The 144,179-nt window shown below is 45.4% G+C and overlaps 1 protein-coding gene and 1 pseudogene across 1 annotated transcript; both read left to right on the top strand.

Moving 5' to 3' along the window:
- Positions 1-14,655: 14,655 nt before the first annotated feature.
- On the top strand, positions 14,656-14,775 carry LOC134896224 (5S ribosomal RNA; annotated as a pseudogene).
- A 17,894-nt stretch (positions 14,776-32,669) lies between these two features.
- SLC43A3 (solute carrier family 43 member 3) lies at positions 32,670-132,035 on the top strand. The gene is made up of 14 exons (XM_063958554.1): positions 32,670-32,756; positions 33,552-33,717; positions 35,715-35,844; positions 36,955-37,001; positions 78,674-78,750; positions 85,039-85,131; positions 88,115-88,254; positions 94,712-94,839; positions 105,245-105,355; positions 119,868-120,023; positions 120,206-120,307; positions 121,535-121,718; positions 129,689-129,812; positions 129,897-132,035. The coding sequence occupies exons 2-14, from the start codon at positions 33,552-33,554 to the stop codon at positions 130,014-130,016; spliced, it is 1,578 nt and encodes a 525-aa protein (XP_063814624.1). The 5' UTR covers positions 32,670-32,756; the 3' UTR covers positions 130,017-132,035.
- The last annotated feature ends 12,144 nt before the right edge of the window (positions 132,036-144,179 follow it).

Genomic DNA, 144,179 nt, shown 5'->3' with positions numbered 1-144,179 from the left:
CATTCCCTGTGTGTGTGGAGTGTGTCGGTACGGCTGTGTCGACATGTTTGAGGAGGATAATGATGTGGAGGGGGAGCAGATGCCTTTAGCAGGGATGTCACCCCCTGGGGGTCAGACACCTGAGTGGATGGTATTATGGCAGGAAATGAGTGCACGTATAGACTCCTTACATAAAAAATTTGACGACATGCCGACTGTGGGACAGCCGAGTCTTCAGCTCGTGCCTGTCCAGGTGTCTCAAAAGTCATCAGGGGCTCTGAAACGCCCGTTATCTCAGGTGGCACAAGTAGATGTCGACACGGATACTGACACCAGTGTCGACGACGATGAGTCAAATTTAATGCCCGTTAAGGCCATTCACTGCATGATTGAGGCAATGAAAGAGGTGTTAAATATTTCTGATTTACATCCAGGTACCACAAAAAAGGGTATTATGTTTGGGGAGAAAAAACTACCTGTAGTTTTTCCCCCGTCAGATGAATTAAATGAAGTGTGTGAAGAAGCGTGGGCTTCCCCTGATAAGAAATTGGTAATTCCTAAGAAGCTACTAATGGCGTTCCCTTTCCCGCCAGAGGATAGGTTACGTTGGGAAACACCCCCGAGGGTGGATAAAGCGCTCACACGTTTGTCTAAAAAGGTGGCACTACCGTCCCAGGATACGGTCGCCCTTAAGGAACCTGCTGATAGAAAGCAGGAGGCGATCCTGAAGTCTGTATATACACACTCAGGCATTATACTCAGACCAGCTATTGCGTCAGCATGGATGTGCAGTGCTGCCGCTGCGTGGTCAGATAAACTGTCAGAAGGACTGGAGATGCAGATTCCAAAAGGCACATGGAAGTCTTGCCTTATAAGGGGGAGGAATTATTTGGGGATGGTCTCTCCGACCTAGTTTCCACGGCAACGTCTGGGAAGTCGGCATTTTTACCCCATGTCCCCTCACAGCCTAAGAAGGCGCCATTTTATCAGGTTCAGTCCTTTCGGTCCCAGAAAAACAAGCGGGGAAAAGGAGGGTCTTTTCTGTCAAGAGGCAGAGGCAGGGGAAAAAGGCTGCAGCAAACAGCAGGTTCCCAGGAACAAAAGTCCTCCCCCGCTTCCTCTTCCAAGTCCGCCGCATGACGGTGGGGCTTCACAGGCGGAGCCAGGTACGGTGGGGGCCCGCCTCAGGAATTTCAGCGATCAGTGGGCCCGCTCACAGTTGGATCCCTGGATCCTTCAAATAGTATCTCAGGGATACAGGCTGGAATTCGAGGCGACTCCACCCCGCCGTTTCCTAAAATCCGCCTTGCCGATTGCTCCCTCAGACAGGGAGGCGGTGCTAGCAGCGATTCACAAGCTGTATTCCCAGCAGGTGATAATCAAGGTACCCCTACTTCAACAAGGCCGGGGTTACTATTCCACACTATTTGTGGTGCCGAAACCGGACGGTTCGGTGAGACCCATTTTAAATTTGAAATCCTTGAACACATACATAAAAAAATTCAAGTTCAAGATGGAATCGCTCAGGGCGGTTATTGCAAGCCTGGACGAGGGGGATTACATGGTATCCCTGGACATCAAGGATGCTTACCTGCATGTCCCCATTTACAATTCTCACCGGGAGTACCTCAGATTTGTGGTACAGGACTGCCATTACCAATTCCAGACGCTGCCGTTTGGACTCTCCACGGCACCGAGGGTATTTACCAAGGTTATGGCGGAAATGATGATACTCCTTCGAAAAAAGGGAGTTTTAATTATCCCATACTTGGACGATCTCCTAATAAAGGCACGATCCAAGGAACAGTTGTTAGTGGGAGTAGCACTATCTCAGGAAGCGCTGAGCCAGCACGGCTGGATTCTGAATATCCCAAAGTCACAGCTGGTCCCCACGACACGTCTAATGTTCCTGGGAATGATTCTGGACACGGCCCAGAAAAAAGTGTTTCTCCCGGAGGAGAAAGCCAGGGAGTTGTCTTCTCTAGTCAGAGACCTCCTAAAACCAAAACAGGTATCGGTGCATCACTGCACGCGGGTCCTGGGAAAGATGGTAGCTTCTTACGAAGCAATTCCATTCGGCAGGTTCCATGCCATGATTTTTCAGTGGGACCTGTTGGACAAGTGGTCCGGATCGCATCTTCAGATGCATCGTTTAATAACCCTGTCTCCACGAACCAGGGTGTCTCTTCTGTGGTGGCTGCACAGTGCTCATCTTCTGGAGGGCCGCAGATTCGGCATACAGGACTGGGTCCTGGTGACCACGGATGCCAGCCTACGAGGCTGGGGGGCAGTCACAAAGGGAAGAAATTTCCAAGGACTATGGTCAAGTCAGGAGACTGCCCTTCACATAAATATTCTGGAACTAAGGGCCATTTACAATGCCCTAAGTCAAGCAAAATCCCTGCTCCTACACCAGCCGGTGCTGATCCAGTCAGACAACATCACGGCAGTCGCCCATGTGAATCGACAGGGCGGCACAAGAAGCAGGACGGCGATGGCAGAAGCCACAAAAATTCTCCGATGGGCGGAGAATCATGTACTAGCACTGTCAGCAGTGTTCATCCCGGGAGTGGACAACTGGGAAGCAGACTTTCTCAGCAGGCACGACCTCCACCCGGGAGAGTGGGGACTTCATCCAGTAGTCTTCCAAATGATTGTAAATCAATGGGGTCGTCCACAGGTGGACATGATGGCGTCCCGCCTAAACAAAAAACTAGAGAAGTATTGCGCCAGGTCAAGAGACCCTCAGGCGATAGCTGTGGACGCTCTAGTGACACCGTGGGTGTACCGGTCAGTTTATGTGTTCCCTCCTCTACCTCTCATACCAAAGGTATTGAGAATAATAAGAAAGCGAGGAGTAAACACAATTCTCGTGGTTCCGGATTGGCCGAGAAGAGCGTGGTACCCGGAACTTCAAGAGATGATCTCAGAGGACCCGTGGTCTCTGCCGCTCAGACAGGACCTGCTGCAGCAGGGCCCCTGTCTGTTCCAAGACTTACCGCGGCTGCGTTTGACGGCATGGCGGTTGAACGCCGGATCCTGAAGGAAAAGGGCATTCCGGAGGAAGTCATTCCTACGCTTATTAAAGCCAGGAAAGATGTTACGGCAAAGCATTATCACCGCATATGGCGGAAATATGTTGCATGGTGCGAGGCCAAAAAGGCCCCAAGAGAGGAATTTCAACTAGGTCGATTTCTGCATTTCCTGCAAGCAGGAGTGAATATGGGCCTAAAACTGGGCTCCATTAAGGTACAGATCTCGGCTCTGTCGATTTTCTTTCAAAAAGAGCTAGCTTCAGTACCTGAAGTTCAGACATTTGTGAAAGGAGTGCTGCATATTCAGCCCCCATTTGTGCCTCCTGTGGCACCTTGGGATCTCAACGTGATGTTGAGTTTCTTAAAATCACATTGGTTTGAGCCACTAAAAACCGTGGATCTGAAATATCTCACGTGGAAAGTGGTCATGTTATTGGCCTTGGCTTCAGCCAGGCGAGTGTCAGAGTTGGCGGCTTTATCATGTAAAAGCCCTTATCTGATTTTCCATATGGATAGGGCAGAATTGAGGACTCGTCCCCAGTTTCTCCCTAAGGTGGTGTCAGCGTTTCACCTGAACCAGCCTATTGTGGTGCCTGCGGCTACTAAGGATTTGAAGGACTCCAAGTTGCTAGACGTTGTCAGGGCCCTGAAAATATATGTTTCCAGGACGGCTGGAGTCAGAAAATCTGACTCGCTGTTTATCCTGTATGCACCCAACAAGCTGGGTGCTCCTGCTTCTAAGCAGACTATTGCTCATTGGATTTGTAGTACAATTCAGCTTGCACATACTGTGGCAGGCCTGCCACAGCCAAAATCTGTCAATGCCCATTCCACAAGGAAGGTGGGCTCATCTTGGGCGGCTGCCCGAGGGGTCTCGGCTTTACAACTTTGCAGAGCAGCTACTTGGTCAGGGGCAAACACGTTTGCAAAATTCTACAAATTTGATACCCTGGCTGAGGAGGACCTGGAGTTCTCTCATTCGGTGCTGCAGAGTCATCCGCACTCTCCCGCCCGTTTGGGAGCTTTGGTATAATCCCCATGGTCCTTACGGAGTTCCCAGCATCCACTAGGACGTTAGAGAAAATAAGAATTTACTCACCGGTAATTCTATTTCTCGTAGTCCGTAGTGGATGCTGGGCGCCCATCCCAAGTGCGGTTTATCTGCAATACTTGTACATAGTTATTGTTAACTAAATCGGGTTATTGTTGAGCCATCTGTTGAGAGGCTCTATTGTTTCATACTGTTAACTGTGTTTCATATCACGAGTTGTACGGTGTGATTGGTGTGGCTGGTATGAGTCTTACCCGGGATTCAAAATCCTTCCTTATTGTGTACGCTCGTCCGGGCACAGTACCTAACTGAGGCTTGGAGGAGGGTCATAGTGGGAGGAGCCAGTGCACACCAGGTAGTCTAAGATCTTTCTAGAGTGCCCAGCCTCCTTCGGAGCCCGCTATTCCCCATGGTCCTTACGGAGTTCCCAGCATCCACTACGGACTACGAGAAATAGAATTACCGGTGAGTAAATTCTTATTTTTTTGGGATTCGCTTTGCTTTCCTTTGCTACTAGTTTTTCAGTTTCTACTTTAGCCGCTCTTATTTCCTTTTTGCAATTTTTGTTACATTCCTTATAGTGCTGAAATGACTCTGCTTCCCCGTCAGATTTGTATTTTTTAAATGCTCGCCTTTTCTTGCCCATAAGTTCCTTAATCTTGTTGTTAAGCCACATCGGTTTATGATTTTTATTCCCTTTTTTGCTACTCATAGGAATATATTTGAGTGTATTTTTAGCTAGCAGGAATTTTAGTACCTCCCATTTCTCCGTAGTATTTTTTCCTAAAAACAAACCTTCCCATTCAATATCCCTGAAAAATACCCTCATCTTTTCAAAATTTGCTTTGCTAAAGTTTAAAGTCCTAGTTGAGCCAGTATAGGGCTGTTTGTAGAAACTGATATTGAATGTGACCATATTGTGGTCGCTGTTTCCTATGGGTTTCCCTACTATAATACCTGATACCAAATCCCCATTGTTTGTTAATACCAGGTCTAAGATTGCATTGTACCTAGTTGGTTCCTCAATTAGTTGGACTAAGTAGTTATCATTTAGTGTGTTTAAAAACATATTGCCCCTAGCAGTATCACATAATTCGTTTTTCCAGTTTATCTCTGGATAGTTAAAATCTCCCATCACTACTATGTCTCCTACTCCTGCTGCTCTTTCAATTTGCTTTAGTAACAATTCATCATCAGATGCGTTGATACCAGGCTGCCTATAGCATACACCCAATACTAACTTTTTTATTCCTTTTTACCCGCATGCAATTTCTACCCATAATGTCTCAACAGTGTCTACAGTCCCCTCCTGAATATCTTCCCATATATTAGGTTTTAAAAACGGCTTTACGTACAGACACACCCCTCCACCCTTTTTATTTAGTCTGTCTCTCCTAAACAATGTATAGCCCTCTAGATTGACTGTCCAATCATGAGATTCATCCCACCAAGTTTCAGTAATGCCTATAATATCATACTGTTTTCTTGCTGCAAGTATTTCTAGTTCACCCTTTTTACCAGTAATGCTTCTGGCGTTTACATACATACAACTAAGATAAGTATTTTCCCTTGCGTTAGGGACATCTTTCACCTTATGTGGCAAGGATGACCTGTAATCGTCATTGGTTAGTGCTTTGGTAAAATCCCTTTTAGTACCCATGAGTAACAGGGAGTTAGACCTTGCAAACAATATGGGAGGGGCTGTGATTGGGGACCTCACTCAGTGCATGTCGTGCAAGATGTATGCACACCTGGAGCTACCGGCCCAGTGTGATTACATCTGCACGATGTGTGCGAACTGTTGCCCTGGAAGCCCAGGTAACTGATCTAGAGCAAACCGTTACGCGACTGAGGGAGATTCACAATCTCGAGCGTAGTTTAGACAGAACGGTGGAGGAGTTGCGGGAGGGGTCACTGGTAGAAGAGGATGATGATCAGGTAGCCAGTTGGGTCACAGTTAGAAGGAAGAAAAAGAGGGGGAGGCTCGACATCTCCGAACTATCAAACCCGAACAAATTTGCCCGATTGGACGAGGAATCGGAGGATGATAGTGAAGAAATGACGGTGCTGGAGGAGACTGCTCCCTCTAGCATCCAGAGGAGCGGTCCCTCTGGCGCGGTTGGGATAAAAGATAGAGAGGTACCTAGTCAGATGGTGGTTGTAGGGGATTCTATCATCAGGAAGGCAGATAGGGCAATCTGCTACCGGGACCGTGATCGCCGTACAGTCTGTTGTCTCCCGGGTGCTCGGGTACGGCACATCGCGGACTGGGTAGATAGATTGTTGGGAGGGGCTGGGAAAGACCCGGCGGTCTTGGTGCACATTGGCACCAATGACAAAGTTAGCGGTAGGTGGGATGTCCTTAAGAAAGACTATAGGGACTTAGGAAAGAAACTGAAGGCAAGGACATCTAAGGTTATATTCTCGGAATTATTACCCGTGCCACGCGCTAGTCCAGGGAGGCAGAGGGAGATTAGGGAGGTAAATGTGTTGTTTAGGGATTGGTGCAGGAAAGAGGGGTTTGTGTTCCTGGAACACATTGGGCGGACTTCTCAGTCAGGCGCCATCTCTTTTGTCATGACGGATTGCACCTGACTGAGGAGGGGGCAGCGGTGCTGGGTGGAAGGATGGTTAAAAGGTTGGAGGAGATTTTAAACTAGGAGCCTGGGGGGAGGGTTCAGCTAGAAACTACGGGTCATGCAGTGAGAATAGTGGGGATGGCGGTAGTAAACGAAATGGGGGAGAAGTTGGGGGGAGGGTAAGAGCAGGCGGTAAGGTTACTAACATGGGTACTAAAAGGGATTTTACCAAAGCACTAACCAATGACGATTACAGGTCATCATTGCTACATAAGGTGACAGATGTCCCTAACGCAAGGGAAAATACTTATCTTAGTTGTATGTATGTAAACGCCAGAAGCATTACTGGTAAAAAGGGTGAACTAGAAATACTTGCAGCAAGCAAACAGTATGATATTATAGGCATTACTGAAACTTGGTGGGATGAATCTCATGATTGGACAGTCAATCTAGAGGGCTATACATTGTTTAGGAGAGACAGACTAAATAAAAAGGGTGGAGGGGTGTGTCTTTACGTAAAGCCGTTTTTAAAACCTGATATACGTGAAGATATTCAGGAGGGGACTGAAGACACTGTCGAGACATTATGTGTAGAAATTGCATGCGGGGAAAAAGGAATAAAAAGTTAGTATTGGGTGTATGCTATAGGCCGCCTGGTATCAACGCATCTGATGAGGAATTGTTACTAAAGCAAATTGAAAGAGCAGCAGGAGTAGGAGATATAGTAGTGATGGGAGATTTTAACTATCCAGAGATAAACTGGAAAAACGATTCATGTGATACTGCTAGGGGCAATATGTTTTTAAACACACTTAATGATAACTACTTAGTCCAACTAATTGAGGAACCAACTAGGTACAATGCAATCTTAGACCTTGTATTAACAAACAATGGGGATTTGGTATCAGGTATTATAGTAGGGGAACCCATAGGAAACAGCGACCACAATATGGTCACATTCAATATCAGTTTCCATAAACAGCCCTATACTGGCTCAACTAGGACTCTTTTGAAAAGATGAGGGTATTTTTCAGGGATATTGAATGGGAAGGTTTGTTTTTAGGAAAAAATACTACGGAGAAATGGGAGGTACTAAAATTCCTGCTAGCTAAAAATACACTCAAATTTATTCCTATGAGTAGCAAAAAAAGGAATAAAAATCATAAACCGATGTGGCTTAACAAAAAGATTAAGGAACTTATGGGCAAGAAAAGGCGAGCATTTAAAAAATACAAATCTGACGGGGAAGCAGAGTCATTTCAGCACTATAAGGAATGTAACAAAATTTGCAAAAAGGAAATAAGAGCGGCTAAAGTAGAAACTGAAAAACTAGTAGCAAAGGAAAGCAAAGCGAATCCCAAAAAATTCTTTAAATACATTAATAGCAAGAGATTAAAGAAGGAGAGTATAGGCCCTTTAAAAGACAAGTTGGGAGTCTTAAGCAAAAATGATAATGACATAGCGGACACACTAAATGAGTTTTTTTCAACAGTATTCACTAGAGAGGACCCATTTCAGGGACTGACACACATTCTCAATAATGAGAATATCCCACTGATAGGTACTTATTTAAGCGAGGAAGTAGTCTGTGACCGATTAAAACATTTAAAGATTAATAAATCACCAGGGCCCGATGGTATTCACCCAAGGGTTCTAATGGAGCTTCACTCTGAACTGGCAAAACCGCTATCTTTGATCTTTAAGGATTCAGTTATATCAGGTATGGTTCCCAAAGACTGGCGTATAGCGGAAGTAGTGCCTATATTCAAAAAGGGAAGTAAAGCTGAACCAGGTAATTATAGACCAGTTAGTCTTACATCTATAGTGGGGAAAGTATTGGAAGGTATTCTAAGAGATAGTATTCAGAAGTTCCTTGAAGTCAATATGGTCATTAAAAGGAATCAACATGGGTTTATGAAGGACAGATCCTGTCAAACCAACTTACTTGGCTTTTATGAAACAGTAAGCGCAAACCTAGATCAGGGTAAAGATGTGGATGTAATCTTTTTAGACTTTGCCAAAGCGTTCGATACTGTACCACACATGAGACTTATCTACAAGCTACAAGAATCAGGGCTAGGAAGCACAATATGCACTTGGGTCAAAAACTGGTTAGATAATAGGGAGCAGCGCGTTGTGGTTAATGGATCTTTTTCAACTTGGACTGAAGTGCTAAGTGGTGTGCCGCAAGGCTCAGTATTAGGACCGCTATTGTTCAATATTTTCATTAACGACCTAACAGAAGGTCTAGAGAGCATGGTGTCAATTTTTGCAGATGATACCAAATTGTGTAAGGCTATAAATACAGAGGAGGATGCCGAGTCTCTTCAGAACGACTTAGTTAAATTAAAAGCATGGCCAGCCAAATGGAGAATGCGCTTCAACACAGACAAGTGTAAGGTAATGCACTGTGGAAACAAGAACAAAAATTACACCTACCTACTAAATGGGGTAAAATTAGGGGATTCTGTACTGGAAAAGGACTTAGGTGTCCTCATAGATAGCAAGCTAAGCAGTAGTACCCAAAGTAGGACTGCAGCAAAGAAGGCTAATAAGATATTAGCATGCATAAAACGGGGTATTGATGCTAGGGACGAGAGTATTATACTCCCGTTATATAAATCACTAGTGAGGCCACACCTTGAATACTGTGTACAATTCTGGGCACCGTACTACAAAAAGGATATCCTGGAGCTTGAAAAGGTACAGAGGAGGGCGACCAAACTAATTAAGGGCATGGAGACGATGGAATACAAGGAAAGGCTTGAAAGACTAGGCATGTTTACATTGGAAAAGCAGAGACTAAGAGGGGATATGATCAACATCTACAAATATATAAGGGGACAATACACAGAGCTTGCGCGGGACCTGTTTTTGGTTAGATCAACACAGAGGACTCGTGGACACTCGCTCAGGTTAGAGGAGAGGAGATTCCGCACAATACGGCGTAAAGGCTTTTTCACGGTAAGGACAATACGTGTTTGGAATTCCCTGCCCAAGGGAGTTGTAATGGCGGAATCTGTCAACACCTTTAAGAATGGGTTAGATAAATTCCTAATGGATAAGGATATCCAGGGGTATGGTGCATAGTCATGCATTATAGTTACTATAAATAGGCATAAAATGCAACGGCTGACAGCAGCATCAGTCAGAAATTTTAGTCAAATCATCATGCATAGGAGACCACAAATAGGTTGAACTCGATGGACAATTGTCTTTTTTCAACCTCAGATACTATGTTACTATGTTACTATGTTACATTAATATATATATATATATATATATATATACTAGTGATGAGCGGGTTCGGTTCCTCGGAATCCGAACCCCCCCGAACTTCACCCATTTTACACGGTTCCTAGGCAGACTCGGATCCTCCCGCCTTGCTTGGTTAACCCGAGCGCACCCAAACGTCATCATCCCGCTGTCGGATTCTCGTGAGATTCGTATTCTATATAAGGTGCCGCGCGTCGCCGCCATTTTCACTCGTGCATTGGAGATGATCGGGAGAGGACGTGCAGCGTTCTCTCAGTTTCTGTGTTCAGTGTGCTGCAAATATCTGTGCTCAGTGTGCTGCAAATATCTGTGCTCAGTGTGCTTGCAAATATCTGTGCTCAGTGTGCTGAAAATATCTACATTCTCTGCCTGAAAAATGCTCCATATCTGTGCTGCATTGTAGTATATATATATATATATATATATATATCACAACAGCAAACACGGCACTCACTGAGTCCTCAATGGTGGATTAAATCACAATGGAAATAGCCGGTGCCTTCCGATGGTAGCAGCTGGCGCTGTGTCCAAAGATATGTCCGGAATTGCGGCGGCACTCACGGCATCCAATAAAGAAGCAGACGCAGGTCTGATATCAACGTTTCAATGTTTACTAAAACATTTTCCTGACGAAAATGTTTTAGTAAACATTGAAGCGTTGATATCAGACCTGCGTCTGCTTCTTTATTGGATGCCGTGAGTGCCGCCGCAATTCCGGACATATATATATATATATATATATATATATAGTAGGAGGACAGTGCAGAATTTTGCTGACCAGTGACCACCAGTATTATATAGCAGTACGGTACAGTAGTCCACTGCTCTACCTACCTCTGTGTCGTCAAGTATACTATCCATCCATACCTGTGGTGCATTTTAGTTGTGCGCAGTATATATAGTAGAAGGACAGTGCAGAATTTTGCTGACCACCAGTATATAATATATAGCAGTACGGTACAGTAGGCCACTGCTCTACCTACCTCTGTGTCGTCAAGTATACTATCCATCCATACTTGTGGTGTATTTTAGTTGTGCGCAGTATATATAGTAGGAGGACAGTGCAGAATTTTGCTGACAACCAGTATATATATAGCAGTACGGTACAGTAGTCCACTGCTCTACCTCTGTGTCGTCAAGTATACTACAAAAGTTCAGTAAAATGACCCAAAAATCAAAATTAAAAGCGTCTGATGAGAAGCGTAAACTTGCCAATATGCTATTTACGACATGGAGTGGCAAGGAACGGCTAAGGCCCTGGCCTATATTCATGGCTAGTGGTTCAGATTCACATGAGGATGGAAGCACTCATTCTCTCGCTAGAAAACTGCAGTGCCACTCCTAGATGGGCCAGGTGTTTGTGTCGGCCACTTGAGTCGCTTTGCTTAGTCACACAGCTACCTCATTGCACCTCTTTTTTTCTTTGCATCATGTGCTGTTTGGGGACTATTTTTTAAATCTGCCATCCCGTCTGACACTGCAGTGCCACTCCTAGATGGGCCAGGTGTTTGTGTCGGCCACTTGGGTCGCTTAGTTTAGCCATCCAGCGACCTTGGTGCACCTCTTTTTTTCTTTGCATCATGTGCTGTTTGGGGACTATTTTTTAAATCTGCCATCCCGTCTGACACTGCAGTGCCACTCCTAGATGGGCCAGGTGTTTGTGTCGGCCACTGGGGTCGCATAGCTTAGTCACACAGCTACCTCATTGCACCTCTTTTTTTCTTTGCATCATGTGCTGTTTGGGGACTATTTTTTAAATCTGCCATCCTGTCTGACACTGCAGTGCCACTCCTAGATGGGCCAGGTGTTTGTGTCGGCCACTGGGGTCGCTTAGCTTAGTCACACAGCTACCTCATTGCACCTCTTTTTTTCTTTGCATCATGTGCTGTTTGGGGACTATTTTTTAAATCTGCCATCCTGTCTGACACTGCAGTGCCACTCCTAGATGGGCCAGGTGTTTGTGTCGGCCACTTGGGTCGCTTAGCTTAGTCACACAGCTACCTCATTGCACCTCTTTTTTTCTTTGCATCATGTGCTGTTTGGGGACTATTTTTTAAATCTGCCATCCTGTCTGACACTGCAGTGCCACTCCTAGATGGGCCAGGTGTTTGTGTCGACCGCTTGGGTCGCTTAGCTTAGCCATCCAGCGACCTTGGTGCAAATTTTAGGACTAAAAATAATATTGTGAGGTGTGAGGTGTTCAGAATAGACTGGAAATGAGTGGAAATTATGGTTATTGAGGTTAATAATACTATGGGATCAAAATGACCCCCAAATTCTATGATTTAAGCTGTTTTTGAGGGTTTTTTGTAAAAAAAACACCTGAATCCAAAACACACCCGAATCCGACAAAAAATTTTCAGGGAGGTTTTGCCAAAACGCGTACGAATCCAAAACACGGCCGCGGAACCGAATCCAAAACCAAAACACAAAACCCGAAATAAACGAGGCACCCCGGTTCCCTCAGTGATGTAATTGGTAGAAGAAAATAAAGCTGCGGCACTCGGAGGCATTCAGAAAAGTCACAAAGATATTGAAAATGATTCCAACATGTCAAACGTTTCGGGGGGCTTAGCCCCCTTGTCACTTTGAGAGAGAGAGACATTTATATATATATATATATATATATATATATATATATATATATTGTAAATGTTGATTTACTTACAGGACTAAAAGGAACACTTTAAAAAGATATTCAATACACTTTAAATAGAGCCGCTGCGGCCGCTGTAATCAATCCTTGGCTTACGTACTTTTTACCCAGTTTGCGTACAACACGCCGTACCGTGTACGCACTTTGCGTACAAACGCCGCAATGGTCGTACAAAGTACACTCGGTGCGTACACACACAAAGACGCCGTGAGCTCTTTGCAGCTACACGTGTGACTAGATTACACTTATGTAATACTTGAGAAAGAAATAATGGGAACCGCACAAGTCCAAATTCAAGCAGATAGTAGCCTCTGAAAAACTGAATTATTACTGAATTACTTCTAGATATAGCAACCATATGTGTGTGGATAATCAATCCTAGTACCTATGCTTGTTGCTTTCAGTGGTGCTCCCAAGAGTCAAAATTTATCGACCAAGAAAAAACCAAAACAAAGAAGTATTGGAAAATAGACTCTTTTTTGGGAGTACTCGAATTCAGAGGGTGAGATTGTAACATGTTAATACTGGTAAAAGCATTTTTAATAGGTAAATCTTAAAATTAGATTTGAGGAGTATCTGAGTATGAATGAAGTAGCTTCGCGAAAATATGAAAATAGATTATAAATCGTACGTGATATCCATATCACAATCTACCAGTTGCCGGAAATTGATAACTGTGGTACTAAGAATAGATCATCATTGCACATTGCTTCTCATGTAGTATATGACCATCATTTATTCTGCAAATATCCATTATGGATCATTATAGATGCAGAGAATTAAATCATTGGTCATGTGAAAACCGAGTACCCAATGATATATGTATAAGTGACACTGTGTTGGGGAGTCAATTTGTTGCAGTACCAGGGTGTTCAGAGGTGGTCTCCCATACTAGTTCCGGCTGGTGCGGTCATGTGTGTGGAAGGATTGCGATCACGTGATGCGCACACGTGACCGCACCAGCCGGAATTCCTAGAACGGTCACCAGGCAACGGGTGCGAAACCCCGTCCCTCTCACGGAGAGACTACGGTCTTACGCCGCTGCAATCCCCGGAGCCCATGCACGATGGCAAGCGGGACTCTTAGCGGCGGCACCACTACTGGAGTCAGTATTGTATACCCTGCACCCCTTTTTGAACTGCACATAAACAATTCAACTTGTCAGCACAGATTCCTGAGCCAACTGCAGCTATTAGAGCACTGCATGCATGGTCAGTAACAATGTATACGAACATTTGAAACAATTGAGATACTGTATTTTCAATCATAGCTACTTTGTTATCTTTCAAATCACGTTTAAGAGCACTACTGTATAAATTTTCCTAGCCAGCAACATCAGAAGGATCTAATTGCCTCTTTCCTCCACCAATTAGAGGTATACAATGCCGGGATAATTTACACTTGCTATAACCAACAATAGCAAGCCATTACAACATCACGGGGATATTTGTCAGTCTCATTTCTGAAATTGATTTAATTCTCAGTCAAAAACTGAATATTCCAGTAAATGCTCTGAACTTAATGCTCAGTAGGTTCTATTTTTTGAAAATAACTGTGTAAGTTCCTTACAATACTAGCAGTGACCTGCTGGCAAGCACTAAGTAAAAGCCTGTTCTCCCATAACAACGCAGGGATTTGCTACAGGTTCCAGGTACTAGTGCTACACTTTTTTAACATCTGTCCAGTGTAGTGCAGAGGGGTGAATAATTGTAGCCTATATACTATTTTGAAAATTTACTGCTACATCTGCAGTCTGTGCAGAGTAATTATACTTGGCACTTCTACATAGTATAACCTGATATGGCCGTTCTGGTGTCCCTAGGACTCTTCTAGGAGTAAAAGGCAAGTCCTAATTGTGGATGTTGTGTGGTTTCAAAGAATTTTTCCCACATAATAGGCCTTTACTCAGTGGTGTACTTTTCTTGTGGCTGACGTGTCACATGGTGACTAAGCCAGGTGGTTGCACATAATCTCATTTATTGTTGGCCATTGGGCTATATACATTTACAAACCTTAATATCGTAGATATATAGTGGTTACACTATATATATCTAGGTGACTCAAAGGGGTGAGCACAATATTTGCGGTCATACCTCACTGGAGATGCCCAATCTCTTCTGACCTTGGAAGCTAAGCAGTGAAAGGCCGGGTTAGTACTAGGGTGGGAGACCACCTCTGAACACCCTGGTACTGCAACAAATTGACTCCCCAACACAGTGTCACTTATACATATATCATTGGGTACTCGGTTTTCACATGACCAATGATTTAATTCTCTGCATCTATAATGATCCATAATGGATATTTGCAGAATAAATGATGGTCATATACTACATGAGAAGCAATGTGCAATGATGATCTATTCTTAGTACCACAGTTATCAATTTCCGGCAACTGGTAGATTGTGATATGGATATCACGTACAATTTACAATCTATTTTCATATTTTCGCGATGCTACTTCACTCATACTTATGTAACACTAGCAGGGAAAGAGAGACACGACACCAATTTGTATTTCAAAGACTATGTTGGGATCTGACCAACCAACGGTTCTTTACTGGCAGGGCGTTACAATAACAATATAATACAATAAGATAATGGCTACAGTCAATGGTACATACATTTGGTTTCGCCTGCGCTTCCAAGTCCGGTCCTCAGTCATCAAGGGTGATGACCTTCAGAGATTGAGAGAGTGACCTGGCCTGCAGCTGGCTATTTATAAATTTTTCCGAAACCTAACACAATGGAACCTGTAATCCCTTTGTCCATTGGACACAGGGATGGTCATTTCCAGTACAGGAGAGGTCATAGGTCGGTTTGAATAGGTGGACGATGTCTGTTCCAGGTGCAGTTGCAGATGTTCTCCTCTTGGTTCCTGCCGCATATCAAGTGTACAGTAAATACAGTTAATATTTATATTCTGCTCCTGTGCATAACTATTCTCAGGAGCGTGTGAACTTCTGCAAACTAACACCGGAATATTGCTCTTAAAATACCCTACAACTGGATACCAAACACCACCTTATAACCTAGTTCTGTCCCCTCCTATCCTGTAAAGGTGAATCTCTTTGTTCTTGTACCATTTAAACATGTGTAACTCGCTGGTGTGGTGCAGGGAGACTATGGGGGTCATTCCGAGTTGTTCGCTCGCAAGCGGATTTTAGCAGATTTGCTCATGCTAAGCCGCCGCCTACTGGGAGTGAATCTTAGCATCTTAAAATTGCGAACGATGTATTCGCAATATTGCGATTACACACCTCGTAGCAGTTTCTGAGTAGCTTCAGACTTACTCGGCATCTGCGATTAGTTCAGTGCTTGTCGTTCCTGGTTTGACGTCACAAACACACCCAGCGTTCGCCCAGACACTCCCCCGTTTCTTCGGCCACTCCTGCGTTTTTTCCGGAAACGGTAGCGTTTTTTCCCACACGCCCATAAAACAGCCTGTTTCCGCCCAGTAACACCCATTTCCTGTCAATCACATTACGATCGCCAGAACGATGAAAAAGCCGTGAGTAAAATTTCTAACTGCATAGCAAATTTACTTGGCGCAGTGCGGACATTGCGCATGCGCATTAAGCGGAAAATCGCTGCGATGCGAAGATTTTTACCGAGCGAACAACTCGGAATGACCCCCCATGTGTACATTGTGCACTATTTGGATTAAATATGTAATGTGTTTTTATGGATTTTCCATGCGATCGCAAACACTACCGTAATTACTCATACCACGCGCTAATACGCAGGACCGCAGGAGCGACCATACGCAAATTGTGAATATGCGCACGCACGGCAGAACAAGTACGTGCAAGGAGGCCATCTGTGTGTAGTTTGTACGTGATGTGTGTACTGCAATATTTTTCGACTTCGACAATATATATATGTATGTATGTATGTATGTATATATATGTATACATATATACATATATATATAATTATACACACACACACACACACATATATATTTACACATATATGCGCACTCACACACAGATATATACATATATATATATATATATATAAATATCTGGTCAGCAGCACTCCTTATTTGGAAAGAATATGTATACTTAGAAATAGCCGGTGCCCTCCATTTGAAGGAGAAATCCTCAATAATATATCAATGCACAGCGGGCGGCACTCACGGCTTTGGAAAGAAACACAGGAATCCACCTGAGCGTGTCAACGTTTCAAAGTTTATAGTCAAACTTTTTCGTCAGGACAAAAAACAGAAAGTGACTCACCTATATACCCCTGCAGGTCCGTCTGTGGCGGGCCGCGGCCAGCGTCCCGGCTCAGTAAAAATGACGTCATCGCTGGGCGTCCGCCCGCAGCGCGTCCCGGAGGTTCCAGCTGAGGGCAATCATATGTAATCATTATGTTACGTGATAAAAAACATACAACACAAAATACACTACATGTACACCATATACCATTAAAAATATATACAATAGTAATGTACACTTATAGCATCATAAAAAAGAATATACTTAACCCAAACCCTGCCAACTATAACAGAGCTAATAAGAGACAAAGTATGCATACAAGTGCTTGTCTCATATATTAAATAACAATCAATTCAATAATGCTAAAGTTACATCATCTGGAGCCATGCTAAATATAATACACAAGCCCTTAATAGAATGGATACAGAAAAATTGTTAGACAGATACATAATACCTCTTACACAACATAGTCATAAAGTGTCAATATTCTCACTAGCTGTTTCTAAATATTTACAGAAAGCATGAAAGGCCTGAGTGTTCATTTAGCCCCCTCGGAGACAAAGTATCCAGGTGAAAAATCCACCTGGCTTCAGCTTTTAATAACAGAAGACCCCGGTTCCCTCCCCGTGTAAGTGGGGGAATGTGGTCAATAATGCGATGTTTTAATGCTGCTAACGGATGTTTTGCATTAAGGAAGTGGCGTGCGACCGGCTGGTCGCTACGTCCAGTGGCTAGTGCTGCTCTAATGGAGGTACGATGACCTGCCATTCTTTCTTTGAATGTGCATTCCGTTTTCCCCACATAATGGAGACCACAGGGGCAACTTAATAGATAGACAACAAATTTTGTTGAACATGTTACTCGGTGTTTAATTTTAAACCGCTTGCCAGTATATGGGTGACAAAAACTGTCGCCAGGTATCATATGACTACAAGTAGTACATCCTAGGCAGCGGAAACATCCTGGTTTGGATGACTTTAAAAAGCTCCCTCCTGTCCGGCTCCGTTTTAATGGGAATTGTATATTAGTTTTGACCAAATGGTCACGGAGATTTCCCCCCCGTTTGTAAGCAGGCATTAGACGAGTATTTGAGAGTGAGGTTAAGTGTTTATCTGATTGAATAATCGGCCAAAATTTCTTGCTGAAGTTATTAATGGTCTTACTTTGGGTATTAAACTTATTGACCCAAATAAGTCTATCACTGATCGATTTTTTATTATTAGATGGGTCCAACGTTGCTTTACGTGACATTCCTAACACTTTATTTTTAGTAGCCTGTAATTCATGTACAGAATAACCCCTAGCAACAAATTTGGTAACTAACTGGTCCAAAGTGGATTCAATTTTGGTCTCATCGCTAACGATCCGTCTGGCTCGTAGCATTTGTGAATAAGGGAGATCTTTGCGCAAGGGTATTGGATGGTGGCTAGAAGCTAATAATATGTTATTCCGATCCGTCGGTTTAACAAATAAATCCGTAGCAATTTTATGATCCACTATCTCAATATGGACATCTAAGTAATCCACCATTTTCTGATGAATGTTATATGTAAATTTCACAGGCGAAGTAGATGAGTTATGATCATTTAATAATTTCTCCAAGGATTCTTGTGATCCTAACCAAAAAAGCAATAAATCATCTAAATACCAAAAATAAACCAGAATTTTTGAACTAACTGCTGTTGTTGAAAAAAATAAATCATCCTCCACCTGAAACATAAATGCATTCGCAAAAGATGGTGACACATTGCTGCCCATAGAGCAGCCCTGGAGCTGTAAAAAATAATCATTAAACAGAAAATAATTACGTTGTAAAGTTAATTGCAATAACTGTAAAAATAATTCAACATCAGGACCCTCATACTGCTTATTACCATCGATGAGCGATCTCACAGCCTGCAATCCCTCCGAATGGGGGATGCAGGTGTAAAGATTGCACACATCGATCGTAGCCAGCAAACATCCTTCAGGTATATCTCCTATAGTACTAAGAGTATTCAGCAATGCAGTAGTATCCTTAAGGCATGTTTTTCTTGCCTGGATACATGGCTGTAAAATAAAGTCCAAATATATAGAGATGTTTTGAAATAGAGACCCCCGTGCTGATATGATGGGGCGTGCTGGAGGGACAGAACTATTTTTGTGCAACTTAGGTAGTGAATACAAAATCGGTGTGATTGGAAATGGAGTAATAAGTGCTTCGGAAGCTGTTTTATGAAGCCTATTCTCTTCAAGGGCTGTCTTCAAGATAGTATCCAGTTCCTCTTTGAACTGAAGCGTAGGATCCTTTGAAAGCTTTTTATAAGTGTTCATGTCCGCAAGTAATCGGTAGAGCTCCTTCACATAATCAGAGGTGTTTTGGACCACAATGGCCCCACCCTTATCCGCTGGACGGATTACCACATCCTCATACTTAGACATCTGTATAAGGGCCTCCCATTCTGTTTTAGAGAGATTAGAGTGTCTTTCTTCATAGCTTTTGGCACTTTTGACCACTTGATGATCTATTGTCGTGCAAAATGTTTTGATCGCCTGATTTTGCGAAGGCGGATCAAATTTAGACTTGCTTCTGAGTGTCGGTGGAATAATCGTAGAGGCTTTATCAGAGGTAGATTGTACATTAAAATGTTCTTTTAATCTTAGCTGCCGTTCCAGCTTAAATCGTTTTACTCGCCATTCGAACGGGTTTAGCTTAGTAGTAGGTACAAAATTAAGACCTAAGGAAAGAATCTTATTTTCCACAGGAGAAAAGACACGGTCAGAGAGGTTGAACACTATTTCCGTTTGGCATAAGGACGCCGTTTTGCGTTTTTGCCTTTGCCCTTGGCCGCCCCGCCTCATGATACGCCGTTTGGATCGGCTATTTGTGCCCTGGTACGAACCCCTAAAGGGGATGGCCAGAATTAAACTCGTGGCGCTCCTGTTCACTGGCAGAGGTAGCGCCATCTGTGGAAGACTCCGTATCCAGAAATCGTCTATACGGTCGACGACGTGGCGGTCTTCTGGTGGTGGACGTCCCGGAGATCCATGGATAAACCAGACGTTTAGCATAATCGTTGTTAACTTTGTCTAATTTATTCCTTTTATACTGGATTTACTCCTTCTTGTATTTGTCCACCTGATCGGTCAGCTTCTCTAACCAAAGATTGGAGGTATCTGCCTCTAGTGTGGCTTTGTGGGCACATTGAAATACCTCTATCTGTGAGCGTATATTTTGTAGCTCACGGGTAACTTCTTCTATAACTAGAAGGATTAGGTCATAAGAACATTTGTTCAATATTAGTATCCATTTTTTGCAAAAGGAAGCATTAAAACGCCCTATGGTAGGAATGTTCTTGATTCTAAAGCCACGGGGAATTTTCCCTTCACGGTGGTAATCCGAAAGTGTAACCCCGTGATAGAAATAATCCTGTTCCTTGCGTTTTAATTTAAGAAGCTCCCTAAATAAATGCAGATTATCCAAATTCCCTCCTGTGGATATTAGATTTTCCTTAAAACGGATATTCATGGCATCAGAATCTGAATAACTAAAGGTTTCACCCTGTGATAGTTCAATTGCTGCCAGCAATGCTTCCAAATCATTCTCAGCGTTATCAGCCTGTGTGCCTGAACTCGGCTCCATGCTTGACGTAGTGTGTACAATATTATGATTACACACTAATCACCCAAAGTGAGAATATGCAAAAAGAGTCCTTTGGAAATAAAATGAACAAAGTCCATAGAGTGCACACAATTATGACAGACAGAGCTCCATATCAGAGATGACTTGTCAAATACACAAATATCCGGTCAGCAGCACTCCTTATTTGGAAAGAATATGTATACTTAGAAATAGCCGGTGCCCTCCATTTGAAGGAGAAATCCTCAATAATATATCAATGCACAGCGGGCGGCACTCACGGCTTTGGAAAGAAACACAGGAATCCACCTGAGCGTGACAACGTTTCAAAGTTTATAGTCAAACTTTTTCGTCAGGACAAAAAACAGAAAGTGACTCACCTATATACCCCCGCAGGTCCGTCCGTGGCGGGCCGCGGCCAGCGTCCCAGCTCAGTAAAAATGACGTCATCGCTGGGCGTCCGCCCGCAGCGCGTCCCGGAGGTTCCAGCTGAGGGCAATCATATGTAATCATTATGTTACGTGATAAAAAACATACAACACAAAATACACTACATGTACACCATATACCATTAAAAATATATACAATAGTACTGTACACTTATAGCATCATAAAAAAGAATATACTTAACCCAAACCCTGCCAACTATAACAGAGCTAATAAGAGACAAAGTATGCATACAAGTGCTTGTCTCATATATTAACAGGAGCGCCAAGAGTTTAATTCTGGCCGTCCCCCTTTAGGGGTTCGTACCAGGGCACAAATAGCCGATCCAAATGGCGTTTCACGAGGCGGGGCGGCCAAGGGCAAAAACGCAAAACGGCGTCCTTATGCCAAACGGAAATAGTGTTCAACCTCTCTGACCGTGTCTTTTCTCCTGTGGAAAATAAGATTCTTTCCTTAGGTCTTAATTTTGTACCTACTACTAAGCTAAACCCGTTCGAATGGCGAGTAGAACGATTTAAGCTGGAACGGCAGCTAAGATTAAAAGAACATTTTAATGTACAATCTACCTCTGATAAAGCCTCTACGATTATTCCACCGACACTCAGAAGCAAGTCTAAATTTGATCCGCCTTCGCAAAATCAGGCGATCAAAACATTTTGCACGACAATAGATCATCAAGTGGTCAAAAGTGCCAAAAGCTATGAAGAAAGACACTCTAATCTCTCTAAAACAGAATGGGAGGCCCTTATACAGATGTCTTAGTATGAGGATGTGGTAATCCGTCCAGCGGATAAGGGTGGGGCCATTGTGGTCCAAAACACCTCTGATTATGTGAAGGAGCTCTACCGATTACTTGCGGACATGAACACTTATAAAAAGCTTTCAAAGGATCCTACGCTTCAGTTCAAAGAGGAACTGGATACTATCTTGAAGACAGCCCTTGAAGAGAATAGGCTTCATAAAACAGCTTACGAAGCACTTATTACTCCATTTCCAATCACACCGATTTTGTATTCACTACCTAAGTTGCACAAAAATAGTTCTGTCCCTCCAGCACGCCCCATCATATCAGCACGGGGGTCTCTATTTCAAAACATCTCTATATATTTGGACTTTTTTTTTACAGCCATGTATCCAGGCAAAAAAAACATGCCTTAAGGATACTACTGCATTGCTGAATTCTCTTAGTACTATAGGAGATATACCTGAAGGATGTTTGCTGGCTACGATCGATGTGTGCAATCTTTACACCTGCATCCCCCATTCGGAGCGATTGCAGGCTGTGAGATCGCTCATCGATGGTAATAAGCAGTATGAGGGTCCTGATGTTGAATTATTTTTACAGTTATTGCAATTAACTTTACAACGTAATTATTTTCTGTTTAATGATAATTATTATTTACAGCTCCAGGGCTGCTCTATGGGCAGCAATGTGTCATCATCTTTTGCAAATGCATTTATGTTTCAGGTGGAGGATGATTTATTTTTTTCAACAACAGCAGTTAGTTCAAAAATTCTGGTTTATTTTCGGTATTTAGATGATTTATTGCTTTTTTGGTTAGGATCACAAGAATCCTTGGAGAAATTATTAAATGATCATAACTCATCTACTTCGCCTGTTAAATTTACATATAACATTCATCAGAAAATGGTGGATTACTTAGATGTCCATATTGAGATAGTGGATCATAAAATTGCTACGGATTTATTTGTTAAACCGACGGATCGGAATAACATATTATTAGCTTCTAGCCACCATCCAATACCCTTGCGCAAAGGTCTCCCTTATTCACAAATGCTACGAGCCAGACGGATCGTTAGCGATGAGACCAAAATTGAATCCACTTTGGACCAGTTAGTTACCAAATTTGTTGCTATGGGTTATTCTGTACATGAATTACAGGCTACTAAAAATAAAGTGTTAGGAATGTCACGTAAAGCAACGTTGGACCCATCTAATATTAAAAAATCGATCAGTGATAGACTTATTTGGGTCAATAAGTTTAATACCCAAAGTAAGACCATTAATAACATCAGCAAGAAATTTTGGCCGATTATTCAATCAGATAAACACTTAACCTCACTCTCAAATACTCGTCTAATGCCTGCTTACAAACGGGGGGAAAATCTCCGTGACCATTTGGTCAAAACTAATATACAATTCCCATTAAAACGGAGCCGGACAGGAGGGAGCTTTTTAAAGTCATCCAAACCAGGATGTTTCCGCTGCCTAGGATGTACTACTTGTAGTCATATGATACCTGGCGACAGTTTTTGTCACCCATATACTGGCAAGCGGTTTAAAATTAAACACTGAGTAACATGTTCAACAAAATTTGTTGTTTATCTATTAAGTTGCCCCTGTGGTCTCCATTATGTGGGGAAAACGGAATGCACATTCAAAGAAAGAATGGCAGGTCATCGTACCTCCATTAGAGCAGCACTAGCCACTGGACGTAGCGACCAGCCGGTCGCACGCCACTTCCTTAATGCAAAACATCCGTTAGCAGCATTAAAACATCGCATTATTGACCACATTCCTCCACTTACACGGGGAGGGAACCGGGGTCTTCTGTTATTAAAAGCTGAAGCCAGGTGGATTTTTCACCTGGATACTTTGTCTCCGAGGGGGCTAAATGAACACTCAGGCCTTTCATGCTTTCTGTAAATATTTAGAAACAGCTAGTGAGAATATTGACACTTTATGACTATGTTGTGTAAGAGGTATTATGTATCTGTCTAACAATCTTTCTGTATCCATTCTATTAAGGGCTTGTGTATTATATTTAGCATGGCTCCAGATGATGTAACTTTAGCATTATTGAATTGATTGTTATTTAATATATGAGACAAGCACTTGTATGCATACTTTGTCTCTTATTAGCTCTGTTATAGTTGGCAGGGTTTGGGTTAAGTATATTCTTTTTTATGATGCTATAAGTGTACAGTACTATTGTATATATTTTTAATGGTATATGGTGTACATGTAGTGTATTTTGTGTTGTATGCTTTTTATCACGTAACATAATGATTACATATGAATGCCCTCAGCTGGAACCTCCGGGACGCGCTGCGGGCGGACGCCCAGCGATGACGTCATTTTTACTGAGCCGGGATGCTGGCCGCGGCCCGCCACGGACGGACCTGCGGGGGTATATAGGTGAGTCACTTTCTGTTTTTTGTCCTGACGAAAAAGTTTGACTATAAACTTTGAAACGTTGACACGCTCAGGTGGATTCCTGTGTTTCTTTCCAAAGCCGTGAGTGCCGCCCGCTGTGCATTGATATATATATATATATATATATATATACACACAAACATATATATATATAAACACACACTACCCAGAGCCATAATAATACAGCCATCCTTACTTTTTGCTGGTAGGTTGCTGTGACACAGGAGTCAGGACAGTGAGAGCTCACTCTTGTCTGTCTCCTCCAAGACGCACGTTGATCCACATGCTACCACTGATATCATTCCTTACATTACTTCCTGCAGAATGTGCGTTCAGCCAATGACTGAGCAGCAGGCTGCTACTTTACACGATATTGGACAGTTGACGTTAGGCGGCCGTGGTGCCGGCGCCACGGCTGTTAGGTTGCCATGGCAACCAAAGGGGAGCCGGAAGTGCAGAACAGTGCCGCAGATCTGTAAAAGCTCCGAACTGTGGTGGGGTGCTCTTTCAGGAAGGGAGGCCGAGGTACTTACCCCCAGGGACCCCGCTTAATCCGGCTCTGCTGCTGCTGCTGTTGGTGCTGCTGAAGATAATACACCTACCCATTGTGCTGTCATAGTCATGTAATATTTAGTTTACCCTGTTCTGCTTGTCCACATATCTGTGGTTAGGTGGACAGTGGGTACCACAGCATTTCGTAGGACAATAATTAAATCTTTCTTAACGTACTTGTACATACTAGGAATTACTTTTCTATTGAAGTAGAATCTAGATAGGATTTGGTAGCGGGGACACAGTACCTTAATTAACCATCTAAAATCCATTGTATTAATGGCAGACACTGGATGCACATCCAGAGGCGTCACTAGGGTGGGTGTCACCCGGTATGGTAACTCATGGTGTCACCCCCATGGACCTCCTTCCATATCACACCACACGGAACCCTTTTTGTACTAGTTTTACTATATATTCAGTGTATATCACTGAATGTAATGGCAAAAGTAGTAACATAAACAGGATGTAGTTATGTGACTGGTGGTCAGGAGGCCGACAGTCACATGACCTCCCCCTACATCCCGCTCTCTCACTATCCCGACGGTCAGCATGCCGACCAACAGTGCCTATTCCCACTTGCGGGTGTCCACGACACCCATAGAGTGTGAAAAGAACCTGTGGCGTGTGAAAAGAACCGAGCCCTCTGTGTGGCGAGTGCACTCGCGCCCCCCTCCCCTGCTGGCATTCTGGTGTCCAGGATCTCGAGGTTGATATGATGACTTCTGGGATCCTGACCACCGGCATATCAGCCCCAATCCCAATACATACACTGATATACTGTATATGACAGGGAGAGTACAATACAATACAGGTGGACAATGGGCTGGATGGGGAGGGGCAGTGCGATGGGGGGACACTGGGCTGGATGGGGGGAGCAGTGCAATGTGGTGACACTGGGCTGGATGGGGGGAGCAGTGCGATGTGGGGACACTGGGCTGGATGGGGGGAGCAGTGCGATGTGGGGACACTGGGCTGGATGGGGGGAGCAGTTCGATGTGGTGACACTGGGCTGGATGGGGGGAGCAGTGCGATGTGGGGACACTGGGCTGGATGGGGGGAGCAGTTCGATGTGTGGACACTGGGATGGATGGGAAGGTGGGCAGTGAAATGGTGATGGCAGCAATACACTATGCTGAATGAGGGAGGCACTGTGATTGGACTGGTTGTGGGTGCTAGCAGGTAAGCAGTTAAGACGGGCAGTCGGCAGGTTGGGAAGGGTAGGGGTGGAAATTAGGCTCTATGGGATGGAGGGCGAGTGAGATGGTGGTAAGAGGGGGGACACTAATGTGCATGAGAAGGGAACACTGTGACTATACTGGCAGGGGACTTTCTAGGTGCAGGAGCAGTGAGAGGAGTGCAGTGGGCTGGTTGGGGAGGGAAAGGAGGAGACACTGGCTTGGCAGGGTGGGAGACCCTGGGATGGGGAGCAGTAATGGTGGGGGGCACTGGGCAGGATGGGAGACACTGGGGTGGGGGGGGGCAGTTATGGTGGGGGACACTGGGCAGGATGGGAGACACTGGGATGGGGGGGCAGTTATGGTGGGGGACACTGGGCAGGATGGGAGACACTGGGATGGGGGGGGGCAGTTATGGTGGGAGACACTGGGCAGGGTGGGAGACACTGGGATGGTGGGGCAGTAATGGTGGGGGGCACTGGGCAGGATGGGAGACACTGGGATGGGGGGGCGGTTATGGTGGGGGACACTGGGCAGGGTGGGAGATACTGGGATGGGGGGCAGTTATGGTGGGGGACACTGGGCAGGATGGGAGACACTGGGATGGTGGGGGACAGTTGGCAGAGAGCACTGACCTTGGGTTGCTGCTCCTGTCAAAGCTTGGCCCCGCACACTGGCTGCAGCACCGCACTAATACACACCAGCCTGCTGAGCAGTCCCTCCGCTCCAGCTGGTGCTGGGATCTGGCAGCCTGGTGTTTGTGAGGTGGCTGCCAGGGATCACTGCCTCACGCTTGCGAAATAGACAGTGCAGTGCCCAGCCTCGGCAGACAGGAGGCGGGGCTTCCCGGCTTCTCTCCATGAAGTTACGATCGTACCCCTGCTGACAAAGGTACACTTCCCCCGCCTGCAACACTTTGACACGGGTCTGTACTGTCTGACAGTGACAGCGGGGAGAAGGGGGTGTGACAGCACCGCGGCCCGCAGACGTGTCTCGCCTCTCTCAGATTGCTGGATGGGAATGGGATGCAGGCGCGCGGCTCTATTTGGTGTCACCCCATTGAAGGGTGACACCCGGGTGCGTGCCACACTCCCCGCACCCCCCTCACGATGCCACTGTGCACATCTAATACCAGCATAGCTGTTATGGCGTAAGTAAACTGCTGTGCAACTGGGTGACTGCTGTCATACTTACTCCCCCTTGCACAGAATTGTTTAGCAGTCAATTGTTTTGTTCATGGGATGAAGATTCACTCACAACAGCAGCAATAGGTGTAACACTCAAGGATCCTTCTGAGGAAGCCCGTGTTAGAAGAGGGGTCAGTAATGCTTATGAAATTGGATGCAGGACTACTTCAGATCACGATTGAGGATATTGAAGATGAAGGTGTTTGTGGTGGAGATTGCAGGCACTTGGATCTAACAGAGAGGAAAAAAAAAAAAATACTTACAATCCCCACTCCTGCTTCCTGACCGCTGCTGCCCTCTGTCTCTGACCGCGGGCGTTGCTCCTCGGATCTATGGGAGGTACGTCATGACGTCTCTCCCATAGCACCGCATAGACATTAGAGGTCAATTATGACCTCTAACATCTATGTGCCACTCCCACAATGCAGTGCGGTGCGCGATGACTTCATCGCACACCGCACAGCACCGGGCATCTACGCAGCACCGGGCGGCACCAGTAGCAGATCTTTTCCACTGTGGCAGCGCCCTCCGGACAGCGGTGGCGCCATCCGGAAGGCGGCGCCCCGGGCAAAAATTCTGCTTACCCGTAGCAAGGTCCGCTACTGATTGCACCCATGATAGGAACGCCTATGTCGCTGAGTGTAGGACTCATAGCAGTGGATAACTTGGAGAAGAAGCTCACTGCTAGTAATGGAGTGACAGGTGCTGAGGGCTTGTAGCAATGTGCAGTAGGTAAGCTGTAGGTGAGACTGCACTGCAGGATGGTAATGATGTGTACCTGGTAGGCTACCCAGTAGTAATGACTGGTGCTGAGAGTATTAGAAGGTGTGATACCAGATCCAGGTGTTTAAGATACCATCATTCAGAATACCGACAACGGCATCTCAACAGTGAGAATTCTGACAGTGATCCGTAAGGAATGTAAGCCTAATCCTTACCCTCCCTGCAGCCAAACCCTAACCCTCACGCAGCCTAACCCTAACCTCCCCTCCCACAGCATAACCCTTACCTCCCCATGATACTTACATTTGGGATGTCGGATGTTGGGATTTCGGCATTGGTATTCTGACTGGTGTCGGGATTCTGGTGCCGGTCTCCTGAATTTTGGGATGCTAACTACATCCCATATTACAGAAATACCCTGAAAACTATGGAGAGTGCCCAGTAGTAATGACTGGTGCTAGGAGTATCACAGGAACACACTAAGAAACTTTGGAGACAGAGGCATATATATAATGGGTGCAGTATGTGCACTGCACATGGACCCCCAGGGTCCATGGGGCCCACATTGTACACCCTGCACTCATTTTTTCAATACTAACTTCTCCGGAGTCCCGCGGCAGCATCTATCACAAATCACCAGGTAAATGGCACGCCAACCATTTTTATGGAGTTTTGCGCAAGCGCAGTAAGGAAATCTGTAGGAAAATGGCCACCATGCCCTTTTAACCGAAGATTTGTGCATGCGCAATAGAGTCTGTGCTCCTCTAGTGCTCAGACTCTATTGTGGTTATCGGGCACCGGCTGCAGAGGAGGGGGCTCAAAGGGAGGAGGCTGCACATGGGCCTTTTCTTCTGTTAAAATTCTCCTGTCTGGAGAGCACCCAGTTGGCATTGAGGCTAGTAGTAATACAGCAGCAGATGGAGCACACTGGACTGTGGAGCCTAACTCTGGAACAACTGCACACAGGAAGCAGATTATAGCAGAAGTTGTTCTGGAAATGAGCAGTGGCCAGGGAGAGACTTATATAGGGTGCCCTGGCAGCTGATAGGCCACTAGAGACATGTTTAGGGAATCAGATCAGAGATTGGTGAGCTGACCAGCTCCACATGAACGAAACAAACAGATCTTGTTATTCAAAATTACTTGAAACTCGTTTTGACAGGCAATGAGAGATATGCATTGCCATGGAGCAGTGCAGTACCATGGGGTAGAGTACTGCTGTAATTTGGACAGTGGCATAGCTATGGTGGGCCCATGGCCTAATCGCTGGGGGCCTAGCCACGCCCCTTATTAAATTGATGGGAGGGGGAGTCTTTTCAGCTCTGTGAAGCAGAGCTGAGTGCAGATTCAGAGGGGCACCATCATGTCCCTCAGCCAAGGGCAAATCCAGTAGGGGCGCAATCAGTGTGATAGCTCCCCCTACCCCCATCCCCCCACACAGGCTGCAGAGACTGCGCGGCAGCAGCCTCACTGCACTCAGCACACAGTAGCTGGTGCTGGCTGGGGAACAAAGCTGCTGACTACTAACAGGGCCGGGGGGGGTGGGAGCGGCGGCAGATCCAGGCCCCGATGGGCCACTGATCAGGTCTGGGTATTTATTAACCCATTAATTTATTTCAGCAGCAGTGAGTTTGGAGGGTGCTTGTAACAGAAAGCTGTAATGTTGAGGGTATTACTGTAATATGGAGGTGTTGCTGATTGTAATAGGAAATGCTAGAATTTAGTGTGTGTGTGTGTCAGTGTTGAAAGTATGGCAGTATGGACTGGTATGGCGTACCATTAAGAAATTAGTAGCTGGTACACTGTACCATCCGATCACCTTCCTGCCGTGGCACCGCGTGACAGCATAAGCAGCAGCACCTCGTACGTGTCCCTGGCTTCCGCCAGGGCTGCCAGGAGCGTGGCACTGACCTCATGATGTCACGCTGCAATGTTCGAAGAGGATCAGCTGGTGGTGACCCTGCTTGTCTGCCAGTGCCTACTCAGGAAGAAGAGCGCGAAGAGTGGCACACATTGACGGAGCATAAAGCAGGCTGCTGGGGGTAGGGCTGGGCTGGAGCTGAAAACACGGAGACACAGAGGAAAGAGCCTGATGATGGACACAGAGGGGGAAGCCTGATGATGGACAAGAGGGGGGGTGATGATGGACACAGAGGGCGGAGGCTTATGATGGACAAGGGGAGGGGTGATGATGGACACAGAGGGGGGAGGCTGATGATGGACAAGAGGGGGGGTGACGATGGACACAGAGGATGGAGGCTGATGATGGACAGAGGGGAGGGTTGATGATGGACACAGAGGGGGAAGCCTGATGATGGACACAGAGGGGGGGTTGATGATGGACATGGGGGCTTGATGATGGACACAAAGGGGGGAGGCTGATGATGGACACAGAGGGGAGGGTTGATGATGAACACAGAGGGGGAAGCCTGATGATGGACACAAAGGGAGGGTGATGATGTACACAGAGGGGGAGGCTGATGATGGACACAGAGGGGGAGGCTGATGACGGACGCAGAGGGTGAGGCTGATGATGGACACAGAGGGGAGGGTTGATGATGGACACAGAGAGGGGGTTGATGATGGACACAGAGGGGGGGTGGCTGATGATGGACACAGAGGGGAGGGTTGATGATGGACACAGAGGGGAGGGTTGATGATGGACACAGATGGGTTGATGATGGACACAGAGGGGGGGAGGCTGATGATGGACACAGGGGGATGATGATGGACACAGAATGGTGAGGCTGATGATGAACACAGGGGGAGGATGATGAGAGGGGGAGACTGATGATGGACATGGGGGGTGATGATGGACACAGATCAGTGAGGCTGATGATGGACACAGAGCGGGAGGGTGATGATGGACACAGAGGGGGAGGATGATGATGGACACATAGGGGGGATGATGCTGGACACAGAGGGGGGAGGATAACGATGGACACACAAGGGGGAGGATGATGATGGACAAGAGGGGGGGTGAGTATGGACACAGAGGGGGAGACTGATGATGGACATGGGGGGTGATGATGGACACAGATCAGTGAGGCTGATGATGGACACAGAGCGGGAGGGTGATGATGGACACAGAGCCGGGAGGGTGATGATGGACACAGAGCGGGAGGGTGATGATGGACACAGAGGGGGAGGATGATGATGGACACAGAGGGGGGATGATGCTGGACACATAGGGGGGAGGATAACGATGGTCACACAAGGGGGAGGATGATGATGGACACAGACGGGGGAGGATGATGCTGGACACAGAGGGGGATGATGATGATGATGATGATGATGATGATGATGATGATGATGATGATGATGGACAGTGGGGAATGCAGAGAAACACAAAGTGAGGGGGGAAGGCAAGCTGAGAGACAGAGTTAACGGGGGGCAGGCTGAGAGACAGAATTAAAGGTAGCAGGCTGAGAGTAGCAAAGGGAGATGGCGATGTGACTGAGAGACGCAGAGGTCATGTTGGCACGCTCCCATTTTCAGTGACCACACCCCTTGGGGGCTTGTTTCCACACCCATTTTTTTGTGTGCACACATAGTACCGCTAAGAAGTTTTTTCTACTTGCACCACGTGTGTGTGTGTGTGTGTGTGTGTGTGTGTGTGTGTGTGTGTGTGTGTGTGTGTGTGTGTGTGTGTGTGTGTGTGTGTGTGTGTGTGTGTTTTGAGGGAGATATTGATATACTGTAGAGTGTTTTTTTTTTATAAAAACATTTTATTGAGGCAACATGGAGAAAGATGACATCAGTACATTACAAACCATTGTATACAGTGTCTTCTGTACAACTTCAATTACAATATATTAACATTCAAGAAATTTATTCAAGAACTTTGAATCATGTCAATAAATTGAATATGCTCCTGCGAATTATAATAAAATCATTCTGCAAAAAGTTATGAAACTTTTAGTTTTTCTTTTTGTTGTTCTATGTTATGTCAAAAACACTGTATTATATCAACAACGTTAGTATAAATAGCACTACAAGTTCATTGATATTTGAGGTCTGTGAAATGTGATCCCGAGTCATAAACCTAAATGGCGTGTCTGGGGAGGAGGTGTATACCCATCCCCACCACTCAATTCAAAGTGATCGGAGATGTACAGATGTAGCCACCTTTATCTTGACGATTCTCCGCCTAGACTGACGTTTAGTCACGCTAAGGCGATAGCTTAGCTTGCTGAGTTTAATCACAGGCAGGCGCGTTGAGGCGATTCTAGATACTCAGCATGCATTACACATCTCCACCACTGGGTGGACAAACGCCTCAGCCAGTCAAGATAATCTGTAGAATGTTTTTGTGCTTCTATTTATTGATGTAACAGGGATACTATTCATATTGTGTAATGGGTAAATGTAAATAATATGATCTAATGATGTGTGGAATGCTCTCTGTATTGTATAAAAATCCCTGAAATTATTTTATTATTATTATTATATGGTGGTCTCTGGAATGCTCTCTGCATTGTATAAAGGTCTCTGTCATACTCTCTATATAGTATGGCAGACTGTCATGCTCACAGGATTGTATATTTGTCTCTGGGGTGCTCCCTGTATTGTATATAGATCCCTAAAATGACTGATGATGTTGTGATACTGTAAGAGTTTTTCTGGTGGTGGGTAGGGGTGGGGATGCATTACAAGTGTATTAGTCTAGGCTAGGGTGTCTAGAATCCTAAATGAGGCCCGAAAACAAAACATGTTTTTGTTGCACCTTCACTGAAGCTAGTATTTGCCAATTATAGATTCTGATGGTGAGAAAAATTATGTAACAAGTGGCTGTGAGGGGGGGGGGAGCAGCTGTGTGAAACAGGAAGGAAACAGATTTGTGTGACAGATGTGCTCTTTACACAGATTATCACATTCTCTCCTGTCCCGTGAAAATAAAAAATAAAAACTCGAGATCAGCAAAATCTATTTTATAAAAAGCTAGATGAAAAAATATTACCAGACAAATAACAAGAGTGATAAGAGAAAGTATTATCTTAAGCAAAAAGGGGTAGTGGAATCAGTGATTGGCAGAGAAAGTTAAATACCACTGTAGTTTTGTTTAATACAAACAGTAAGTATGTGAAAACTTTCAAACATAAAGCGGAAATGAGGTGTGTGTGTGTGTGTGTGTGTGTGTGTGTGTGTGTGTGTGTGTGTGTGTGTGTGTGTGTGTGTGTGTTTTCGTTTTACAATGTGCATGTATCTAATATTATTTTCTGTAGCAGACAGTGAGTTTTAGTATTTAATATTGCTCATGAACATTATATTATATAAATAACTATAGCAGTATAATTTACCTCTTCATTTTGCTTGCTTTTCTTTAGGTCACTCAATGCAGTAGGTGTACATGTGTATAAACAAGTTATGTTTAATTTACTGCAATAAGTAAGGGACAATGGTAGTATAGAGAATATGTTTTTCTCTGCTTGAAATAAACTGCATGGTATAGTTTAATTTAAACATTCAATGAACACATGTATATACAGATGTGTCCACATACATCTTTGCTATATCCTGCCATGTATGGCACGGTTTTGCATGCCGTAGACTCAGAGATTTAACCATACTCGTGAAAAACAGCTTAGCCGTGCTTTGCATGTTGAGCCAAATTGGTAAAAAAAGCAAAGATGTAAGTGGACACATCTGTAGCAACACAAATATTTCTCTCGTTTTATTTTTGCTTTTTAAGTTTTGGAGGAACTGTGGGATGAAAAAAATGGTTGATTTACTAAACAGGTTTTGTTTTTATCACTTTTAGTTATATTATTATTCTGTATTTGCCTGATTCTGCCTTACATCTACCTATTGATGTATTTGTCATATACTCTTTATGGAACTCTTACTAAAGTTTCTTTTAACTCCAAAGATGCGTTGCCAGCATGTGCTGACCCTGGTCACTGGGTTTATAGAATGCATCTGCTTTGCGGGGGTCACCTTCGGATGGGCATCCTTAGTGTTTGTGCTAAAGAACGAAAAGTATTTTCAAGATCTGTGTCAGGACATAAGGAATCAAACTGATAATTCAACTGCCGGTGAGTACCGTGAAATGTAGAAAGCTGCAAAATAACACACCTGGAGGGAGATTTCTGCAGCCTTCTAAAGAGGCAATCAGAGTTGTTGCCAATAGCAACCAATACATTTCTAGCTACACATTTATAAACTGTACTCGATAAATGATAGTTAGAATCTTGGTTGCCATGGACAACACCTCCACTTGTCCTCCTGAGAAGGTTTGATAAATCCCCCATGATCTGTTTTGGAATATAGTTTTTACCAACTGACTTGGATACGGGATACCAACTGGCCTTGGATTGAAAGTGAGGGGGTCACAACAGCCCTCTCATCGCTATGAGTGACCTTTGTTTATAACGCACAAAGCCTACATTTATAATTGTATAATACAATATTACATTCCACAAATATAAACAACTACATTTCTTACACTTAGTAAAAGAAGATTGGTGACCATAATGAGGACAGTTGTCCTTATCGTTAGATCCATATGAAACCTCCTATCAGTTCACTGTATTGTGTTTTCTGTACACAGAAACGTATGTTGGTAATGGTAATTTTATGGTATGGTAATTACCTAATTTTCCAATGACAGAAACCACTAATGTGCTTACCTGTAGTATAGCAGGTGAATAGTATTTGAGCTACAGCAACATTATGTTGTAGCTCAACACATTGTGCCACCTCTACAGATTTACTGTATATACAGTGTATTCAATATCTATATACATCTATATATACATATATATATATATATATATATATATACACACATATCTTCGTGCTGATGTTCTGTTTCTCTACTCCCGGCCAGCTTTACTGGGCATGCGCGAGATCTCGCTAGCATCGCAGCCTGGAGGCGGCAGCTGCAAAAACCACTACAGTGGCTGCGAATGAGGCAACGACACCTGCAGCTGTCGAAATTAATAGCTACAGGTGTCGTAACGGTCAGTGCCACTGACCAGTCATACATTGCTCCGCACATCACCGCACTTAAAGATAGCAGTGCCGAAAATAACAGGGCACATAGCACCCCTGTCATTTAGCACCCATTGGCATAACATGTGCTGATACCACTTCTCCCCCATACCGACGACACTACATACATCTACCCCAATATAACATATTTCAATATGAAATATGAAGCAGTGAATAGAGCGGAGAGGTATGCCAGTATAATTTTTATAGAATACACTTGATAAATGTTAGTTCACAGCTGAATGGTTGCCATGGGCAACTTCTCCACTGACACACTTATCCGCTCTTTCACTGCTTTATACATCTCCCCCAAAGTTTGAGAGGAGAAATGCTAAGACACATGGGTGGTCATTCCGAGTTGTTCGCTCGCTAGCTGCTTTTAGCAGCCGTGCAAACGCTAAGCCGCCGCCCTCTGGGAGTGTATTTTAGCTTAGCAGATGTGCGAACGAAAGGATCGCAGAGCGGCTACAAAAATTTTTTGTGCAGTTTCAGAGTAGCTCCAGACCTACTCAGCGCTTGCGATCGCTTCAGACTATTCAGTTCCTGTTTTGACGTCACAAACACGCCCTGCGTTCGGCCAGCCACGCCTACGTTTCCCCAGCCACGCCTGCATTTTTATCTGGCACGCCTGCGTTTTTTCGCTCACTCCCTGAAAACGGTCAGTTGACACCCAGAAACGCACACTTCCTGTCAATCACTCTGCGGCCAGCAGTGCGACTGAAAAGCTTCGCTAGACCTTGTGTGAAACTGCATCGTTCATTGTAATAGTACGACGTGCGTACGCATTGCACCGCATACGCATGCGCAGAAGTGTCGGTTTTTTGCCTGATCGCTGAGCTGCGACCGAAATCTGCTAGCGAACAACTCGGAATGACCACCATGATTCTCTCTTCAGCTTAGAGCATAAAATTCTTGTTGGTTTCCAAGTATTTTTCCTGTTGCTGTCTGGTAGAAATTAAGCTCATATTTAGTATTTACATAGTTATCTTACAAACAGACCGCTTTGCCTTATAACTCCCTAGATCTGTATTTTTTTTAGACTGCTCTGCTCAGGATGAACAATTCTCTATCATATTCACTGTGGCTGCTTTCGCAAACACTTTCATGGCCCTTCCATGTGGTTATATATTTGATCGCCTTGGAACTGCATTGACGCGATTTATTGCCATGTGAGTAACAATCCTGTAACACAGTTTGTCCTTTTTTGGTCTGGTTTTACCACCTATAATGTTTTTTATGGTGACAATTTTCGAGAAAGTATGAGACTTTTGGGGTATAGCCAAGTACAGTGCAATAGGGAAACCATGGGGGTATTTTTGCCAGACAGACATGGTTATAATCCAATCCGTTTTTTCATATCTCTAACGAGCCCTGTATGCAGGCAATCACATATAATTGTCTTTAAATGACCACACATTACAACATACAGTACTTGCCTATTCTCCCGCATGGGGAGATACATTAAATCTTATGGCCCATACACATTTGCAGAATCATGCCAAGGTGCCCGGTAGCCGATACGGCTGACGGACGACCTGGCGGCGAGGGCGGGGGTTGATGGGTGGGAGTGAAGTTTCTTCACTCCCTGATGTCACCTGGCCCCATAGCCCTGCATGCTAATATGGACGATATTGTTGATATTGGCTTGCAGGTATAAACGAGCCGGAACTAAGATATGAACAATTTCTCGTTCATTACTGAACAAGATTGTTCATATCGGCCGCACACATTGGCAAGTGTGTAGGGCCCTTTAGAGAGAAAGTACCAACCAATCAGCATATGATATTGTACAAACACATAGCCTTTAAAATTGCAGTTAGAAGCTGATTGATTGTCACTTTACCTCTCTCCACTTTATCTCTCACCAAGCATTAAGACATCTCCCCCAGAATATGTTGGAGACTCATGAATTTTAAACTCCCAAGAAGCCAGGCTTCAGAAACTGCCCCCTTCCCTGATGATCCATGTCATTCATTGGTCCTTACACCATACTGCAAGTTGTAGTGAATTTCACAGTAGGAGGCAGATCCATGATGATGAAATTCCTGGGCCCATACAACACCACAAGCATGCATTATACTGGTCTCCCATATGCAATACTCCTCTATACTGCAGATTTAATCACTGAACTTTGTATTAATATATATGTGCTAAATTCCCCACAAACAGCCTAGAGTTTGTAGAAAAAATAAATGAGAAAAATAAAATAAAGCCAATGAAAAACAAGAAAAATACTATTTTATGTAATTAAACATACTGTATCTCATATTATTTTCTAGATTGCTTTACACAACAGCCACCCTTCTTATTGCGCTGTCTAAACCAGGTCAGTCTTTGCAATGAGTTTTTAAAAAAATTGTGTAATATTCCAGAAATATTATTGTATATTTTTATTTCCCATGTTTTGCTATTCTAGTGCATCATATGCTTATGGCTCATTATTTTCTCTCACTCTCTCTCCTAAAGTAACCTTTTATTCCCTCCCATACCCTCTCGTCACAATCCCATGTGCAGCCTTGTTTGTCATAAGGCAAAATTTGGTCACATCACTATAGTAATCATCGTGGGCTTATTCTCCAGGACTCAGAAGACCAGTGGCAATGCCATCTTTCTAGGTCTATTCATGAAAAAAATGAAAAAACAAAACAAAAACCTAGTCTCTTAAGGAGCTGTAACATGTTACATAAATTCGTAAGGTTAAAAATGATCAGCATTAATGAAGGTCTTACAGTTTTGCAGAGAGCACAGGAACAATATAAAAATTAACAGTTGTGTACTATTGTAACATTGTAATGAATAGGGTAGGAATGAGAGAGACTACTCTCAAAGAGAAACAACTTTCATATGTGCTCATTCTAACAGAAGGCAACATAAATAGTTTATATATTCCCCAGGTGTTTATTAACTGATATGCTTAGCTGTGGTTCCTGTCTTTTTAACCCCTTCAGTTGTGAGTTTTTCGAATTGGTCATACCTCCCAGGGCAGGTTTTTACATTTTTTTTACCTGCGCGTTGTCAGGGGTTTCATGCGCATTGCCAGGGTTTTTTTACGCATTGTGTTATGGTTTTTGCCAGGGGTTTTATGCTCTGGGATCCATGCTCATTGCCATGGAGAATGCTCGTTGCCACGGGGTAGGGGTAGCTAGGGATGGCCACCAACCACCGATGATTCAAAATCATTGATGGTCTATGGCCGATGTTGAATACTTTTACCATCGATGGGGGAGAACCAGATGGTTTCCCGCCATCGATGGTTCAGTGCTACCAAATAGATTTTTTTCTCCTAAAAGTGTCAGGGCACAGAGCTTAACTCCGCCCCCTGACACCCACTAAGCCATGCCCCCTGGTCCGCCCGCATGTGTACTAAATCAGGGATGACCATTGACTGGTAAAACCATCAATGGATCCATTCCAGATAGTTTTACACCATCGAGGTTATCCATTGATGGTAGTGACCATCGATGGATAACCCACTGATGGCCATCCCCTGGACAGCATGTGCTGGCGGGCACTAGCCCACCAGCACTGTTATCCTCTCCCCCCATCCTCTCTACACTCCTTTCTGCTGTTGGGCGCTTGCAGAATGACGCAATCGCGTCATGATGTCACGACGCGATCGCGTCAATCTGCAAATGTCCACCAGCAGAACGGACTTAAAGGAGGAGGAAGGGGGAGCAGTGGCATGCCCGGAAAATTTCCGGGGTTGCCAGTCTGCTCAGCGCAGCTGGCCCTGAAAGTTTCCGGGTATGCCACTCACGGCGGTTAAAAGAGTGAGACAGGGCCTAAACCCATGATAGAAGCATACTGTGCATTTAAAATCCAAAAGATGCCTGAGAGCAATGCTCAGATTTCTGAAAGTCAGTGTAGGGACTGACCAAAAGGGAATGGCCGTGAAGTGCTGGTCAGCTTAACAAACTATTGCAACAATTTGGAACTAACATTCCCTGAATTCAGATGAATTACAGTTTGAAGTGTTAATATTAGGTGAGTCCTGAATTTGTATGATATTTTTATTTAAATGGTGTGTTCACAATACCACTGGCACCGCGGATGTATGAGTGCTGTGGGTTCTAGACTGTTGTGTGTGTGTGTGTGTGTGTGTGTGTGTGTGTGTGTGTGTGTGTGTGTGTGTGTGTGTGTGTGTATGTATGTATGTATGTATGTATGTATGTATATATATATAGTGGTCGAAGTGGAAATTTTGAAGTGGGGTATGGAAAAGTTAAGGATGCAATTATGCAGGCGCCGAAGGCGCGGTCCATAAAAGGGGGCGTGGTCAATGAAAAGGGGCATGGGCAATCAAAAGGGGCGTGGCCAGTGTAGTAGAATACCCTTATACTATCTAGTACCGGTGCCCCTTTCACCTTATAGCACACGGTACGAGCCGAAATTCACAATATAGCACACGGTACGAGCCGAAATTCACATTATAGCACACGGTACGAGCCGAAATTCACATTATAGCACACGGTATGAGCCGAAATTCACAATACAGCACACGGTACGAGCTGAAATTCACATTATAGCACACGGTACGAGCCAAAATTCACATTATAGCACACGGTACGAGCCGAAATTCACAATATAGCACACGGTATGAGACAAAATTCACATTATAGCACACTGAATAAGCCAAAATTCACATTATAGCACACTGAATGAGCCGAAATTCACATTATAGTACACTGAATAAGCCAAAATCCACAGTATAGCACTCTGAAAGAGCCGAAATTCACATTATAGCACACAGAATGAGACGAAATTCACATTATAGCAGACGGTATGATCCACAATTCACATTATGACACATGGTATGATCCACAATTCACATTATGACACACGGTATGATCCACAATTCACATTATGACACACGGTATGATCCACAATTATGGGAGAGGGAGAGTGACAGCAGGGACATAGGGACAATGACAGGGAAAGTGACATCAGGGACAGTGACAGAGAAAGTGACAGCAGTGACAGGGAGAGTGACAGCAGGGACAGTGACAGAAAGAGTGACAGCAGTGACAGGGAGAGTGAGACCCCTACCTATCCCCTATTGATTATAAGCACATTGTCCAGGGACAGATTGGAGTGACCTGGGCCTTGCGCCCAGATCACCTTTAATCACCTGAGGGGGGGCACTTATTAACTGGGCCTAGCGCCCCCTAACTGCGCACTTCACCCACTGGCCTAGCATCCGCCTAACATGGGGCCAGTTGAGTGACCTGGGCCTAATGCCCAGGGTCACCTTATTTACCTAAAGGGCCACTCTGAACTAGGGCCTTATGCCCTCTAATGCCTGAATTAACCCCACGGGTCTAGTGCCCGCCTACTGCGCCACAGTAGGCGGGCACTAGACCCGTGGGGTTAATTCACGCTAAAAGTCTTTAGCGTGAAATGACTGATAAAGTCATTAGTCAGTATTCCAGATAGGAAAATTACTCCCTTTGCCAAGCGTACACCTTGCTAAGGTGAGGGAGTTTATACATCTGCCTACTGGATGTCTCTGTTGTCAGAGTTACTAAAATTTATGTACAACCTGTTGTAAAAAATTTTCACGCTAAAGACTTTTATGAATTTCTTTGTATTAAATATTTTTATTCTAATTGGCCTTGGGCCATTTGTTTGGGTGACTTTCTGGTGAGGGGTTATCCACTGCAGGAACCCAAGAGATCCAATTATCCATAGTATAAGATACACCTACTTGGAAGGACTTCCGCTTTATCTATACATCCAACAGAGCGCGCTCAGGATCTGTTTTTCCTATTCTATGTATGTTTGAGATCTGGCAACGGAGGTCTCGCCTGTAGTGCTGCTGGTTCTACGAGCGCAAGATAAGGATATTTTTGTGTTGTGCACTGTATATATATATATATATATATATATATATATTATAGACAAGTGAAACTCAGAAAATTAGAATATCGTGCAAAAGTTCATTTATTTCAGTAATTCAACTTAAAAGGTGAAACTGATATATTATATAGACTCATTACATGCAAAGTGAGATATTTCAAGTCTTTATTTGTTTTAATTTTGCTGATTGTGGCTTACAGTTTTAGAAAACCCCCAATCTAAAATCCCAGAAAATTAGAATATTGTGAAAAAGGTTCAATATTGTAGGGTCAAACCCTAATCAGCTAATTAATCCAAACCACCTGCAAAGGGTTCTTGAGCCTTTAAATGGTCTCTCAGTCTGGTTCAGTACAAATCACAATCATGGGGAAGACTGCTGACCTGACACTTGTGCAGAAAACCATCATTGACACCCTCCACAAGGAGGGAAAGCTTCAAAAGGAAATTGCAATAGAAGTTGGATGATCTCAAAGTGCTGTATCAAAGCACATTAATAGAAAGTTAAGTGGAAGGGAAAAGTGTGGGAGAAAAAGGTACACATGCAGCAGGGATGACCGCAGCCTGGAGAGGATTGTCAGGAAAAGGCCATTCAAAAGTGTGGGGGAGCTTCACAAGGAATGGACTGAGGCTGGAGTAAGTGCATCAAGAGCCACCACACACAGTCGGATCCTGGACATGGGTTTCAAATGTTGGATCCCTCTTGTCAAGCTGCTCCTGAACAACAAACAACATCAGAAGCGTCTTACCAATGTCCTCTTTTCTGATGAGAGCAAATTTTGCATCTCATTTGGAAACCAAGGTCCCAGAGTATGGAGGAAGAATGGAGAGGCACACAATCCAAGATGCTTGAAGTCCAGTGTGAAGTTTCCACAGTCTGTGTTGATTTTGGCAGCCATGTCATCTGCTGGTGTTGGTCCACTGTGCTTTATTAGGTCCATAGTCAACGCAGCCATTTACCAGGACACTTTAGAGCACTTCATGCTTCCTTCAGCAGACAAGCTTCATCTCCATATGCTGACTTCATTTTCCAGCAGGACTTGGCACCTGCCCACACTGCCAAAAGTACCAAAACCTGGTTCAATGACCGTGGGATTACTGTCCCGGATTGGCCAGCATACTCTTCTGACCTGAACCCCATAGAGAATCTATGTGGCATTGCCAAGAGAAAGATGAGAGACATGAGACCGAACAATGCAGAAGAGCTGAAGGCCGCTATTGAAGCATCTTGGTCTTCCATAACACCTCAGCAGTGCGACAGGCTGATAGAATACATGCCACGCCGCACTGAGGCCGTAATTCATGCAAAAGGGGCCCAAACGAAGTACTGAGTACATATGCATGATTATACTTTTCAGAGGGCCAACATTTCTGTATTTAAAATCCTTTTTTTATTGATTTTATGTAATATTCTAATTTTCTGAGATTTTGGATTTGGGGTTTCTGCTGCGGGGTACACTGGGCTCCACAAGTCTGGACAATGGGGTGTAGAGTAGGATCTTGATCCGAGGCACCAACAGACTCAAAGCTTTGACTGTTCCCAGAATGCACAGCGCCGCCTCCTATATCACCCTGCCTCCCAGCACAGGAGCTCAGTTTGTTAGTTGGTGCTGCAGTAAGCAGGCACTTAACAGAGAGGCTGCTCCAGGCAGCCCTAAGAAAGGCTTTTTTTCTGAAGAAAAAGTGAAGACTTCAGGGCAGCAGCGGTGGTAAATGTCTTGTGACATTCTCTGCTGCGGCTCCAGCTCTCCCCAGCGGCGCTGTACACTCCCGAGCCCTGGTTGCCGGGTACCTACAGCGGAGGCTCCGGTTTACTTCACATTAGGCACACAAGGCTGGGGCTCTCCAGGATCGCGTGGCCGCGCTTCAAGAGGTGGTAAGTGGGTCCCGCTTGCGGGACCCGGTCTTTATCGCGATCCAGCACGGTCAGTGGGAGGCGGGCCGCGCGCGCTGGAAGTGGACACTGTGGATACAGGCGATCCCACTAGATCACCAGGGCATGGGCGCAGGTCAGGTTTTCTCTCAAAACCGATTTTAATATCGCCCACAGTACCCGGTGGTTTTGCCAGCAAGGGGGATAAGGCTTAGACCTGAAGCCCCTCCCCCAGCCCCAGGGCGCCATTTCCAGCAAGTGTTCCCGCCCTGGAGCTGCATCTCTGTCTTTTCCTCACTCCCTGTCAGTGTCTGGGGCGCCATTACTCCTCAGTTCACTGTTCCTGGGACTGCTTGGGCAAATCCTCCTATGTAAAGCCGGCTGGTTGTCAGCGCTGTGCCTTTACATGACACTTAAGTATTCTACCTGCCTTTTTAGTCAGTGCTAGTTAAGAAAGAGTGCATTTAGTCAGGGGTTTATAGTACAATTACCCTGTGATATACATCCAGTTCTTACTGTGTAGTGTTATATCTATTGACTATATAGCTGTGTAAGCTAGACCAGTGCAGTATTATTGTCTGTAATAACCTCTGCATTGTACAAACTTTGACTATTTGTGTGTGCATTTGATAGCTGAGTGGTGTCCATTTTGTGTCTTTCACTCAACTTGCTATCCCTATATTTCATAACCTGAGGGGCTTGGTGCGTCAGGTGTTATTTAATATAGGATTTTCACAAAGATATACTGTATTACGTATTTTTCTCTGTGATTTAGTCACCATTCTCTCCTTTATCTCTGCTAGTGCTGACTACACTGCGCAGGGGGTTGGGTTTAGGGATATAGTGCTGCTAATAATTGTACTGTGTTACCTCATATTGCAAGTTATATCATGTCTGCTTCTGAGGGTAACGGTTCTGGGGCTGAACACACTGCCGGCGTTGCTGCAGTCACAGACCCATATGAGGAGAATATAGCAGCTGTGGGCTCTGGTTCTGGGGGCTCTTTGCCCCCAAGTGGGACTGTGGCAACGGAGGCACATACTGACCCTCCGTGGGCCGCTTTTTCCACGCTTCTACATACGCTAGTTCACAAACTAACACCCCCTATGGGACCCCCAATGCCGGTACAACCGTATGTGGTCCCTGCAGCTAACCCGCCGTGGGCGGATGATTTACCTGCTCAATTAAAGAAGTTGAACCAGTCCCTGACTACTAAAAAGTCTGTCCAACGCTCGCCTAAGTCCAAGAGGTCCTCTAAGCGAGCGCTCGTCTCCTCAATCCACTGCTGTCACTGACACCTCGTCTGATGAAGACAGCACATACACTGACCCCACACGTTCTGACTCAGATACGGCTGATGGGGAGGGTAGTTCACATGTGGATGTTCCTGATCTTTTGGAGGCTATTAAGTTAATTCTGCAGATTACAGATGATCCCGAGCCATCCGTTCCTCCTAAGAAACCAGATAGGTTCAAGCGTCAGAAGGTGGTTAAGCAGGCTTTACCTCACTCTGACCACCTAGTGGATATATACGTCAGGAACCCTGGGAAAGCCCGGGTACGAAGTTTGTGCCTCAAAAGAAGATGCTGGCTCGCTATCCCCTCGCGCCAGAGCTGTCTAAGAATTGGGAAACGCCTCCTCCAGTAGACTCACATGTGGCTAGGATGGTGGTTTCCTCAGCTCTACCTGTCACTACCGTCACGTCTCTAAAAGATCCTATGGACAAACGTGTCAAGGGTTGTCTGAAAGCGATTTACACCCTCACGGGTGCTGCACAAAGGCCCACCATTGCAGCTACATGGGCTGCAGAGGCTATTGAAGCATGGGCCTTGGAGTTAGAAGCTGAAATCTCCTCTGACCATGCTAGACAATGCTTGTCACAGCTTCTCGCTATATTAAAGAGGCGGCTTCTGATGCCGGTATCCTAGCAGCCAAGGCCTCTACTCTACGTCAGTCCTGGCTCGCCGGATATTGTGGCTGAGATTCTGGTCTGTGGATCTGGACTCTAGAAAAACCCTGGAGGTACTCCCTTTCAAGGAAGATATTCTGTTTGGGGAGGACTTAAATAAGATAGTGGCTGACTTGGCTACTGCCAAAACTGCCTGTCTGCCTAATACAGCTCCTTTTGTGTCGAAGGCCAAAGGCACGTCCTTTCGCCCCTTTCGTCCTTCAGGTAAAGCAAAAGGTCAGGCGTACCATAAGCAGGCTCGCCCTTCCAAACCTGGTAAGCCGAAGCCCAAAAGAGCCTGGGCTGCCCGTCAGCCAGCTGCCAAGACTGATAAGCCTGCCGCATGACGGGGCGGGCCTCCCCCTGGGGGATCCCAGGGTGGGGGGGCGGCTTCTAGGGTATACCCAGGAATGGTTGAAGACCACTTCAGATGCCTGGTTACGGGAAGTCGTCACTCGAGGTTACGCCATAGCCTTCAAAAACCGACCCCCTCATCGATTTTGCCTAACAGATGTCCCGTCGGACCAGACAAAGGCAAACACTCTACATTCGGTGGTACAGACCCTCCTGGATACAGGAGTCGTAGTACAGGTGCCTCTTGCTCAGAGAGGCCGGGGGAACTATTCTCCGCTGTTTCTAGTCTCGAAACCGAATGGGTCCTCCCGGCCCACTCTAAATCTGAAGGCACTGAACAGGTTTGTGAAGGTATCCAAGTTCCGTATGGAAACCCTTCGCTCGATAGTTCTGGCCTTGGAACCTGGGGACTACATGGTCTCCCTGGACATGCGGGATGCTTACCTGCATATTCCTATAGCAGTGTCACATCAGCAATACCTGAGGTTCGCTATTGGCAACCTCCATTACCAGTTTCGGGCGTTACCTTTTGGTTTAACAACGGCTCTGCGAGTCTTCACCAAAGTTATGGCGGTAATGACGGTGGTACTCCGCCGTCAAGGGGTCAGGATACTGCCGTATCTGGATGACTTGTTAATCCTGGCAAATTCCCCAGATCTTCTCCTGCGTCATCTGGACATGACGGTCCAGTTTCTACAAGCCCACGGGTGGCTCATCAACTGGAAGAAATCCTCCCTGGTCCCTGCTCAGAGCATGGTGCACCTGGGAGCGCTGTTGGACACTCACAACCAGAGGTTGTTCTTGTCTCAGGAAAAAGTCCTGAAGCTTCAGGACAGGATTCGTTGCTTCCTTTCTCGTCCGCAGGTGTCGATACATTCGGCAATGCAGGTGCTGGGCCTCATGGTCTCGGCATTCAACATGGTGGAGTATGCTCAATTCCATTCTCGCCCTCTCCAGAAGCTGATCTTAGCGAAGTGGGACGGCCTGCCAAACCGGATCAGGTCTCATATGATCTCTTTGACTCCGGAGGTCCGTCTGTCGCTGCTCTGGTGGCTCCAGGACCAACAATTGTGCAGGGGCCGTCCCTTCTGGATATCCAACTGGGTCCTGTTGACGACAGATGCCAGTCTAAGAGGTTGGGGCGTGGTGCTGGAGCAGCACTCCTTGCAGGGTCAGTGGACCAAGGAGGAATCTCTCCTCTCGATCAACATTCTGGAATTGCGGGCGGTCTTCAATGCATTGAACCTAGCCCAGCATTTGATTCAGACCCGTCCTGTTCAAGTATAGTCGGACAACGCCACCACAGTGGCTTACATAAATCATCAAGGCGGCACTCGAAGCCGCCTGGCAATGAAGGAAGTCTCACGGATTCTACGTTGGGCAGAACGCCATCTACCGGCAATATCGGCAATATTCATTCCGGGAGTCCTGAATTGGGAAGCGGACTTTCTCAGTCGACAGGACGTACATGGCCGGCAAGTGGGGCCTCCATCCAGAAGTGTTTCAACTGCTCGTGGAAAGGTGGGGTCTTCCAGAAGTGGATCTGATGGCGTCTCGACACAATCACAAGGTTCCGGTCTTCGGAGCAAGTACAAGGGATCCTCAAGCAGCATTCATTGATGCGCTGGCGGTGCCGTGGAGGTTTCGGCTGCCGTACGTGTTCCCTCCGGTGTCACTCCTGCCCAGGGTAATTCGGAAGTTCAAGTAAGAAAAAGGAAATCTGCTTCTCATAGCTCCGGCGTGGCCCAGACGGTACTGGTTCTCAGACCTGCAAGGCCTATCGTCAGAGCGTCCACTTCTACTTCCACAATGCCCAGACTGCCTCGTTCAGGGCCCCTGTGTCTACCAGGACCTAGCCCGGCTGTCTTTGACGGCGTGGCTCTTGAAGCTTCTGTCTTGAGGGCTAAGGGTTTTTCTGAAGAGGTCATTAAAACTATGTTGCGGGCCGGGAAACCGGCTTCTGCTCGGATTTACCACAGGGTCTGGCATTCAAACTGTTGGCTTTTCTGCAACAGGGCCTAGATTTAGGCCTGCGTCTGTCCTCCCTCAAGGTACATATTTCTGCCTTGTCGGTGTGGTTTCAGAGAAAAATTGCGACCTTACCTGATGTTCATACTTTCACTCAGGGTGTGTTGCGTATCCAACCTCCCTATGTCCCGCCTGTGGATCCTTGGGACTTGTCGTGGTTTTGGAGGCGTTGCAGGAGCCTCCATTCGAACCTCTTGGTTCAGCTGACCTTAAGGTGGTGTTCTTGCTGGCTATTGCTTCTGCTAGAAGGGTGTCGGATCTGGGTGCCTTGTCTTGTAGTTCCCCATATCTGATTTTTCACCGTGACCGGGCGGTTCTTAGGACTCGTCCCAGATATTTACCTAAGGTGGTTTCTTCGTTCCACCTTAATCAGGAGATTGTGGTTCCGGCCTTTGTCTCTCCTGATTTGTCTCCCAAAGAGCGGCCTTTGGATGTGGTACGGGCTCTCCGTATCTATGTGAAGAGAACTGCTTCTATTCGAAAATCTGATTCTTTGTTTTGTTTGGATTTCACAAACGGGGCTGGCCTGCTCACAAGCAGACCCTGGCCAGATGGATTAGAATGGTGATTGCACATGCTTATGTGAAGGCTGGTCTCTCTGCTCCTGTTCACATTACGGACCATTCTACTCGGTCTGTTGGACTTTCTTGGGCGGCCCAACGTGGTGCGACCCTACTCTACACCCCATTGTCCAGACTTGTGGAGCCCAGTGTACCTCGCAGAAAGAGATTTAACAAAGGTAAGTTCTTACCATAAATCTCGTTTTTCTTAAGCTGTAAGCCACAATCATCAAAATTATAACAAATAAAGGCTTGAAACATTTCACTTTGCATGTAATGAGTGTATATAATATATTAGTTTCACTTTTTAAGTTGAATTACTGAAATAAATTAACTTTTGCACAATATTCTAATTTTCTGAGTTCCATGTGTGTGTGTGTGTGTGTGTGTGTGTGTGTGTGTGTGTGTGTGTGTGTGTGTGTGTGTGTGTGTGTGTGTGTGTGTGTGTGTATATATATATATATATATAGTAACACTGTAGGGGAACAGGGTGCCGTTTCCTGGGGTAGATGGCAGCAAGAAGCAGCTGAGAAATCATACAAGTCCAGTTTGTGGTGCAACTGGCCGCAACCAGATTTATTAAACAGAGAATAAAACAAACATCAAAAGAAAATACCTTGCCTGTCCGGCACTAACTAAACACAAGACGTTCCTAACTGTCTCTAAACAAAAACACAGAGTTTTCCAGTCAATACTGTATGGCTCACTTGTAGCTGCTTTCACCCAGGACATATATCCTCAGGGGTGAGTCTCAGCAACTTCACACTGGGCTGTATCTGCATAAACCACAGTTTTCTGCAGGCCTAATAAAGCTGCTGCTTTCACTTAATGCTCACATTCTCCACCAAGTTGTAACACTGTAGGGGAACAGGGTGCCGTTTCCTGGGGTAGATGGCAGCAAGCAGCAGCTGAGAAATCATACAAGTCCAGTTTGTGGTGCAACTGGCCGCAACCAGATTTATTAAACAGAAAATAAAACAAATATCAAAAGAAAATACCTTGCCTGTCCGGCACTAACTAAACACAAGACGTTCCTAACTGTCTCTAAACAAAAACACAGAGTTTTCCAGTCAATACTGTATGGCTCACTTGTAGCTGCTTTCACCCAGGACATATATCCTCAGGGGTGAGTCTCAGCAACTTCACACTGGGCTGTATCTGCATAAACCACAGTTTTCTGCAGGCCTCATAAAGCTGCTGCTTTCACTTATGCGCAGAACGGAATGCTCACATTCTCCACCAAGTTGTAACACTGTAGGCAAACATGGTTCCGTTTCCTGGGGTAGATGGCAGCAAGCAGCAGCTGAGAAATCATACAAGTCCAGTTTGTTGTGCAACTGACCGCAACCAGTTTTATTAAACAGAAAATAAAACAAACATCAAAAGAAAATACCTTGCTTGTCCGGCACTAACTAAACACAAGACGTTCCTAACTGTCTCTAAACAAAAACACAGATTTTTTACAGTCAATACTGTATGGCTCACTTGTATAAGGAAGCGTGTATCTCTCACAGAGGTTCTGCAGACTTCCTAGGCAGTCTGCACACACTGATCAGGCTAGCAGCCCTATAAGGCTCTTGCACAGCTGAAAGCCCGGATTAGCCCTCTGTGAGGCCACAGACCTGAACTGGGCCCAATGTCTGGAACTTGCCCTCTCTCTCTATCAGGGCACTTTTACATCTTTTCCAACAAACTGAAAAGGTTCTAACAAAACAAAACATGTTCCTGGAAGTCTTTCTTTTTTTAAAGCATTTAAGACAAGAACCTGGGACAAACATACCTGCCCTCAAACACTATTCCAGTGTTCTTGTCACATATCCCCCTCCCCTGTTTTGACCTAGGGGCCAGAACACTTGTAGCCCCTAAACAGAAGATGCGGGACAACGCATCTGCGTTGGCCAATTGTGTACCCGGTCTATGTTCGACAGTAAACTTAAAATCCTGCAATGCTAGAAACCATCTAGTTACACAAGCATTCTGAACTCTATTTACATACATTCATTTTAAAGGGGCGTGATCTGTCACTAGTCTGAACTGTCTACCCAAGAGGTAATATCTCAAGGTATCTGTCACACACCAGGGGCAGCGGCCGCCGCACTTACCCCTGCGTGCCCGCCGGTCCTCCTGGCGGTCCCCGCCTCCGGTGGTCGCTGGGTCCCGGCGTCTGGCTGGCGCTGCTCCTGGCGGTTCCCCGGAGTGTGGGCGCTGCCATTGCACCCGGCGATCACGTGGGTGGTGGGCGGGTGACGTCACTGGCTACCCTCCACCAATCAGAGGAAGGCGGGGAATTCAAAGGTGGACGCCGGATAGACCCGGCGCCTGAGTATCGTCTCTTCTTGAAAGTGAACTTCAGTGCTACTTGGTGCAGTGTGGCTCTCTGCTGTTTGAGCTCCAGTGCTTCCAGAATTCAGCGTGTCCCTCTGCCTCACAGTCTCCAGTGCTTCCAGCATTCAGCGTGTCCCTCTGCCTCACAGTCTCCAGTGCTTCCAGCATTCAGCGTGTTCCTCTGCCTCACAGTCTCCAGTGTGATAATGTCGATATTATCTTAAACCATAAAGCTATACCTTTAAACACACCTTTACCATGGAGCTGCTGCGGTCGCTAGCTCATGCTACGTACTTCGTACGCTATTTGCGCACAGAGTCCCGTACCGTGTACGCACTTAGCGTACAAACGCCGCATTGCAAGTACAAAGCACACGCAGTGCGTTCGCACCCAATTAATACACCTTGAAACCTTATACAGTTTGGTAATGTTATACGCTTTAAACCCTAGCAGGAAAGTGAAGACACAACACTGATTTGTAGTTGAAACCACAGGGTTCTAAGGCCACTGTGGATTGTTCCAAAAGGTAAACAGTACAAATCATACACTACAGGCTAACAAGATAAATCTAAACAGAATAATGGCTACAGAGAATGTATATACGTGAGAATGTTCGCAAGCGCAACCCGGCCGGTCCTCCGCTGGTCATACAGATAGCGTTCAGAGTCTTCTGACCGGCCAGGCAACAATGGGCTTTTTATACACAACATGCATACACAATACAATGGTCACTGTAATCTCATTATCCATTGGACACAGGGATGTGTCTTTACATTACAGAAGAGGTCATAGGTGGATTTGAATAGGTGGGCGATGTCTTTCCCCAACTGCTCTTGTGGGTGGTATCCTCTGGATTCCTGCCGCATACATAATATACAGTAAATACAGTTAATATCTATATTCTACTTTTGCACATAACTATACGCAGGAACATGCGATCTTTCTCTAACCAACACCGGAATGTTACCCTCAAAATACCCTACAGCTGGATACTAGACATCACCTTCCAACCTTTATCTGACCCTTCCTATCATGCAAAGGCGAATCTCTTTGTCCAGGAACTGTTTAAACTATTAATACTCGCTGATGTGGTGTAGGGGAGTTATATCTAAAATGTACACTATTTGGGTTAAATATGTAATGTTCTAATAACCCTCTACGCGCTCACAAACTCCGCCGTAAATACCCATATCACGCGCATGATCGCCGGAGCGATCCTACGCAAATTGCGTATATGTGCACGCACGGCAGACTGAGTGCACGAGCAGCGGGCATGTGCATGGGGTTAGTACAAGGCATATGTATTACAATATTTTTCGACTTTGACAGTCCACCCTTTGGCAGTCAACAATAACTGCCACTATCTAAACATTAAACAGAAAAATATACAATACAATATCTACAGATGATTGGATGGTAGGAGGAGAGGTGTAGGTGGGAAATGTATGACCTAGTGAGATAGTAAAAGCATGTATGTATGAAATCCGTCTGAGGGGCATGTATCATCATGCCGTACATGTTCTAGATAAGCTTCGAGGTATTGCGAAGTATACATTAAATCCTTCTTATCCCGTATTAAGGGTCTGTAAGTGGGCCAACAAACACTACCGAGCTCTTTTCGGCTTCTTGTTCCAACAAATGGGGTGCACATTTAGTTGATGATACATGGAGGGGGAACATATGTGAATGCTAATATATGGGTATTACCTATCGACTATGTGTGACACTACCTGAAGGTTGTAGAGATGAAAATAAGACACGTATCACAAATACATTCACATAACATTTGTGCAATCGTTCTTGGGTGTTGGTTGAAGTCTTGTCCGGATGGGTGTATCTTTGCTGAAAGTGTCAATCAAAGTCTTTTCTGGATGGATGTAGTGTTCATCAGTCTTTTCCGAATGGATGTAGTGTTCATCAAAGTCTTTTCCGAATGGATGTAGTGTTCATCAAAGTCTTTTCCGAATGGATGTAGTGTTCATTATAGTCTTTTCCGAATGGATGTATTTTTGCTTGAGGGAAAACAAAGGAGAAACGGGTGAAAGAAACGGACCATGGAATCACGTCTTATCACAACATTGTCTCTATTGATGGGTCATAAATTAAATCAGTTGTTGTAACAATGCCCCCGCTCTTTAAACTCATCACTTTGGTGCTGCGCTTGCACCGCGTTAAAACTCGAACACACCTAAATATCAAGCCAATCATTATGACAACTCCCAGGATACAAAGGAGAAACTTTCCTACACTCACGATAACATTTTGAGCCCATTCTCCTAAACCTGAGAACCAATTGCGTAGGTTCAACCATGAGACCCAGCCGGTCAGTTCATTACTCACAGCAGTAAGGGTAAGGTTGTGTCTCCTTCGGAACTCCCACTTCAACTGCAAGATATCGTCCATCTTTTGATCTATGACCTCGGTTGGGTCGTCAGTGCTATTTGTAATATACGTGCAGCACTTCACACCATACTGAGTTGCCAAAGTGACGCAGTACCCGCCGGTCACCGCTGTGATATAATTGAGGACCATCCTGTGCTGGATCAGTTCCGTTTTGTAAGCTTGCAACTCCCTCCCTGTATACCTGAAGGTGTCATCATACATCTCGGTGATATTATCTATCAGGTTCGCTAGCGCGTGGATATACCTATAATTTATAATTCCTCTGGCGGTACGGGTGATATCTAACACGAGTAGGAATTGAATCCCGGTGGATTCGTGGATCAAATCAGAGGCTGCGTGCTCTGTCCTATCTATAAGGTGTCTCTTAACGATGTGTTCATAGTGAGTATGAGTGTAAGGAGCTTGAGCATTGCGGTGAACGTCTTTCATCTTATTATGGGTTATGGTCATTACTTCTGGCAACACTCTTCCAATGTAACACAATCCCTCTGAGTTTGGGGCAAGCCACTTATATGCCTTCCTCCCGCATATGAAATAGGCATCATCGGGGAGAACATATGGGACAGAATATGACATTATCATATTGCAAACTTTCCAAGTGAAAAATCCTATCCCTAACTCTCTCATCTGTTCAGTACACGTATCAGGCTGTATGATATGCGCACAGTACCCTGGTGATACTTCTCCAACCCGCATGGTCCTACTTCCTAGAGTATACCTGTACCGAAAATACCTTCCACCGTCGGCTATTTGGCGGATAAGTTCAGGGTCTACGGGCATTCTGTCAGCTCTGTGTGAAAATGCCATGGTTTGGTTATTTCATGTCACTTCCCAATTTCCCGGCTTTCGGGGATTGGAAATGTTGAAACATACTAAGGATCTATCCACATGATATTGGTGGAGCTTCAAGCTAGGGGGCCTAGAAATATTAAATTTCTTGTCCACCGGAGGTACCTGTGAGCACACCCAGCATTCTGTTTGGTTTAAAACCTTACCCACTAATGAGTGATAATCACTCAATGGATGACGGTCCATGTTGATATTAAGGCTGGTCTGACATCTCTGGATGCACCCGTCCTCAACTATGTTTTCACAGTTTCTACAAATACAATTTTCCTCAGCCAATAACCCTTCACAGTGCCTCCTAGTTTCTTGACTACCAGATCGTTTTCTGATACTCGCCTTTGCTCGGTGGATGTGTTGCTCTTGGAATTCTACAAATCCGTCCTTGCCATCAGAACCCATTCCAGATCCTTTCTCGACCTCTCTGGTACTCTCACCGAAACAGACTGCTCTGGTCAACAACAGGGTCAACAGGAAAACCCGGAACGCAGTCTCTTGGGGTAAGTCCATCTTGTTAAGGGGAGAGAAAGGGAACAAGAAGGGGGAGGAAAGGAGGGTAATGGGAGATGGAGAAAATAATAAAAAGGAAAAAGAAAACTGGTGCGACAACCGCCTCTGGTCTTGTTATTCTCCGTGCTCAGGTGCCGCCTCAACCTTACTGCCTCTCAGCCTTCTCGGAACAGACACTCCAGTGATACGATATTCTCCAAGAGTCAGCGACCTTTCTGTAGGGAACATAAATCTTGCATTACAATGTGTTTAACTGTTGTGTATTATCGGTTGTGTGAAGTAAACCATCCGTGGAAAATGAAAAAGAGAGAGAAAATAGGAAAAAGAAAATTTGTCAGATTTGCGTTCACCATCAGGCTGTCACACCATCATGTCTATCGGTATCTCTGCACAGTCTCCCTTCACCAGTATTTCCACTCTCCACCCTCTGTGCATGGCCAGGCACAATGATGCTGGTGGGATATACTGGGGTTGGGCAGACCTCTGAAAAGACCGAGTAAATATGTGACGTTTGAGCTGTAAATCTGTCGGTGAACGTCAGAGATGAAGAGGAAACTTTAAAGATAGATCACAGAGTTTACCTGGCCGCCCCTGCATCTACAAGGAATGATCTACCAGCTACATCAACTGTGACCTCAGGTTTACTACCAAGGCTAACAATCAACTTCACTGGCTGCAGACTACAGGTGCGGCCCAAAATTTTTCCTATGTGATCCCTGATCCGAATTACGTGTATCATGCTGTGAGTCATGTTCTGGTCTAGGGGGTCGATATACGTTGCTTTTATAATTACAATTCCGTGCGTAATGTCCTTCTCTCTGACAATTATAACATTTCACTACATACGACTTACCATCAGGGGTCTGGGGTTTTGGCTGATGTGGCTTCGTTGTCAGGGCTTTGATACTTACGGTCATCAGCTTATCCCCCTGTGACTCCCTGTGCTTAATGATGTTCCGATCGTGCTCGATAGCGGACTCTCTTAATGCAGCCACCGAAATACATCTCCAGTTAGGTTGAGTGGTTTGTACCCTTGTTCTCAACGTTTCTTTCAAGCCGTCCATTAATACGGACACAGCTACCTCTCTATGATGTACATTTTCCTTAATGTCCTCGACCCCAGTGTATCTGGCCATTTCCTGCAGTGCTCGATGGAAATATTCAGAAGCAGTTTCACCTTCTTTTTGTCTTATGGAAAAGATTTTATTCCACTTGACAACAGTAGGGAAATATACCCCTAACTGCAGATTGATCTGTTTTACATTCTCCTGAGTGTATTCCTCAGTGAGAGGTACTTCTGCGTCTAATTTACAATCAGCAATGAATTTCACAGGGTCAATATTGGAGGGCAAATATGCCCGTAGCACTGTCCGCCAATCTTTGTTTGTGGGTTCGGTGGCGTTACCTAGTTCTCTAATAAACCTCTGACATGCGGCTAGGTCCTTTCTAGGATCGGGAAATTCAGACATAATTGTTCTCAATTCTGTCCGGGACCAAGGACAATGCATAGCAATGTTCCTGACGGGAGTGATTCCCTGAGCGTCAGTCTTCCCATTGGGGACTGCGATCACCCTGACAGGATTTAGTTCAATTACATCGTTCTGGGTTGCTTCTACAATGTGAGGTGCAATTGTCTCTGCATAATGTACTGTACCGTACTTACCTGTGGACACGACCTCACTTATCCCTCCGCTAGAGGGCTTTACTACTGCTCTTACCGGTTGGGCCGTGCCCACCTGGGTGTCCTGTATGGTGGCTGCTGGAGAAAGTGCCGATATCGTGCTGGGTTCATCTTCTTGCTCGTATTCCTGAGGGAAGTTTAAGATGGGATACAACTTGCACGGGTTAGCATTAGTACATTTATTAAGTTCATTCTTATTATCATTACTACATTTATCAATTTTACTCTTAGCATATATCAGTATGTCATTGTCTGTATCCACTTTCTCCCCTGTAATATACGGTGGTGGTGGTGGTGCAGTTGCAATCAGTTTCCTGCCAGTGTTGGAACCAGCTGCATGAGCTAGATCCCTTTGCATATCACACTCTCGTTGCCATAAATGTAAACAGTTTGAGTGTCTGATCCTTTCTTTTCGGGATTTTAACAGACATATCCTAATCCTTAAATTCTGCAACACCTCTGTACTAAAACTGCCTACCTTAGGTAATGGTTCCCTATCTTCCGCAGTCATACGTTCCCATTCATTGCATAAAACCTCTGCGTGTGATCCATATTTCTCACACATTATGTACCTCGCCGACCCCTTGGGCCGCGGAATATCAACCTGAACCCTGGTTGATCATCCCTTACTTGAGCAACTGGCCCCCATCTTTTGCAGGTATTGCCTTCTCAGCTAATTCCTACAAAAAAACAAAATACTCAGTGATAAGGCAACGGTGAAAGTTCAACGAGTGCTCTCACCCACTCACGCCCACGTTGGCCAATACACCTAAACACTGTCGTCAGCGCCGGTCGTACCCAACCTAGGGCCCCTGTGTAACCTCTATTTACTGGAGATGTGTGGGAGTGACTTACCCTAACCAGTAAATATTGGTCGTTGGAGATTTCCTGAGTGACCAGCGAAACTCCCTTAAAACAAAAAAATTGTTACACAAATCACGTTGCGTGTGCTACACCTAGCGCCAATGTGCCCGCGATTTTCCGCAAAAAGCATAAAAGGGTATTGCGGTGACCTAAGTATTGCACCCACGAACGCGCTGTACAATCACACAGTGTATAGGTAACTGTTACTTATCCGCTGTACGACCAATGGAATAATTTTTCAGACTGCGAAACCTCAGCCGGAGCGATTCAAAACGGGCCTATATGGGTTCTACGCCAACCCCCTGGGCTGCGCTCTCTACACAAAAACCTCGCTGACCTTTTAGACCGCGGTATTCAGAGCTTCGCTTGACTTTGTCAGTGGTTTTCTGACTTCGCTGACCTCTTGGTCTGCTGTATCTACTACTTGCTCCTTTGTACCTTAATCAATGTTAACGTGAGCCAGCCACTCTCACGCCACCAAGTGTCCACTCACCTGGTGTGGTCTCCTACGGGATCCCGAATTCCCTGGGTCCACAAAACCTTTATTGTTTGCACACTCACGCTCGTTCACTCATATACACTTTGGTTTTTCTGTACAGAAAATTAACTTTCATTCAGATAAAACAGTCTTAGTTCCAGAGGTGATACAGTAAAGAAGGTATTTAAACTAAATATTGGAAACTGATCAATTTGTGCTATTATCGCGTGGCTACCGTCTCGCACCCAAACTAAAACAATGCTATTGTGTGATTTGTACTTAGTGGGCGTACCTTTTACGCATGTTGCGTAAACACGCCACGTGCGTAGGCCTTTACGTAGCGTACGCAGTCCCGTACTTTGTCTGAGACACGTGTACAAAGGCCGTACATCCGCAGTACTACAAATCCCACACTTCTATAAATGTAAGCGATATTAACTATAATCGCTCACTTAACACTACACACAGTTTCTTCTGTATAAACCTTTACAACTAGGCCAGGCTGCATGTGCGTCTTACACTTATTTCTTAAATATTAACTATATTTAAACTAAATAGCAACAAATTTTTTCAGTACAGGTCAAAATGAATCTAGTAATCCTCAATAATTCAAATGGTATGATTCAGATTGGATAGCTATCTTGCAGAACATACACTGATATAAATATACACATAATTATAATATTATATATATGTACCATTCACTGGTCTCCTGAGACTCATTTACCCATTAAGTGCTTCTAATTTGCATATGAATGCTGTGTGCTTTTGACTGCCTGTTCAAGAGGGTTGTTCACTGCTAAGAAAAAGCAGTTACACAGGTTAATTTGCATTTAAATGGCTATCTTATAGCAAGCAGAGTTAACTGAATCTTAGAGGTAAAAGGAAAAAACTTTGTTTATATCTGTGTGTCGTTCTTACATCAAGTATTCATCTTACTATTAACTTTCATTAAGTCCCATCTGAAACTTTGTAATTGACTATGGCATGGGTTAAATAAATGCATTGGTAACTCATAAATGGTGATTTCTTTTTGATCAAGGACGGCTGATTATTCCGGGCAGTGAAAATCAGCCATTTAGAAAAAATGACCTTCCCAACATGGCCGCTGCTCCTTCCCCTTCCACATCCCTGAGGGTTACACAAAATGGTGGACAAGCCATGTGGTTAGTCCAAAATGGAGGACAGACCATGCGGCTTCCTTTGTCACAAAGAAATCACACACCATGCAAGCCCCTGAAGTTATTTTAGGCCTGAGTTAAAAAAAAACACTATATCAAGGCTTTTGCAGCAACTTTTAAATGTACTTTTACCCTACTTAACAGATAAGCAATCCAATCTGAATCAAACACAATATGACTCATTTGAACCTTGTTTTGCAACAATATGATCAGATATGCAGAGTACAAAATACAGGTGTATGCGTGTATTGTGTGCACATTTTGCGCCAAACAGAAATTCACAGACTTTAAAAATAGCATTGCGTTCTTACCTTCCGGATTCCACCAGCATCCCAACAAACCTTGCAGAGCAGATGCTTATCTTATCAGCACTAGTGTATCCACCAACCAGGAGAAGGTTTGTGTGGGATACCTTCCCGCCCTTTGCTGATAGATAAAGTCTGCTATACGCTGCTAGGCTGTGGGTATGAGGAAAAACTGGACGAGCTCCCAATTGATAATGTCGATATTATCTTACACCATAAAGCTATACCTTTAAACACACCTTTACCATGGAGCTGCTACGGTCGCTAGCTCACGCTACGTACTTCGTACGCTATTTGCGCACAGAGTCCTGTACCATGTACGCACTTAGCGTACAAACGCTGCACTGCGGGTACAAAGCACACGCAGTGCGTTCGCACCCAATTAATACACCTTAAAACCTTATACAGTTTGGTAATGTTATACGCTTTAAACCCTAGCAGGAAAGTGAAGACACAACACTGATTTGTAATTGTAACCACAGGGTTCTAAGGCCACTGTGGATTGTTCCAAAAGGTAAACAGTACAAATCATACACTACAGGCTAACAAGATAAATCTAAACAGAATAATGGCTACAGAGAATGTACATACGTGAGAATGTTCGCAAGCGCAACCCGGCCGGTCCTCCGCTGGTCATACAGATAGCGTTCAGAGTCTTCTGACCGGCCAGGCAACAATGGGCTTTTTATACACAACATGCATACACAATACAATGGTCACTGTAATCTCATTATCCATTGGACACAGGGATGTGTCTTTACATTACAGAAGAGGTCATAGGTGGATTTGAATAGGTGGGCGATGTCTTTCCCCAACTGCTCTTGTGGGTGGTATCCTCTGGATTCCCACCGCATACATAATATACAGTAAATACAGTTAATATCTATATTCTACTTTTGCACATAACTATACGCAGGAACATGCGATCTTTCTCTAACCAACACCGGAATGTTACCCTCAAAATACCCTACAGCTGGATACTAGACATCACCTTCCAACCTTTACCTGACCCTTCCTATCATGCAAAGGCGGATCTCTTTGTCCAGGAACTGTTTAAACTATTTATACTCGCTGATGTGGTGTAGGGGAGTTATATCTAAAATGTACACTATTTGGGTTACATATGTAATGTTCTAATAACCCTCTACGCGCTCACAAACTCCGCCGTAAATACACATATCACGCGCAGGATCGCCGGAGCGATCCTACGCAAATTGCGGATATGTGCACGCACGGCAGACTGAGTGCACGAGCAGCGGGCATGTGCATGGGGTTAGTACAAGGCATATGTATTACAATATTTTTTGACTTTGACAAGTGCTTCCAGCATTCAGTGTGTTCCTCTGCCTCACAGTCTCCAGTGCTTCCAGCATTCAGCGTGTCCTTCTCCCCTACAGTCTACAGTACTTCCGACATCCAGTGTGTCTCTCCGCTGTACAAACTCCAGTGCACACAGTGTGCTTCAGCATCGCTCACCAGGTTCTCATCACTCAGTGTGCTTCAGCATCGCTCACAAGTTTCTCACCACTCAGTGTGCTTCAGCATCGCTCACAAGTTTTTCACCACTCAGTGTGCTTCAGCATCGCTCACAAGTTTCTCACCACTCAGTGTGCTTCAGCATCGCTCACAGGTTTCTCACCACTCAGTGTGCTTCAGCATCGCTCACAAGTTCTCACCACTCCGAGTGCTTCAGTATTTGCTCGCAAGTCTTCCATCATTCAGAACGTTCCAGTATTGCTCTCAACTCCCCTTCAATAGGTGATTCTTCAGCACCATTCTCGAACTCCAGTTGCCGTTTTGGTCCTGCATGAGGAAGACCTATATCCAGCCGTCCCTTCTCCGGCCCAGCTGCGGTTCCTCTTCCCGACCATCGGAAGAACCCCCGAGTTCTCAACTCTCTCAACCCAGGTCAGTCACAGCTGTCACGATCCGGGTATCTGGACGCCATTTCTTACCCATCAGATGCCTCCTAAGGCTGGCTCAGCGCTCCAGGACCGGATCCCATCTGTTATCCTGATGTGTACATTCCTGTATCCTCTCCTGTCACTCTGGGACGCTGTCACAGTAAACGCCATATTACACCTGGCATGGCGTCTCCCGCGGCCTCCGCCGCCGTCCCTGAACTTCGGCATGCAGAGTGTCTGAGTGGCGATTACGTCAGCCGCGGCCTCCGCTGTGTCCGCGTGGTTGGATGTGCATCTGTCAGCCTGGCGCCTCCTGTCTCCGGTGGCCGGCGCCGCCATTACTGTTTTCATTACCACATGGATTACAAACCAAACTTCCCTCCAAGTGTCTGCATGGGCGCAGCCATCTTGGATTCTGTCAGCTGATCATTTCCACCAATCTGTTCTCAGTATTGATAATCTGCATAATTGCCTAGCCAATCCCTTCCTTGCTGCAGGTATAAATACACTGTGCCTGAGCAAGGAAGGCGTCATTGCTTTGGTTGTCAAACCTAGTTCCTGTTTGTCTCTCTCCTGTGATTGTCTTCCAGGTTCCAGCTCCTGTCTCAAGACTTCCACCATAGAGACCCGCACCAGCATTCCACCTGCGGTGTAGCCTGACTCTCCAATCCATTGTGGATTCATCTGTTTCCAGCTACAACATTACCTGCTTCCAGCTCAGCTTCCAGCAGAGTACAGCTTCCCTTAAAGGGCCGGTGTCCTTTCTACACTTTACCACTCTCCACCGGTATTATTATTTCTCCGCTCTCAAGTTCTACATTTCAGTTCATATTTCATCGCTCCCAAGTTCATTTATTATTTAACTGGTTCCAGCCAGTATCCACTCCGTGCTAACAACAGTCTGGTTCCAGCCAGTATCCACAGCAGCTGTTTTATCTTCAGCAACCCAGCTTTTCCTGGAACACCAGCTGGCACAATCCTGGGTTATCTCCATTGCTACAGTCGGGCCTGGTAAGGACTTTCCATCTAGAAGATCATAAGAACTATCTCACACTACCAGTGCCCTGTGGCTCCTGCCATCCTGTAGTACCCAGGAACTGTATTTATTCTTTGCTGACTCTTACGTTTTCTTTTACTGCTGCTGTGTTGCGGAGTTGTCATAATAAACATCATTGACTTTTATCCAAATTGTCGTGGTCACGCCTTCGGGCAGTTATTATTCATGTTACTTACATGTCCAGGGGTCTGATACAACCTCCCAGGTTCCGGTACATCTCAGCCCCTACAACTGAGGCTGCCTCCCGTCAGCTCAGGCCCTCAGTTGTGACAGTAAGCACTGACCTAATGAATCCAGCCGGAGACCAGGATCAAGCGGCCAGGCCGATGCAAGAACTGGCAGCCCGACTAGAACATCAGGAGGCTGCACAGGGCCACATCATCCGCTGTCTCCAGGATCTCTCTACTCGGCTGGATGGGATTCAGACAACTCTCCGTGGATCAGGCGCGTCTGGTGCGTCAACCACAGTGACTCCAGCTATAACCCCACCCACCTTACCCATTTCTGCTCCACGTCTTCATCTTCCAACGCCAGCAAAATTTGACGGATCTCCAAGATTCTGCAGGGGATTTCTCAACCAGTGTGAGATTCAGTTTGAGCTACAACCAGGCAATTTTCCCAGTGACCGTACAAAAATTGCCTACATTATTTCTCTTCTCAGTGGCTCAGCCCTTGATTGGGCATCACCGTTATGGGAGAGGTCCGACACCCTGCTATCTTCCTACACTGCCTTCGTGTCAACATTCAGGCGCATCTTCGACGAGCCAGGCCGGGTAACCTCAGCTTCATCCGAGATTCTCCGTTTACGCCAGGGGTCACGTACTGTAGGACAATATCTGATACAGTTCCAGATCCTGGCATCCGAACTGGCATGGAACGACGAGGCCCTGTATGCTGCATTCTGGCATGGCTTATCTGAGCATATTAAAGATGAGTTAGCTACCAGAGACTTACCTTCTAAGTTAGATGAGCTAATCTCACTCTGCACGAAAGTTGATTTACGTTTCAGAGAGAGAGCAACTGAGCGTGGAAGATCATCTGCTCCAAAATCTTCTGCTCCTCCTCCTCGTCAACTGTCACCATCTAAAGATGAGCCCATGCAACTTGGCCGTTCCCGTTTAACTCCTGCTGAGCGCCGAAGACGTCTCTCCGAGTTTCTCTGTCTCTATTGTGCAGCTCCGTCTCACACCATTAATGCCTGTCCCAAACGTCCGGGAAACTCCAAATCCTAGCTCGCCAAGGAGAGGGCCGGCTAGGAGTAATGATCTCCTCTCCATCTCCTCAAGATTGTAATCTCCCAGTCTCGCTTCAAGTTGCTCAACGTTATCGGAACGTCATTGCCCTCCTTGATTCCGGAGCAGCTGGGAACTTTATTACCGAAGCCTATGTTAAACGGTGGTCCCTACCCACCGAGAGACTTCCTTCGTCCATTTCTTTAACTGCCGTGGATGGCAGCAAAATTTTTGATGCAGTTATTTCTTTAAGGACTCTACCAGTTCGTCTGAGAGTGGGAGTTCTTCATTCCGAACTTATTTCTTTTTTAGTGATTCCAAGAGCCACACATCCTGTGGTCCTGGGCCTTCCATGGCTCCGTCTTCACAATCCTACAATTGATTGGACGACTACGCAAATCCTGGCATGGGGTTCCTCCTGTGCTGAGACATGTTTGTTTAAAGTATTGCCTGTCTGTTCTTCCTCCCCCAGGTCGTCTGATGTTCCACCTCCTCCATATCAAGATTTCACGGATGTGTTCAGTAAAGCTTCTGCTGATATCCTTCCTCCTCATAGAGAATGGGACTGTCCGATTGATCTCGTTCCAGGGAAGGTTCCACCTCGAGGCCGAAGTTATCCGTTGTCACTGCCTGAGACGCATTCTATGGAGGAATATATTAAAGAGAACCTAGCAAAGGGGTTCATTCGACCTTCTTCTTCTCCAGCCGGCGCAGGCTTCTTTTTTGTAAAAAAGAAAGATGGTGGTCTGCGGCCGTGCATCGACTACAGAGGTTTGAACGACATTACCATCAAGAACCGTTATCCTTTACCCCTGATTACTGAGCTCTTTGACAGAGTTAGCGGAGCTACCATCTTTACAAAGCTGGACTTGCGAGGTGCATACAATCTCATCCGGATCCGTGAGGGTGACGAGTGGAAGACCGCCTTTAACACCCGTGACGGACATTATGAGTACCTCGTCATGCCCTTCGGATTGAGCAATGCTCCAGCTGTCTTCCAGCATTTTGTCAATGAGATCTTCAGAGACATTCTATACCGTCATGTCGTGGTCTATCTAGACGATATCCTCATTTTTGCCAACGATTTAGAGGAACATCGTTTTTGGGTTAAAGAGGTTCTGTCCCGTCTCCGTGTCAATCATCTCTATTGCAAATTAGAAAAATGCGTCTTTGAAGTCAAGTCCATTCCGTTTCTAGGGTACATTGTGTCCGGTTCCGGACTAGAGATGGATCCTGAGAAACTACAAGCAATCCAAAATTGGCCGGTACCCTTAACCCTCAAAGGGGTCCAGAGGTTCTTAGGGTTCGCCAACTATTACCGAAAGTTTATACGAGACTTTTCCACCATTGTGGCGCCTATTACTGCTTTCACTAAGAAGGGTGCTAACCCGTCCAAGTGGTCTGAAGAAGCCATGCAAGCATTTCATCTTTTAAAACAAAGGTTCATCTCTGCGCCTGTTCTGAAACAGCCTGACATCGACTCTTCTTTCATCTTAGAGGTGGATGCCTCCTCCGTTGGAGTAGGAGCGGTGTTATCTCAGAGGGCTAAAGATGGCCATTTACACCCTTGCAGTTTCTTCTCCCGGAAGTTCTCCCCAGCTGAGCGCAACTATGCCATTGGCGACCAGGAGTTGCTAGCCATCAAGCTCGCTCTAGAAGAGTGGAGGTATCTGTTGGAGGGAGCTTCTCATTCAATCACCATACTTACAGACCACAAGAACCTTTTATACCTGAAGGGCGCACAATGTCTCAACCCTCGTCAGGCCAGATGGGCACTTTTCTTTTCCAGGTTCGACTTTAAACTCCAGTTCTGTCCGGGCTCTCAGAATCGCAAGGCCGATGCCCTTTCCCGCTCATGGGAGCAAGAAAATGAGTCAGAGTCTTCAGACAAGCATCCTATTATAAATCCGTTGGCATTCTCCACGGTAGGGATGGACTCTACGCCCCCATCAGGGAAAAGTTTTGTGAAGCCGATGCTAAGGAAGAAGCTCATGCATTGGGCCCATGCTTCCCGTTTTGCCGGACATACAGGTATCCAAAAAACCCTGGAGTTTATCTCTAGGTCCTATTGGTGGCCAACTCTGAAAAAGGACGTCTTGGAGTTTATTGCATCTTGCCCAAAGTGTGCCCAACATAAAGTATCCCGCCAGTCGCCTGCGGGGCAACTGGTTCCACTATCCGTTCCCCGTCGACCATGGACCCACTTGTCGATGGATTTCATTACAGACTTACCCATGTGCAACAAGTTCAAAACCATCTGGGTGGTAGTTGACCGGTTCACCAAGATGGCACACTTCATTCCTCTCACCGGTCTTCCGTCAGCTTCCAAGTTGGCTCAAGTATTCATACAAGAGATCTTCCGACTCCACGGTCTTCCTGAAGAAATTATCTCAGATCGAGGAGTTCAATTCACAGCCAAATTCTGGCGAAGTTTATGTCAAGTCCTCCAAGTCAAGCTAAAGTTTTCCACGGCTTACCATCCTCAGACCAATGGTCAAACCGAGAGGGTGAATCAGGACTTGGAGGCCTTCCTCCGCATCTATGTGTCCTCCTCTCAAGATGACTGGGTTCAATTACTTCCCTGGGCCGAGTTCTGTCATAACAACCAGTATCATTCTTCATCTGCTTCAACACCATTCTTCACTAACTTTGGATTCCACCCTAAAGTCCCTGAGTTCCAACCGCTTCCAGCAACTTCTGTTCCCGCAGTGGATATCACCTTGCATCAGTTTGCCAATATCTGGAAGAGCGTACGATCAGCTCTGCTCAAGGCATCGTTCAGGTACAAGAAGTTTGCGGATAAGAAGCGTCGAGCAGTTCCTGCTCTCAAGGTGGGTGATCGGGTATGGTTATCCACGAAGAATTTGAGGTTAAGAGTTCCCAGTATGAAGTTTGCACCTCGCTATATCGGTCCTTTCAAGATTGAACAAGTCATCAATCCTGTTGCTTACAGACTCCAGTTGCCTCCCTTCTTAAAAATACCCAGGACATTCCATGTTTCCCTGTTGAAACCGCTGATCTTGAATCGTTTTCATTCCTCACTTCCTCCAACTCCGAAAGTCCAAACTCAACGAGGCGTTGAGTATGAAGTGGCCAAGATCCTGGACTCACGTCACCGTTACGGTCAACTACAATATCTTATTGACTGGAAGGGTTATGGTCCTGAGGAACGTTCATGGACCAATGCTTCTGATGTCCATGCTCCTGCCTTGGTCCGGAGATTCCATTCCAAGTTTCCTCAAAAGCCAAAGAAGTGTCCTGGGGCCACTCCTAAAGGGGGGGGTGCTGTCACGATCCGGGTATCTGGACGCCATTTCTTACCCATCAGATGCCTCCTAAGGCTGGCTCAGCGCTCCAGGACCGGATCCCATCTGTTATCCTGATGTGTACATTCCTGTATCCTCTCCTGTCACTCTGGGACGCTGTCACAGTAAACGCCATATTACACCTGGCATGGCGTCTCCCGCGGCCTCCGCCGCCGTCCCTGAACTTCGGCATGCAGAGTGTCTGAGTGGCGATTACGTCAGCCGCGGCCTCCGCTGTGTCCGCGTGGTTGGATGTGCATCTGTCAGCCTGGCGCCTCCTGTCTCCGGTGGCCGGCGCCGCCATTACTGTTTTCATTACCACATGGATTACAAACCAAACTTCCCTCCAAGTGTCTGCATGGGCGCAGCCATCTTGGATTCTGTCAGCTGATCATTTCCACCAATCTGTTCTCAGTATTGATAATCTGCATAATTGCCTAGCCAATCCCTTCCTTGCTGCAGGTATAAATACACTGTGCCTGAGCAAGGAAGGCGTCATTGCTTTGGTTGTCAAACCTAGTTCCTGTTTGTCTCTCTCCTGTGATTGTCTTCCAGGTTCCAGCTCCTGTCTCAAGACTTCCACCATAGAGACCCGCACCAGCATTCCACCTGCGGTGTAGCCTGACTCTCCAATCCATTGTGGATTCATCTGTTTCCAGCTACAACATTACCTGCTTCCAGCTCAGCTTCCAGCAGAGTACAGCTTCCCTTAAAGGGCCGGTGTCCTTTCTACACTTTACCACTCTCCACCGGTATTATTATTTCTCCGCTCTCAAGTTCTACATTTCAGTTCATATTTCATCGCTCCCAAGTTCATTTATTATTTAACTGGTTCCAGCCAGTATCCACTCCGTGCTAACAACAGTCTGGTTCCAGCCAGTATCCACAGCAGCTGTTTTATCTTCAGCAACCCAGCTTTTCCTGGAACACCAGCTGGCACAATCCTGGGTTATCTCCATTGCTACAGTCGGGCCTGGTAAGGACTTTCCATCTAGAAGATCATAAGAACTATCTCACACTACCAGTGCCCTGTGGCTCCTGCCATCCTGTAGTACCCAGGAACTGTATTTATTCTTTGCTGACTCTTACGTTTTCTTTTACTGCTGCTGTGTTGCGGAGTTGTCATAATAAACATCATTGACTTTTATCCAAGTTGTCGTGGTCACGCCTTCGGGCAGTTATTATTCATGTTACTTACATGTCCAGGGGTCTGATACAACCTCCCAGGTTCCGGTACATCTCAGCCCCTACAACTGAGGCTGCCTCCCGTCAGCTCAGGCCCTCAGTTGTGACAACAGTATACTCAGGCCACATGGGACGGGGGATCGGAACAGAGAGTCAAGCGCCATCCAAAATTTGGCTTCCCGAGTTCAGAGTCAAGAGGCGGCACAGGGCCAAGTGATGCAGTATCTCCAGGAATTGTCCGGCTGTCTGGATCAAATTCAAGCATCTCTGGCTTCAGTTGTTCCGGCTCCTGTTCCTGTACCTGCTCCGGTAGCCGTTTCCAGTAATGTCCAACCCTCGGCTGGAATCAGGTCACGTCTTCAGCTTCCTACTCCCTCCCGCTATAACGGGAATCCAAAGAATTGCCGCGGTTTTCTAAACCAGTGCGAGGTGCACTTTGAACTTCTTTCACACAATTTCGCCACAGATCGGTCTAAAGTGGCTTATATTATTTCCTTGCTAGAAGTTTCTGCGTTGGATTGGGTGTCTCCGTTATGGGAACGATCTGATCCATTGGTTTCCAATTACACCAATTTCATCGCGTCCTTCCGAAGAATCTTCGACGAGCCCGGAAGGGCGACCGCCGCTTCCTCTGATTTGCTTCGTGTTCGTCAGGGCTCCCGTTCTGTGGGTCAGTACGTTGTTCATTTCCAGACCATTGCCTCAGAACTACGCTGGAATAATGATGCTCTCAGTGCCGCCTTCTGGAACGGGCTCTCTGACCATCTGAAGGATGAGCTGGTCACTAGGGATCTGCCGGATCCACTAGAAGAGTTGATCTCACTCTGCGTCAAGGTGGACCTTCGCATGCAGGAGCGTGGTGGTGAACGTAGTCGGTCGGATCGGTCCAGGTTTCGGCTTCCTCCTCCTAGGCAAGCGGCTGTACCGTGTCCGGACGAACCCATGCAAATCAACCGATCTCGACTGTCTCCGGAGGAACGACAGCGCCGTCGTGAGGGTAAACTTTGCCTTTACTGTGGAGCCGCAGATCACTTTATCAAGTTCTGTAAATCCCGTCCGGGAAACGGGCAGGTCTAGCTTGTTCTGGAGGAGTCAAGTTGGGGGTCACGACCAAATCTTCTCCGACTGTAGACTGTCTACTCTCCATGTCTCTGTTTTCCGAGTCAGTTGCCAAACCTCTTAATGCCCTACTGGACTCTGGGGCTGCAGGGAATTTTGTTTCTCTTTCTTGTGTTCAGAGGCTGGGTTTAAAGCTGCAGCCTATCAAACGACCTATTACGTTGACTGCTATCAACGGTACCAAAATAACCAATGGTCTTATTACAAGTCGCACAAAGCCCATCAAGCTACAGGTCGGAGCTCTACATCAAGAGCGTTTGGAGTTCCTAGTGATTCCGGAGATGCCTCACGATCTTGTCCTGGGGTTGCCTTGGCTCAAAACTCATAACCCTCACGTCGACTGGAAGTCGTCGCAAATATTGTCCTGGAGTTCGTTTTGTCACTCTAGTTGCATCACACCCGTTTATCCGCTCCGTGCATCTTCCAGGTCAGATGAAGAACTCATTCCGGAGACCTATCGGGAGTTCGCAGATGTCTTCTCTGAACAGGCGGCTGATCAGTTACCACCCCATAGACCCTGGGACTGTCCCATTGAGCTTATCCCAGGGAAGATGCCACCCCGGGGTCGCACGTATCCCTTATCACTACCTGAGACCCAGGTTATGTCGGCATATATTAAGTCTAATCTTTTTAAAGGGTTCATCCGTCCTTCTACCTCCCCGGCTGGAGCGGGTTTCTTCTTCGTTAAGAAGGAGGACGGGGGGTTAAGACCATGTATCGATTATCGTGGCTTAAACGATATCACCATTAAGAATAAATATCCCTTGCCACTAATCACGGAGCTATTTGATAGGGTTCGTAGAGCCCACGTTTTTACGAAGCTCGACTTGAGAGGAGCCTATAATCTTATACGCATCCGACAGGGGGACGAATGGAAGACTGCCTTCAATACCAGGGACGGGCTTTACGAATATCTGGTAATGCCGTTCGGCCTCAGTAATGCTCCTGCCGTTTTCCAGAGATTCGTAAACGAGATCTTCCGAGATATGTTATACCAAAGTGTAGTGGTGTATTTGGATGACATTCTGATATTTTCCAAGAATCTTGCGGAGCACAGAGTACAGGTCAAAGAGGTACTTTTCCGTCTACGAAGGAATCGTCTCTACGGCAAAATTTCCAAATGTACCTTTGAGGTCCCTTCAATTCCGTTTCTCGGTTATGTCATCTCAGGTACGGAGCTTCGCATGGATCCGGAAAAACTCACGGCCATTCGGGATTGGACTCAGCCTCTCTCTCTGAAAGCAGTACAAAGATTCCTGGGCTTTGCGAATTACTACAGAAAATTAATTAAGGGATTCTCCACCATTGTTGCACCCATTACTGCATTGACAAAAAAGGGGTCCGATCCAAGTCTGTGGTCTTCCGAAGCCATAGTAGCATTTGCCCGGTTGAAATCAGCTTTTATGTCAGCTCCGGTAGTCCAACAGCCAAATTTCACAGAACCATTCTTCTTGAAAGTCGATGCGGCATCGAGCCGTTCTTTCACAGTACTCTTCTGATGGGAAGTTGCATCCATGTGGTTTCCATTCTTGTAAGTTCTCCTCTGCTGAACGGAACTAAACTATTAGAGATCAGGAACTTTTGGCAATAAAATCTGCCTTAGAAGAATGGAGATATTTATTGGAAGGTGCTAAACATCTAATTACTATTTACACCGATCACAAGAACTTGTTGTATATCAAAACTGCCCAATGCCTGAACCCCCGTCAAGATAGATGGGCGGTCTTCTTCACTCGGTTCTCGTTTGTTATTAAGTACCGGGGTGGGACTCTCAATGCCAAAGCTGACGCTCTGTCCCGTTCCCTAACGGCCTCGGATGAAGAGAATTCCCCTGAGAGGAGTTTAATTCTAAGTCCAGTTTCCATTTCCGCAGCTCCTACTTCTCTAGGTCCTCCTCCTGGGAGAATGTCTGTACCAGTTGAATTTTGACCAAAGATACTGCAGTGGGCCCATATCTCCAAGTTTTCCGGTCACCTGGGAGCCCAGAAAATGTTCGAATTTCTACGAAGATCATATTGGTGGAACACCATGAGGAGGGATATACAAGATTATATTAACTCTTGTCCTCAGTGTGCCCAGCACAAAACTCCTCATCTGCCTCCTGCTGGTTTGCTTCATCCACTGTCCATTCCTAGGAAACCTTGGACCCATATTTCTATGGACTTCATTACCGAGTTACCCCTCTCCAAGGGTTGCAATACCATCTGGGTGATTATTGACCGCTTTTCAAAAATGGCACACTTTGTTCCGTTGACAGGTCTACCAACGGCTCCCAAGTTGGCTCTACTATTTATCCGAGAACACTTTCGCCTGCACAGGTTACCTCAGGAAGTAGTCTCTGATCGAGGGGTACAGTTCACTGCAAGGTTTTGAAGGGCTCTCTGCTCGGCCTTACAAATAAAACTCAAGTTCTCATCTGCTTATCATCCACAAACCAATGGTCAATCCGAACGAGTCAACCAGGATTTAGAGACATTTCTCTGCATTTATCTCTCTCCTTCACAGGACGACTGGGTGGAGCTGTTACCCTGGGCTGAGTTTGCCCATAACCATCTGTATCACTCTTCCACTGGTGAGTCCCCATTCTTCATCAATTATAGATTCCATCCACGAATTCCAGAGTTACCACTCCTTCCTTCAGAGGATATTCCTGCTGTTACATCCACTCTTCGGCACTTCAGTCAAATCTGGAGTAAGGTTCATGCTAATCTCAGGAAAATCTCCATTCGATACAAGTTCTTTGCAGACAAAAGACAACGAGCAGCTCCTCAATACAAGGTTGGCGACAGGGTATGGCTCTCCACCCGCAACCTCCGTCTTAAAGTGCCCGCTATGAAATTTGCTCCAAGGTTCATCGGGCCTTACCCAGTTTTGCAAGTCCTGAACCCTGTAGGCTGCAAATTGGGTTTGCCCTCTCACTTTCGTGTACCAAATTCTTTCCATGTTTCTCTCCTTCGGCCTCTCATTTTAAATCGTTTCCAGTCAGAGTTCCCTAGTCCAGTCTCGGTGGAGACCGAAGTTGGAACAGAATTTGAGATCAAAACGATTCTCGACTCTCGTTACTACCACAAGAATCTTCAATACCTAGTGGAGTGGAAAGGCTATGGCCCTGAGGAAAGAAGTTGGGTAAAAGCTTCCGAAGTCACTGCTCCTCGACTAGTTTGGATCTTACATTCCAAACATCCAACAAAGCCCAGGAAGTGTCCGGGGGCCACTCCTGGAGGAGGGGGTACTGTCACACGCCAGGGGCAGCGGCCGCCGCACTTACCTTTGCGTGGCCGCTGGTCCTCCTGGCGGTCCCCGCCTCCGGTGGTCGCTGGGTCCCGGTGTCTGGCTGGCGCTGCTCCTGGCGGTTCCCCGGAGTATGGGCGCCGCCATTGCACCCGGCGATCACGTGGGTGGTGGGCGGGTGACGTCACTGGCTCCCCTCCACCAATCAGAGGAAGGTGGGGAATTCAAAGGTGGACGCCGGATAGAGCCCGGCGCCTGAGTATTGTCTCTTCTTGAAAGTGAACTTCAGTGCTCCTTGGTGCAGTGTGGCTCTCTGCTGTTTGAGCTCCAGTGCTTCCAGCATTCATCGTGTCCCTCTGCCTCACAGTCTCCAGTGCTTCCAGCATTCAGCATGTTCCTCTGCCTCACAGTCTCCAGTGCTTCCAGCATTCAGCGTGTCCCTCTGCCTCACAGTCTCCAGTGCTTCCAGCATTCAGCGTGTTCCTCTGCCTCACAGTCTCCAGTGCTTCCAGCATTCAGTGTGTTCCTCTGCCTCACAGTCTCCAGTGCTTCCAGCATTCAGCGTGTTCTACAGTCTACAGTACTTCCGACATCCAGTGTGTCTCTCCGCTGTACAAACTCCAGTGCACTCAGTGTGCTTCAGCATCGCTCACCAGGTTCTCATCACTCAGTGTGCTTCAGCATCGCTCACAAGTTTCTTACCACTCAGTGTGCTTCAGCATCGCTCACAAGTTTCTCACCACTCAGTGTGCTTCAGCATCGCTCACAAGTTTCTCACCACTCAGTGTGCTTCAGCATCGCTCACAAGTTCTCACCACTCCGAGTGCTTCAGCATTTGCTCACAAGTCTTCCATCATTCAGTACGTTCCAGTATTGCTCTCAACTCCCCTTCAATAGGTGATTCTTCAGCACCATTCTCGAACCCCAGTTGCCGTTTTGGTCCTGCAAGAGGAAGACCTATATCCGGCCGTCCCTTCTCCGGCCCAGCTGCGGTTTCTCTTCCCGACCATCGGAAGAACCCACGAGTTCTCAACTCTCTCAACCCAGGTCAGTGACAGTATCTAATGCCCACTTAATGGCCAAAGCCTCCTTTTCCACAATAGCATACCTTTTTTCATGCTCATTGAGTTTCCTACTCAAATAAATTATAAGGTGTTCGTCCCCATCTCTGGTTTGGTTTGGTTTGGTTATGCCTACCTCTGAGGTATCCGTCTGTACAACAAATTCTTTTGAAAAATCTGGTGTTATCAATACAGGTTGTGAACACAAAGCCACTTTTAACGCTGGGAATGCTTTTTCTGCATCAGGGTTCCATTTCACCATATTTGACAGCTTCCCTTTGGTAAGGTCTGACAATGGCACTGCTGTGGTCGCAAAATTAAGAATAAATCGTCTATAGTACCCAGTTATTCCCAAAAATGCCCTTATCTGTTTTTTATTCACTGGACGAGGCCAGTTTTGAATAGCATCAATTTTATTCAATTGGGGCCTAATCAGACCTCTACCTATGGTGAAGCCCAAGTATTTAACCTCCTCCATTGTGAGGCAGCACTTCTTTGGGTTAGCAGTTAACCCGGCTTCTCTGATTGAGTCCTGTACTGCTTGTACTTTAACCAAGTGGGACCCCCAGTCCGTACTGTGAATTACCACATCATCCAAATAGGCAGCTGCATACTTTCTATTGGGCCTCAAAATCTTATCCATTGCCCATTGAAAGGTTGCTGGAGCCCCATGCAACCCAAAAGGTAACATCTTATACTGGTATAGCCCCTCCGGAACCGAAAAGACTGTTTTTTCTTTTGCGCTATCAGTTAAAGATATTTGCCAGTAACCTTTGTTCAGGTCCAACGTGGTGAGAAACCTGGCTGTTCCCAGCCTTTCTATGAGCTCATCCACACGGGGCATGGAGTATGCGTCAAATTTGGATACCTCATTTAACTTACGAAAGTCATTACAGAAGCGTATGCTACCGTCTGGCTTCGGTATGATAACTATGGGACTGGACCACTCACTGTTAGATTCCTCTATGACTCCAAGTTCTAACATGTTTTTAACTTCTTTAGAAACAGCTTCTCACTGAGCTTCAGGATTCCTATATGGCTTTAAATTGACCCTGACCCCTGGTTCTGTGACAATGTCATGTTTTATTATGGCCATTCGGCCAGGCAGCTCTGAAAATATTTCTCTATTTTGGATGAGAAATTCTTTAACCTGATTGTTCTGCTCAGCTGATCTTGGGGGTCATTCCGAGTTGATCGTAGCTGTGCAAAATTTTGCACAGCTATGATCAGCTTTCCTGACATGCAGGGGTACGCCCAGCACAGGGCTAGCCCACCCTGCATGTCAGTCCGCCCCCCCCTTCCCCCCCCCCCCCCGCAGAAGTGCAGCGGCGATGCCTTTGCACTCCAGGAGTAACTCCCGGCCAGCGCAGCTTTAGTGTGCTGGCCGGGAGCTACTCCTCGCTCCCTGGCACGCAGCGGCTGCGAGTGATGTCACGCAGATGCTGCGGCCCCCCCCCCGTTCAGTCTGGCCACGCCTTCATTGGCCGGACCACACATACGAAATGGCGGACAAATGCCGCTGTTTCACCCCCTCCCGCCTTTCGATCACCTCTGCCTGTCAATCAGGCAGAGGCGATCGCTGCCCTGCTACGGCCATCGGCCGTCCCGCATGCGCAGGCGCACAAAGGCGCTGGCGCATGCGCAGCAGGGACTCGTTCGCTCTGCTGCGTGAAAACGCAGCGAGTGAACGGGTCGGAATGACCCCCAATGTCTCTGACACTTTTACTGTGGGAAGTAACCGAGATGAAGACACAGAAGGGCAAGGCTCCGTTGACAGAGACAACCTATCTTTCCAGGGTTTGATTAAGTTAACATGGTAGATTTGTTCGGGTTTTCTGTTTCCCGGTTGGTATACTTTGTAGTTAACCTCATTCACTTTCTCCCTAATCTCAAATGGACCCTGCCATTTAGCTAGGAACTTGCTTTTCACAGTGGGTACCAAAACAAGAACTCTATCTCCAGGAGCAAATTCCTGTATCTTGGCATTCCGGTTATATACCCTCTGTTGAGCACTTTGGGCCTGTTCCATGTGCTCTCTGACAATAGGTACCACGGCTGGAATCCTATCCTGCATTTGTGTTACATGTTCAATAACGCTTCTATAAGGAGTGGGCTGTCCTTCCCACGTCTCTTTGGCAATGTCCAACAGCCCTCTGGGGTGTCTACCGTACAACAAATCAAATGGAGAAAACCCATAGAGGACTGAGGAACTTCTCTGATGGCCATTAACAAGTAGGGCAACAAACAGTCCCAGTTTTTCCCATCTCTATCAACAACCTTTTTTAACATACTTTTTAATGTTTTATTAAACCTTTCTACCAACCCATCAGTTTGGGGATGGTAGACAGATGTCATGAGGTGAGTGACCTTAAATAATTTGCACAATTCTTTCATGACCCTCGACATAAATGAGGTACCTTGGCCAGTCAAAATTTCTTTTGGTATTCCCACTCTACTAAAAACCTGCACCAGCTCCCTAGCTATCACCTTGGTTGTGATATTGCGTAAAGGGACAGCATCAGGATATCGAGTGGCATAGTCCATTATTACCAGGATATACTGATGGCCCAGAGCGGACTTTAACAAGGGCCCCACGAGATCCATGGCTATTCTCTCAAACGGGACCTCTATAATAGGCATGGGAACTTGTGGGCTCCTGAAATGTGGTCTAGGGGCATGATACTGGCATTCAGGACAGGAAGAACAATATTCAGACACTTCTTTATAAACCCCTGGCCAAAAGAACCTTTGTAAAACTCTTTCAGTGTTTTTTTCTGCCCCTAAATGTCCGGCTGTAACGTGACTATGAGCTAAATCTAGTACAGTTCTCCTATAAGGCTGGGGAACTACCAGCTGTTCCACCACATCCTCACCCCTTTTGACAACGTGGTACAAGAGCTCATTACAGATGGCCATGTGGGGATACGTAACCCTGTCACCTGGTATCACAGGTTCCCCATTAACAATCTTAACATTCTCTCTAGCCTTTATTAAGGTAGGATCCTTTAACTGTTCAGACGCGAACAGATCCTTCTTTACCTCCAGGTCAGGCATTTTTTCAGTTCTAACTACCATGTCTCTGTTCCTAGCAAGAGGGTCCTCACTGGACTCCCCATCTGTCACTTCCCCAGCCAAACTAGCAAAAGGCAAATGGTCAGAAAGTTCAGAGGACACACGTACAGCCATAAAATCACCGGTATTAACTGGCTCTTTAATTCTCACATCTGTTGCTAAACGTGATTCCCACAGTTTCCAAAAATGAAGAAAATCCCTCCCTATTATGGCTTCATGTACCAAGGTGGGGACCAGTCCTACTTTAACAATTGCTGACCCACAACAAGTTTCTATATTCACTTCAGCAGTGACATAATGTTGGGTATCCCCATGTATGCAAGTTACCCCAATAGGTATTTGCTGGATCTTTAAGGGGTTCACTAACCCAGCTTTCATGAAGGTAACTAAACTTCCTGAATCTAGCAAGGCTTCTACCCTGTTACCCTCTAAGAACACGTCACACATTTGTTTTTCCAGCTCAGGTGAAGGTACCACAGTACAGGCTAACCCAGCAAAGCAGTGCTCAGTATCACTACTCATTGTCTTGTGCTGCATTGTGGTGACTAGTATACTACAGTACAATAGTCCAGTGCTGTTCTCGTTGCCCAGTGTCAGTTCTAGTATCCTCATCAGTGCTCAGTATCACTACTCATTGTCTTGCTGCTGCATTGTGGTGACCAGTATACTACAGTAAAATAGTCCAGTGCTGTTCTCGCTGACCAGTGTCAGTTCTAGTATCCTCATCAGTGCTCAGTATCACTACTCATTATCTTGTGCTGCATTGTGTGGTGCTCAGTATACTACAGTACATTACTAATAGTCCAGTGTCTTGTGCTGCATCTTGCTGCTGTAGGGTGCTGTGGTAGTGTCCTGTCACTGTGTATAGGTCATCATCATTCCAGTCACAGTGGTATCTGGGGGATGACAATTCCAGAGGGCTTTTGTGCTGCTCACTTATACTAGTACAGTGTCTTGTGCTGCATCGTGCTGCTCAGTGTCAGTTCTCCGTAGTATCATCAGTACTCAGTATAATCAGTGATCAGTATAATCAGTGATCAGTATAATCAGTGCTCAGTATAATCAGTGCGCTGTTAGACGTGCGCCCGTTATCCGCCATTAGTGCAGTGGAATTTAGACAATTGATGAAGTTATTGTGTCCCCGGTACCAAACCCCATCTAGATTCCACTTCACTAGGCAGGCGATAGCGAGATTTTGCCAATTAATTCCATGATTTGGACGTAGCATTACAGTGATTTTACCAATTAATATCAGTGATTTATAATTAATAATTACAGTGATCTTGCCAATTAATTCCAGTGATTTGGACATATAATTCCAGTTGGAATTGTTTGTGTTGCTTGGCTTAGTCATACAGCTACCTCATTGCACCTCTTCGACATCTTTGCATGAGGTACTGTTTGGGGCCTAGTTTTTGAAAAGTGCCATCCTGTGTGACACTGCCGTATGAGTCCAGGGGTACTGCTGTATTAGTCCTGGGGTACTGCCGTATAAGTCCACCAATTGCAGATTTTTTTTAAAGTGACTGGAGCGTGCTGGAGATGCTGTCAGTGGACCGAACAATTGCGGCCCACTCTTTACATTCAGCCACTGCATGAGACTACTGGATGGGCCAGGTGGTTGTGCCGCTTAGCTTAGGCCTACAGCAACCTCGGTGCACCTTTTTTTAATCTTTGCATCATGTGCTGTTAGGGGACTTTTTTTGATATCTGCCCTCCTGTCTGACACTGCAGTGCCACTCCTAGATGGGCCAGGTGTTTGTGCTGACCACTTGGGTCGCTTAGCTTAGTCATCCAGTGACCTCGGTGCAACCTTTTGGCCTAAAAACAATATTGTGAGGTGTGAGGTGTCCAGAGTAGACTGGAAATGAGTGAAAATTATGGTTATTGAGGTTAATAATACTATAGGATCAAAATTACCCCCAAATTCTATGATTTAAGCTGTTTTTGAGGGTTTTTGAAAAAAACACCCGAATCCAACAAAAATTCTTAAGGGAGGTTTTGCCAAAACGCGTCCGAATCCAAAACACGACCGCGGAACCGAATCCAAAACCAAAACACAAAACCCGAAAAATGCCCGCTGCACATCTCTACTGATGACTAGAGTCTGCCCTACTCCCACCTGTTGATGTTACATTGACGTTACAGTTGCCACCCTGAGACACATTCACCTCTCATCTCTACTATGCCCACTTGATTGTAAGCTGTCATGAGCAGGCCTCCCTAGCCTTTTCAGACTTCATGTATGCATTTATTTTGTTGACATTCAATGGGAGGAATTCAATTGAGCATGAGGTTTAGTGAGGTAAAAAGCCTTGCCAATTTTGGATTACTGCTGGTATGCACGAATTAAAAACAAAAACATTTCAGCGTTGAAAAGCCCACATCATGTGAATAATAATAATAATAAAAGATATCTCTCCGGTGGTCTCTGCGACTCGTGATGGTCTCCCCTCCATCTTCCCACTGGGTATGGGGCTGCTGGGAGTATTGGGGACTGCTGAGAGGCTCTAGGACAGCTGGGAAATGTACTTTCAGACATTGTTTCTGGTGGGGGGGGGGGAGAAATACACTCACAAGGTTGTCACACACACACACACACACACACACACACACATACTTACACACACACACTCACAGACACACACACACACACTTAAACACATTTTACACTAAATGCTGCTGCGGGTCCTGTCGCTGGATTAAAAATTCAGTGCTTCAGAAGGTGAGTAATTACAGACTAATTAAGCTATTTGGAAACTTCAAATTATTTATTTATTATTTATTAACAGTTTCTTATATAGCGCAGCAAAGTCCATTGTGCTTTACAATTGGACACAATGATACAACAAAACTGGGTAATCAACAAACAGTCAGAGGTAGGAAGGCCCTGCTCGCAAGCTTACAATTAGTCCTCAGGTAGGGGTGCTGCCGAGGTGCCAGAGCAAGTCCCGGTGATTCTTCCTAATAATAACGATTTTAGGAAAAATAGGACTTGCTCTGGGGGTGAGTGAAAAAAAAAACGAATTTTCTCTCCTATAATTGAATTCTCTGCTGTAATTTCTATAGAAATCACTGCATCTCATTTTCTCTCCTGTAACTGAATTCTCTGCTGTAATTTCTATAGAAATACTGCATCTCATTTTCTCTCCTGTATTTGAATGGCAAGACCCTGTGGCCGGGTTTGTTTGTTTTTGTTTTTTTTAAATTTCCCGCCCTCAGTTAATTAATTATTAGAAAGATAAATAATGTACTGTATATAAGATATGCATTTGAATATTTTAAATGAAACATTGATAACATTAGCTAAAGCATGCTAAGCAAAAACATATTAGCAGAGGTTCACAACTCATCAAGTACCAACTAGAAGTTGGATTTCGTTAATGTGACTTACTCTTGTTTTGTTGGTTCAATAATTATCGCAACTGCTTCCATAGATAGAAATCTCCAAAACATGAAATGTTGGGGATGTGTGAGAGTTTAGATTTTGAAAAACAGTTTACATAGCAAAGTATCAATCTGCAGCTGTTTTGTGTATATATAACTAATAACTATAACACTCGCATAGTGGTTTGGCATAAACACTATACAGCGCCTTCATGTTGATTATTTATTTATGTTACTAGATACTGCCGTGCTTCTATTTCCTGCTCTGTCCTTTCTGGCAACCGGTGGAATACTCTTTCTTATGACTAATATGCAGGTTAGTATGTGTATATTATTGGAAGGCACTCCACGGTAGTGGTCAATTATAGTAAGATAAATTATCTGCTTACAGCATAGGTACAGTATATAGCAAGGGTATAAGACACACACACACACACACACACACACACACACACACACACACACACACACACACCTATAATACATTAAATGATTTAATGAATGAATTAAAATTGTCCCAAATTAAAAAAGGGTAGTGGGCCCAATAGTCAATGCTGGACAAGTATATAAGTCTAATTGAAAGAACTTACTAGCAACTAGCTAGGAGAGTCCTCCATGGAGAGTTCAGAATATACAGTACTATTAATTGTAACCAAGACACCTTCATCTTGTGAGTGGTTTCCCTAATGTTATAATGTTAACTAGTGGCAGGTTAAATGAGTAACACAATATCTGGGCTACTGGTGACTTGTAGGTACCTGTCACTAGAGTTTGAGTGCCTACTTAAGTATAGTACACTGCACTGTGTGCACACCTGGGGATACACAACACTGCGTGCATGAGGATACACTACACTGCATGCACACCTGTGGATTCACCACACTCCATGCACACCTGAGGATACACTACACTGCGTGCACACCTGTGGAGTCACCACACTCCATGCACACCTGAGGATACACTACACTGCGTGCACACCTGTGGAGTCACCACACTCCATGCACACCTGAGGATACACTACACTGCGTGCACACCTGTGGATTCACCACACTCCATGCACACCTGAGGATACACTACACTGCGTGCACACCTGTGGAGTCACCACACTCCATGCACACCTGAGGATACACTACACTGCGTGCACACCTGTGGAGTCACCACACTCCATGCACACCTGAAGATACACTACACTGCATGCACACCTGTGGAGTCACCACACTCCATGCACACCTGAAGATACACTACACTGCATGCACACCTGTGGAGTCACCACACTCCATGCACACCTGAGGATACACTACACTGCATGCACACCTGTGGAGTCACCACACTCCATGCACACCTGAGGATACACCACACTGCATGCACACCTGTGGAGTCACCACACTCCATGCACACCTGAGGATACACTACACTGCGTGCACACCTGTGGAGTCACCACACTCCATGCACACCTGAGGATACACTACACTGCATGCACACCTGTGGAGTCACCACACTCCATGCACACCTGAGGATACACTACACTGCGTGCACACCTGTGGAGTCACCACACTCCATGCACACCTGAGGATACACTACACTGCGTGCACACCTGTGGAGTCACCACACTCCATGCACACCTGAGGATACACTACACTGCGTGCACACCTGTGGAGTCACCACACTCCATGCACACCTGAGGATACACCACACTGCATGCACACCTGTGGAGTCACCACACTCCATGCACACCTGAGGATACACTACACTGCATGCACACCTGTGGAGTCACCACACTCCATGCACACCTGAGGATACACTACACTGCGTGCACACCTGTGGAGTCACCACACTCCATGCACACCTGAGGATACACCACACTGCATGCACACCTGTGGAGTCACCACACTCCATGCACACCTGAGGATACACTACACTGCGTGCACACCTGTGGAGTCACCACACTCCATGCACACCTGAGGATACACTACACTGCGTGCACACCTGTGGATTCACCACACTCCATGCACACCTGAGGATACATTACACTTTGTGCAAACCTGTGGATTCACCACTACTACATTTATACCTGAGGACATACCTCACTGCATGTACACCTGAGGATATACCACTATGTGTGCACATCTGAGGATACACTACAATCTTTGCACACCTGAGGATACCTCACAAGGTATCCACACCTGAGAATATACCATACTGCATTCACACCTGAGGATATACCACAACATACACACACACATTACTTTGTTTACACCAAAGTATACACTGCACTGTGCGCAGACCTTAGGATAAACTACACTGAGTACACACCTGAGGTTACACCAGACTGCACGCACACCTGAGGACACACTACACTTAGGACCGGATTCAAATGTTAGTCCGTCCCTCTTATGTTACTGCCGACGGGTGCGTCAAGTTAATTTCAGCTTGCTACCCCGGGAGGTAGCAAGCTGAAATGCGCGTAAAGAGACATGTTTGGGCGCCCAAATGGGTCTTTTGACTATTGCTCCCCCATCAGTTTAGTCGGGTTTAGGTGCTTTGCGTGCCTAAACCTGACTGTACTGGGTGCGATAGGGGTGATAAAGGGGGCCATGTGAATATCGCCCCTCTATTTCCGATCACTTTATACGAGAGATAGGGAGCGCGTCAAGATTTTAATTCCCCCCTTAGCCTAGGTACACACTATACAATTATCTGGCAGATAATCTGTCAGATCTAGCTGGTTGGAATGTAAATCTGGTAATGGATGAGAGCAAATGGCAATCGACCATTTGCTCCCAAAAACTGCAAAATGGAAAAAAACAGTCATGCATCCAAGTTGGTTAAATTTTGTTTAACCAATTTGTATGAACGACAGGTTTTGTTAGTTTTCCAGTGTTTTGGAGCAAATGGTCGATTGTCATTTGCTCTCATCCATTACCAGATTTACATTCCAACCAGCTAGATCTGACAGATTATCTGCCAGATAATTGTATAGTGTGTACCTAGCTTTAGTGCATACCTGAGGACTCACCACACTGTATGCACACCTAACGCTAAACCACAGTGTGCACTCCTAAGGAAACACTACACTGTGCGCACATCTGAGGTTTAGCTATACTGTGTGCACACCTAAGGATACACCACACTTCATGCACACCTAAAGATGCACTACACTGATGCACACCTGTGGATACACTACATATGCACATTTTATATCTGCCCCCCCCCCCCCCAGCAGTGCACATGGTTTTGCCCAACTGCTAACAAATTTGCTGCTACGATCAGGTCTGAATTACCCCGTGTGTACACCTTAGCTAAAGACAGGCTAAGAATTTGCTTAGGGCATTTGGAGTGTCTAGGGGCATCCAAGCATGTCTCTGCAGAATCTCATGCTGGGAGGGACAGTCTCCAAACTATCTGTTACTTTCCAAATGTATGAGTTACTGAGGCAAGAAGAAGAAAGTACTCTCTTGGCGGAGCACTCACCTGCCCTGTTTTGGATTTTGTGACTTATTTAAAACGTAACGTTTAATGAGGAATATTTAAAAAATTGGAGTAAGTCAAGGGACAAGACTGATCTAACTCTCTCTGCACATGTTATATCTGCCCCCCCTGCCGTGCACATGGTTTTGCCCATTAGTTAACAAATTTGCTGCTGCGATCAGATCTGAATTAGGCCCACTGCTCATTGGTAACAGTTTATATATAATTGTCTCAATATTGTTGAGGATATTTCTCTAGCCGATGTCATGGTTATACTAGTTGTGCAGACAAGGTAATAAATATGTCAAATATGTCAAATATACACGTTACGCTAGGTAGAGCCCCTTTTATACACATTACGCCAGGTAGAGCCTTTTACACATGTTATGCTAGGTAGAGACTCTTATTCACATTACGCCAGGTAGAGCCCTTATACATATTACACCAGGTAGTGCCCCTTTTATACATGTTATTCCAGGTAGAGCCCTGTTTATAAATGTTACACCAGGTAGAGTCCCTTTTATACACAATATGCCATGCAGAGACCCTTTTATACACGTTACGCTAGGTAGAGCCCCTTTTATACATGTTTTGCCAGGTAGAGCCCCTTTTATACACATTACACAGGCTGCTGCCATCATTTATTAAAGACCCCCCTTGCACCACAGCATATTAACACTGCCAGCTCAATATACAGTACATTAAAGATGCTCCCCAGACACACCTGCACCCTCCCTACATACGGACACACCCTCTGAGTGCTTACACATGGCTATCGGGATGGAGGATGAGAGCGCATCACCCGGACAGCTGTTAAAGCCCCATGGGAACTGTCTGGGTTGAGCTGGAGATCCCCCTTGATTCAGACAGCAGCCTCTGTGGATATGAGGAGTTCACTGACACAGTTGCCTGTTCGGAGCTCCTCCATCCCCCCCCCCCCTCCTCCGAGCTGCACCGATCTATGGGGAGGCAGAGGTGGCTTCTAGGTACCCAGAAAACCCCACTGTGTGCATTTATGGTTGTAAATTTCGGCAGGCAGTGAGGAAGTTGACTGCAGCTGAGCCCTGAGGTTGCAGCGCCCTGGGCAGTAGCCCTGCTTTCCCGCACCTAGAACTACCGAATACAATGCACTGCATATGCACCTGATGATGTACAAATCTTCATACAAACTTGAGGTCACTGAATCCTTTAGAACTGTCCTGCATTGGCAGGATCTGAATGATTGTCATTCAGTGTATGGCCGGCAGTAGGGCCAGTGGTTGGGCAATCCTACTTTTGAGAAGCAGGTAGAGTATCTGCAATTCTCAACTTTTGGGGAAAATTATGTCTGGTGATGGTGTAAATACAGAGAGAGATTGAAGGGGGTTTAGCATGCTGGGGGAAAATGGGGACTATGTTTATTTATGTGCACAATCTAAAATGTACTCCAGCATACATATATTCCCAATTACAGCGAATTTCCAAACACATTTGACATCTGTATATGTCACTTTTGCCTGGAATAACTTATTTTCCAGTCAAGACTTTAAACAATCATGGACAGCTGTAGTAGTCAGCAGAGCACTACTTGTAACTAATTTTGCAGCTAGTATAAAAATGTAGCATAGACATTATATGTTGTCACATTCCATTCCTCTGCCTGTAGCTATGGAATGTTCTGTAACATCACATGATGAGAGCCTGATTAAGGCCCCTTTGTTCTATGGCTCCCATCTTGATTAAGGCAACACATTGTTCTGTGGCTCCCACCTCCTTTAATATTTTTTTATTTATTTTGTAATGATAATAACAAACACTTAAGGTGGTCATTCCGAGTTGTTCGCTCGTTGCCGTTTTTCGCAACGGAGCGATTAGGTGGAAAATGCGCATGCGCATGGTACGCAGCGTGCATGCGCTAAGTACTTTCACACAAAACTTAGTAGATTTACACAAGGCCGACCAACGTTTTTTCATCGCTCGAGTGATCGTAGTGTGATTGACAGGAAGTGGGTGTTTCTGGGCCGAATTTGGCCATTTTCAGGGAGTGTGCTAAAAAACGCAGGCGTGCCAGATAAAAACGCAGGAGTGGCTGGAGAAACGGGGGAGTGGCTGGCCGAACGCAGGGCGTGTTTGTGACGTCAAACCAGGAACAAAACGGACTGAGGTGATCGCAACCTAGGAGTAGGTCTGGAGCTACTCAGAAACTGCAAGGAATTCTGCTAATCTTTCATTCGCTATTCTGCTAAGCTAAGATACACTCCCAGATGGCGGAGGCCTAGCGTTTGCAATGCTGCTAAAAGCAGCTAGCAAGCGAACAACTCGGAATGACCACCTTAAAACAGATTAAACCAGGGCCACAGCCCCTTCACTTTATGATGACAAAGGGCTGTCTTTTTAAAATTTGTAAGAAACTATTGCTGAATTTAGAACATTATGGACTCTATGCAGGGGCGTAGCGAGAACTTTGTGGGCCCCATAGCAACATTTTAAAGGGGCCCCCATCCCAATGCTTCTAGAGAGCCACTTCTCTGCAGCAGTTGTTCATTTTATACCCTATAATAGTGCCCTAGTTCATTTTCTGAACCATAGTAGAGCCTTATTTAATGTTATGCCCCATAGTAGTGCCCTCATTTCTTTTATGAATCACAGTAGTGCTTAAGTTCACCCTATGTCACATTTCAGAGCTGCCAGTACACATTATGCCGAACAGTACCCCCAATTCACATTATGATATATAGTGCTCCCCATTCATATTGTGCCTCATTACAGTGCCCCGGTTAATATTATATAACATTAAAATGCCCTCCAGTTCATTTTATACCACACTACAATAAGCAGGTCCAGCGGCATACCTACATATATTGCAGGCCCCAATGAAAAAGATTGAAAGGACCCCTACGTACCACCCAATGGGGAAAAATGTATATAACAGATGTAACTGTGACAGGAAAGGTGGGCCCCTCTCAGCTCTGGGTCCCATAGTAGCTGCACTACCTGCACCTATGGTAGCTAGCTACGCCCTTGACTATATGTATTAAGCCACATGTGGAATGGGGTTAAAAAAATTCAGTGATGGCGTGTATCTATGTGTGTACACATTATAGGCTTGATGCATTGACATGTTTAGTAAACAATATTAAATATTTAATCTCCGTAGGTGGGAAACTTGTTTGGTTCTCAGCGTTCCACAATCATAACATTCTACAATGGGGCTTTTGACTCTTCTTCGGTTATCTTTCTGGTTGTTAAGGTAAGAAAGTAGTCAGTGATATCAAGATCAAGATCTCTTCAACTCATGGTTTAAAGCATCACACATACCTGGAATATGTTATATGTTATATAGTTACATTGTTGTTGAGGTTGAAATAAGATAAATGTCAATCAAGTGCAACCTGTATTATAAAATTTTATATCATTTAAATGTTGTATCCTTGGATATTTCTTATAAATTAGGAATTTATCTAGTCCATTTTAAACTTATTGATTGAGTCCACCATTACTACCTTCTCTGGCAGAGAATTCCAAATCCTTACTGCTCTTACTGTGAAGAACCCTTTTCTCCGTTGTGTATGAATTTTTTTTTCTTCTAATCTTTGGGGGTGTCCTCATGTCCTGTGTAGTGTTTTTTTGATAAACAGATCATCTGATAAATCCTTGTATTGTCCCTTTATGTATTTATAAATATTAATAATGTCCCCTCTCAGTCGCCTCTTTTCCAGTGTAAACAAATCTAACCTTTTAAGTCTTTCCTCATAATTCAGTGCCTCTTACCCCTTAATCAGTTTGGTGGCTCGCCTTTTTTATAATGAGGTGCCTAGAACTGTACACAATATTCCAAGTGTGGCCGCATCAATGATTTATACAGTGGTAAGATTACACTGTGGTAAGATAACACTGTCATCCCTAGTCTCCATTCCATGTTTTATGCATGCTAACACCTTATTTGCTTTTGTTGCTGCATTTTGACATTGCATACTGCTACTAAGTCTATTATCGATGAGCACCCCCAAATCTTTTTCATTTACTGTTATCCCTACATTTCCCCATTTAGTTTAGAGGCTGCCCTATTGTTCTTAGTCCCAAAGTGCATAACTTTACATTTGTCTATATTGAACCTCATTCTCCATTTGTCTGCCCAGACCTCCAGTCTAGGTAAAGCTTTCCGTAGAGACTCAACATCCTTGTCTGAATGAATTACTCTACATAGTTTAGTACCGTCTGCAAAAATTGACACTGTGCTTTCTTGGCCCTCTCCTAGGTCATAAATGAATATGTTCAACAGCAATGGCCCTAGTACTGAACCCTGCGGTATTTTACTGAGCACTGAGGCCCATTCAGAGAACATCCCATTAATCACCACTTGCTGTTCCCTGTTGTACAGCCAATTACTCACCCAAGTACAAATAGTGTTTCCTACCCCAAGCTCTCTTAATTTGAAAATTAGTTTCTTATGTGGGACTTTGTCAAAGGCCTTAGCAGAGTCCAAAAAGACCTCATCCACTGGTTTACCCTGATCAATATTATTGCTCCCTTTCTTGTAGAAGCTTATTACATTAGTTTGACATGACCTATCCTTCACAAAACACTACTGATTCCTAGTAATAACCTTGGAGGTATCCAAGTACTCTAGTATACTATGCCTTGATATACCTTCCGGTATTTCCCCCACTATAGATGTCAAACTTACCGGTCTATAGTTATCGGGATGACTTTTAATTCCCTTTTTAATTATTGGGACTACCTCTGCTATATGCCAGTCCTTTGGTATCATTCCTGATGTAATTGACTCACTGAAAATCAAATATAGGGGTCTCAATAGGTCTGAGTTAAGTTCCATAAGAACCCTGGGGTGAAGTCCATCCAGCCCAGGAGATTTATTTATCTTAATTTTACTTAGTCTCTCCCGGACTACATCCTCGTTTAACCAAGTACTTAGCAACGGGTCATTATTATAGCTTTTGTTGTGCTCTACTCTCGTCAACCAGTCCTCTCTCGTGAATACTGATGAAAAGAATTTATTCAATAACTCTGCTTTTTCCCTATCTTCATTAATTATGACATCCAACTCGCCCTTTAATGGCCCAATAGTCTCCTTTTTTAACCTTTTACCATTTATATACTTAAAGAACTTTTTGTTGTTTATTTTACTCTACTTTGTGATTTATTGTTTTTTTCTATTTTAGCTGCTATGATTACTTTTTTGCATTTTTTGATACATTTGAAAGCGTTGCTTTGAAAGCACGCCTCTTTTTATCCATTTGTTCCTTGATCATCTTATTAAGCCACATCGGTTTGAATTTACTATTCCTGGTTTTGTTGACCTCGGGATTGAACAAATGAGTGTACTTAATGAGCATAGTTTTAAAACCATCCCACATTTCAGCCGTATTCTTACCATGAAATACAATATCCCAATTGATGTCCTTTATTGCTTGTTTCAGCAATATGAAATTAGCTTTCTAAAGTGTAAAGTATTAGTTAGACCCTTATAGTGTTGTTTTTGGAAGCTGATATCGAATGTGATCATATTATGATCGCTATTTCCCAAGATCTCCACTACTTTAGTATATAATATGATCTCCATATTATTAGTTAGTATTAGGTCCAGTATAGACCTATGTCTAGTTGGTTCCTTGATTACCTGGGACAAGTAACAATATTTTAGCATGTTTAAGAACCTGTTACCCCTAGCTGTATTTACTGTTTCGGTGTTTACTGTATCAATTTATGTCCGGGTAATTAAAGTCCTCAATGATAATGACCTCCCCCATTCCTGCATCTTTTTCAATTTGCTGCAAGAGTTGTAATTCGTCAGACAAACTAATCTGGCAGTTTGTAGCATGTCCCTGTTACAAGCTTTTTTGTATTTTTACACCCAATCAAAATCTCAACCCACAATGACTCCACGTTATCTCCAGTCCCCTCGTAAATGACCTTGTTTAAATACATTTTTAATAATGCCTTAACAAAGACAAACACTCCCTTCCTTTATATTAGTACTATCTCTCCTGAAGAAGTTGTACCCCTCCATGTTTGCTGCCCAGTCGTGAGAATTGTCCCACCATGTCTCTGTAATGCCTATGATATCATATTGGTCATTAAGGGCAATCATTTCTAATTCCCCCAATCATTCTAATTGTTATAATTTATCTATAGTAATAAATATATGTGTGGTTTAGTAGATGTGTGGTTTCCTTAACCCACTTATAGAATGCACAAAACTTGTTCTCTAGGTTCTGTATCAAAATGGAATTTCACTGCAGACTGTGTTCCTGTTCATTTCAAGCTGTAGTATATGCCACATTTTAAGGACAATATTTCTGATGCCAAGGACGCATATCCCATTCCCCGTGCCGGAAGGGTTCAGCTATGGGTATGTACAGTATTTATTTTCCAGAACCTACCAAGCCAATGATCCTGAAATAAGTTTCTCAATTAATTTTTTATCAGCATTTTTGATGACAAAGCCCCAATTTATATATACATCTTCTGTATGCCATATACCGTAAATAGGGGGCATCCAATTTACCAGCAGTCATTTACCATGGGCAATTGCATTGTCCTGTTAGCCTCTATAAACTGACGCGTGCCGCGGCTTATCAGGGATTTGGTTTCACTTCCCGAAAACAGCATACTAAATCTATGTGAAAATAACCTCACTCAAATGTGGGTAGCCACGCGCTTAATGTGAATTGGTTCAAGCAGCTGCACAAAATAGGATAGTCAATCCAAACACAGGTAATATATATATAAGAGGTATACAGCGCTAAAAAATAGTATAAGCAGACAGGTGTAGATGATAAATCAAGTAAAAAGATTTATTTAAACATTAAATACTCATTAAATACTCAGTATTCTTCAATAAAAAATGTAACTATGACATTAAAAAGTGGAGCTATTTCATAAAAACTAGCCTCTGGTAGATTGGGCAATAGTATCCAGTGGTAGGTGGACCTAAGAGATGTTAAGCTTTTTGGGTGAGATTGAGTTTCTCCACAATAATTACCACTCTTGAAGATGAAATGTTCCCTTAGCGAAGGTTCAGATGGCACAGGCTCCAACACAAAGTTGAGGGAATTAAAGGTGGATATGAACCGGATGGCACACCAGAATTGAAAAGTCCCAGGCTATAAAGGTCCACTGTCCGATTATCTGGATGTCGCAGTGAGAGTCCTTTTTGAGGTCCAAATGTAAATTCTGACGCGTTTCGCTGTCACAAGGGGCAGCTTTTTTAATGGGTGAAAAATGGGCGTGGCCACGCGCCAGAAGGGGTGTGGCCACGCGCCAGAAGGGGTGTAGCCACGCACCAGAAGGGGTGTGGCCACTGAAAATGTCCAACAGTGCCAGTAACATTGCCCCACAGTGCCGGATACATTCCCCACAGTGCAAGATACGTTGCCCCACAGTGCCAGATACGTTGCCCCACAATGCCAGATACATTGCCCCACAGTGCCAGATACATTGCCCCACAGTTCCAGTTACAAGGCCCCACAGTGCCGGATATATGCCCCACAGTGCCAGATACATGCCCCACAGTGCCAGTTACATTGCCCCACAGTGCCATTTACATTGCCCCACAGTGCCATTTACATGCCCCACAGTGCCAGGTACATTGCCCCACAGTGCCAGATACATTGCCCCACAGTGCCAGTTACAATGCCCCACAGTGCCGGATACATGCCCCACAGTGCCAGATACATGCCCCACAGTGCCAGATACATGCCCCACAGTGCCAGTTACATTGCCCCACAGTGCCATTTACATTGCCCCACAGTGCCAGATACATGCCCCACAGTGCCAGATACATGCCCAACAGTGCCAGTTACATGCCCCACTGTGCCAGAATCATGCACCACTGTCCCAGTTACATGCCCCACTGTGCTCCCCCCCCCCCCCCCCCCGGTCACTCACCGCTTGTGGCTCGCCTCTGATATGTGAGGGGAGGAGAGCGCAGCGCCTCTCCTACCCCTCACCGCTCCAGGTCTCCGGCGGCTGTGTGGCGCCGGTTCGCTAGCCAATCAGAGCTCGCGGACAGGCAGCCAATCAGGAGCCGGTCCGCAAGCTCTGATTGGCTAGCGCCGCCGGAGACCAGACACACGCAGCGCTGCTAGTGCTGGCAGCGGCGGTGAGGGGAGGGAGAAATGCTGTGCTCTCCTCCCCTCACATTTCGGCATGACGGGGGCAAGTGGGGCATGATGCCCTGGCTGCCGCCGGCGTCCCCCTCTCCTGGGCCTGCCAAGGCACCCATGGCACGTGCCCCACTCGCCCTACCCTAGTTACGCCTCTGCTGCTTATACTATTTTTTAGTGCTGTATAGCATACTAAACCTGTGTGTTTTTGTGAGAATTTTTTTTTTTTATGGGCAATCCAATTGAATAGCCTGTAAAATAATATCGGTGAACCATCGGCAAAAAATTTGAAAAACTGATGTTTTCGCACCCAGTGTGTTATCATGACTAATTGAATACCCTTCATGTATCTGTTTCCCCAAAGCCTGCTATTGATATTACATATGAGGGACAGTCAGTGATATAATTTGAGCACTATCCAGTACACAGTCATTATATGCGCCACCTTGTAAACAGTATCAGCTCATTAAAGGTTTGTCCTGGATACACTATACCGGGGTGGCCAACCTGTGGCTCTTGAGCCGCATGTGGCTCTTTCTTTCTTTAAATGCGGCTCCCGACACTTAAAGTCACATTACCACAATAGATCCGGTAACCACTGCACTCCAAAAAGACACGTGGCAGCACTACGAGGGCTGTAGACTGAGGAAGCCAGAAACTAGAGATAAAACAACCACCGTCAAACAGAGGATCCTTAAGCCCCTTTCACATCGCCAATGCAGGACCCCACACGGGAATTAGAAACAGACCTTCCCGGGCAGAGCCGGCCCTAACCAATATGATGCCCTAGGCCAGATTTTGGCTGGTGCCCCCTAGCACCCGCCTCTGACCTTGCACCTCTTTCCCAGCACCATCACCCCTCACCCATAGCTGTCCTTATTTTGATGTTTGTACCCCCTATATTTTAAATAGGAACAGTTCGCACATTTGGGGCACAACCCAAAAAGGGGTATGTTTTTGTTGGCAAGGGGCATGGCCACACAATAGTAACCCCAATTCCAATTACGCCACACAGTACTGCAACTTTATTCACATTTTATCATGCGATAGTGTCTATAATTCATATTACATCCCACAGTAGTATCACTTTACCTTATAAGCGTTACTCCTCACAGTAGAGCTCCTTATTCACATTACATCACACTGAATTGCTCCATATTCACATTACACCACACCCTATTGCTCTTTATTCACATTAGACGACACAGTAGTGCCCTTTCTATATGCAACGCCACATAGTAGAGCACCTTATACACATAATGCCACACATTAGTAATGCATTTATACACAATTCCACACAGTAATGCCCCTTACACATATGAGACACATTAATGTCCTTATAAACATAATGCGCCTTACACATTATGAAAACCTTTATTCATGCCCTTTTACACATAATGTCCCTTACACATATGCCAAACATTATTAATGCCCTTATACACATAATGACACACATAGTGCCCTTTACACATATGTTGCACATTATTAATGCATTTTTACATGACACACATAATGCTCCTTACACATATTCCGAACACTACTGCACAACCAACCCACTCACATGCACACAGCACTCACACTGCCACTAACATTGTGACCTCTGCTTGGATACAGATGTATCCTCACAAATCTTGCATCATTGCTAACGTTGGGCACTTTTTTTTTTAGAAAATGCATCTTATTTGCATTGCTATGTGGCTAGGATGCACAAGCAGCTGCTGCTGATTAAAATGATATGCAGCATGCCTATATACTGTGTGAGACTGTGGCTGTATCTGCATATGAAATGCTACATACACAATATAGGCATGCCGCATATCATTTTAATCAGCAGAAGCTGCTGATGCCCCTAAGCATATCAAATGCCCTAGGCAATTGCCTAGTTTGCCTATGCCTATGGCCGGCTCTGTTCCCGGGTGGGATCCAGCATTGGACCCTAACAGGTGGCTTCCAGACCCAGCAATTTGCTGGGTTGGTTGCCATAGCTGCGCGGGGGGGGGGGGGGGCAGCGGGGGGTGGAGGCGGCGTTGGGAGATGAGCTCATCTACGCGCCTCCTCTCCCTATGTAGTAAACGGATCCCATCGACCCGGGAACCCGTTTACGCTGCCACTGACCTGGTATTCAACCCAGGAATAACATTGCTTATAACCCGGGTTGAATTATCGGGTCAGGCAACCCAGGAATTCGACCATGGCCCATTCACACCGCACACCAACCCAGGTCGATACCGGGATATTTGTGCGGGGTAATAAGGAGCTGCTACAATGGCATGAGCAGGAGTGACACATGGGAAAGCTGGATGAAGTGACATAGGAGGGTGCTAGCAGGAGTGAAACGTAGGGGAGCTGACTGGAGTGACACAGCAGGGTGCTGGCTGAAGTGACACATGGGAGAGCTGAAGTGTACTATGTGAATCGTCTTTTATATTTTATATGGTTCTGTCTTTTTCAATTATTTTATGCGGAAGTTACTTCTTCAATGTATTTTATGTTGGATCTGGCTTTAAAAATATATTTATGTGGATCTGGATTTTTCAATGTATATTATACCAGGGCGTGGCCTAGCGGGCACAAGCCCACACCCCATTTGTGCATGCTTACCTTCGGCTCTTTGACGTACCTAACAAGATTTTTTGGCTCTTTGACTCTGACTGGTTGGCCACCCCTGCACTATACACTAGTGCAGTGGTTCTCAAACCCGGTCCTCAGGACCCCACACGGTTCACGTTTTCCATGTAACCCAGCAGGTGCACTGTGTATCACCAACTGTCACATTTTAAAAATCTATAGGTGACCTGCAAAACATGAACCGTGTGGGTTCCTGAGGACCGAGTTTGAGAACCTGTGCACTAGTGTAATGTAGTACCGTACTTCATACAGTATAAACAAAGACAAATTAGCTTGTAGAACCCTCTGTGCCTGTACAGGGTGGTATTCATGTGACCGCCGGTCAGCTGACCGACAGTCACATGACCTCCTCCGCCAGCCCGACGGGTCACTGTCCCGATGGTCGGCATGCCGACCAACAGGGACTATTTCCACTTGTGGGTGTCCACGACACCCATAGAGTAGGAATAGAACCCGTGGCGACCGCAGGTCACCACCTAGCCCGCATCGTGGCGAGCGCAGCGTGGCGAGCGCAGCGAGCCCGCAAGGGGCTTGCTGCACTCGCCCCTCCCCGCCGGGATCCCGGCGTCGGTATGCTGCCGGGATCCCGGCGTCGTTAAGCTGACCGGCGGTCAGGAGACCGCCGGTCAGCCGTACTACACCCCCTGTACAGTACATACCTATAGAGAGCTGTGGAGTTAGAGACCAACACTTCACAATGAGTGACAGCAACAGTGACAGTTGCAGGCAGTAATTAGGCACTGTCTAGCATACTGATGAAGACAAATACCCCAGCAAATATATTGTACACTAAAAAAAAGTGTTTTTTTTTTTTTTTTTTTTTCTTTTCTTTGCCACACACCCTCTTCAATGTATAAATAATGTACAGTATGGGCTGTATTTCAATTAGAGAGTCACTGGGGCTGATTTGCTAAACTCTAACTAAACTCAGCAGCTTTGACAAAATGCGTATTAGTAAATGTAGCCCAGTGAATGCAGGTCCTAAAAAGCAACAAGGGATTTATACATTGGCGTTTCTATAATGGGTGCAGTGTGTGCGGTACACACGGGCCCCTGAGTCCCGGGGGGGGCCACACCGCACACACTGCACCCATTTCTCCTATACTTACCTTTCCGGAGTCCATCGCTGACTGTGTGTGGGCCCCCTCCTCTCCCATAGCCGTTGCGACGCTGCTAGTGCACTGACCACTGGAGACTCTGGCACAGTGCCAGAGTCTACAGTGCATGCGCAGGACTCCGAAAAAAAGCTGCAGCCATTTTTCGGAGTCCTGCGCATGCGCTGTAGACTCTGGTACTGTGCCAGACTCTACAGGGCTCAGAGCTCTAGCAGCGGCGCAACGGCTACGGGAGAGGAGGGGGCCCACACACGGAGTCTGCACACGGGTCCCCTCCTCTCTAGAGATGCCCCTGGATTATACATTATCTATATGTGGGGAAAGGGCCTAATTCAGACCTGATCGCAGCAGCAAAGTTGTTAGCTAATGGGCAAAACTATGTGCACTGCAGGGAGGGGCAGATATAACATGTGCAGAGAGAGTTAGATTAGGTGGGTTATATTGTTCATGTGCAGGGTAAATACTGGCTGCTTTATTTCTACACTGCAATTTAGATTTCATTTTGAACACACCCCGCCAAAATCTAACTCTCTCTGCACATGTTATATCTGCCCCCCTGCAGTGCACATGGTTTTATTTATTTATTTATTTATTATTTATTAACCGTTTCTTATATAGCGCAGAAAATTCTGTTGCGCTTTACAATTGGAAATAACAATGATAAAACAAAACTGGGTAATAATAACAAACAGTCATAGAGGTAGGAAGGCCCTGCTCGCAAGCTTACAATCTTGCCCATTAGCTAAAAAATGTGCTGCTGCAATCACGGCTGAATTAGGCCCAAAGAGCTATTCTAGTATATCAGGAATCATGCTGTTCAACTAATTATTCCGAAGCAAAGATTTCCACTATTGAGCAATAGAGAAGACTAGATCCCATGACAGCCAAGGGCAAGAGAGTGCTTTCCTTACTGTTTCTATTAGTAGTCCTCCAAGCCAGTCTCCTTTCTTTTTCCCAGTTTAAAATGTGAAAAACATGATCCAAAAAGAGCAAATCTAAAACATTCTTTGGCACCATCAAATGATGAAGAGAAAGACAAAAAGGATGATGTTACAGACCATTCATTGAACAGCATCATAAAACATGGTGAGTAACACAATTGTTCTTTTCTAAAACAGAAGCACACCTCATAATATTATTTCTCTAGCATCCATAAGGGGGTCTGGGACTCAGGATCGACAGCAAAAAGGTCGACAAACATTAGGTCGACGCCAATTGGTCGACACACCTTAGGTCGACATGGACAAAAGGTCGACAGGAACAAGGTCGACATGGAAAAGGTCTGCTGCAAAATGCTGGTTATAGCGGCTTTACAGAGCGGGGGACGTGGTTTAAACGTTGTGATGCTGTAACCCTGCCTTCGTTCCGCCTCTGTCTCTCCTCCGCCACACCCCGTTCCGCCTCCTCCCCGCCCCCTCCTCTCGTCATTGTCCAGCCCAGCCCCTCCACTGAGCCGTCCTGGCAGCTCTCTCCCGGAGAGAGCTGCCAGAAAGTAGGTAAGTATGGCACACACAGTGCTTCCTGACTCCTCAGCCACGCTGGATATCTGGTACAGGATGTAGCAAAGGGGGAGAGACGCTTGTGTACACTACCCTGATCCTATTTAGGACTAAAATTGTTAGTGTTTACTGTATTTTAGGGAGCTGGCATCCTCACTGGGGCTGTGCAGCTCAGGGTGTGCTGGTGTCCTTCTCTCTCTGTGTCTCCTCTCACATACAGTAGGACAGACTGGCATTATAACTGTCTGTGTGTATGTGTATGTTATTGTGCTTACTGTGAAACATGGGTAAACACAAACTGTGCAGTGTATGTCACACTAGATTCTCTCCATTGTCTGCTGATTCTGTTTCATGTGAATAATGCAGTCAATCTTCACAAATCAGTTAAAGGCCTGGGGGGGGTCCAGAGACCCACTGGTTAGGGTCTCTTAAGACTTTGATGTCTGATATGTCATCCCAGCTCACTGCCAATGTGCAGAAAACTCAGCTACTACAACAAGCTGTTGCTGATTTAGCTGCTATGGCAGATGCACAGCCCTCCTCTCTCATGCAGGACCACAGAAGCGTGGTTTACCTGCTCTACTATCTGATACAGACGATGATATAATGATATAAAGGAGAATGGGGATGACCTGGATCCCTTTAGTGGAGATCCCGATTCTGCCCAGGGTATTGAACCCCTCATTTTGGCTATAAGGGATGTGTTAAAGCTCCCTCTAGAGGACGCTGTGTCACAGTAGTCGTTATTCTTGTACAGAACAAGCCTCTTGTCACTTTCCATGACTCTACAGAGTTAGATGACTTATTCAAACAGGCCTGGAAAAATCCAGACAAAAAATTCCAAGTGTCCTAAAAAAATTTGCGCCCTTTCCCATTTGCTCCTGAAGGTACAAAATTTGGGGAGTAACCCCCTGGGGTGATGTCTCAGTCTCTCGCCTGTCTAAAAAGGCGGTACTGCCTTCTCCGGGCTCCTTTACCATGAAGGATCCTGGGGATCGGAAGATAGAGACTACACTAAAGTCTATATACACAGTAGCCGGTATATCACAAAGACAGGTCATTGCGGGTTGCTGGATGACCCATGCCATTCATTCCTGGGCCACTCAAATTCAGGGGAGCCTCTCGGGAGATATGCCCTTGGTTTCTATGGTAACCCTCCTGAAGCACATTCAGGATTCAGGAGATGGGGAACATTAATGCTCGGACATCGCCCATGGCAGTGTGGGTGCGCAGGGCCTTGTGGTTGCGTCAGTGGATTGCGGATGCAGAATCTAAACGTAGTGTGGAATCCCTCCCCTTTTCTGGGGAATGGCTTTTTGGGGTTGAATTGGATAACTGGATTTCCATAGTTACGGCTGGAAAATCCACGTTTCTCCCCTCTGGTGCCCCGCCGGCGAAGCGCTCCTATCCAGGGCCATCTGTCCAGTCCTCTCGGTCTCACAGATTTCGATCGAAGGCCAGAGGTGCCTCCAATGTGGCTAGAGGCACCAGAGGTGAGTCCAGAAAACCTGCAAGCACCAGTTATCAGAAACAGTCCACCGGTTCTGCTTCCACTAAGGCCTCAGCATGACGGTGCTAACCCACCTCGAGGGGATCTCGAGGTAGGAGCTCCACTGCGTCACTTCAGCCGCATCTGGGAGACTTCCTGCCAGGACACCTGGGTCAGAGAGCTCGTTTCCCAGGGCTACAAGCTGTAGTTCGATTGTACTCTCCCCCAGTGATTTTTCAAATCAAGCTTACCAGCTTTGGAGGCTATGCAAGTTACGTTTCAACAGGCTATCCAAAAGTTGGTCCAGTCCCACGTCATTGTTCCAGTACCACTACTGCAATGCAGCAAGGGGTTTTACTCACACCTGTTTGTGGTGCCGAAGCCGGGTGGTTCGTTCAGACCCATTCTGAATCTGAAATCCTTGAATCCTTATTTGAGGGTGTTCAAGTTCAAAATGGAATCCCTGCGAGAAGTGATTGCGGGCCAGGAAGAACAGGAATTTATGGTGTCCTTGGATATGAAGGACGCCTATCTCCAAATTCTGATTTGGTCGCCTCATCAGGCGTACCTGCGGTTTGCCCTGCTGGATGATCACTTCCAATTCCAGGCACTGACCTTCAGCCTGTCTACAGCCCTGAAGGTATTCACGAAGGTGATGGTGGAGATGATGCTTCAACTCTGGGTCCAGGGGGTCAATGTGGTCCTTTATCTGGATGATCTTCTGATAAAGGCAAGATCCAGGAGCTTTTGTTGCTCCATATCAACCGCATCATCCATCTTCTGTCAGACCATGGGTGGATCCTCAACTTACAGAAGTCCCACCTGCAGCCAACTCAGAGGCTCCTGTTCCTGAGGATGTTAGAAACATAGAAACATAGAATTTGTCGGCAGATAAGAACCACTTGGCCCATCTAGTCTGCCCCTTTTTTATTTTATCCTTTAGGCAATCTCAACCCTTTTTTAACCTTAATTCTTTGTAAGGATATTCATATGCCTGTCCCAAGCATGTTTAAATTGCCCTACAGTCTTAGCCTCTACCACCTCTGATGGGAGGCTATTCCACACATCCACTACCCTTTCTGTGAAGTAATTTTTCCTTAAATTTCCCCTGAACCTCCCCCCCTCCAGTCTCAATGTATGCCCTCGAGTTCTAATACTACTTTTCCTTTGAAGAATGTTTCCCTCCTGAACTTTGTTAAGACCCGATTTGGTCGCCTCATCAGGCGTACCTGCGGTTTGCCCTGCTGGATGATCACTTCCAATTCCAGGCACTGACCTTCGGCCTGTTTACAGCCCTGAAGGTATTCACGAAGGTGATGGTGGAGATGATGCTTCAACTCTGGGTCCAGGGGGTCAATGTGGTCCTTTATCTGGATGATCTTCTGATAAAGGCAAGATCCAGGAGCTTTTGTTGCTCCATATCAACCGCATCATCCATCTTCTGTCAGACCATGGGTGGATCCTCAACTTACAGAAGTCCCACCTGCAGCCAACTCAGAGGCTCTTGTTCCTGAGGATGTTGCTGGATACTGTGGCCCAGAAGGTGCTTCTACCAGAGGACAAGGCGAAAACACTTCAGGAGATGGTCCGCATGGTGCTCCAACCTACTCGAGTGTTCGTACATCTTTGCATGAGATTGTTAGGAAAGATGGTTGCCTCATACGAGGCTATCCAGTATTGGAGGTTCCATGCCAGAATGTTTCAGTTGGATCTCCTGAGCAAGTGGTCCGGATCGTATCTCCGGATGCACCTGATGATTCAGCTGTCACCTCAGGCCATGATTTCCCTCCTGTGGTGACTACAGTCCTCCAATCTCCTGTTTCAGGATTCAGGATTGGACCCTCCTCATGTCTGAGAGGATAGGGAGCTGTCACCCAAGGGGCGCAGTTCCAGGGCAGGTGGTCAGCCCATGAAAGCCTCCTTCCAATCAACATTCTGGAACTTTGGGCGATCTACAATACTCTGCTTCAAGCCTCTCCTCTGCTCAAGGATCACGCAATCCAGGTACAGTCAGACAACGCCATGGCGGTGGTGTATATCAATCGACAAGGAGGGACGAAAAGCAGAGCCTGGATGTGAGAGGTGTCAAAGATACTCCTCTGGGTGGAAAGAAATGCAAGAGCCATGTCAGCAATCTTCATTCCGGGTGTGGACAACTGGGAGGTGGACTTCCTGAGTTGTCATGATCTCCATCCGGGGGAGTGGGGCTCCACCATCTGGTGTTCCAGCAGACCATCGACTGGTGGGGTTGCCCACAAATAAACATGATGGCTTCTCATCTCAACAAGAAACTTCCCTGGTATTGCTCACGAACTAGCGACCCTCAGGCGAGGGCAATGGATGCACTGGCGTCGCCTTGGCCGTACCAGCTGGTCTACCTGTTTCCTCCGATCCCATTGCTCCCAAAGGTGCTAAAGTGAATCAAGGTGTCCAGGAAATTCTGATTGCCCCAGATTGGCCTCGGAGGGCGCGGTACACAGATCTTCTGGACATGTCCGTTGAAGACCCTTGGCCTCTACCATTTAGAAGAGATCTTCTACAACAAGGACTATTCGTCTATCCGGACTTGCGTTGACTTCGTTTGATGGCATGGAGGTTGAGCGGAACATCCTAGCTCACAAGGGCATTTTCAAGAAGGTTATTGCTGCCATGGTTCAGGCCAGGAAACCTGTGATGTCAAAACACTATCATATCTGGAGGAGATATGTCTCTTGGTGCGAGGAACGCATGTATCCGCCTGCAGAGTTTCACTTGCGACGTTTCTTACATTTCCTGCAAGCTGGTGTGGATAAAGGCTTACGTCTGGGTTCCATTAAGGTCCAGATTTCAGCTCTCTCAATTTTCTTTCAGAATAAATTGGCTGTGTTGCCAGAAGTTCAGACCTGCTTGCAAGGGGTACTCCACATACAACCTCCTTTTGAGCCGCCTAGTGCAGCCTGGGATTTGGATGTAGTGTTGGAATTTCTATAGTCCTCCTGGTTTGAACCTCTGAAGATAATAGAAGACAAGTACCTCACGTGGAAGACAGTGATGTTATTGGCCCTGGCTTCTGCCCGACATGTCTCGGAACTTGGGGCCTTATGGTGTAAAAGTCCATACTTTGTCTTTTACGCGGACAGAGCAGAGCTCCGGACTAGACAGCAGTTCCTGCCGAAGGTTGTCTCCGCGTTTCACCTGAATCAACCTATTGTAATTCTGTCAAGTTCTGATACTTCTGTTCCTCTGGAGGCATCCTATGGAGGCATTGGATGCTGTGCATGCTTTGAGGATTTATGTCAAGCGCACGGCTCGGGTCAGAAAAACAGATTTCTTGTTCGTGCTCTAGGATGCGCTGAAAAAGGGTTGCCCTGCTTCAAAGCAGTCCATTGCTCATTGAATTAGGCTTACTATCCAACATGCCTATGTGTCGGCAGCCTTACCTGTTCTTAAGTCTCTGAATGCCCACTGTACCAGATCAGTGGGCTCTTCCTGGGCGGCTGCCCATGGATTCTTGGCCTTGCAACTATGCCAAGCTGCTACCTGGTCGGGGAAGAACACCTTTGTGAAGTTCTACAAGTTTGATACCCTGGCCAAAGAGGATACCCAATTTGGGCAGGCGGTGCTGCAGCAGTCTCCGCACGTTCCTGGCCATTCTGGTAGCATGGGACATCCCCATCATACTAGTTTCCCCCAGTATACCTTATGGATGCTAGAGAAAATAGGATTTTAATACCTACTGGTAAATCCTTTTCTCGTAGTCCATAAGGGATTATTGGGCGCCCGCCTCAGTGCGTTGACTTTTCTGCAGGACCTTGTTATGTGGTTACCTGTTCAGCTGTTGTTGTTGACAGCCGTTGCTGGTTGTTCTATGTTAGTGGTGTGCTGGTATGTAAATCTTACCACCTTTTGTTATCATGTTCCATCTCTCATATACAGTTGTGCTCATAAGTTTACATACCCTAGCAGAATTTGACATTTTCTGGCCATTTGTCAGAGAATATGAATGATAACTCACAAACTTTTCTTTCACTCATGGTTAGTGGTTGGGTGAAGCAATTTATTGTCAAACAACTGTGTTTACTCTTTTTAAATAATAATGACAACAGAAACTACCCAAATGACCCTGATCAAAAGTTTACATACCCCAGTTCTTAATACCATGTATAGCCCCCTTTAACATCAATGACAGCTTGAAGTCTTTTGTGGTAGTTGTGGATGAGGCTCTTTATTTTCTCAGATGGTAAAGCTGCCCATTCTTCTTGGTAAAAAGCCTCCAGTTCCTGTAAATTCTTGGGCTGTCTTGCATGAACTGCACGTTTGAGATCTCCCCAGAGTGGCTCAATGATATTGAGGTCAGGAGACTGATATGGCCACTCCAGAACCTTCACTTTATTCTGCTGTAGCCAATGACAGGTCGACTTGGCCTTGTGTTTTGGATCATTGTCATGTTGGAACGTCCAAGTACGTCCCATGCGCAGCTACCGGGCTGATGAGTGCAAATTTTCCTCCAGTATTTTCTGATAACATGCTGCATTCATCTTGCCATCAATTTTGACCAAGTTTCCAGTGCCTTTGTAGCTCACACATCCCCAAAACATCAGTGATCCACCTCCGTGTTTCACAGTAGGAATGGTGTACCTTTCATCATAGGCCTTGTTGACTCCTCTTGCCATCAATTTTGACCAAGTTTCCAGTGCCTTTGTAGCTCACACATCCCCAAAACATCAGCGATCCACCTCCGTATTTCACAGAAGGAATGGTGTACCTTTCATCATAGGCCTTGTTGACTCCTCTCCAAATGTAACGTTTATGGTTGTGGCCAAAAAGTTCAATTTTGGTCTCATCACTCCAAATGACTTTGTTCCAGAAGTTTTGAGGCTTGTCTCTGTGCTGTTTGGAGTATTGTAAGCGGGATGCTTTGTGGCATTTGCGTAGTAATGGCTTTCTTCTGACGACTCGACCATGCAGCACATTTTTCTTCAAATGCCTCCTTATTGTGCATCTTGAAACAACCACACCAATTTTTTTCAGAGAGTCCTGTATTTCAGCTGAAGTTATTTGTGGATTTTTCTTTGCATCCCGAACAATTTTCCTGGCAGTTGTGGCTGAAATTTTTGTTGGTCTACCTGACCGTGATTTGGTTTCCACAGAATCCCTCATTTTCCACTTCTTAATTAGAGTTTGAACACTGCTGATTGGCATTCTCAATTGCTTGGATATCTTTTTATATCCCTTTCCTGTTTTATACAGTTCAATTACCTTTTCCCGCAGATCCTTTGACAATTCTTTTGCTTTCCCCATGACTCAGAATCCAGACACGTCAGTGCAGCACTGGATGAAAGATGCAAGGGTCTTTCAGGAGTCCAAAAACTCACTGACCTTTTATACACACACACTGATTACAAGCAAACAGATCACAGGTGAGGATGGTTACCTTTAGTAGCCATTCAAACCCGTTTGTGTCAACTTGTGTGCATGTTATCAGGCCAAAATCTCCAGGGTATGTAAACTTTTGATCAGGGTCATTTGGGTAGTTTCTGTTGTCATTATGATTTAAAAAGGGTAAACACAGTTGTTTGACAATAAATGGCTTCACCCAACCACTAACCATGAGTGAAAGAAAAGTTTGTGAGTTATCATTCATATTCTCTGACAAATGGCCAGAAAATCACAAATTCTGCTAGGGTATGTAAACTTATGAGCACAACGGTATGTCCTTTCTCCTTTGGGCAAGTTTTTACCTGTAACTGCCTGTGGGAGGGGGCATAGAGGGGAGGAGCCAGCACACCCAGTTGAAGTGCACCTGATCCTTTGTACCCCGTCTATACCCCATCGTACTAGTTTCCCCCAATATCCCTTATGGACTACAAGAAAAGGATTTACTGGTAGTTATTAAAATCCTATTTTCTCCCTTTACAACCCTGCTACAAAAAATCTTCTTAAAACAGAAATCAAATGTAATCACATTATCAGACGGATTGGCCTTATACCATACCAGGACTTTTTAAAGTAGGTGGGTGGCCTAAAGCTGTAACTTGGTGAATGCTGCAGTCTTTTTTTTTTTTATTGTTACTTTTTTTATTCTTCACTTTACTAACATTTCTCTGATTCCTGCTGATGCCGTGGTTCAGTAGATAGGTCAGGGAAAGGTGCTGTCTACTGCTGGTCTGGTACATCCATAGTACAATTGGGATGGCACATGCCCTGCTTGCAAGGACCCAGCATTTAGTAACTCAATGAGCTGAGCTCCTCCAATCGGGGATCAGCTCATGCTGTTCTGATGCTCATTCTCATGTGAATGAGACTGAGTGAGGGAGTAATGAGAACAGAGCAGAAGGACAGAATTCTATGAAAAAGAAAAATGTTAGAAAATATAAAAGGAGAATAGAAAAGGATAAAAGAGGAGGAGGAAGAGGAGAGCGGTGAAGGAGGAAGATGAGAAAGGAGTTTATCTCCTTCCCTGCTCTTGGTTCCCATTGTATGACTGAACCTCAGTGAGTGTGAATAGTGGATCCTGCTTACTCTACTATATAGTAGTGAAGATGGAGGAGATGGCATACAGTCAAAGCAGAGAAAAAAGATAGATAAATTAATTTCCCACTTTCCTCGGACAGGTAAGTAGAAGTGTGAAAATGTGCCTAGGATGCTGCCTGCCTTGTATGATGGTCACTGGGATCCTCTTTGTATTATATGGCGAACACTAGGATGCTCAGTGTCTTATATGGCAAACACTATGATGCAATGTGTAGGATGCTCTATGTGTTAAGTACATGCCACTAGGATGCTCTTTCTATTGTTTATTTGTCACTAGAATGTTTTCTGTACAGTATGGTTGTCACTATGATGTAGTCTATCTTTTTTTTTTTTTAGAATGCCGTTTATACTTTATGTCACTAGGATTCTCTAAGGATTGTGTAGCATTATGCAGAGGCAATGGGATTTCAGTGTGCAGATTTTCTTTTACACTGCTTACTTTTCTGTGTATCAACCTACCGTTGATTTAATCCAACCTACATGTGATCACTTTTATAAAAAAATATCCCAGAGCCACATTAACTCCTTGCTATAACTCTGCATATTATTTTCATCACTGTCACTTGAGTGCAATGGGCCTAATGTACACCTGATTGCAGCAGCAAAATTGTTTTCTTATGGGCAAAACCATGTGCACTGCAGGGGGGGGGGGGGGGCAGATATAACATGTGCAGAGAAATTTAGACTTGGGTGGGTTATTTTGTTTCTGTGCAGGATAAATATTGGCTGCTTTATTTTTACACTGCAATTTAGATTTCAGTTTACATACACCCCACCCAAATCTAACTCTCTCTGCACATGTTATATCTGCCCCACCTGCACTGCACATGATTTTTCCCATTAGAGAACAACTTTGTTGCTGCGATCAGGTCTGAATTAGGCCCATTGTTGTCCTCAGAGAACGGACGGCAGAGGCAGCAGTGTACACAATCACTGTAGCCTGTCCCCGCCGGCCTCTGTTCTGACCACGCCCCCTCCTCCCTGTACGCGCGTCAGGACGCTCTCTCTCTCCCCTTCCCCCGCCGCGCTGCACCGCTCTCCACCCCGTTCCCAACACCGTGCCGGGACCCGGCCTCCATCCCGGTGACGGTATGTGTAGGGGGGGCGTTCGCCCTAATCGCTCCCCGCTAAATCCGCCACTGCTTATGGCTCTGCAAGGGGGGTGACGGCGGGCTCTGGGAATGAACCCCTAGGCGTACCTAGTATTCCAAACCCTCAGGAGCTAATGGTGTCCTGTAGCCAAAGAAGCAGTTCCTTTAACTCACAGAAGTAGGTCTGACTTCTCTCCCCAAAGTCCCACGAAGCAGGGAGACTGTTGCCAGCAGTGCTCCCTGAAAATAAAAAACGTAACTTAAAGTCTTTTCAGAGAAACTCAGTAGAGCTCCTCAGTGTGCATCCAGTCTGCCTGGGCACAGATTCTAAACTGGAGTCTGGGGGAGACGCATAGAGGGAGGAGCCAGTTCACACCCCTTTGAAAGTCTTAAAGTGCCCATGTCTCCTATGGATCCCGTCTATACCCCATGGTTCTTGATGTGACCCCAGCATCCTCTAGGACGTATGAGAAAACATAGTGGGTGATTCAATTCTTAGCAATGGCCACGAAGGGCCTCCGAAATGGTCAAGCAAATTCAGTTTGTGACCTGTAACTTTAGTAATATTTGGATTTTAACGGTAATATTACTATATACCATAAATTGATGATGAATATTATTATTATTAACCTTTATTTATACGGCACCATAAGGGATCCGCAGCACCCAATTACAGAGTACATAAACAAATAAGCAAAACAATAAAACAGTGACTTACAGTTCAAGACAATATAGGACAAGTACAGGGTATATTATTAACATAGCTGCATCAGCAGATGACACCAAAATAAGTATCAGAGTGGCAAAAAACCTAGGGATTTAGTGCCGTCGAAGGGAGTATGTGTAATAAATTGGTATGGGTGTGGTCAAGGTGAAGATGTCGGTTTTTGTCGTACCAGTTTCCCCGCTGATGTCGGCTTCCTCCGGATCTCACCTACCGGCTTCAGACAGATGGACCGAGGACCCCAACCTCCAAGAAGCGACTTCAAAAGTCACCACACATTTGGACAGTGAGTGGATATTTATTTAACAGGATAGATAACGGGTCACTGGTGTCGATTTAAATTAGTTAAACTTTAAAAGAACTGGTAACAATGAATTAACAGTCAAACTGAAATACCATAAGAAAAGATACCTTCAAAATAAATGACATAACATGCAGTTCACAGTAGTTTTATTTATTTATTTATTACCAGCACATATTACCAGCACATATTATTTATTACCAGCACATATTACCAGCACATATTACCAGCACATATTCCGCAGCACTTTCCAGAGAATATTTTGCCCATTAACATCAGTCCCTGCCCCAGTGGAGCTTACAATCTATGGGGGTCATTCCGACCCGTTCGCTCGCTGCGTTTTCACGCAGCAGAGCGAACAGGTCCCTGCTGCGCATGCGCCGGCGCCTTTGTGTGCCTGCGCATGCGGGACGGCCGACGGCCGTAGCAGGACAGGCTGAGGTGATCGCTGGGCCGGAGGGGGCAAAACGGCAGCGTGGCCGGACCAAACGGGGGGCGGGCTGCAGTGGCTGCGTGACGTCATACGCAGCCGCTGCGGGCCAGGGAGCGAGGAGTAGCTCCCTGCCAGCACGCTAAAGCTGCGCTGGCCGGGGTTACTTCTGAAGTGCAAAGGCATCGCCGCTGTGCGATGCCTTTGCACGTCTGCGAGGGGGGCCGGACTGACATGCAGGGCGGACTAGCCCCGTGCTGGGCGTCCCCCCGCATGTCAGGAAAGTTGATCGTAGCTGTGCAAAATTTTGCACAGCTACAATCAACTCGGAATGACCCCCTATATTCCCTACCACATGTACACGCACACACATTCACACTAGGGTTAATTTTTGTTGGGATCCAATTAACCTGCCCGTATATTTTTGGAGTGTGGGAGGAAACCGGAGTACCCGAAGGAAACTCATGCAAGTACAGGGAGAATATACAAACTCCACACAGTTAGGGCCATGGTGGGACTCGAACACATGACCCCAGTGCTGTGAGGCAGTCATGCTAATCATTACACCATCCGTACTGATATATAAGATACTGTTAATAAAAAAATAATAAATATGCATTAAGTAGAATAAAAGGATATTCAGTACATGAGATCGCAACATAAGATTATAATCGCGATATCCAATTAGCCCCGATCCGTTTTTGGATGGTAAAAACATCCAGATATTGTGATTAATGACCGATGGTCATTACTGCGGTATCCTATTACAAGGCGTTTTCATCTGCCGAAAACGGACCTGCGATCGTGCGATAACAGATGGGATGGGGAGAAGTCCCCAATCCCATGTGTTATCGCGGCTCCGGCAGCCCGCTTATTGCGGATTATGCTACAAGGTTTCTTAGGCATCAAGGGGAAGAGCGTGCCGCATCAGGGTTAAAAGGATAGCCTCCGGTAATACAATTGACCTGGGTTAATTGGATACCCCCCTAAGAATGAAATATATCAAAATAAAGAAGGTGAATTGGTGGGTAATGTAGTCAAATGGAATTAAAGGGTTTGTTTATTAGCAAATATTCAGGTGGGTACACACTTGCCGATAAAGTAAGCGATGTTGCTCATTTTGCGCTTCCTCGTCGACATCGTTTACCATATCGACTAGTGTGTACGCTGCCGAACGACGAGCAGTGCGCGGCCCCGCGGGTTGTTAATGACCCTCACTGTCGGCCATGCATGCAGATCAATTTGGACTGTCGTCCAAAAATTGCATGCACGGCCTGGCCGCAGTATGACATCACTGAACGATATCATTTGCATATCGCTCAGTGTGTACGTACTGCCAACGACCGCCCTGGCAGGGAAGGGACACACTAGGCGACATCGCTCATAGAGCACATCACCTAGTGTTTAACCACCTTCAGAATAACAAGGTTTGTTTACTTTGCAGAGGTCTCCTAAGTAATGTAAATAAATCTATCTGACTGACAACTGATAATGCTGATATTGATTACCTTATAACCTTCACAATAATGGGTAAGAGACACAGTACGCAATTGGCGTATGGGGTACCGTAAGGGTACGTACTTAGCGTAGCATACGCTAGTCCGTGATCGAGACGCACATGCGGCACGCTCGCTCACAGCTTAATGCGTGGTGTCGAGCACGCTATAGGCGAGCGACTACCGTAATGCTACGCTACCAGCGTAGCGGACGCTCGAGACCACGAGGAGATCACGAGCGGCGCAGACGCTCACAAGATGATAATCAGTAAACCTTGAATGTAACACACAGAAAGGATACTCTTATACTGTAAACCTTGTACTGAGACACTGTAGCGATATAACGCTGCTTAACCTTGTTAATACTAAAGCTGTTTGAGCGATCGAGACGCTCCTATTACCCTCTGCAATGTAATGAACACACGATACTGTGCTAAGGATCCAACACCTTTACTAGCAAGCTTTTAGTTATATCGAAAAGGGGTAAAACAGTTACAAGTCATACACTACATGCTAACATATAATTCTAACAGAATATCTAGACAGAAATATACAATAACGTTACAATCTTATACTAAACAGAGAGAGAGAGAATGTGGCCAATACAAACAAAGAGTGAGATGATCACAGAGAATTACTTACACACACTGGGAACGATCGCAGCGCAGCCTGGTACCAGCTCCGAGTTAGTCAATATGAAAACCGTTTGTGGAGAGTGAGGGAGCTGCCCAGGCTGGCTGATCTTATATACACTGAGTACAGTATACTACAAAGGGACCTATAATCTCATTGTTCATTGGACACAGGAATGTCTCCTCGCATCATAACAAAAGGTCATAGGTTAGTTTGAACAGGTGGGCTGTGACTATTTCAAACAGCTCAGGTGGGTGGGAATCTGAAGATTCCCGCCGCATGGGTAATGAATCGCAAATATATGAAATGTCCAGAATCTACTAATGGCCATAACTATACGCAGGAGCATTTAATCTTTACCTAACCGACACCGGATTGTTGCTATTAAAATACTCTTCGGTTAGGTACCAGACACAACTGTTCAAACCCTGTCTGACCCTTCGTACCATATAAAGAGGGATTCCCAAGTCCGTGAACAAGTCACATTAAACAAACTTACAGTTATTACTAAGGGGAACATTATCTATAAAACATGCTATATGGATTTATTATCTAACGATTGAGTCGCCCGCTAGACGCACACAAACTCTACCGTAAATGCACATACCACGCGCTCGAGCGCATGGCCGAGGCGCCATCACGCGGCTGCGAGTATCCGCACGCACGGGAGAGAATGCACGTGCAGCAGGCACGCGCATGAGGTGAATATATGGCAACGTGCAGCGTGATATTTTTCTGACTTTGACAGTCCACCCTTTGGCAGTCATCAATAACTGCCACTTCCTAAAAACAGTTCAAAAAGAGAAAAATATATGTCATGTAAAAATACATTTCTATGATTGGGTAAGGGAGAAGAGAAGAAGGTGGGAAAAAGTATGACCTAGTGAGATAGTAGAAGCATGTATGTATGAGTCCATGTTTGAGGGGTCATGTATCATCGTGCCGTACGTGTTTTAAATCAAGCTTCGAGGTATTGCGAAGTATACATTTGAATTCCTTCTTATCCCGTATTACGGGTCTGTGGATGGGCTGTCAAACTTTACCGAGCTCTTTTCGGCTTTTGGTTGCAACAAAATGAGGGAGCACATTTTAGTTGATGATACATGAATGGGGGGATATGTGAGTGCTGATATCTGTGCCTGTATTCCCTATCGACTATGTGTGTCATTACCTGAAGGTTGTAGAGATGAAGATAAGAAGCAATTATGGTATATGCAGTCATAAACTATGTGAGTTTAATGTACATTTGCCGATTGAGGTCTTGTCTGATGTCTTGTCTCGATGTACATGTTGACTGTAGTCTCCCGATGCTTTTGCTATAATTGCTTGAGCAAAAAGCTTTCTCAATGTCCATAGACTTACAATCTTTGAAGTGTTGGGCTATCGTAAAATTTTAGAGTCACTAGGGAAAATGGGGGTCTATGGCATTGTCCATCAATGGTCTGTGTAAAAGGTTGTCAAATTCTTCTTCCAAGCGGATGTCTTTGTACCTTGGAGGAAAACAAAGGAGAAATGGGTGAAAGAAACGGACCGTGGAATCACATTTTCATCACAACATTGTCTCTATTGTTGGGTCATACATCAAATTAGTCGTTGTTAATACAGTGTCCTCGCTTCTTAAACTCATCACTCGGGCACTACGTTTACACTTCGTTAAAACCCGAACGCATCTAAATATCAGACCAACCAATATGGCGACTCCCAGAATACACAAAAGAAATTTCCCTACATCCATGATAATACCTTGGGCCCATTCTCCTAAACCAGAGAACCAATTTCGTGGGTTCAACCATGACACCCAACTGGTCAGCTCATTACCCACAGCAGCAAGGGTGAGATTGTGTTTCCTTCGGAACTCCCATTTTAATTGTAAAATGTCATCCATCTTTTGGTCTATGACCTCGGCTGGGTCCTCCGTGCTGTTTGTAATGTACGTGCAGCACTTGATTCCATATTGAGTTGCCAGGGTTACACAATACCCGCCTGTCACAGCTGTGAGGTAATTGAGAATCATCCTATGCTGAACCAGTTCTGTTTTGTAGGCTTGTAACTCTTTCCCAGTGTACCTGAATGTGTCGTCATACATTTCGGTGATATTGTCTAATAAATTTGCAAGCGCAGATATATATTTATAATTTATCACTCCTCTAGCGGTACGAGTGATATCTAACGCGAGTAGGAATTGAATCCCGGTGGATTCATGGATCAGGTCAGAGGCTGAATGCTCTGTTCTTTCTATCAGGTGCCGTTTAACGATGTGCTCGTAATGAGTGTGAGTATAAGGAGCTTGGGCACTGCGGTGAATATCTTTCATTTTAGTGTGGGATACAGTCATTACCTCAGGCAGTACTTTTCCAATATAACATAACCCTTCTGAGTTTGGGGCAAGCCACTTATACGCCTTCCTCCCGCATATGAAATATGCATCATCGGGGAGAACATATGGGACGGAGTGTGACATAACCATATTACAGATTTTCCATGTGAACTCTCCTAGCCCTAATTCTTCCATCTGTTTATTACACGTATCAGTTTGTACGATCTGTGCACAGTATCCTGGTGATACTTCTCCAACTCGCATGATCCTACTTCCTAAGGTGTACCTATACCGAAAGAATTTCCTATGGTCGGCTATCTGGCGTATAAGTTCTGTGTCTATGGGCAATCTGTCGGCTCTATGTGAGAATGTCATGGTTTGATTACTCCATGACACTTCCCAATTTCCCGGCTTTCGGGGATTGGAAATGTTAAAGCACACTAAGGACCTATCCACATGATATTGGTGGAGCTTCAAACTAGGAGGACTAGAGATATTAAACCTCTTGTCCACTGGCCTCCCACCACTTAGCTCAAGTACCTCTTCTACAGTTAAAGGGAATGGTACTAGTCCTGATTTGCTATGGCCTTGAGGTACTTGAGAGCATACCCAACAGTCTGTCTGATTTAACACTTTACCCACTAAGGAGTGATAGTCACTCAATGGATGCCGGTCCATGTGGACATTAAAACTGGACTGACATTTCTTTATGCACCCATCCTCAACTATATTGTCACAATGCCTACAGATGCAGTTCTCTTCAGCTAACAATCCTTCACAATTCCTTCTATTGTCAATGCTACCAGATCGTTTTCTGATACTCGCCTTTACTCGGAGATTATGTTGTTCTTGGAAATCTACGCCTGTATCCTGGTCATCAGAACCCATTCCCGATCCTTTCTCGACCTCCATGGTACTCTCACCGAAACAGACTGCTCTGGTCAACATCATGGTCAACAGGAAAATCCGGATCACAGTCTCTTGGGGCAAGTCCATCTTTGAGGAGTAAAAGGGGAAAAATAAGAAGGGGGAAAGGAAATAGGAGGGAGGTGGGAACTGGAGAAAATAACAAATGGGAAAAAGAAATCTGGCTCGACAAGCTTCCGGTCTTGTTATTCTCAGCGCTTAGGTGTCGTCTCAATCCTCCCTGAACAGACACTCTAGTGATACAACCTCTACCGTCTGTTCTTTATCACGGGACCTCTCTGGGTCAGTGACCTTTTTACAATGAGACGAATGGACCCAAGTCTCTCTCTCGGTAACCTTCAAAGCAGTTGTGCTGGTCAATAAGACTTGATATGGTCCTTCCCATCTGTCAATAAGGCAACCTGAGCGTAGAAAATTCAGTATCATTACATAATCCCCAGGTTCAATGTCATGACAATTACTGTCTGGCAAATCAGGAATCACCAACTTTAGATTATCATTCTGATTCCTCAATTGCTTACTCATCTTAACCAAGTACTTTACGGTTACTTCATTGTTACATTTCAAATCATCCTGGGGGTTAATCATAACATGGGGTTGTCGACCAAACAGAATTTCAAAAGGAGACAGATTAAGAGGGGACCTGGGAGTGGTTCTGATGCTGTATAATACGATTGGCAAAGCTTCAGGCCATAACAGTCCTGTTTCAGTTATTACCTTGCTCAATTTATTTTTAATAGTGCTGTTTACTCTTTCCACCTTCGCGCTTGCCTGTGGGCGGTACGGAGTGTGCAGCTTACTATTAATTCCCATCAACTTACACATTGTTTGAAAGACTTCACCTGTGAAATGGGTACCCCTATCACTTTCAATTATTCTAGGGATACCGTACCTACACACAAATTCCTGCACAATTTTCTTTGCAGTAAATACAGCAGTATTTGTGGCCGCAGGAAATGCTTCAACCCAATTTGAGAATACATCAATACAGACCAAAACATACTTTAAATTTCTACAAGGTGGCAATTGTATGAAATCAATTTGTATTACCTGGAAAGGGCCATCTGTCGGAGGGATATGGGATGGCTCTGTCGGTATTGCCTTTCCGATATTATTCCTCAAGCAGGTGAGACATGTCATTGCTCTTTTACCCGCTTGGGAAGAAAATCCTGGGGCGCACCAATAAGCTCTTACTAGCTTGCACATCCCTTCTTTGCCTAGATGAGTCAGCCCATGTGCTGCTTCCGCTAGACTTGGAAGGTATGCTCTGGGTGCCACTGGTTTACCATGTCCATCTGTCCAGAGTCCTGAGGACTCCTGGTCATATCCTTTTGACTTCCAAACTGCCTTTTCCTGTGGGGAACACAAATTTTGCATTTCACACAATTTCTGTGTGTTTACAGTGTTAAATACCATCAGTCGTGTACTATCTGTTTGTATGGGGTTACTAGCTGCTGATTTAGCAGCTTCGTCTGCTCGGCTGTTACCAAGTGATACCGGGTCTTGGCTATACGTGTGAGCTTTACACTTGGTAACAGCCACTCTGTCGGGTTCCTGTATCGCTGTTAGAAGTCTTTTGATGTGGGCTGCATGCGCTACGGGTGTGCCAGCTGCCGTCATGAAATTTCTGATGCGCCATAGATCTCCAAAATCATGGACTACTCCGAATGCGTACCTAGAATCTGTGTAGATATTGGCTGACTTGCCCTTAGCCAATTCACATGCTCTGGTTAGGGCAACCAGTTCAGCAACTTGTGCTGAGTGAGGTGGGCCTAGCGGTTCTGCTTCTATGGTACCTTGGTCATCTACGACTGCGTATCCAGTACACAAGTCTCCCGAGTCCGTCTGTCTGTGACAACTACCGTCAGTGTAGAAAGTAAAATCTACATCTTCCAGTGGGTTGTCACTGATGTCAGGCCTTGCCGTGAAATTTTGGGTCAAATATTCCATACAATCATGCGTGTCATCCCCTGTATTAAATCCTCCTTCACCATTATTCTCATCCTCCACCCTTTGTGCCTGTCCAGGCACACCTGGGAGATACGTTGCAGGATTTAAAGCGCTGCATCTCCTTATGGTAATGTTTACGGGGGCCATCAATGCCAATTCCCATCTTGTAAACCGCGCTGATGAGACGTGTCTGGTTTGGGCAGAATTTAGTAAGGTTGACACTGCATGTGGTGTATGAATTGTGAGGTTGTGTCCTAGCACTACATCTTCGCTTTTCGTGACTAGCAATGCTATTGCTGCAACGCTTCGCAAGCATGTGGGGAGGGATCGCGCTACCGTATCTAGCTGAGCACTGTAGTAAGCTACCGGCCTGCTGGCATCACCATGCTTCTGGGTTAAAACACCTGCTGCGCAACCAGCAATCTCTGTTCCGTACAGCTCAAAGGGTTTCCCATAGTCAGGCATACCTAATGCCGGTGCCTGTGTTAGGCACTGTTTTAGTCTTTCAAATGCCATCTCAGATTCGTCTGTGTGCGAGATCCGATCAGGTTTACTTGATGAGACCATCTCCTGCAAAGGTAGGGCTAGTATGGAAAATCCTGGGATCCAGTTACGGCAATACCCACACATTCTTAAAAACGTTCTGATCTGTTGCTGGGTTTGTGGCAGGGTCATGTCACGAATTGCTTGAATTCTATCAGCGGTAAGGTGTCTCAGTCCTTGTGTTAGACAGTGTCCCAAATACTTCACACGGGTTTTGCATAATTGTAACTTGTCTTTGGAAACCTTGTGTCCTGTGTCTGAAAGATGAAACAGGAGCTGTTTCGTATCTTTCAGGGACGCTTCCAATGAATCTGAACACAGTAGTAAATCGTCCACGTACTGTATCAATACTGATCCACTCACTGGTTGGAAAGACTGTAAACAATCATGCAGAGCTTGTGAGAAAATACTTGGACTGTCTATGAAACCTTGGGGTAAGCGAGTCCATGTATATTGAACTCCTCTGTATGTACCGAGAAGAAAGCAGAGGTCAATCACAGTGAAAAATTTGGCAGTGGGAGGGATTTGCATTAGGATGACAGCTGGATTTGGCACTACGGGGAATTGACTCTCAACTATTTTGTTGATCCCTCTTAGATCCTGCACTAATCGGTAACCCCTCCCCCCACTCTTTTTAACAGGGAAGATGGGACTATTTGCAGTGCTGGACATCCTTACCAGAATGCCCTGTTGTAGCAAGCGCTCTATTACAGGGTAAACTCCTAACTCCACCTCTGGCTTCAGAGGATATTGTGGGATTTTTGGAGCTATCCTACCATCTTTTACTTGCACAACTACTGGGGCTACATTTGCCATCAATCCAGTGTCTTGTCCATCTTTGGTCCAAAGTGACTCCGGTATCTGGGAAATCATTTCTTCTACCTTGGACGGACACCTATTTACAATAACAGTGTGTGACATTAATCTTGTTGGGGAGTCTAGCATATCTTGCGCTTCCTGAGCGTGGTTTTCGGGTATGTCCAAGAACACACCTTCAGGAGTACAGTATATGACGCATCCCATTTTGCACAGTAAATCTCTCCCTAAGAGATTAGTCGGAGCCGATGCAGCCAGCAGGAAAGAATGCTTGGTATGCAAAGGCCCTATCGTAATCTCTGCGGGTTTGCTTAAAGGGTAGTGCTGTACTACTCCTGTTACTCCCATGGCTGGAATTATTTTACCAGTGGTTCTCCTGCCCACGGTTGAATTTATCACTGACTTGGCCGCCCCCGTATCTACAAGGAAATTTAGAGATTTACCAGCTACATCAATTGTGACCTCGGGTTCACTTCCAAGGTTCGCAATTAATTTCACTGGCTGCAGATTACAGGTGTGGCCTCGCCCCTATGGTGCGTGGTGGCCTCCCTGTATTGCGCTGGCAGCTATTACCTGTGAAGGAGGTAAATGGGATCTATCAGTGACTTGCCAGTCTCTTTTTGGGGGATACCTTTTTGTTTCCCCTGCGTGTGGCTCATAACTTCGTCTCTGCGGTCCTTGATCCCAATTTCGTGTGTCATGTCGTTGTCTAGGGGGTTGGTATGATCTTTGTGCATTCTTTGATCTACAGTCTCGTGCAAAATGTTCCTCTTTATGACAGTAATAACAAGTTGCCACATTTGACTTACCCACAGGGGTCGGAGATTTATACAGAGGTGGCCTTGTGGTCAGGGCCTGTATACTTACGGCCATTAACTTATCACTTTGTGACTCCCTGTGTCTGGTGATATTCCGTTCATGATCAACAGCTGCCTCTCTCAAAGTAGCCACCGACAGACCTCGCCAACATGATTGGGTGGTCTGTACCCTTGTCCTTAATACTTCTTTTAAACCTTCCATTAACACAGATACTGCTACTGCTCTATGATTTACATTTGTCGTAATGTCTTCTATGCCTGTATACTTAGCCATTTCCTGTAGTGCCCGATGAAAATAATCAGCAGCTGTTTCTCCCTCTTTTTGTTTGATGGAAAAAAATTTATTCCATTTGGCAACAGCTGGAAAATACTCTTTTAACTGTAAATTTATTCTCTTTACATTATCTTGGTTGTACACATCCGTAAGGGGTACATCTTCATCTAATTTACAGTCAGCTAAAAATCTTGCTGAGTCGACATTGGAGGGTAAACATGCCCTCAGCAATATCTGCCAGTCTTTGTTATTGGGCTCCACAGTATTTCCTAGATCTCTAATGTATTTCTGACTAGCAGCTAGATCTTTCTTAGGATCAGGGAATTCAGACACCATTGTTCTTAATTCCATTCGGGAAAAGGGGCAGTGCATGGCGATGTTTCTGACAGGAGTGACTCCTGAAGTGTCAGTTTTCCCATTTGGCACTGCTATTACCCTAACGGGATTAAGTCCAATAACATCCTTCTGAGTAGATTCTACAATATGTGGTGAAATGGTTTCAGCATAGTGTATGGTGCCGTACTTACCAGATGATACGACCTCACCTGTCCCTCCGCTAGGGGGCTTTGACGCTAATCTTATGGGTTGGGCCGTGCCCACTGTTGTTTCTGCTATGGTGGCTGCTAGAGAGAGTGCCGATATTGTTGTTGGCTCATCCTCTTGATCACACTCCTGGGGAAAGTTTAAAACAGGGTACAGCTTGCACGGATTAGTATTTGCATCAATAATCTTAGTCACATTATTCTTAACATTTATACAGTTACTAAGTGCATGTTTATCATTCACCAGTGTGCCATTCTCTGTGACCACCTGCTCTCCCGTTATGTATGGTGGCGGTGGCGCCGTGGCTATCAGTTTCTTGATAGGGTTAGATCCAGCCGCCTGAGCCAATCCTCTCTGTATTTCACCCTCCTGCTGCCATAACTGTAAATAGTCATAATGTTTGATTCGTCTCTTTGCAGATTTAATGAGACATATCCTTCTCCTTAGATTTTGCAACACATCTGGGCCAAAACTGCCTACTCGTGGGAACTTTTTCCCATCGTGCACAGTCATTCTTTCCCATTCATCGCACAAAACCTCTGTGTGTGATCTGTATTTCTCACACATTACATACCTTGCCGACCCGATTGGTCGGTTTACTAAGTCAACCCGAACCGAGGTTGATCGCCCCCCTAACTGAACAACTGGCCCCCATCTTTGCAGGTGTTGCTTTCACTACCTCTGACCTTCAAATCAGGGTCTTCAGCGAACCCTTACAAAAACCAAGATGTCCTGGGCAGGCCGGCGGCGGAGTTTACCGAGTACCCCACTCACTCGCCCACGTCGACCAATACGCCCACACACTGCCTTAGCGCTGGCGTACTCAACCTAGGGCCCCTGCGACCTGAACCTCTATTTACTGGAACATGTGGGTGTGATCCGAAGAGCACTTAACCCTTTCCAGTAACTATTGGTTGTTGGATAGTTCCCAAGTGACTAGCGAACTTCCCTTAAAATAAAAAAATATTACACAAATCACGTTAGAATGTACAAATAGCGTTTATGACCCCTCTAGCGTACGCAAATGGTACTGGGTCAAGTTACTAACTAATGCACACAATTACGTGCGGTACAATCATTCTGCACATAAGCAACTAATCTTATGTGCGGAGCGACCAGTGGAATCGAAAATTGTTGCTGCGAATTCCTTCAGCCTGAGCTTAATGGCCTATATGGGTATCGCACCAACCCTTTCTGGTGTTGTGCTCCTTTACCCTTTATCTATAGCGGACTTCTTAGTCTGCTGTACCTGGACCTCCTGGTCTGTCTGGACCTCCTGGTCTGTGCTACAGTAGACCTCCTGGTCTGCTATACTCTAATGCTCTTTTTTTAAATGTTTAACAAGGGATGCCTCCCAAGCCACCATGCAGTCACTTACATGTATGTACCTTCACGAGAACTCGATGATTTCCTTGGTTCAAACTCCAAAAATTAGAAACTTATATATATGTATACACACTCTTTCACCTCATATACACTTTACTTTCGTTTCTGCGCAGAAATCCCTTTCATTCAGTAACACAGTTTAGTCCAGATGAGTTGCAAATTAGAGAAGGATCTATTAGCTTAAAATTTTGGACACTGAAATTGACTTGCGCTATTATCGCGTTGCCTCCTTTTCGCCTATTTAAAATAATACTATCGTGTGATTTGTATTATGTGGGCGTACCCAGACGCTCCGTTGCGTAATATATGCTCCGTGCGTCGACCCTTGCGTCGCGTACACTCGTTCTGCCCCTTGTTAGAGACACGTGTACGCCATCCAGGTATGTCCACAGTAACACAACTAACACATTTATCAATGTAAATGACCTTTAACTGTAATCATCTACTGAACACCACACAGAACTTCCTTGTATTTTAGGCAAGCCGTGTGCGTGTTTTACAAATTACTTCCTTACGTATTAATATTACTTTTAACTACCAATAGCAACAAATCTTTCTCAGTACGTTATCAATTGTGAAATGGCAAACAGGAAGGTGATATGTGAAAATACACAAATGAAAAGAGATACAGTTGTGTGCGTGCGTGTGTACGCAAAACAGAAATAAACAGGTTTAAAAAGACAATAGCGTATTGTTCTTACCTCCGGTTCCGGATCCCACCAGCACTCCTTCAACCTAGCGAAACAGACGCTTATCTAGCCAGCACTACTGTATCCCGATACGAAGGGATACTGCCTTCCCGCCTTTGCTGACAGATAACGTTTGTTTTCGCTAGTGCGGATATGTGGAGGACGGACGAGCCGCCAATTGATAATGCTGATATTGATTACCTTATAACCTTCACAATAATGGGTAAGAGACACAGTACGCAATTGGCGTATGGGGTACCGTAAGGGTACGTACTTAGCGTAGCATACGCTAGTCCGTGATCGAGACGCACATGCGGCACGCTCGCTCACAGCTTAATGCGTGGTGTCGAGCACGCTATAGGCTAGCGACTACCGTAATGCTACGCTACCAGCGTAGCGGACGCTCGAGACCACGATGTCACGAGCGGCGCAGACGCTCACAAGATGATAATCAGTAAACCTTGAATGTAACACACAGAAAGGATACTCTTATACTGTAAACCTTGTACTGAGACACTGTAGCGATATAACGCTGCTTAACCTTGTTAATACTAAAGCTGTTTGAGCGATCGAGACGCTCCTATTACCCTCTGCAATGTAATGAACACACGATACTGTGCTAAGGATCCAACACCTTTACTAACAAGCTTTTAGTTATATCGAAAAGGGGTAAAACAGTTACAAGTCATACACTACATGCTAACATATAATTCTAACAGAATATCTAGACAGAAATATACAATAACGTTACAATCTTATACTAAACAGAGAGAGAGAGAATGTGGCCAATACAAACAAAGAGCAAGATGATCACAGAGAATTACTTACACACACTGGGAACGATCACAGCGCAGCCTGGTACCAGCTCCGAGTTAGTCAATATGAAAACCGTTTGTGGAGAGTGAGGGAGCTGCCCAGGCTGGCTGATCTTATATACACTGAGTACAGTATAGTACAAAGAGACCTATAATCTCATTGTTCATTGGACACAGGAATGTCTCCTCGCATCATAACAAAAGGTCATAGGTTAGTTTGAACAGGTGGGCTGTGACTATTTCAAACAGCTCAGGTGGGTGGGAATCTGAAGATTCCCGCCGCATGGGTAATGAATCGCAAATATATGAAATGTCCAGAATCTACTAATGGCCATAACTATACGCAGGAGCGTTTAATCTTTACCTAACCGACACCGGATTGTTGCTATTAAAATACTCTTCGGTTAGGTACCAGACACAACTGTTCAAACCCTGTCTGACCCTTCGTACCATATAAAGAGGGATTCCCAAGTCCGTGAACAAGTCACATTAAACAAACTTACAGTTATTACTAAGGTGAACATTATCTATAAAACATGCTATATGGATTTATTATCTAACGATTGAGTCGCCCGCTAGACGCACACAAACTCTACCGTAAATGCACATACCACGCGCTCGAGCGCATGGCTGAGGCGCCATCACGCGGCTGCGAGTATCCGCACGCACGGGAGAGAATGTGCACGTGCAGCAGGCACGCGCATGAGGTGAATATATGGCAACGTGCAGCGTGATATTTTTCTGACTTTGACACAACCATTAAACTTTCTTTTCAGCCATGACAATGTAACAAGAGCAGCACTATGTATTGCTTGGCAACAATCGCCAGTTCAATAATCACTTTTTTTGCCTTTCTGCAGAGAAGCATACGGAAGTCTCTTTCAGGAGCTGTGTCTTCTCATCACTCTTTATCTGGCACTTGGTCTGGCTGTCTCTCATGCAGCTTAGGCACTATCTATTTATTGGAACCCTGAACCCCACCATCACACACCTGAGCGGAGGAGACCTTGATAAAGGTTTGTATCATACAGCAGTGTGGCAGTGCAGGGATTTTACTGCATGTCCCTTAATGCTCATGTCTTTCTGTGCAATTTTATGTATCATATTATTTTATATGGCTATAACAAATAGTGTCCCAATTGTCCTGTTTCCAGTGACTGTGTGCTTTCATGAAAATCTTTTTTCCCCCTTTTTGCAGTAAGTACATACACAAATGTATTTGCTGTGTCACAGTTCTTTGGTGTTGTGTGCGCTCCTTGGAATGGCTTACTCATGGACAGACACAAAAAGAAACAGAAAGGTAATGACCACAGAAAGTTTAATAAATAGTGCACTGTTAATAACATGTTTTTATGATAGCTTACTTATATAGCACCACCATAGTACACAGTAAAAATGTAATCCCATTGGAGTTTACGGCCTAAGGGTCCCATTTATCAAACCTCCATTTTCAGGGGTAAGCCGCAAATGTTAGGAAAATCCGGAATATGTAAAGGAGGGATCGCAGCAGGCATCTCCGATACCTGCTGCGATCCCTCCATTTCCACCCACAGTTGTATCCCCCATAGGTTTCTATGGGGAATGCAATGCTGCCCGATGTATCAATATTGGGAATGTGGTAGCCCATTGTAGCCAATGGGCTAAATATTGCAAAAAGTAGATCCAGCTGAGTTCCCCCTGAAACCCTCCGCCGGAATGCCTCAGTGCATTGCGGTCAATTTCATGAGCAGGACCCCCGAAGCACATCACAGGGATAGGCTCCTGTTGGAGCCCCTGTCCTTACGAATGCCCGATGATACATACACCCGAATGTATTGCATATTGCAATGCGATCCTGGGTGGTATGATCCCACCCAGATCGCATTTAATATGTGATCCTTGATAAATAGGCCCCTCAGCTACTTTCAGCACATGCACAACAGTAGCACAACCCTAGTGTTCCTTAAGTGTAAAGCATACCTCCCAACTGTCCCGATTTTGGCAGGACAGTCCCGTTTTTCACGGTGTGTCCCGCTGTCCCACCCGCGGTTCGCAGTGTCCCGCGGGTGGGGGGGGGGGGCAGTTGGGAGATCCCCCCCTGTCACTCACTGCTCTGAGCAGAGCAGCGGTGAATAGATGCTGTGCGCATGCGCACAGCATCTATTCACGGCAGAGAGGGACAGGGGGCATGACCAGCAGCTCTCACAGCGCTGTTCATGCCCCCATAATGACGAAAACGGGGGCATGGCTTGCGATCGCGGCACTTGCCACGAGGCCACGTCCCCTTTCTGTTAGACCACACCCCCTAAAAAAAATCGTGCGGAGCGCGGAAGTGTCCCTCCTCGGATAAGACAAAAGTTGGGAGGTATGGTAAAGGCTGTGTACTATAATGATAATAAACCTTATGGTATCATTATTACAGGTTAGCAATTAGATCTGATTAATCCACATCTGTCACAATAAGCATTCTGCTTCATATTCCAGAAATAAATATAAACATGTATTTTACACTTCAACTTTCATTTACAATTTGTATGTTTTTTCTCAGATTCAGACAAGCTTGATGACCTCCGATCCTCAATTCTATCTTTGTCAATGACGGCTGTGCAGTGCATGCTTTTCTCTATGTGTGCCTCGATTCCCATGCTCCCCGCACTGTACCCAACATTTATCCTCCAAGTGATAAATCGTTCATTCCTCTATGGAGGAAATGCTGCATTTCTGTCTGTTGTGTAAGAAACAATCATTCAAGAGCAAAATACTAATATTACATATACATTTTATCACAAGAATGAATTGGTTATAGCATACAGGAGGATCTGAGGATCTACCAGTTTGGTTCTGCTATGTGCTTCGGAAATAGAGTTTTAGATATACATACCTGTAGATGTATTAAGCCTGGAGAAGTGATAAAGAAGTAATAAGTGGAAAGTGATAACGCACCAGCCAATCATTAAGGGTTTGAAAAATGACAGTTAGGAGCTGATTGGCTGGTACGTTATCACCTTCCACTTATCACTTCTTTATCACTGCTTTATCACTTCTCCAGGCTTAATAAGTCTTAGTAACAGATCACTATGAAAAAACTGTATATTAGTCTTTGAAATAGAATATATTAAATACTTGCCAAGTTTTTAAATGTGTGCTCTGGGAGTTCCCAGAAGGTGAGATCCAGTTAGGAGGTGCAGAAGGTGTGGTGTTGCAAAATGTTTCATGGTGGCTTTGATCCCTTCTGTACAATGCTACATTTTGCATCTTGGGGTGAGGCCGTGATGACATGATTCACTGCGAAACGCATCACCAAGAAGTAAGTGTGATATCTGGTGCATATTTTTGTGGGCATAAACCTGTTTATAGGAGTTTTGTTTGGGCCAAGATAGGGGCATCTGCAGGGTAAAAAAATAGTATTTTAGATGGGAGGAGAGAGGCAGATGCAGTGTTCCTTTTAGGTGTGCACACCTCATATTGTGTCCTCATTCAAAAATAAATGCGGTGTAAGGGCAGGCTTGGATTGGCCCACAGGGGTAAAGGGGAAACCCTCGGTGGACCCCACTGCCTGGGGTCCCACCTCATCGTCTAGGGATATGTTTCTAGACTGCAAAAATTATACATTATACATGGTACCTTATACTGCATATATATATGGTGCATTCTCTACAGTGTTTTGCTGTTATTAAACTGGTACATTATTATGCATGCACTAGCAGTATTTACTATATATATTTATAAAGGGGCCTAGACTATACACTCTCCAATGATTAGCCAAGCCTCTGTGGTGACTGGCCACACCCTTCTAGAGACTGGCCACAATCCTAAGTATGGGCCCCTACCACTGCATTTACCCGGTGGGCCCTTCATGCCCCAGTCGGACACTGTGTAAGGGTGCATATATCATATTAACACAGGGCACAAAGCATTTTCCTCACAGAATAACTTTATCTTTATGATGAGATGCAATGAACAGCGTTTTGAGACCAATTTTCCTGATTTTACTGTCCTTTTTTTAAATCAGCAATTTTATAAAAACTAAAGTCTGTCACATTATGGCTTTAATAACTTAGCTGTGCAAAATCTGTGAAAATTATTTATTTTGAAACCCGCTACTCAAAACCCTGACTTCTAGATGGATGGATGTTTTATACTCTTCCACAGGTACAGACTGAGGCCATAAAGTAGTCCTGGCACATCACTGTGCGTGTAGACCAGGGATGGGGAACCTTTTTTCTACCGAGGGCCATTTGGATATTTATAAAATCCTTCGGGGGCCATACAAAAATTCTCAACTTAAAAAAATTACCCTGCCCCCCAGTAGGTCTGCCCCTTAGAGGTACTGTGTGTGCGCGCCGGAGGCGCACGCGCCAAAAAAATGGATGTGGCCAGTTAAAATGGGACGTGATACACATATGCCCCCAATAGTGCAGTGCCAGATCCACAATTGCCCCCACAGTGCCAGGTATACAAATGCCCCCACAGTGCCAGGTATACAGATGCCCCCACAGTGCCAGGTACACAAATGCCCCTCACAGTGCCAGTTATACAGAGGTCCCCACAGTGCCAGGTATACAAATGCCCCTCACAGTGCCAGGTATACAGATGTCCCCACAGTGCCAGGTACAAATGCCCCTCACAGTGCCAGGTATACAGATGTCCCCACAGTGCCAGGTATACAGATGCCCCTCACAGTGCCAGGTATACAGATGTCCCCACAGTGCCAGGTATACAAATGCCCCTCACAGTGCCAGGTATACAAATGTCCCCACAGTGCCAGGTATACAAATGCCCCTCACAGTGCCAGGTATACAGATGTCCCCACAGTGCCAGGTATACAAATGCCCCTCACAGGGCCAGGTATACAGATGCCCCCACAGTGCCAGGTATACAGATGCCCCCACAGTGCCAGGTATACAAATGCCCCTCACAGTGCCAGGTCTACAGATGTCCCCACAGTGCCAGGTATACAAATGCCCCTCATAGTGCCAGGTATACAGATGTCCCCACAGTGCCAGGTATACAGATGCCCCCACAGTGCCAGGTATACAGATGCCCCTCACAGTGCCAGGTATACAGATGTCCCCACAGTGCCAAGTATACAGATGTCCCCACAGTGCCAGGTATACAGATGCCCCCACAGTGCCAGGTATACAGATGCCCCTCACAGTGCCAGGTATACAGATGTCCCCACAGTGCCAAGTATACAGATGTCCCCACAGTGCCAGATATACAGATGCCCCCCATCCCCCCCCCCCCCCCCCCCCCGTGCTGCTTACCGCTTTTTTCGGAGGGACACGGAGGAGAGCGCGGCTATGTTGGGCGGTGGCGTGTAGGACTTGAAACCAGCCGCCGGTTCGAGAGCCAATCAGAGCTTGCGGACCGGCAGCCGCGGCTCCTGAATGGCTGCCGGTCCACGAGCTCTGATTGGCTCACGAACCGGCGGCTGATTTCAAGTCCTACACGCCGCTGTTCCCACCCGACAGCCGCGCTCTCCTCCCTGTTCTGACAGCTAAGACACGCTGCCGCCAGACTGAGTGGCGGCGTGTCTCACTGAGAGAAGCGGGTGGGCCGGAGCAAACGGCTTTGCGGGCCTTATACGGCCCGCGGGCGGGAGGTTCCCAACCCCTGGTGTATACAATAAGGGAGTGTTGCAAATGCTCATGGGGGGCATGCAATGAATCAGGGGGTAATGGCCACACAGCATACCCCCATCTATGTGTATACCAGCAATGGGTGGGAAGGGAGGGTGGAATGTCGGGTGACCCAACAGAGAGCTGGGAGGCTGCGTTTCTCGGACAGCCCTGCTCTCTATGTGGTTGGACTGGCCCAGAAGCGTCAGATGGCCAGTCCAGTCCTGTTCTTTCATGTGATTTTTTTTGGGTGGTAGAATATGTTTGCACCACTTTAACTACATGCAGTAATTTGGCAGTGACATATACTGTATAATACAGTAGAAATGTTCCCCTCTCATAATTATCTTTTGTAAAATTAATTTATAAGGTGGCACCATGTTAAATACATTTATCCTATATTTCCATATCCCGGGAGTACCGAGATGGGGGCTATTTTTTTTTGGGGGGGTGGGTGGGAGGGGTTTTCCGCTTAGTTGTTTCAATTTAAATTATTAAAGAGTTGACTGGCCAGATAGCTATTTCGCCTGTCAAAACCAGCTCTACTTTTTTTCCCACTTTTTTTTTATTTTTCAGATGGTTTTTGGAGATTTTGGAACTCTCTGATTAATACATTCTGAATTTTGTATTTAAAACATTGAATAAAATGAGGTAGTTATTTGCAGTAAGTGGTGTTTAAAAAAATCCTGATTTTGTGTCAAATTTGCCTTTAATATATTTGGTGATTTGAAACTAATCCCCCAAAAATGTACAAAAACCATCGAGCTGACCAATTTCAAACCATTATATTTTTCATACTCTAAAATTTCCTCTAGTTTTTTTTAATACATTCTTTCAAAATTTTCTGCCACTACAGCAAGGTGAAACAAGCAACGAGGTAATACCAATATGTAAGTGCATAGAAGCATTACTCCGCTTACCACTTCAAGGTGTGCTACATTTATAAGTATATAAGGAAGAAAATAAGTAGAGCAAAGAAAGAAGAGGAGTGGGGAATATGGAGTCACTGAAGGAGGGAAAAGAGATAGGAGATAGCCAGGGCCGACTCAAGCCTAAATTTTTTGGTAAGCGGATATAGATTTTGGCGCCCCTTGATGTAATAAACCCTCATATATTTACATAACTGTCATTTACTCGGTGTGTGAAATATTTGGCGTACATGTAATTATGTAACAATGACACTAGGGAATCTGTAGATCAAAGAAAAAATGATAAAACACATATGATTCACATGAGAAAAACACAATCCCTTACTCACGCTACACCACAGTAGAGCCTCTTCTTCACATTACTAGACAGTAGAGCCCCTTATCCACGTTACACCACAGTAGAGCCCCTTATATACATTACACTATGGTAAAGCCGATTATACATTACAATAAAGAGGAGCAGCTTATACACATTATGCCATGGTAGAGCCCCTTAGTCACGTTACACCACAGTAGAGTCCCTTATACACGTTACAACACAGTAAAGCCGATTACACATGTGACACTAAAGTAGAGCCACTTATACACATTATACCATAGTAGATCTCCTTATACACGTTACACTACAATAGCGCCACTATGGAAGTAGCTGTGAGAGGAGCACAAGAGAGAGATAAAGAACAAGAGAAAGAGAGAAGTGAGGATGAGAGAGAGAGAGAGAGAGAGATGAGGACAAGAGAGAAAAAAGAGAGAGGTGTGTGAGAGAGAGAAGTGTGAGAGAGGTGAGGACGAGAGAGAGAGGACAATAGAAAGAGAGAGACAGAGAGGTGAGGATGAGAGAGGTGAGGATGAGAGAGAGATGAGAGAGGCGAGAGAGAGAGAGAGAGGACAAGAGTAAGAAAGTGGCAGAAAGGTAAGGGTGAGAGAAGTGAGGAATAGATAGAAAGGTGAGAGATGAGGACAAGAGAGAGAGGCAGACAGGTGAGGGTGAGAGAGAGGTGAGGATGAGAGAGCGAAAGAAGCGAGAGCGACAGATGAGAATGAGAGAGATGACTAGAGAAAGAGAGTGAGAGAGAGAGAGAGAGAGGACAAAAAAAGAGGCAGAGAGGTAAGGGCGATAGAGAGAGGTGAGAGAGAGATGAGGACAAGAGAGAGAGGGCAAGAGACAGAGGCAGAGAGGTGAGGGTAAGAGAGAGGTGAGGACAAGAGAGACAGGTGAGGATGAGAGAGGTGAGGGTGAGAGAGGTGGGATGACGAGAGAGAGGTGAGGATGCACGAGAGGGAGTCAGCCACTCACCCTGGCTGATCTTCTTTACCTGTTGATAGTGAGCTCTTCCAGGCTGCTCCTGTCTCCCAGCAGTGCTGATGCTGCAACTGGCCCTGCTGCTAGTGGCCGGGATCTAGGACTGCCTCAGTGACGTGTCTCCTCAGGGCCCGGGGCTCAGGCAGGCTGCTGCAGATGGGGTGATTGTGGGCAGCGGCCATGTGTTGAGCCACATGCAGTCGCCCAACTCCGTGGTGCTGCTCTTGTAGTAGGCGCGGACAAAGACATTGGCCATGGCTGGGTGCGGGGAGTGGAGCGGAGGACACAAAGACTCCCAGGAGCAGTGTGCACCAGACAAGGAGGAGATCAGGCCAAAGCTGCCGCTTACTTACATATCCACATTGTAACCTGTGCAAAGAATACTGTATGCATTTTCCAAATGATAAAAACAGTTATCAAATGTTTTTGATTTGCAATGCATTAGGTCAATCACATTAGAAACATCTTGTAATATTTTCATGTGTTTACAGAATGTTACTGAAAGCGCATTGTAAACTTGATTTTTCATGGGTTTTGCCAGTGGTTTTTAAAATATCAGTGTTATTAAAGGCATAAAATGCCAGGTTTTTCCTTTAATAACATTGCTGTCTTAAAAAAGTTTTTTAAAAACTTGAAACCTAATCCATTTACTCCACACCTTGCAACGGAAAGCATTTCAACATGTTACAAAAAAACACATTATTACTTAGGTATGTATGTATGATTGTATGTATGTATGCTGCCCGTCTGTCGCTGATGACTTGGTCCTGCCCCAAAACGTACAGTAGCATGAACTAAAGAACTTACTTTATATGTTTATTCGACTGGAGAGTGTCGCCTGCTATTTTTAGCAGCAAGACAGGAGTATGGGCATTCTGTATTAGGCTGTGCTCCTCACTTGGATGCTGTCTGTACTTTATGGTGGTCCATTGGTTGCTATCTGTCATATATGGTGGTTATTGATGCTGTCTGTACTGTATGGTAGACACTAGTATGTAGTCTGTATTTTAAAGTGATCACTAAAATGTAAAGTGTTGTTCATATTTCATGGCAGTCACTGGGAAGTTATCTGTGTTTTACAGAGGTCACTGTGGTGTGATCTGTATTTTATAGTGGTCACTGGGATGCTGCATGCTGGTCACTGGGATGTTGTCTACATTATATGGTAGTCACTTTGATGCTTTATGCATTTTATGATGGTCACTGTTGTATTTTATGTTGGTCACTAGGATGATGTATGGCGGTCACTAGGATGCTGTATGTACTCTGTGCTGGTCACTGAGCTGTAGTATGATTATCACATAGACGTTTTCTGTATTTTATTATCGCGGTCACTGTTGTATTTTATGCCAGTCACTAAAATGATGCTGGGATGCTGTCTGTACTGGGTGCAGATTATTAGCTCTACACTAAAAACATCTATAGTCAATAGGTCTACCACTAATGGTAGACATGCATTAGGTCGACAGAGTTAAAAGGTTGACATGGTCAAAAGGTCAACATAGAATAGCTAGACAGTGGAGTGGGGAAGGTTGACAGGGTCAAAAGGTCAACAGGGTAAAAAGGTCAACATGGAAATGGTTGGCACAAAAAAGACACAATTTTTTTTTTTTTTGGGGGGGGGGGGGTGTTTTGTCACTTTTCTGCCGCAAACAAGCCCCATTCCTGCAGCTCACCATGCTTCGGGCAAGGTTAATATTCCCAATTGTAGCCAACGTGGATGGTAAAGTATGAAAAAGTTGAAAAAAACTAAAAGTAAAAAAACTTGTGTCTACCATTGTCATGTCGACCTTTTGACCCTGTCGACCTGTTGAACTGTCTATCTTTTACATGTCAACCTTTTGACCCTGTAGACCTAATGCATGTCTACCAATAGTGGTAGACTTCTTGACTGTATACCATTTTAGTGTAGCTCTATAGTCCGGATACCATCTGTACTGTAGATTACTGGGATGCTATTGGTATTGTATGGCAGTCACTGAGATGTGATATGATGATTGCTGGGATGCTGTCTGTATTTTATGTAAATCACTTGGATGCATCTGTACCTTATGGCTGTCACTGGGATGCTGGCTCTATTTTATGGCAGTCACTTGGATGCATTATGTCCTTTATGGCAGTCACTGGCATGCTTTGTATTGTGTATGGTGGTAACTGGGATGCTGTCTGTACTGGAAGGCTGTCACATAGATGATGCAGTATGTGTCTTGTATTGCAGTTACTGATATACTGTCTGTCCTGCATTGTGGCAACGTGGATACTGTCTGTACAGTATTGGAGTCACACAGAGGCTCTCTTTATTGTATTGCAGTCACATGGATAATCTCTGTATTGTATTGTGGCTAGCGCTAAGGATTTTATAATGCCTCCTATTTTTCTGTATGGTCCTGCCTACAGTTTATTTGACCCTACCAACATGTGGCCACTTTCAGAAATGTTTGTAGGTTCATTGTAAGTTCCCAATCAACACCTGTTTGTAAACATTCGAAGCAATAGCACTATAATATTTCTGGCTATTTTGTCAAGAACAACGCAGCATATTTTTATCACGTCTTTCTTTTTATCATAGGTTCAGCTACTGTAGCTCAAACAAATAACGATACATGTGTAATTTTGATTTAAATGTTCATACATTTATTTGCAAAAGTCTAAATATTTTTCTTGCAGTTGGGTGTAAATTGATGTATTAATTAATAGTTATCTTTATAAGCCAAACCTAAAAGTGATGCATGACCTGGCATCTAAAGAGACAGAATTTTCAAAATCACGAATACTTAATGAATATATTCCTTCCTGTCTTATTTTTCCAACGGATTGCATATTCAATTTCCCTGTCTGTTGCCTTCTAGATTTCCACCACAATACTTTGGAAAACTGTTTGGATTGGCGTCTGCTTTCTCTGCAGTGATATCTCTTCTTCAATATCCAGCATTTTATATCATACGAATATATCTGGACGGTGACCCATTCTATGTATGTAACCAGTTATATGTACTAGTAATAGTTTTTATCATAATGGGATGTGTTACTGAAGACTATATCTTACTGTTTTTTAAGGTCAACATTTTCCTGTTGATCCTGATGTTACTGGCATTTGTCCACCCAATCAATGTTTTCCGGATTTGCAGACAGGAGAAGAATGCAAGGAAGGCCCCAGAGGGGCAATGTGAACTGTAACCAGGTCCGTCTTAACAGCGTTGTTGGCCCTGGGCAAAGCATTGCACTGGGGCCCCTAACCACCCATTCAAAATCAACAATTAAAGAAAAAAAATCATAACAAGCACCTCCTGGGGTCCTGTGCCATCTCCCCACATGCCTCTGTTCGTGGATAGCTCCAGCCACCCACCAATCAGCATGCTGATAACCATCCACTGGCTGGCTGTCGGCAAGGAGGCAGGTAGAGAATGCTGCCTCGCTGCTCTGATCATGTGACCACTACCTGCCTCTGCTCAAAGGCCCCTAGAATTGTGGGGCCCTGGAAAACTGCTCGGTGTGCCTATACGTTAAGATGCCCTGACTGTAACCAATCAGAACTCTCAGAAACTCTTAATGTTATTACAGATCATTACTCGGTACTAAATGGAAAATTGTAACACGATTCAATATAAAGCACTGTATTATGAAATAACAAATGTACTGAGGGCCAATGTAATGTTTTTGAATATAAAATGAGTGCATTCCTTGAGAAGGATCAGATTTAGGAAAAATCCAGTGCTTGTGTTTACTCAGTTCGCACAAGCATAAAGTGGGTACATCTGCAGCTGCAACTATATGACATATTTGAATTTAAATATAAAATAGGAAGCCTTTCTTCAAAAATGGTATGATGATATCACTTTACAAGTATATATAAGGGATGTGCCCCGTCCTAAATTTCGGGTTTTGGGTTCTTGTTTTGAATCTCCTTCGTGTTTTTGGATCTGTATTTGTTTTGCAAAAACCTCCCTTGCGAGTTTTGGATCTGTATTTGGTTTGGATCTGTATTTAAAAAAAAAAAAATCATAAAAACAGCAAAAATCACAGAATTTGTCCATGTTTTTGTTCCTACGGTATTATTAACCTCAATAACATTAATTTACAGTCAATTTTGACCACATCACAACATTGTTTTCATTGAGTGTTGGATTGTGCAGGTTTTGAATTCCATATAAGGGACGCGCACCCGGGTCTCAGTGCAATTGCACTCCCTTTGCCATGACGTCTGCAATAAAGTGGAAATATGTTGAATTAATACAAAAATTAGTTGTTTATATTGGTAAAAAAACATTTACATGGTACTACATACCTTGCGTAAAGCTTGATGAAGCGGAACCTTCTCCATGTCGAACATTAATTTCAGGAACTAATCCTATATTGAGGCTGAAAATAATCTGTACAGATAATTACAGCATCTAAAAATATATATTGTGCAATATATATTTTTAATTGTTTGTACTGTGGCCAAAATTACCTGGAAATGAATGTTATTGAGGTTAATAATACTCTGTGAACAAAAAAAAGGCCAAATCATGTGATTGTAGCTGTTTTTGTACATTTTGAAAGAAAAATATGAAACCAAAATCAGCAAAAATGGTCTGACACAGATTTTCATTAATAACTAGATCAGGGGTCCAAGGGAGGTAGACTAGAGTATGTATGTATGTAGTGGAAGGAAGGATTGATTAGTAATTTCATTTAATTTGTTTGATTTAAAAAATGTAACTTAATCATTGGGGGCATTGTATATGGTCTTTAATGCATAGACAACAATTTTTATTGGTTATATTATTGCACTCTGACTTTTACTAATCCGACTTTTACTTTTTATTTTTATTTGACATGCCCTGAATTAAGCCATCTGTGTCTCTCCTCTCAATTGTTTGTCCTCCATATATAACAACAAATATGAACCAAGTGGGGTACAGCACACACAACAATTTGTACAAAAAATGTACCACCTACATTGTCACAATACGTGTATGAGTCAGAGATAATAATCTTATGCTACAGTTTAATTTCACCAACAGTGTCGCACAATACCTGTATGAGTAGGAAATGAAATATATTACTGTGGTACCACCTTCACCCACAGCATCACACAATACCTGTATGAATCAGAGATAATCTAATGCTACGATTTAATTTTACTAACAGTGTCACACAATACGTGTATGAGCAGTAAATAAAATATATTACTGTGGTACTATACCACCTTCACCCACAGCGTTACACAATACGTGTATGAGTCAGAGATAATAATCTAACACTATGGTTTAATTACACCAACAGTGTCGCACAATACGTGTAATTTTACACTGTGGCGTAGCCCCTGGATGGATGCACAGATCACACCTTCCAGATACAGCAGACAGGGCACCCCTTCCAGATACAGCAGACAGAGCACCCCTTCCAGATACAGCAGACAGAGCACTCCTGGTCTGATACAGCAATCTAAGCACCCCATGACTGATATAGCACACAGAGCACACCTTAAGGTACATAGACAGTCATAGTGATATTTCTCCAAAATGAAGGAATATGATGTATTGTCTAAATGGCAATCACAATGTACAAAAGAGATAACATTGACCAAACAGGGAATGTAGTGACCCTGGGCTTAATTCGGATGTGGTTGATGTGAGCATCAACTTGGAAGCAGCAGCGATGCTCAGATATGGTAATACAGCAAGCGGCATCTGGTATAAGTTAATGCATGTGTGATCATCTGCTGTGCCCGGGGATGTAGCAACTGATCACTGCCAATGCAAGACCCATGCTGCAAATCAGTGACGGAACTTGTGAGTGGTGGGCCCAGGTGCAAAAATATAATTTGGGCCCCCCTCCTCCACCCCAATCCAAGTTCACAATATGCCACACTGCAGTGGGTGAGAGGAGGAGGCAGCGGGTGACAGGGGAAGGCTGTAGGTGACAGGGAGAGGCAATGGGTGACAGGGATATAATCACAATGTCCTGAGGTTTGGAGAACAGAGGGCATGTACGTTAGTTTGGGCAGGAACACAGCAGCCTCTGCTCTGCCTGTGACAGGGACCCCCATCCCTTGTGCTTTCCTCAGTTTGGTACTCAGTCAAGCAGACTCTGACAGTGCCAGTTACATTGGTTGTGGCTGCCTTTAGTTCACAGACAGCAGTGAATCAGAGAAAATGTTCAGCTGTCTGTTAATTAGAGGCAGTATGTGGCTGTGATGATCAGCACTGATAGGTAGCAGGACTCCTCTATCAGTCCAGCACATACAAGGTCAGTCCTGCCTCCCTAAGGTGTGGTGCAGGTTCCTTTGGGCTGTGGGGCCACCCTGCTCTCTGCACTGGGCTATTCATCCAACATTGCTTGGAATGGTCTGTGGTGGTGTGTGCGTGTATGTGTGTGTGTGGGGGTGGGGGAGGCTCTGTTCAGGGGATAACTAATTGCTGGTCTGGGAAGTAGTGGGCCCGTTAGTCCTCAGGGGCCCCGGTGCAAAGCACCTGCTGCACTAATGGTAGTTCCGCTCTTGCTGCAGATGCACAGTACAGGTCCAGTGCATGTGCAAAGTACTGAACTTTGGGCCTAATTCAGACCTGATTGCACCTGCAAACATTTTCAATAATGGGCAAAACCATGTGCAGTGCAGGTGGGGTAGATATAACATGTGCAGAGAGAGTTAGATTTGGGTGGGGTGTGTTCAAACTGAAATCTAAATTGCAGTGTTAAATAAAGCAGTCAGTATTTACCCTGCACAGAAACAAAATAACCCACCCAAATCTAAATTTCTCTGCACATGTTATATCTGCCTCCCCTGCAGTGCACATGGTTTTGCCCATAAGAGAACAATTTTGCTGCTGCAATCAGGTGTACATTAGGCCCATTGCACTAAAGTGACAGTGATGATAATAATGTGCAGAGTTATAGCAAGGCGTTAATGTGGCTCTGGGATATTTTTTTTATAAAAGTCATCACATGTAGGTTTGACCAAATCAACTGTAGGTGGATACACAGATACACTCTGCACATGTTATATCTGCCTCACCTGCAGTGCACATGGGTTTGCCCATTAGAGAAAGATTTTGCTGCTGAGATCAGGTCAGAATTAGGCCCATTGTTACTTTGTGACATTCTGCCTATTTGCGTCAGGACCTAAATCAAGCCTCATATGAACAACTGCATGAAGTCTCTTAAAAATGAAAACACATTACACATAACCGTAAAATGACATATAAAATTATATATATAGGAATGGAAATAAAAAAGTGTGTGTACAGATGGTTCCATGTTTATCTTGACATTTAATAGTTTTAACTGAGACTGGGCAGTCGGACTTTATCCCCTGCTGTAATGACATAATCCCCTGTTGTATTGTTCTCTGTATTGTATTGCAGCTGAGAACAATAGATGAAAGGTTTACGTTAATAAACCATGTTGTGCCTAGGCGCAGCAAACTAGCCAAGATAACCGTGGACCCATCTGTATCTGTAAATTCAGAAATAAACAAGATTGACACTCCAGATTTCATGAAAAGATTGAAACCTTACTTTATATAATACAGGTTGAGTATCCCTTATCCAAAATGCTTGGGACCAGAGGAATTTTGGATATGGGATTTTTCCGTATTTTGGAATAATTGCATATCATAATGAGTTATTATGGTGATGGGACCTAAAATCTAAGCACAGAATGCATTTATGTCACATATACACCTTAGACACACAGCCTGAAGGTAATTTTAGCCAATATTTTTTATAACTTTGTGCATTAAACAAAGCGTGTGTACATTCCCACAATTCATTTATGTTTCATATACACCTTATACACACAGCCTGGAGGTCATTTAATACAATATTTTTAATAACTTTGAGTATTAAACAAAGTTTGTGTACATTGAGCCATCAAAAAACAAAGGTTTCACTATCTCAGTCTCACTCAAAAAAGTCTGTATTTCGGAATATTCCGTATTTCGGAATATTTGGATATGGGATACTCAACCTGTATATCCATTTCATGAAATCCAGTGAGTGCCTATTGTGTTTCTTTCTTTGGGTACAGTTGCACATTTATCTATATATATATATAAATGCGAAAGTCCTCACTGACTGACTGACTGACTGATTGACTGACTGACTCATCACATTCTCTTACTTCCCCCGATATGTTAGGAAACTGAAATTTGACATAGGTATTCTGCAGGTGAGAAATCGGAAAACTACATGATAAATAAAATAGAATTTTAATAAACCTCCCCTAAAGGGATAATAAGGGGGTTGACATAATGACGTCATTACTGGTGTGTGGCTTGCGTTACATGAACGATAATGCCCAAATGGACAATTGGATCAAAATTTGGATTGCACCTCCAGTGTGTAGAATTTAATAAACCACAAAAACAGTCCTGTCTAGGAAGGCCAATCCCGGGCCATATTTTCAATCCAATCCTGGTATCGGGATTGAAAAATGGTCAATCCCGGAATACCCGGGATTGTCTTTCAACTGTGTCCAGCCGTTCCCCACGGCCCACCCCATCTCTCCCCTCCCACCCCGCAGACATAAATACACTTACAAACCTGCGGAGAGTGAGTGCAGAGGGAGCCGGCTGTACGCGGGAGGAGGCAGCGAGTGAGTGCAGGGAGAGCCGGGAGCAGATGGCGGGTGAGTGCAGGGGGAGCCGGGAGGAGGCAGCGGGTGAAGACCGCCGTACCTTCCGGCTCTGCGGCTGCTGACAGCGCAGCGTGACCTCACAGTCACAGGTCGGGAGCAGGAAGCTGGGCAGCGTCTGAGCATCCTGAAGATGGTCCGAGATCCTGCTAAATTCCGATCCTGGGATTGGCCTACCTAGTCCTGTCACTTTTTATTGTATCTGCTACGGACGCTCCTCGGGTAATGCCAAGAACCATGGATTAATATTTACTTACATTAAGACATCTGAAATGTACATCTCTATAGATTTACCAAATTTTTAACACTCATTTAACCATGAAAATCAGAAACTCCCGTGCGAAGAACGGGTAGAACAGCTAGTATATAATAAATGTCATTGTCCCCCACTCCTTCCCTTATATGTATCGTTAATGACTTTGTGTAACACGTCACATATATTTTTAATCTATTGTTCCTCCTTCCCCCTATACTTTGTGCACAACTCCCCTTCTCCACACACACCCCTTATATACCTCATGCCTATCACCCCCACTCCACCCCATATACCATTTATGCCTATCATCCAGCCCGTATAACCTTTATGCCTAACACCCCACCCCTATATCCTTTATGTCAATGACCCCCCCCCCCCCCCTATATATATTATAAGATCGTGATGCCATTTAGTTTTAACTAACTTCTATGGGCTGATTGTGGCTGGTGCTGTTCTCATCTTGCAGGGGTAGGACTCAGAGTTGGAACTGACCGAGGTCTGGAATATGAAAAGGAGCCAAGAACTGCTGAGCGGCCAGCTTATGGCAGCCTGCAGCAGCTGAGACTATGAGTATGTAGGGCTGAGGGCAGCGATTGCAACTACCTGCTTACGGCCCTAGCCTGAGAAGGGCCACATAGCCTGTCTCCCTGGCTGCAGGCATGAAGGGCGGGGGAAGTGCCTTTGCTGCCCAGGGAGGAGGAAGAGAACCACGATGCTGCTGCTGCTGAATGCATCATCATTACTAGTACAGCTCAAAGCAGTAGCTCACTCCAGTCTGACAGGGCAGATTAGCGTGGCCCCAATAGCTTTAAATTGTACTGGCATGGGGGGGCATGTGTCACCCTGCCCCCCTGCCAAGTCTACCACTGACCTGCTCCCCTCCAGATTTTCCACTCTTTACAAGGATTTCCATATGCAAGTTACCTACCACAATCTGAAAACACATCAGAGGTAAAATGGCTTTTGGAAAAAAAATTCATGTGGTAGGTAAAATAGATTGCAAACTCAATTAGCGTAGGTTCCATTAGCATAGGTTCCATTAGTGTAGTTCGGTCATTGGAGGCCCAGGCTTGCCTGCAGTGTCAGGCCTCCAGATGATTAGCAGCCAATTGGAGGATCCTCACAGTGATGGGCATTTTGTCATGGTCTGAATAGAAGGTTCAGACCACAAAGAAAATAGATGCCACTCTCAATCTACAGTTCAGACCACAATAAAAAGGGCACCATACTACAAAAATTATACCCTGGAACTAGAAAAGGTTCAGAGATGAGCGACCAAATTGATAAAGGGGATGGAGACTCTAGAATACGAGGCAAGACTTGCTAGGCTAGGCATGTTTATATTGGAAAAAAGGAGATTAAGAAGGGACATGATTAACATTTACAAATATATAAAGGGTCAATACACAGAGCTAGCAGGAGATTTGTTTTTGGTAAGATCATCAAAAAAGACATGTGGACACCCGCTTAGATTGGAGGAGAGGAGATTTCGCACACAGAGACGGAAAGGTTTCTTCACAGTAAGGACAATACGTATATGGAATTCCCTGCCTGAGAAAGTAGTGATGGTGGACTCGGTCACTACTTTTAAAATTGGGCTTGATAAATTCCTAATGGATAAGGATATACAGTAGAGTATTTTAGTTTACGGCTAAACACCACAGGTAAAATTAGTCTTAAAAATACCTGTAGTAAAGTGTAGGAGACCACTAACAGGTTGAACTCGATGGACAAATTGGGGTAAATTTACTAAGATTCGTAAGTCTCCCGATTTGGTGGGAGAATAATCACGAATGACATCGAAAGTGTAAAACTGCAACTTTTTGAATTTGTTACGATGGATTTACTAAGCTGCCGTATTTTGCCTTTTCGGGTTTTCCGATGTCGATGTCATTCGTTTTTTTTTTCAGTTTTTTATGGCAGTGATTAGCAAAACACTGCCGACTTTTTTACAATGAATCTCGGCCGGATCTATGTGATCCGTGCTGGGGTTCATTTTTTTTTTTTTTTTAAATTAAACACTGTAAAATCCTTAAAAAAAATTGCGTGGGGTCCCCCCTCCTAAGCATAACCAGCCTCGGGCTCTTTGAGCCGATCCTGGTTGCAGAAATATGGGGAAAAAATTGACAGGGGTTCCCCCATATTTAAGCAACCAGCATCGGGCTCTGCGCCTGGTCCTGGTTCCAAAAATACGGGGGACAAAAAGAGTAGGGGTCCCCCGTATTTTTAAAACCAGCTCCGGGCTCCACTAGCTGGACAGATAATGCCACAGCCGGGGGTCACTTTGATATAGTGCCCTGCGGCCGTGGCATCAAAAATCCAACTAGTCACCCCTGGCCGGGGTACCCTGGGGGAGTGGGGACCCCTTCAATCAAGGGGTCCCCCCCCCAGCCACCCAAGGGCCAGGGGTGAAGCCCGAGGCTGTCCCCCCCATCCAATGGGCTGCGGATGGGGAGGCTGATAGCCTTTTGTGATAATGAAAAGATATTGTTTTTAGTAGCAGTACTACAAGGCCCAGCAAGCCTCCCCCGCATGCTGGTGCTTGGAGAACCACAAGTACCAGCATGCGACGGAAAAACGGGCCCGCTGGTACCTGTAGTACTACTACTAAAAAAATACCCAAAAAAAGACAAGACACACACACCGTGAAAGTAAAGATTTATTACATACATGCATACATACATACATACATACATACTTACCTTATGTTCACACGCAGGTCGGTCCTCTTCTCCAGTAGAATCCAAGGGGTACCTGTTGAATAAATTCTACTCACCAGATCCCGGGTCCCAGGGTCCTCGGGGCATCCATTTGTAATCCACGTACTTGCATAAAATAAGAAAACGGAAAGCCGAGCCACGAACTGAAAGGGGCCCCATGTTTTCACATGGGACTCCTTACCCCGAATGCCAGAAACCCACTCTGACTTCTGTCTAAGTGGGTTTCTTCAGCCAATCAGGGTGCGCTACGTTGTAGCACCCTCCTGATCGGCTGTGTGCTCCTGTACTGACTGACAGGCGGCACACGGCAGTGTTACAATGTAGCGCCTATGCGCTCCATTGTAACCAATGGTGGGAACTTTCTGCTCAGCGGTGACGTCACTTTAGGTCAACCGCAGGGCAGAAAGTTCCCACCATTGGTTACAATGGAGCGCATAGGCGCTACATTGTAACACTGCCGTGTGCCGCCTGTCAGTCAGTACAGGAGCACACAGCCGATCAGGAGGGTGCTACAACGTAGCGCTCCCTGATTGGCTGAAGAAACCCACTTAGACAGAAGTCAGAGTGGGTTTCTGGCATTCGGGGTAAGGAGTCCCATGTGAAAACATGGGGCCCCTTTCAGTTCGTGGCTCGGCTTTCCGTTTTCTTATTTTATGCAAGTACGTGGATTACAAATGGATGCCCCGAGGACCCTGGGACCCAGGATCTGGTGAGTAGAATTTATTCAACAGGTACCCCTTGGATTCTACTGGAGAAGAGGACCGACCTGCGTGTGAACATAAGGTAAGTATGTATGTATGTTTGTGTGCATGTATGTAATAAATCTTTACTTTCACGGTGTGTGTGTCTTGTCTTTTTTTGGGTATTTTTTTAGTAGTAGTACTACAGGTACCAGCGGGCCCGTTTTTCCGTCGCATGCTGGTACTTGTGGTTCTCCAAGTACCAGCATGCGGGGGAGGCTTGCTGGGCCTTGTAGTACTGCTACTAAAAACAATATCTTTTCATTATCACAAAAGGCTATCAGCCTCCCCATCCGCAGCCCATTGGATGGGGGGGGGGGACAGCCTCGGGCTTCACCCCTGGCCCTTGGGTGGCTGGGGGGGGGGACCCCTTGATTGAAGGGGTCCCCACTCCCCCAGGGTACCCCGGCCAGGGGTGACTAGTTGGATTTTTGATGCCACGGCCGCAGGGCACTATATCAAAGTGACCCCCGGCTGTGGCATTATCTGTCCAGCTAGTGGAGCCCGGTGCTGGTTTTAAAAATACGGGGGACCCCTACTCTTTTTGTCCCCCGTATTTTTGGAACCAGGACCAGGCGCAGAGCCCGATGCTGGTTGCTTAAATATGGGGGAACCCCTGTCAATTTTTCCCCCATATTTCTGCAACCAGGATCAGCTCAAAGAGCCCGAGGCTGGTTATGCTTAGGAGGGGGGACCCCACGCAATTTTTTTTAATAAAATAACAACTTTCCCACCCCTTCCCACTGATATACATGCACGGATCTCATGGATCCCTGCATGCCTATCCAATCACGGGGAAAAAAAGCAGGTCTGTTTTTTTTTAGCACTTTTTTACGAGTTGTAATTTTTCACGGCAGTGTTTGTTTTTTTTTTGCTTTGCACTTCTTAGTAAATTACCGAGATTCATACTTAAACAGCCGCGTTTTGACCGATGGTGTATTCATTCGTAATTTTTTCCTTGGACTTGCAGAAAATTACGAATGCCCTCATCACTGCCGTGATTATTGCTTAGTAAATTACCGAGATGACACTTTGATGAAAAAACGGCATCTCGGTCAAAATCGGGACCTTAGTAAATTTACCCCATTGTCTTTTCTCTGACGTCCTAGTGGATGCTGGGACTCCGTCAGGACCATGGGGAATAGCGGCTCCGCAGGAGACAGGGCACAAAAGTAAAAGCTTTAGGATCAGGTGGTGTGCACTGGCTCCTCCCCCTATGACCCTCCTCCAAGCCTCAGTTAGGTTTTTGTGCCCGTCCGAGCAGGGTGCAATATAGGTGGCTCTCATAAAGAGCTGCTTAGAGTAAAAGTTTTGATAGGTTTCTTATTTTCAGTGAGTCCTGCTGGCAACAGGCTCACTGCAACGAGGGACCTAGGGGAGAAGAAGTGAACTCACCTGCGTGCAGGATGGATTTGCTTCTTAGGCTACTGGACACTAGCTCCAGAGGGACGATCACAGGTACAGCCTGGATGGGTCACCGGAGCCGCGCCGCCGACCCCCTTGCAGATGCCGAAGTAAGAAGAGGTCCAGAAACCGGCGGCTGAAGGCTTTTCAGTCTTCATGAGGTAGCGCACAGCACTGCAGCTGTGCGCCATTGCTCTCAGCACACTTCACACCAACGGTCACTGAGGGTGCAGGGCGCTGGGGGGGGGGCCCTGGGCAGCAATGTTAATACCTTTTCTGGCTAAAAAGAATACATCACATATAGTCCCTGAGGCTATATGGATGTATTTCACCCCTGCCAGGTCTCAGAAAAACCGGGAGAAGAGCCCGCCGGAATAGGGGGCGGGGCCTATCTCCTCAGCACACAGCGCCATTTTCCCTCACAGAACTGCTGGTGGGAAGGCTCCCAGGCTCTCCCCTGCACTGCACTACAGAAACAGGGTTAAAACAGAGAGGGGGGGCACTTATTTGGCGATATGATTATATATTAAGATGCTATAAGGGAAAACACTTATATAAAGGTTGTCCCTGTATAATTATAGCGTTTTGGTGTGTGCTGGCAAACTCTCCCTCTGTCTCCCCAAAGGGCTAGTGGGGTCCTGTCCTCTATCAGAGCATTCCCTGTGTGTGTGCTGTGTGTCGGTACGTGTGTGTCGACATGTATGAGGACGATGTTGGTGAGGAGGCGGAGCAATTGCCTGTAATGGTGATGTCACTCTCTAGGGAGTCGACACCGGAACGGATGGCTTATTTAAGGAATTACGTGATAATGTCAACACGCTTCAAGGTCGGTTGACGACATGAGACGGCCGGCAAACAAATTAGTACCTGTCCAGGCGTCTCAAACACCGTCAGGGGCTTTAAAACGCCCATTTACCTCAGTCGGTCGACATAGACACAGACACGGACACTGACTCCAGTGTCGACGGTGAAGAAACAAACGTATTTTCCTTTAGGGCCACACGTTACATGTTAAGGGCAATGAAGGAGGTGTTACATATTTCTGATACTACAAGTACCACAAAAAAGGGTATTATGTGGGTGTGAAAAAACTACATGTAGTTTTTCCTGAATCAGATAAATTAAATGAAGTGTGTGATGATGCGTGGGTTTCCCCCGATAGAAAATTATTGGCGGTATACCCTTTCCCGCCAGAAGTTAGGGCGCGTTGGGAAACACCCCTTAGGGTGGATAAGGCGCTCACACGCTTATCAAAACAAGTGGCGTTACCGTCTCCAGATACGGCCGCCCTCAAGGAGCCAGCTGATAGGAGGCTGGAAAATATCCTAAAAAGTATATACACACATACTGGTGTTATACTGCGACCAGCTATCGCCTCAGCCTGGATGTGCAGCGCTGGGGTGGCTTGGTCGGATTCCCTGACTGAAAATATTGATACCCTTGACAGGGACAGTATTTTATTGACTATAGAGCACAGACACTCTGGCATCAAGAGTAAGTGCGATGTCCATATCTGCCAGAAGATGTTTATGGACACGACAGTGGTCAGGTGATGCAGATTCCAAACGGCACATGGAAGTATTGCCGTATAAAGGGGAGGAGTTATTTGGGGTCGGTCCATCGGACCTGGTGGCCACGGCAACAGCTGGAAAATCCACCTTTTTTACCCTAAGTCACATCTCAGCAGAAAAAGACACCGTCTTTTCAGCCTCAGTCCTTTCGTCCCCATAAGGGCAAGCGGGCAAAAGGCCAGTCATATCTGCCCAGGGATAGAGGAAAGGGAAGAAGACTGCAGCAGGCAGCCCATTCCCAGGAACAGAAGCCTTCCACCGCTTCTGCCAAGTCCTCAGCATGACGCTGGGGCCGTACAGGACCCCTGGATCCTACAAGTAGTATCCCAGGGGTAAAGATTGGAAATTCGAGACGTCTCCCCCTCGCAGGTTCCTGAAGTCTGCTTTACCAACGTCTCCCTCCGACAGGGAGGCAGTATTGGAAACAATTCACAAGCTGTATTCCCAGCAGGTGATAATCAAAGTACTCCTCCTACAACAAGGAAAGGGGTATTATTCCACACTATATTGTGGTACTGAAGCCAGACGGCTCGGTGAGACCTATTCTAAATCTGAAATATTTGAACACTTACATACAAAGGTTCAAATCAAGATGGAGTCACTCAGAGCAGTGATAGCGAACCAGGAAGAAGGGGACTATATGGTGTCCCGGGACATCAGGGATGCTTCCTCCATGTCCCAATTTGCCCTTCTCACTAAGGGTACCTCAGGTTCGTGGTACAGAACTGTCACTATCAGTTTCAGACGATGCCGGTTGGATTGTCCACGGCACCCCGGGTCTTTACCAAGGTAATGGCTGAAATGATGATTCTTCTTCAAAGAAAATGGACGATATCCTGATAAGGGCAAGGTCCAGAGAACAGTTGGAGGTCGGAGTAGCACTATCTCAAGTAGTTCTACGACAGCATGGGTGGATTCTAAATATTCCAAAACCGCAGCTGTTTCCGACGACAATTTGCTGTTCCTAGGGATGATTCTGGACACAGTCCAGAAAAGGGTGTTTCTCCCGGAGAAGAAAGCAAGGGAGTTATCCGAGCTAGTCAGGAACCTCCTAAAACCAGGAAAAGTGTCAGTGCATCATTGCACAAGGGTCCTGGGGAAAATGGTGGCTTCTTACGAAGCGATTCCATTCGGCAGATTTCACGCAAGAACTTTTCAGTGGGATCTGCTGGAAAAATGGTCCGGATCGCATCTTCAGATGCATCAGCGGATAACCCTGTCTCCAAGGACAAGGGTGTTTCTTCTGCGGTGGCTGCAGAGTGCTCATCTACTAAAGGGCCGCAGATTCGGCATTCAGGACTGGGTCCTGGTGACCACGGATGCCAGCCAGAGAGGCTGGGGAGCAGTCACACAGGGAAAAAATTTCCAGGGAGTGTGATCAAGTCTGGAGACTTCTCTCCACATAAAACAATGCTCTAAGCTTAGCAAGACCTCTGCTTCAAGGTCAGCCGGTATTGATCCAGTGGGACAACATCACGGCAGTCGCCCACGTAAACAGACAGGGCGGCACAAGAAGCAAGAGGGAAATGGCAGAAACTGCAAAGATTCTTCGCTGGGCGGAAAATCATGGGATAGCACTGTCAGCAGTGTTCATTCCGGGAGTGGACAACTGGGAAGCAGACTTCCTCAGCAGGCACGACCTCCACCCGGGAGAGTGGGGACTTCATCGGGAAGTCTTCCACATGATTGTGAACCGTTGTTAAAGACCAAAGGTGGACATGATGGCGTCCCGCCTGAACACAAGAGACCCTCAGGCAATAGCTGTGGACGTTCTGGTAACACAGTGGGTGTACCAGTCGGTGTATGTGTTCCCTCCTCTGCTTATCATACCCAAGGTACTGAGAATTATAAGACGTAGAGGAGTAAGAACTATACTCGTGGCTCCGGATTGGCCAAGAAGGACTTGGTACCCGGAACTTCAAGAAATGCTCACAGAGGACTCATGGCCTCTGCCGCTAAGAAGGGACTTGCTTCAGCAAGTACCATGTCTGTTCCAAGACTTACCGCGGCTGCGTTTGACGGCATGGCGG

Source organism: Pseudophryne corroboree, chromosome 3 (assembly GCF_028390025.1).
Source record: "Pseudophryne corroboree isolate aPseCor3 chromosome 3, aPseCor3.hap2, whole genome shotgun sequence".
Classification (NCBI taxonomy): Eukaryota; Metazoa; Chordata; class Amphibia; order Anura; family Myobatrachidae; genus Pseudophryne; species Pseudophryne corroboree.
Note: the sequence above shows the minus strand (reverse complement) of the source record. Positions and strands in the feature narration are given on the sequence as shown.

Excerpts from the sequence above, each read along its gene's own strand:
- SLC43A3 (XM_063958554.1), top strand. The coding sequence starts at position 33,552 with ATGCGTTGCCAGCATGTGCTGACCCTGGTCACTGGGTTTATAGAATGC. Across the intron at positions 33,718-35,714 it reads AACTGATAATTCAACTGCCG|ACTGCTCTGCTCAGGATGAA; the intron begins GTGAGTACCGTG and ends TATTTTTTTTAG. Across the intron at positions 94,840-105,244 it reads GAACAGCATCATAAAACATG|TTTCCCCGCTGATGTCGGCT; the intron begins GTGAGTAACACA and ends TTGTCGTACCAG.